Source organism: Callionymus lyra, chromosome 4 (assembly GCF_982586985.1).
Source record: "Callionymus lyra chromosome 4, fCalLyr1.hap1.1, whole genome shotgun sequence".
Taxonomy (NCBI): domain Eukaryota; kingdom Metazoa; phylum Chordata; class Actinopteri; order Syngnathiformes; family Callionymidae; genus Callionymus; species Callionymus lyra.
Window position 1 is genome coordinate 14,565,757 of NC_141821.1, and position 144,179 is coordinate 14,709,935.

At 37.7% G+C, this 144,179-nt stretch overlaps 2 protein-coding genes across 4 annotated transcripts; one reads left to right on the forward strand and one right to left on the reverse strand.

The window, feature by feature from the left end:
• Positions 1–908: 908 nt before the first annotated feature.
• Positions 909–64,546, reverse strand: col11a1a (collagen, type XI, alpha 1a). 2 transcript variants are annotated; one of them, XM_087788874.1, is made up of 67 exons: positions 64,169–64,546; positions 58,641–58,805; positions 58,204–58,417; positions 54,189–54,351; positions 48,026–48,151; positions 47,075–47,167; positions 45,767–45,862; positions 43,719–43,997; positions 42,864–42,929; positions 42,732–42,773; positions 42,598–42,660; positions 41,974–42,048; positions 41,813–41,896; positions 41,306–41,362; positions 40,241–40,294; positions 40,072–40,125; positions 39,598–39,651; positions 39,470–39,523; positions 38,154–38,207; positions 37,764–37,808; positions 37,637–37,690; positions 37,515–37,559; positions 36,748–36,801; positions 35,980–36,024; positions 35,319–35,372; positions 34,779–34,823; positions 33,946–33,999; positions 33,806–33,850; positions 32,470–32,523; positions 32,278–32,385; positions 31,915–31,968; positions 30,741–30,794; positions 30,211–30,255; positions 30,037–30,090; positions 29,896–29,940; positions 28,533–28,586; positions 28,120–28,173; positions 25,611–25,664; positions 25,326–25,433; positions 22,737–22,826; positions 21,219–21,272; positions 20,056–20,163; positions 19,864–19,971; positions 19,408–19,461; positions 19,053–19,106; positions 18,802–18,909; positions 16,865–16,918; positions 16,730–16,783; positions 16,576–16,629; positions 15,892–15,945; positions 14,465–14,572; positions 14,108–14,161; positions 13,927–13,980; positions 13,330–13,383; positions 8,452–8,505; positions 6,744–6,851; positions 6,328–6,381; positions 6,193–6,246; positions 5,437–5,544; positions 4,348–4,401; positions 4,215–4,250; positions 4,077–4,130; positions 3,762–4,002; positions 3,306–3,418; positions 3,157–3,225; positions 2,355–2,588; positions 909–2,167 (listed from the first exon to the last, which is right to left on the reverse strand). In XM_087788874.1, exons 1-67 carry the CDS (start codon positions 64,281–64,283, stop codon positions 2,021–2,023), a joined length of 5,421 nt encoding a protein of 1,806 aa, XP_087645000.1. In that variant the 5' UTR covers positions 64,284–64,546; the 3' UTR covers positions 909–2,020. The 2 variants fall into 2 exon arrangements, with proteins under 2 accessions (XP_087645000.1, XP_087645001.1); XM_087788875.1 differs by lacking the exon at positions 43,719–43,997.
• A 12,224-nt stretch (positions 64,547–76,770) lies between these two features.
• On the forward strand, positions 76,771–86,527 carry rnpc3 (RNA-binding region (RNP1, RRM) containing 3). 2 transcript variants are annotated; one of them, XM_087788064.1, is made up of 16 exons: positions 76,771–76,836; positions 77,854–78,016; positions 78,084–78,131; positions 78,201–78,310; positions 78,392–78,481; positions 79,342–79,453; positions 79,896–79,964; positions 80,288–80,433; positions 80,626–80,751; positions 80,978–81,126; positions 83,144–83,317; positions 84,389–84,483; positions 84,558–84,616; positions 85,858–85,990; positions 86,101–86,181; positions 86,268–86,527. In XM_087788064.1, the coding sequence occupies exons 2-15, from the start codon at positions 77,855–77,857 to the stop codon at positions 86,167–86,169; spliced, it is 1,542 nt and encodes a 513-aa protein (XP_087644190.1). In that variant the 5' UTR covers positions 76,771–76,836; position 77,854; the 3' UTR covers positions 86,170–86,181; positions 86,268–86,527. The 2 variants fall into 2 exon arrangements, with proteins under 2 accessions (XP_087644190.1, XP_087644191.1); XM_087788065.1 differs by having other exon boundaries at positions 86,462–86,527.
• Positions 86,528–144,179: the final 57,652 nt, after the last annotated feature.

The following is a 144,179-nucleotide window of genomic DNA, read 5'->3' on the forward strand; positions in this document are numbered from 1 at the left end:
GCAAACATACATATCTAATTAATTTTGTCATTTTTTTCCCGAACTATTGCACATCAGGTGTTACATGTGCCTGGTTTTGTTAGGGGAAGCTGAACCGGGGAGTTTTGCCCTTTTCGACTAACAGTAGTCACTTCCTCGTACGATGTTAGTTAAAGGTCAACTAATGTCAAACTCCATCTCTCCTGACTCACTCACATGTTTCAAATGTTGAATCTTCTTTTCCAAGATGCAGTAAGTCTGTCATCATGACCATGTTTTAAATGTATCACTTTATAAAGTTCTCCCTTGTCTAAAATTCCGACGAATAAGAGGTTACAGGAGCGAAACGTAATAATGGCTCCACTCCTCCTCTTGCCAGCCTTAATCACGCCCCCTTTTGTTTATACAACAAGTCCCCAGGAGGTGGAGACTTCCGGGATTGATGACGTATGGTGACAAACCTTGATGTGTAAATCACATCAGAGTAGGCGTGGTTATGGTAAACAAGATTTAATCCCCAGAAAAAGGGTTTCAGTGGCCAGGGCTTAAGCAAATTTTCTAATTTAAATAATTATATTAGAAGAGACACGTACTGACACATACTGATGGGTTCAGGTCCAAGATCGTATCCAGATAATCCAGTTCTACGAAACCATCAGTAAACTGAAATTAGACTCTCGGTCTTGATTGACACCTAATGTGGTAGTTTACTCACCATTCAGTTTTTATCGGCCCTTAATATTTAACAATGTGTCTTGGAAAAGTAATGCAAGCCAAATGACCAAACCTGCAGAAACCTTGAGAAGAACCAGACTCTTCCTCTGAGAGAAATCATCCAGTGGGCGGTCATCGTTCCTTTATTGGTTTAAGTGGGAAATCAAACCCAGATGAACATCCAGCCACCTCACATAAACCATCCAGACATTCAGTTCTGTTTGGAATCCAGTTTTTAATATTTAATTGAACTATAAAAAGCACATTAAAACATCTTAGTTACAAAAATGGGTCACCTACAGGGCTTCTCGATGCATTCACAGAGGGATCTGAACAGTGGATGTCTAGCAGTTTCTCTCTTTTAAAAAAATCCCCACCCAAAATATATAAACTTAATTGTTTAACCATTGTATATACAGGGCGTTACATCCTTGCATCTTTAAAGGTTACCAAGAAAATCTGAGGTATACAACCAAAATAAAAAGCCTGTCAACAACAACAACAAATAGAATTAAATTAAGAAATGAACGCTGTGATTGCTTCCTACGAGCTCCGGATCACAACGTTAGTGGGAGACGTTGCTGAGCTCGCGCTGGTGTGATACTGAAGACAGCTTCGGAGTGTCGGTATATATATATATATACAAGGGCGACGTCTAAATGTGGCAATGGAGAGTCGTTTCAATGCTCACTTTATTTGCTTGGTGACAGGAACAGTCGTCGAGGTTTCGTTTATTAGATTGAATCGTTTCGTTAACTTACGCTGTGAATCTTTGAACCAACGTTGAGATTAAAGAGGCGGGATCTATTTCGATACACATGCAAGTTTTGAAAGCGGATTCAGAAATAACAGTATTGTACAAAATAATTACACTTTATTCTTTTAATATAATTCATATCAAAATACACCTTCTTGTCTTAGCACCTCTATATACTTTGAGTTTTGAACAAGCACCATTGAAGTTTTTTTTGTTGGTTTTTTTTTTCCGTTCAGCACCAGGAGGATTCCCGAGCGGTCGCCTCCCCGGGTGTCCTCGGATACACCCTCCTCTGCCACGCCTTCAAATGTCCTTCTCCTTTCGTTCCAAGATGTGGTTCGGTCATGTGGTTCGAGCCCTACAAGGGCAACAAATATTCTCCTGGGTTGACATGGAAAGACATGCTTGCTACACCATCTCTTATTCAAAACTTGCATGTGGCACAGAAAAAGGGTGGGGGGCTTGAAATACGGGGGGAGGGGAGGGTGGTGGTACCCAAAAAACGTCTCAACTTGATTCTCTTTTTTGCTGACCCCATGAAGTCCTTTCTCTTGCTCTTACATATTTAATTTAACCAAGGAAGCAGACGGGGCCAACTTCGAACCCGAACTTCTGGCTGGGGTCCCCAAAGTCAGTCAACATGACGTCGATGATCGGAACCTGATCAATTTTGGGAGTGTTAATCTCCATCAAAGTCTTTCCGTTGCCCTTCCTTGTCTGTAAGAAGCGGGACAGAAAACATGATCAGACAAACGTATTTTTTTAATCAAAAAACAGGTTTAAAAATGTTAAAATTGTGTTGTATTACCAAGACATTATCTTCCAAAAAATAAATTGTTTAGAAATTAAATAATGCTTCTTGTGTCACGTAGCAAAAGGTACTTTTGACGTATCGATGTCTTACCGCGCAGCCGTCGTAGATGGCCTTGATGTACGGGTTGTTGTCGTACGACATCTCCTCGTCGTTGGCGCCCAGGAAGCGCAGCGCCTTGTCATAGTTGTCGTTGGTGGCGTCGTGCCAGGCCACGGACTGGTGGCAGGTGTAGGTGAAGTTTTGCCGAGCCGAGGCCGTCAGTAGTCTGAGGAAGGTCATCTGCACCATGTTGATCGCGTTTCCATCCGCGTCCACGTAGACCAGCTGAAGGGCAAGAGAGTCGCGTTAAGACAAACTAGCTGTTGATGGGGCTCTAGTCTGTTACGTTCTTTATTTGTAACTCATTTTATTGTTCAATTGGGGTTTAAGTCGAATCATTGATGTGTACAAAATGATAAAACAACTGCAGGAAGTTGGTACTTCTTGACACAAATTTGTTCTACTGATAAACTCTAAGTAGTTTGTGATCATTTCATAGTCATTTAACTGTCAAACCCACCTTCTTTTCTTCTAAGTTTAATAATGTTGTATCATTGTATCATGTACCCAGAATTTCTTGTGTTGTCTTTCATTTACAAGCTACAACCATGCTGTGAAATTCAACAGTTTTTTGGCTAATTTTGTTTCCTAATTACTAAAGTAACTAGAAACATAGCTTTTTATTTAGGTTATATGATAGCACCGTCTTAAACATTCCTACTAATATACATTTTCTTCTACAAATGATCACATTTCAAAATAATCCTGCTTGATCACATGACCTTCTAATATAGTTTCATCGATTTTAGTGATGAAGGTGAAAAATGAGAGCGACAACAATCACGACACTCACCATTTTACCGCGCTTAAATTCACTGAACCACGACCCTGGGATCTCCTTGGGCCAAGAGGACAATTTAACCTGCAGCCACACACACAAACACACACACAACGGCGTAAGAATTCATTCCATTCCATCAGAGATTTTCCAAAGTCACTTACTCCGTTGGACTTCTTATCGGGGTAGATGCAGGTCTCGCCCCCGGCGGTGAAGTTACAGTAGACTTTGAAGGAGTCCCCAGAGCAGCCTTGGTTTGGGTCGATCCAGTATTCACCTGAGGAGAACCAAGAACACTCACAGATCCTGTTTCACACGGGCAACTGCTTTTTTTCCTCTGGACTTGAGGAAGTTTTATTGTGGAAAACGTTGCTTCGGGCATATTCTCCTGCGGACATGAGTCGGTTCAGTCTAGAACTGGCATCTGTCTGTCGGAGGCATTCAAATCCTCTTAGTTGTCCTTCTATTGTGAGTAAATGCTCTTGTGTGTGTGTGTGTGACATCTTCTAACATCGATGCCCTCAATCAATAGCTTTAAGGAATTCAACTAATCCACAGAGATAAAGCCTTTCGAACTGCAAACACTGACTTCTTAACAAAGACTTTAAAACTGGACTCACCATCTGGGAACTCCGGGTGGCACAGCTGCAGATCCTTGCAGGTTCTTGCTGGGTTGTTCTGCGTGCCCATGGGGTATTTCATTCTCTCAATGTCCTGCTTGAGGTTGTTGAGTGAGCCGAAGATGTCCTCCATCCCCTCGCCGTAGTCCATGATGGATCCGTCCGACTGCATGTCAGCGGAGCGTTTGGTCTTCTTGGGGGACCGGACGGGCAGCGGCTGGATGACCTCACCTGGCGGACCCTGGAAGACGGTCACAGCAGCTCACATTTTTGCTGCAGTTTTATTTTGGTGGGTTAATATCGGTAATTACTCACAGGAGGACCAGGGGCGCCGACTACACCAGTGTCTCCCTTACTACCCGCTGGACCCTAGAGAGCAAAAACATTTCATTCAGCCTGCGTCAAATAAAGTTTTTTGGGGTACGTTTGTATCTGAGAAGCACATTTACTCACAGATGAACCCTTAGCTCCTTTAGGACCTTGAGGACCCTGTAAGATACGAGGCGTATAAGCAGAGCAATTTTGTATCGTCCTCCTATCTGCAGTGCAGAATCTAAATTATGATGGAATCAGTGAAGAGACTTACGGGTAGACCAGGAGGCCCGGGGGGACCGTGAGGACCTGACGATCCAGAGATACCCTGGGATGAGAGGAGATAAGCACCAGTCAGACATATTAAATAAACATTGAAGAAGAAGAAGTTTCTCTGGGAATTTTGAGGGAATGAATATCCAACAACTTGAGAAGAGTGTGGCAGGATGAATCATGGTTCCAATTAGGTTTTGGAAGAAATGATCAGTGTATGGATTGGCGAGTCAAATCCATGTGTCAACCATTTATGAGACGCCGACTTGTTGGCTCATATGAAAGTATTTATGTTCATTTTAATATTGTCACCTTTAAATGTGTGAAAGATTAACAGAAGATAAGGGACTAGGGTTATGAATATCAACATTAATACAGAAACATCAATACCAGTAAAACTGATATTGAATGAAAATATATTTGGTTGGTGAGTTCTTGATAGACAAGGACAAACACAGAGATAATTAAAATATATCAAGCCTCCAAGAATAAAAAGAATAATATAGTAATAAAGACACAAAGGTCCTGGTTAATTTAAAGCGTTTTTAGATTACTAAAGGATTTTGGCCCCATGTGTAATTGAGTTTGACACCCCAGACTTGAAGGGGTTACTTTGGATTTATAAGTGATTAACCTGGTGAGCAGGTTAACAAAGTGAGCAAATACTAATTGGAAATTTGAAGGTTAATTGTCTGGAAGCATTTTTCTTAATTATTACTAATGTCTATATTTTCATATTTAAACACTATCGATAAAGCATCGATCTAGCTCAGTTATTACATCAATTATTACCGCCTCTACTAGTCGTTTGTTGTCTTTGAAAAAACCCAATAGCAGAGTAACATTTTGTAGGAGAATGTTTAATCTGGCCAGTAGCAGATTATCAATTGTTGGTGGTGGGTTTGATTAACAATCTGGATGCTTAAGTTTAAAAGGATTTGTACCTAAATCGTTGAGAAAAATCTGAAAGTACGAGGGTTGGTCACTATATGTGTTGCTAGAATGTTGTTGGCTTGTACAACAATGTCTATTTCAACACGAGAACCAGATTATCTGCTGGTGGTGGTGAATGGAGTCATTTATCACTTACACCGTCGCCCTTGCCACCAGATGAACCTTGAGGTCCAGGCAACCCCCTGTCTCCTTTCTCTCCTTGTTCTCCGGGGGGTCCGATCAGACCAATCAAACCTGGGTGACCCTGCAGGATGAAAACAAATGTGCATTTAGAGAGAAATAAAAAAGAGCAACAACTCTTATGTCAGGTTGACAAGACTGAAGCAAAGACTGTCGTGTCCCACAGGAAACCAGGGGAAAAACCATGACAGGCTCTGGAGGGTGACGTTTCATTACAATTCAAATCCCCTGCCATTGTAATTGAAATGCCTCTATAAACGCAAACAGGAATCCAGACCCATCCCCAGTGTGGGGATGACAACTTTGAAATAGGACAGCGTCAACCAGGCCCAATGATTTGACAACATTAAAAACACTCTGTGCCTCGATTGTGTGCTTTTAAAACCCCCTGTCTTGGAGTGGGGGAGGCAATTTGGAGGGAGTAATGTGTGTTGCCTGAATATCGTTGGCAGTTACTTTTCACCTACAATTTGACAGTTGCAAAGAAGACAAGAGCAAGATTAGACGGATTAGAACAATCCATCACATCAAGCTCTGAATTTTTTAAAACGATTCTTTCTCACTCACTTTTTTGAAAACCAATTTCATGAGTGCAAAAAAAAAAAGAAGTCATTGACAAGCTGGTTTTCTAAAAGAGTCACTGTGTGGAGCAGCATGGAAATGCATATTCTTCCTTTTTGTGCAACCGTACAAATGTAACTGCCACTCTTACCTTTTCACCCTTCGAGCCAGGATCGCCTTTCAGACCAGGAAGACCAGGAGGACCCTGAAAAGTACAGATTTGATTTCAAACTTTGGTCAGAGTTTATTAAAGAAAAAAAACTGATGTTAAACAGAGATTATTTACCATGGGTCCAGGTGGACCATCTTGTCCTGGAGCACCGGGGAGACCTTGTTCACCCTGTAAAAAGCCATTGAATTAGCATCAGTGCCGGCTGTACTTTCTCTAGATGCCATTGATTTTTTGTGTGCACGGCAGGATGATTAATAGCTCTAAGAAGTGTGTTGGAATAAACATCCAAACTTAAGAATGCACTGCCTGAGAGTATCGATTATACCATCATTGTTTCTTATCAATAGTTTCTTTTGTGTCTACAATGTGGGCATGTGGATTAAAAAAAAAAAGTCAATGACACTGTTTGAAGAGTAATTCCTTTGGCTGGTACCTACTACATAAAAGATAAACTGGCCAATACAATGCAGTAGAATTATACCACAACAGTGGGATCTATTGAAAAACATTCTTATGAGGATTTTACTTACAACAGGTCCAGGAATTCCTCTCAGACCCTCCGGACCAGGTTTTCCTGAGGGTCCCTGAGGTCCAACTGGTCCCGTTTTCCCAGCCGGTCCTTCAGAACCAGATTCACCCTATGGGACGACAAAAAAAAGGGTTAAAAAAATGTGTAAGGCACTTGGAGAGCTGAGCTGAATTACAGAATATATACACATTCTATAACTGCATATTTGAAAACAATTGTCTTTTTAAACCAAAAGAAAAGGTATTTTGAAAAAAAATGGGGAAATTTTAAATGCTCAACTTGAATTATTATTTATTTAAAAAAATAAAAGTAAATACTTTTAAAGTTAAATTTATTCTGGTCTGGTTTCTGGTCTGGGGAAACTAAATAGCACAAAATCCTAAAAGTTTAGTTGTATTTCAAATGGACAAAGCAATGACTGATAAAAAAAAGATAATTATCAAAGAAGCTTCTTTCAGAAACCTTTCTTCATGTTTAGTAACTCATTTAACCAGGGGCCAAATAAATAGGGACACAATGTGCCCAAGTCAGTCCTTCAAAAATTGAGTGAATAAACTGAATGTGAAAAGTATTTCTAATGTAGCTCGGAGTGTTGTAATATTTGTCATGAAAATGCAAGAACACATTATAAACTTTCTTTGCAGTATTTTAAAGCACTATTTATTCATTTAACTCAAACAAACACACTTCTCATGGATGCATGCTGTCCCGCCTCATCTCCCTTTTATGAACTGTGTAAAGTTTCCCCCAAACAAATAACCAGATTTTAAAAACCCGACAACTAATTCCTCATCTTTTGAAGGATACAGATCCCCGGAATAAAACACCACCACTGATACCTGCGGCGCATAAACAACACTAATCATGCTGTCAGGTGGTCTTTTGAGGATTCCTGCTTTCTCAGAGTACTTTTTATCGGAATTCCGCTGTGGGCTGTGTTTACCTTAACAAGATGGCAGGTGGAATACAGAGTGAAGATCGGGGTAAACAAGAGTTATCTGGTGAGCCAAAGTGCTCCTGTTCTGCCAACTCCAGATTACCCGACAGATGTCACAAGCTGACACAAATTCCACAGAGACGGTGTCAGGATGAGATTAGAACCGGAGACCTTCACACCGTGACCAGCACTTGCTGCTACACGAGAATATATAAAACGTTTAAAATTGTTCTCAAGCTTTGTCCCTTTTTTATTGTATGTTTTGAGATTTCTTTTTCTAAAATCCTTCTAATTATAGGAGCCGTGTTAAACAGGCAATACGAGTGAAAATTCAGGCATATTCAGGCCATGAAAGCAGATCTTTTGCACATGAAAAGACACAGATTACATTGTTGATGGCTAAAAGAGAAGACGCTAAAACAACTGCAGGAAGTCAGCGATTTCTCTCAACACTGACTCAACATTAAAAAGCCAAACATAATAACTGTGGACGCCTGAGGGGAAGACATAAAAAGCTTTGCCTCCTTTTGTCACTCATGAAATTAAGTCATGGGACAATACAAGAGGCAAGTGAATCTTAGTTTTACTCAAATAGGCTGCGTACATAAATTTCCATCTAATCTGCTGTGGAATTAAATTACTTCTGCATCTCGTTGCTTTTAATTTGAGACGGGGAACAATGCGGATGCCATGAGGAGGGGACGACAGCAGACTTGCTGAGATTGCTCTACTGAGCAAAAAAAAAAAAAAAAAAGGCTCATTGATTTGTTACCTTTGCTCCCTTTTCTCCTTGCCTGCCTTCTGAGCCAGCAGCACCGGGTGGTCCCTGAAGAGAAGGAACAGACAGATCTTTAGCATAAAAAAACCCCCACAACAATAAAACATCATTTCAAACACGGTGTAGAGAAGCAGGACATCACTGGTGAACCTCACACTTAATCACAAGGTAGATAAAGACATTTTACCCAGTAAAAAAGTTGTTCTATTGTGCTTGGTTTTTACGTTAAGATTCTTTAAATATCCATTTCTTCTTCAGCTGGGCAAACCTAAAAACACAGACACTGCTCAGCGGTCCATGAATTGCTAAGTATTTGTTTAACACTATTTAGTTTTAGACATTTGTGCGCAGAGTAGATCGATGGGTTTAAGAGCTGCGTTTAAAAACAAATAGACAGTGCTGTATAAATGGAGAGACACCGAGGACCATGATTGGCAATACTTTTTTTAAAATTAAAAATATTAATCATCAGAAACATTCACATGTGTCTTTCATTGTCCCTGAGTGTCACATGTCAATTATGCAAATAGGTGTGTGCCAGAACTCTCTTCTGATTGGTTCCTGCCTGGGTTTCCACACTGTGATCTGTTCACCTGCTCCAGTCCCGGGTCTGCTTACCTGTGACACAACTTTTTAAAAAATGAGCAGCTAAAACTCACTGTGGTTGCTGTGATTCAGTGTTAAGGTAACCCCCTCTGTCTCCAGGCATATTTGAAACCGTCATTACGTGAGTAATCCTTTGAATGTTGTTAGCGTCCAGTTAACTCTCATTAGATTTACATTGTTGGCTCTTAACTTGGTGAGAATTCTCTTTTCTTCTGTTGTTCATGGCTTTGAAACACTTTTTGAGTTATTTGTTGAAAATCTGACATTTAGGAGGCGTTATTCCTATTTTTTTTATTTAGTTTTCTTCCAAGTAACTTTATTTTGGGAATAGCATAGTACTTATCTATTCTAATCTCTTTATCTAAATGTATCTTGCTGATCAGAACTATAGATGTTTCTTTGAAACCATCTTCATCTCATTATTTATGCCATATTTCGAAGCGACTGGAGCTCAGGTGTCTTCTTCATCTAGTGCTGAAACCTCGTAATGACCGGAAAACTCAAGTATATATCTTAAGGTTGTTTGTAGAAAAGCTTAATGACTAACATGCTACAAAGACAGGAAGTACTCTGGGTAAATATGGCGAGACACATTCTCTTTTTAAGACGTAAAGGCACTTTTACCAAGTGTACTGTGCTTGGAAATAAGGCTTAAGTATTGACAAAGATGGCAAGATAATGACAAATATGAACTTTGTGACTCAGTAATTATAAAACCCTGATGTGGGGATACGTGAAATATTAACCATTTTAAGCCATAGATCCATTGACTACAAACGTGCTTACACAAAAGAGGTGCCAGTTGTCTGGATGAATTACAAGGTTTTCAATAAAGAAAGTTGGCAAGACCGCATTAAAGGGACTGTCCTCAAATAATGAAGCGTGAAACCATTTGCGTCCTAAAAACAAAAATGCAATATTTAGTTTAAGTGACTAAATAACTGTAATTAAGATGGGGACAATCAATAGGACATGTACATTTGTAAATATGCAAGTTTATAGCAAATGTTTAATTTCCAAATGCGTTTAGCAGGTTGGCGTTAAAAAAAGATTAGTAAGACAACAGTGATATTAAGTATAACAATTAGTCTAAAGGGCCAGTTTGATCAGGAGCAATTACAGAGGTAGAAAAGCATGTCCTTGAAAAAATAATAGGACAGAAAAAACAAACATTATAGTGCATCAAGAAACTGATAGGCCATACGTATGCCGGTTATAATATAAATTGGTTATGAAAATGCTGATAAAAGTGGAATAGTGTTCAAGTGCGTGATTATACCTCTAGCTGCTGGATTGCATTGTACATATGAAGTGCTTTCTGGAATGCACAATACTTAATGCATATCACATTAACCATTTCATGAATATAACGTGTATTGCCTTGCACATAACCTAGTACCTAAGAAGTAAAAGATGCCTCCAACATTTGGCTACCATTAAACAAATGTACAAGTTTAGGCATCATTGTGACAATGGTTGTTCTTGTAATAGTCAAGACATTTTAAAAAGGTCAGGATCAGGAGTTTTGTTTGTAGTTTGGAATCCCAGGTGTGAGATGCAAGGATGGAAACAGTGGCTTGACCAAAATATTTCTTTTTAAAAGGGACTACTAGAATTTTTCGTTTCACAAATTGTTGTAATGCATGAGGTGCTTTTTCATATAGATGTGGTACAAGATGCCGTCTATGTTTTTAACAGTTTTTTTTTAAACCTTTTTAATTGGTGTTTGTGTTACAGGCCGATGCCAAACTTGTTACATATGAAGTTAAGTTGTGTAAGTTGTGAGTTAAGAGTGATTCACAAGTTTTGAAACTCTTGTATTATCTTAAATGTTTGGCGGATATGTTCAGGATAGTTTTCTCAAGCCAGTTATAATGTATTAATACTTTTGAAAACACCTTTACCACAACACTGATGGACACAAAATGAAGCCCATCTACAGTTTAAAGAACATTTCCAAGATCTAACTTGAATAAAATGTTTTTATTCAATTTGGCAAATTTTTCTTGTATATCATGTTATATCGTATTAATACTTATGAATAACCCTAAATGTACTACATCTTTTCTCCATGGCCAATGGGCACAATTGTTGAACAAGCATCAAAGCCTTTGAGATCACACTACCATGAAACAGGAATGCTGGTTGATTGATTATTTCTTCCCAAAGATAAAAGACTACTCATGGTCACATGGTTTTTGTGGCCTCTCGACATTCCGGTGAGATTTGATATCGAAGAATTGTCTTCTTAGATGAACATCGCATGTTCTTTGCCTTTGAACATAAAGGATACTCCAATGCCCTTGAATCCACTCCTTCAGTTGTGTCAAGATCTATTTCAGTCAATTGGACGTGCCTTTGTTTCTACAATCACGCAGTCACATACACTCAGAGAAGCACTTGTCAGTCACACCAGTCTGCCATCTCATCTTTTCTCCATGGCCAGGATCTCTCAGGACCACAATTACTTCTTTCGACTCCACCTCTATATGATCCTTCCAAGAAAATGCTATCCATCCAAATTGCCCTCTGATGCGAGCGACTTTTGCCTGAGTGCTTTTGAGTGTAATGTGAGGTTTCTAACGACGAGTGCTTTCATCTTTCGCCTCGGCGTGACTCTTACTGATGGTGAAGACGCCATGTCTTGGTCAGCGCTAAGAGCTGCTTCAACTGTCGCAGCATATTCAGAACGGAATTTACACAGAGTCTCTGTTTGATGCAGCAAGTTGAAAAGAAAATGCTGAGAGCTTATCGGGAAAAACAATCCCGAGAAAATGTTTTTGTCTTCTGATTTTAAAGGAATGCTGATACGGCAAAATGATATTTTCAACTACTGTATCTCTTCGTATTCAAAGCAACCTCCCACTGAGCAGCATGGATCGTTCTGGCGCCTCCATCCCCTGCCTTCTCAGCGATTAAGGACTTTGTGATAAAACAGACTTTTTTTTCTGAAATTATAATCCCGGGGCACTTGGGTGTAGCAAATTCTGATAGCCTGTTAAATAGGGCGAATGTAAATTTCACCTGACACGTTAGAAAAAAGCAATCAAGCTCTCATAGAAATGCATGCCGTGTTATTGGCCCTGATAGACGCCGGTGAGACGTGGAGTCCATCTTAAAAGTGACTCCAATCATTTAGGTTGGGACTTTTTAAATTCATGAGGACAGAAGATTTCTTGAGCCAGACTTCACAGAAACTAAGACGAACATGATGTAAATTAAAATGAGAATCCTTCTGGTATGTCACAAGAATGTCTGGACCAGATACAAGTGAATGAAATAATACCTTATTCGTGGAAAAAATTAATTAATTTGTAGTAACCTACATTAATCAATTGATACAAAGGTAGAAGGTGCACAGTTTTGGAGAGTCTGTTCTTGATCTAGACCTTGATATTGACTTTAAGATGCATCTCTTGCCACACATTTCCACTTGTGATTTTTCTCCATGTCAGTCCAGCTTAAAGTACTTTTGTTTCTCTTAGTCCCTTCCATCCGTAGACAAATCAATGATGTGGCAGACTTGCTTTGTTTCTCTTGCCTTCTTCCTTCAGCTCATAAGACCTTAAATGAGTTTAAAGCCCATCTGCTGCCATTTGAGATTTCTCGTAGCCGTTTCAATTTCTGTCTAAAAATAAAATCAGATATCTCAGCACTTCCCCTCCTGTCCTATGAGCAGCTCCTCAACACAGACTCTACAGTAACTCATACATCCCACTTTCCCAGTTTATCTCTTGATGAAAATGAATCGCTCTCGCTTACTAAATGTTGACTCTCTATTGTAGCCGACCCTCCTGCCTTCCTCACCAAGCTCTAAAATTTAAAAAATATTCATAATAATATTTCCCCATCAAATCAATTTATTATGTTGGTGACAAAATATATTGTCATGAAGGCCTTTTTTCTCTATTTTCTAAACTTAATCTAGACTAAATCCTTAGTGTGTATTTGATGGTGCATCGTCAGAACGCACAACTGAACATCAGGCAGATGTTCCAGTGAACGACCGAGCAGCTTGTGAATTCATCATTTTGCCCGGACTCACACTGAAAAGGTCAAACCCTATGGAAAAGCCAAAACAAATGTCATGCCGAAGTACGAGTCTTTGTTGCTCTTAATGGCAAAATGTCATGTTGATGGTGAAGCAATGGTATTCCGCTTAATGGTGCTCATCAAACATTTGTCTGAATATATATACAGTATATACCATAAAACACTGCTATGAATGCAATGTATTTTTCATTAGTGATGCTTGTTGTTACTTACTCTCTTGCCCGGAGGTCCAGGTTGTCCAGCTTCTCCTGATGGACCGGGAGGTCCCTGAAATGGGATACGACAGGCATTAAGAGAGCTGCTACCTTCCTGAGGCAACACACTTTTGTTTTTTTTCACAGCCAAATGCCCAATGATCAAATGAGAAGATTGATATTTCCGAGAACACTAGAAGTAGTTAAGCCGAACGGCAGCCCGCCTGAAGTGATACCTGCCGCGCTCTGTGTGATAATTACATCTCATTACCTCTGAAATAATTACAATGATTCAAGTCATTTCATATAATTTGAATAGACGTACTGCATTTCATTACCAAGTTTCACTTGGTATAACTGTCAAGCACAGTCTGACGGCTTCAGAGATCGGATTTACATACATAAATGCTAATTGGCTTTTATTTATCACTGTGACTAAAGAATCTGCGCTCTTGAAGTCAATGTTGTCCACGCCTGAAGTGAATATCGAGAATGAATGGCATGTACATTTGCCACAGATCTTAGATTGTTTGGGCATTGACAGTAAATATGGCATTTACGCAGGTGAGCAATGTGGGTCATCAGTAGGTAACATAACCGTTTTCTTAAAACTTACCGGCTGACCAGATTCACCGTCATCTCCTTTCTCTCCTGATTCTCCATCAGTACCCTGTAAGGACATGACTTTAGATATGTATCCTTCACACATTATACATTAAAATAGTGAATGGTATTATATTTTCTATTCCTTCCTCTTATCTCCATAAGTCCACATATCCTTAGAATTATAGACTTACAGCAACACCTGGCTCTCCAGGAGGTCCAGAGTCTCCAGGGAATCCAACAGGACCCTGAGTGGGGACAGAGAAAATGCATTAGATCTGAAAAGAAGCCGGAGGCGGCGAGGCAGAGTAATATTCAGGAATTAAAGACATAGTTCTTCATGTAGATTTACTAGCGGTGCAAATCCTTATGGCCGATGAAGGCAATTTGATTAACTTGATGATGATGAGGCAAATCAATGAGTAACGGCTGCGCTGTATCGCATTAGCACTCAGGCATGAAATATAATCCTACACAGTGGAACGTTTTTTAGCCATTTTAAAAGCACTCAAGTTTCAAAATGGACTTTAAAGAGACACTTCTTTACTCACGGGGTTACCCTTGGGACCATCATCTCCTGGGGGCCCTTTAGCTCCAGCAGGTCCAGCAGATCCTGGGGGTCCCGCCTCGCCCTTGTCTCCCCTCTCACCTTTAGGACCCTGTTGACGGTGACAATGATGACATAGTTAACATGAGAGGCAAAGAGGTTACACTTGTAGAAAGTTGCAGTTCAAATATAAAAACTATTTCTGTAGATTTCAATTGAAACATCTCAAGTTCCAAGAAAATGAAACAAGTCGTCCGAGAACAAAGGCTAAAGTTGGTTAAGCAGTTGTTTACGGACTAGACATTTCGACATTGATAAAAACTACAATTAATTGCATGAAAAAAAAAAAATTCACCATAACAAAAATATATTTGTGTATTTGCATCTAGTTATGTTTAATTTTATTCCGATGATGGTATTCTGTATGTGTGTCTTTTAGCTTTTTGAGACATTGTGTCTAATTGTGAACATGTTTGTGAGCATTATTTATATGGAATGAGGACTCTGGTGCAAAAGTTTTGTATCTAGAGTTTGTTTTTTACTCATTCTCACTAGTCAAGAGATACACGCTTATGTTTTTTCAGAGAAAATCTGTTTTCTTTTTCTAAATGAAACACCCTTGGGCAGTGATGATAAATGGAACATAATTTTTGCCGGCCCGGATAACAATTGTCTCACAGATCGGTACCGGTCCCTGGACCCAGGGTTGGGGACCACCGTCCTCTTCTATTGGCTATAATATTGTATAAAAGTTTTCAAAAATAAGAATCAAATAACAGCAGCCCATCATTACCTTTGCTCTAAACCATTGAGCTGCAGCTCAAGCCTCTATCTGACGTGTTGTATTGATGTTTCATTTCGATAGAGGAGCAAACCCCAGATAGAGTCTCATTCTCATGCCGTTGATCTCAGCCCTGGTTGACAGTGCAGGTAGGATTTAATAAATATTACTCCGGGGCTCTCGTCGGCTATGTTTGTGCAGCACACTGACTTTGGAAGTGTCAATGATAGCAGCGGTGGTTTGATGAAGGAACTAGCGGGAGACATTATGATAATCTGACACTCCCACCGGAGAGAGAGAGACACGACGTACCTCGACTATGATTAATGAGGGCACACAGCTAACAGAGTCATCAGAGTTTGGTGACACTGAAAAAAAATATTGGCAAACTCCATTGCGATGAACCCCTGTCAAACACTGGGGTAACATATGCTAATGAGAGCATATCAATAAGAACCCTCCGTTCTTAAATGTAGGTTGATTTTAGCCTCATGAAGACTTGTGAATATGTTCATTTTAGTGTTTCTGAACTGTATGATACTTAATGAACGATACACGTTTCACTCATGTCAGTATGATATGATTAAAAATATTGGTCACAAGGCTATCACTGATAGCTTTCACTTCCCTCAATCTACAAGAACACTTACCCCAGTTCCGGACTCTCCCGATGGTCCTGGATTTCCGGCTTCACCTTGCTCTCCCTGAAAATATTAAAATCTGAATGATCACGTTCTTAATTCAAGTACAATATCAACCACAAGGTGAGGTTTGATTGAGAGGTTTAATCTCAGTCCTTTCAGTCTGATCTAAGTTAGCAAAACTTTCTTTAGAGTTCAGGTATCTGAGAAAATGTACCTCCAATTCAAGAGTTTAGGGAGCTTTCGGGGAGAAATTGAAAATGGATCTCTTATTTAATCCGGAGATGTATTGGCAAAGGTAGACAAAAGTAGCTACTTCTAATTGCTACTTTCAATTGGGGCTATTTAAAAAAAAGACCAATTGACTTCATTTCAGGTCCTTCTATTTTCTGTTGCTATTGAACCTTTCATCTAGACTTTCACATTAAACTCTTAAGATTTTCTACAGTTTTCTTTCTCTAGAGTCAATGAAACAACATTAAGTATTTAGTAAGTGAACCTTCTGCCAGCTGGCAATGAAGTACATGAATCCCGCTGTACTAGTGGTAAAATAGACATTAACAGCAGCGAAGAATCGACACAGGAATACAGACACAGCTGGTGGGGAAATAAATGGAAAGGTAAAAGCAGGAGTGGGCTGACGATTACATTAGACATGCAGGACACCCTTGAGTGCCATGTTTTGACACTTACCTTCTCTCCCACTGATCCCATTGGGCCAACGCCACCTGGAGGACCTTGAGGACCCTAGAGCAATAAGAATCAAACACAAAACATATTCTTTTTAGCTCAAAACAACACTTTATCTGCTGGAAAATACATGTTTTGGAAAACAAACCACACTCACATCAGCTCCACTTGGACCTTGAGGACCTCGGGGGCCAGGAGGACCAGGGGGCCCCTAAAAAAGAATATTTTGCATCATTAGAATTTCATGAACTATTAGACAAAGAGGAAAACAGGAGGCAGACGTGTCTCCTACCATGGGGCCGACGTCACCGTTCTCTCCCTTCTCGCCAGGGGGTCCTGGAAGTCCCTGTGGAGAGAAAGAATGAATAACATCAAAAGGTTTTATTGAATAAACAAAGAATGATTAGTTACATTTGAAGGATGATGAACTTCCGTATTGTATGAGATTGAAAGTGAACAAATAAAATTTTGATGTGGAAATAGTTCATCTTTTTAACAGAGAAAAAAAGATGTGCATCTAAATGATCGTGGATTGTTTAGTAAAGATTGAAGCAGACTTACTAACAAAATAAGTTTTTCTAGTTAAGTAATACATTTTCAATTTTGATAATATGGACATTGTGTTGCATCTGTTGGCATTGTTGGTAAACATTGCGGCTAAAAAAAGTAGTGAATTGTTTCTACATTCAGTTTTGTTTTCTGTTGTTCCATAGTGATTTTGGCTAGTTCTGAATGAATCCACATTCACTCATATGGCGTCTCATAGCTGCTGCTCATGAGGTTACAAATAGATAAAACAGTCCACAGTCGCTAAAGAATTCAAGTGACTATAGTGAAAAAAAAAGGGTTGTTATTGGATCAAAATGTTTCAGAGTTGGAAGGTACGAATGTAATTGTTTGAAGACTAGGGAATGCCACTGACCAAACTAACTAATGGAGTACAGGTTACGATTCTGTGATTTTATGTAACATAAGATTACAGTGAGTTTTGTTGTCAAAACATATGACATTTAATTCACAATACCAAACACTGATGTTCATATATCTCAGATGTTGCGACGGAGATAAAACTTCAGATTAGCTTTTCTCTTGTGCATCTCCTCTAATGTTACATGAGCAGCATCAATGAGACCTTGAATTTGCATTTGCTCCCTGATTCTTCTACCAGCGAGTGCGGTTGATTAAATAGCCTGGGCCTGATTTGCTTGGTGGTTTTTTTTCCCCCTCACAGATAGTTTTCATCAGCGTGTGATGGACTGGATGATACCAATGACTATACGCTTTGGCATGTGTTTACACAGACACAAGGTGCAAAGGTGACCCACTGACTGGTTAATGTTTGTGTATCAGTTTATGGCTACACATGTGTTGATGCTCCTGTTTTGTGTGGGTGTTCCAAGGTGTGCGCTGCATACTGATTCCTCTTGCTTGGAGAAATCTCATCTGTTTAAAGGTCTCTCCTCGTCCAAGATCATTAGCAGAGCTACTAATTATACAGAATGCTAAATATGCTCGATGAGGAACTGGCGATTGGAGCGGGTCAGTCCATGCAATTAATGGAATCACGATAGGATGTGAATTACTCCCAATTAAAAGTTCATTGAACGCATTCCGGCAGAGATAGCACGGGTGCGGGGAAAGACAAGCGGCAGTCGATGAGATTCCATCAACGAACTCTCTGCGGTGAACTCAACAGTAAGGTAATAATGTAAGAAGATGTTTGCGATAAAGGAGATGATCACCAACAAACGATAGTCATCATCACAAGGTATTAAATTGGTTGTAAAGATCTTTGAATTATCATTATGCCTATTCCGTTATGTTTACAGCTTATGTATGAATGATAAACTGTACAGTGTTCATAATGGTATCGTATAAGTTTTCTTTCCTCTATTAATCATGAAGCTTTCAACAATGCCTTTGGTGAAAATTGAAGCCTTCCAAGAGACCTTTTTTTTGTTAGTGGTTTTTACTGTTTCCACAGCAACAAAGACGACAGCAGTTCTACTTAGTGAAGTACAAAACGCCAAAGATCAAAGTGAAAGTGAGCTATTTGATGTTTTTCATAGCTGTTAATTTGCTAGAAATACAAAGAAATATAAGACTGCTTTCACCAAATTAGTTTTTTCTCTTTCAAGTATGTTAAAATTGAACAATATTAATGTTTTAGAAATGACATTATTGTTTAATTGCTTCAAAAGTTAAGATTTATTAGGATATAATACAAACCTGGAGACCAATAGGACCGGGAGGTCCAGGGAAACCTCTTGAGCCTTCATCTCCCTTCTGTCCAAACATACCCTGCTGACCCCTGGGACCTGGCTCTCCATCAGCTCCCTGAGAATCAATAAATACTTTATTAAGTAACCAACATTGAAGCTGTTTCATTCCTTTTGATGAACGAAAACCATGAGCTATATAAATTCAAATATTTGTATTAAATCTTACAGTGTTAGAAAAGATCTATAAATGGTACTTACAGCTGGACCTGGAGCACCAATTGGACCTTGAAGACCACCTGGTCCTGGAGGACCCTAAAAAAAAAATTAATGGTTAACGACACAGTTGGTTAACGCCGCTATTTCTTGAAAGATGAGACAACATTCTCTATGGGAAATACTTAATATTCATATTTTGCTTTGCTTATTTTTGCAGCTACCAAATTGATTCTTATATGTTTGTTTAACTTTAGACAAGGTCCTGGAGAAAATAATGAAAGAAGACCATTTAAAGTGAACCAGAACAGCCTGTTCCTCTGACCAGATGATCGTGTGTGTCTGTAAGCAGTCATTTCTTGAGCAAGTATTTGATCTTGCCAAATTACTGTCAACACACCTGCTCTCCTTTGTCAGCTTTGCTTCCCTTCTGACCGGGCTCTCCAACCTCTCCCTGGAAATCAGACACAAACACATCTATAATCAGTTGTTTTCCTCAATATGTGTCAGCGGCTTGAGGAATATAAGTGCACAGGTGAAAGAAAAGCAATAGGTATTAGTTGAATGTTGGCGTCAGTTTGATGCCTGGTGCTCCTTAGAAAAAAAGAACTCAGCTACTTTATCAACTTCCAGATTATAACAGCAACAGTATTTCTCCTTTATATAACCTCTCTGCTTCAGTGTTTTTGGGTTATGAAGATGGATGGGCAGCAGTGGGAAATAAAGAGACATTCTTTCTATGCAGATGGTGTGAGTTTGAACACAGAGATGAAGATTGATTGGCAATTTGGGTCAGTTCTACATCATATCTCTGTGAAGAAAAAGTTGTTGCCAAACTGGAGAAATCTTGACTGACCTTATCACCGTCCTCTCCGGGTGGACCTTGTGGTCCGGCGGGGCCAGGCAGACCTACGGGACCTTGGACACCATCCCGACCAGCTGGACCTTGTGGTCCTTTCTCACCCTAAACATCCAGACATTGACTTGAGCATTGTTTTTGTTTTTTAACGATTTGTAAATAAATATACTGTTTATATGATATTCTTACAGGTCCTCCTTTTTCTCCAGCTGGACCTGGAGGTCCCTGAGGACCAGGTCTACCAGAAAGACCAATTGGGCCGGCAGTACCAGCAGGACCTCGCTCACCAGGAGAACCCTGTAAATGTAAGTATGTAGAAAGTGAGCAGTACTTCGATGTCGATTAAAAGAAAAAGCCAAGTTGTATATAACAACGTATGTATTAGTTCTGCTGCCTCTAGATGAAAGCCTTCTCAAACATAGAAAAAAAGACTCATCTAAGGTTGCCGCCTAATGGATCACCACCTACAAGGCTTTTATCAAAGAAATCTGACAAAGAAACATGTGCTTTTAGTAGAGAACAACATCACACCTTTCACCCGGCATCACAAAACTTTTGAGTCACTTCCTAACTGGTGTTGTGTGTTCAGAAATAAGCAATGACGGATTAAACTATTCAGATATTATTATTCAATTACTTGTTGTAATTAAATGTTCCAATGAAGCCAATAATAATAATCGTCATCGGCATATTGGCACAATTGAGTTTACAATATTGATGTATCACGTTCATTAAGACACTTGTAAACTTCATGCTACTTATAGTCAAAATACAAAAAGTTATCTTGCTCTTCCATAATACATGACGCATCATTCAGAGTCTGATGAGAACAGATGTAAAGAGCTTTGATTCAACCTCTGGGATGATGTTGCCGTCGCTCGCCATATGGAATCTTTCCTCTCTGTGAAGTTTTGTCTTGTGCTCATTGGTTTGTTTGCGTGTCTGAGAGCCAAAAAGCAATGGAGCCGATGCACAGCCACTTCAGCACATCCTTGCTTCAGTGACAAGAGGAAACGTTCTAATCCTTTCATTGGAATACTGCGTGACCACAGTGATTAAATCGGCACACAGTATAGCCAATTACACATGCGTGTACTTAGTGGAACGACTTCTATAATTTCAGGGCTGTGAATTAAATAAATAAAGCTGTACTTCAGCAAAGCAATCATATCTTCACTTTGAAAGCAGCGGGTTACCGGCTTCACATTTTCACACTGCTCATTATAGACTCGTACGATTAAAAAAAAAAAAGAAAAAAAAGAAAATTGCATCTGGATTTAAAAAAAAAATTCTAAACACAATCTTATTTGAGTATTAAATGTTGTTTTTTAATTAGTAACTTGGATACTTACAACAGGGCCGCCTGGACCTTGGGGTCCTTCTCCTCCCTTCAAACCTGCAGGACCCTAAAAGAAACAGATAAAGAAACGTTTAATCAACATTGATTAGAAAGAGAAAAATAACATATACACTGCACATAAGTGTAATAAGCAGCAACAATCCTGCAAAATGAGAAGAGGAAGCTTAAAACGAATCAATGTAAACATTTTTTTATATTTACTTTATTTTCAGAGCTTTATGCACCGTAAATCCTCAACAGTTTATCCGATAAAACCATTATAACCATGTATAAGAGCTAATGATTGTTGGAATTTGCAGCATGTTGATGGCGAGATACACAGGATGCAGTGATGTGTTCACTGAGCAGGAGTGAGACAAAGAGAGAGTTGCGTTGGAAATGCAGTTTGAGTGGAAGAGTGTTTACTACTCGTTCAAAACCTCCTGTGAAGAAGACAACCACCCTGGCTGCTCAGTCCTACCACACAAGTTCCAAAAACACCTGTCCAGAGTGTTAAAAAACCTGGAATAACGGTTTGTTATTGTAAATATGTTTTAAAAAAAGCTATTTCCAGTTAAATTAAAAGTTATTGCACAGTCAAAAGGGATCTTGGGGAAGTAGGCAATTACCTATTAGAACTTAGTTTAACAATTCCACAGAAAGAAAAAACCATTCACCCTTCAGAAGGTTTATTGATGTGTAAAAGGACTAAATACCAAAACAAAATGGTATTATTAATCTTCATGTTTAAACAACAAGTTACTGATGATTATTCACACTTATTGAAGACTCCTTTGTATTGTCTTGCCAACCAAATGGAAGTTCTTTCAATTCACACTCAAGCTTTTGACTGCCTTAATGTGTTTGAAATATGTGCTATGCATAAGTTGCAGTCTCCGAAAATGTGTTTCTGTGTGATTGCGTAGCTCCCTGGTGTGTCACAAAGGAGCATGTGGCAGGATGGGTAATGGGTCCCTGCAGGATCTGGCTGTGTGCTGGAGTAAATTACAACGCTAGAAAACAATCATTGGTGGTGTTGGACTCCGGTCCAGGCGACCTTGGATATCCAGCCAACACGTTGCCTCCTCCCTCTATAGTGCATCCATTCTCAGCCACTGCAATCTAATTGTCAACAATTCCTCTTCAATAATTCATTGAGTAATAAATAGAAGGACAACAAATTACTCTCTACTCAGTAAAATACCCCAAATATTTTATAAAAATGTCAGAGCAACTATTACTAAAGTGGAAGCTGCTCCTCTGACTGCGGACCATGATGCATCGCTGCAGTTAAAACGGAAGTCTCAGCACCGGCGAAGCAATGCACAGGCATGCGTGTTCATTTGTTAGATGTCTCTTTGGATTTCCTGCGCATTAGATTGATTGCTGCGGGCAATTTTGGGGCTGTTGTCTCTAATGAAGTGAATAGCTGTGAAAGACGTCGGTTCATTTGTTATGGAGCCATGTTCTGTCAAGTTCTACAAGCAAACACGTGTAAAAAGAACAGTGATGAATTGCTGCCAGATCTTACCGTAGCACCTGGTAGACCTCGCTCTCCGGGAAAGCCACGCAGACCGGGGGGACCGTCTTTGCCAGTGGAACCTTGTGGTCCTGGGTCTCCCTTTAAAACACAAGCACATTGAATTATAGTGTACATATATATATAAGAAATGTTGCTGCTTCATTACAGGTTTCAGGGTCATTGGATACTTTTTAAATACAAAATTAAATATTGATTGATTTGGTTGTGATCTGGCATTAACTACTGGTTCCTTTCTCAAACTGTAAAGTCAATATTTTTTGCAAAGAAAAACCCTCCGTATCTCCTGATTGCACATTGTACTTTAATGAAGGTGCTATGCAGTAAACTATATAGTACCTGCATAATAGAGAAATAAAACACATCTTTCCAACTAAGAAAACCTGTTTTTTATTTCGTTTTTTATGGCCAAAGTTTGGACACAAAAAGCTTTATCTGGTTTCTAAGTGGGCATTGTTACACTTGCTTTACTAAAAGCTTTACAATTTAAGACCTTGGGAGCTCACGCTGAGAGGCATTAACTTCCCTGCTTTAGTATATCACGCCGCAGGAATCCCCTCATCCTAAATTGGATCTGCATCCTATCTTGCTGTAATCTTCTGCTAACTTTGCTGCTTTTTCTTCTTCCTCTTCCCCCAGTGTCATCCACACGCTTCTCTTTTTTTCCTGTTCATTGAACAGAGTAAGACTATAATATATATATATATATATATATATATATATATATATATATATATATATATATATAACATAAGCCTGAAGATGCTGAGTCTTTCTACAGAACATGACTTGCCACCATGACCAAGTATGACTTGATAATAACAGTCATTTTAAAATGACAAAGGATTTAATAAAGAAAAAACTCTGGGGAAATCCACTTCTTATGTTTTAACTGGCAGAGTTATTTTGCATTTGAATTATAGTTTATATTATTTAATCAGTGAGACGTAGCATGTTTTTTTTCTGTGTTTATTTGTTTCAATTTAAACAGCCATGGGCAGTAAAACTGTCACCGTTTCTTTTAATAGGGCTCTTCTCTACGCAACTTTTGCCTGAGAAACCATGACCACTGAACTTTTACGGGAATAGTTGTGATACCCCCCGTTTTGTTAAATAAATGGCGACTGTGGCAGCGGAAATGGAGACAAAATGAAGTTTACACTGTTGCAATTACACGATTTTAACAGCAGAGGGAGCCATAAACAAATGCTGTTTGTTGAATCTTCCGTAGTGCTGCTTTAATCACCAGTCAGTAGCCTTCCAAACTCCCTCGATCAACCCAGACACTAAGCAAGGATGTTGGGAGCATTTTCAGGAGATCTTACATTTTCTTGTCTTCCCTGTCGTCATCAAGTTGATTTTTCACTGCTCAAACTATGTACATATTTGTTGTGCACACAAATAACTGTCCATATTCAACTTTGAAACATTGATCGTCACACTTGGCATGCGGCGTGTGTGTGTTCAGAATTGAGTCATCCAATGTTTGGTAAACTCAATTTTTTATCAAAGGCCAACAGACAGTACTTTTGGCTGTGAACATGACATCTGTCGTCCCTCAGACACACTGTGTGCAATTCTGAAACATACTGAGTGGATAAACTTGTAAAGCCATCTGGCGAACGGTTTTTACTCTGGTGTTATTTAGCTTTCATGCGTTAAAAGAAGAATATGACGTGCTGATAATGTGTGGAGTAATGGCTGGATGCATCCCAGCAGGATCAGGCATATGTTTGCTTTGTTTCGGCGATCCATCTTAATGGGCCATTAGCTGCAGTTAGTTTGAAAATGGTGGGCTTTGTTGTGTTGCTCATTTTTACTGTCAACACATCATCATTACAGAAGCTTCTGGTAAAATCACGAAACTGCTTTTTTTTTAATTAAGGGACACAATTTTTAGTTTGAATGAGACTGTTTTGAAAAGATGATCGTCATAAATTCATCTTCTGAACGAGAATGGTTTCCCTCTGTGTTTTTCTTTTCATACGAGTCGACTTTATCTGAAAACAGGGAGGCACAGAAGAGTGGGCTGGAGTGGTATAAGAGGATTTCGGCTTGGCTGCCAAGACCTCCACAAAGTGTTGCTGGCATACTGATGCGCTGGCCTGAGTGAAGTGGGTAAGAAAAGGGGGATGTTAGTTGTGAGGGCTCGGAGGTAGCCAACTGACTCGATTTAACTGTCTGCTTAAGAAGACGGCAGGAGGATGAAGGCGTGGGGAGTCAGAGGGTTGGTAAAGAAAAGCCTCTTTTTTTATTTGAAGAAGATGTTGTCTATTCTTAACGGGTGAAATTGGCTTAGTGGGAAATTAAAGGAGACTCCATTGATGTTCACTGATTTATGTATAAAAAGAGCAGAAGGAAAAAAATGTTTTTGAAATAAATTACTTGCCTTTTACATATTTTAGCAATCCAAATCACTTTTGTTCAAATTGACTTCATCTTTCACAGAACTCTAGATAAACTGAACTCGCTTCCTAAATATAAATGTAAAATATACATGTGAAAGGACGTTTGAGTGTAATATTTCACCTCCATTAATATTAGCTTTCACCTCATTAAAATTAGTATTGCATCACTCACCTTTGCTCCTTCTTTACCAGCAGATCCTGGAAGACCCTGTTCTCCAGGTGGGCCTGGAGGTCCAGGGTGCCCTCTTTCACCGACGGGTCCAGTCTCTCCTGTAGGGCCCTGAGATTCAAATGGAAGAAAAAGTTGTATTTTTTGGAGGTAACTATGAAAGCTTTTACTCATTTCTGAATATAATGATGAAAACATATTCAAAACTAAATATTAGCTCAAACATAGTTGAATAAATGTGACCTTATATTTCATTTTGTTCATGTATTTTCAAATCCTATTTCTTACCTGAGGTCCAACAACGCCTCCTGGGCCTGGTGGTCCAGTTTTTCCTTGGAAACCCTGTAAAAATCACACAACATTAATAGAGCAGCCAACAACCATAGTTCACAACAGTGTAAAAGTGCAATCCAGGGTTAATCCTGTCCTATATATTAAAATACATATGTCGTTATCTGTTAAAAATAATACTTGTTTTCGAATATTATTACACTTCACTAAGTGTTACGTATATACAATTGTCTATGTTCATATATCTCAATAAAGACCGTAAACCGTGAATAGCAAAATTATCTACGTTCTTATAGTAATTTCTTTATTGTTGCTTGTCTACGAGTAAAATACATAATCGTATCCAAGAAGAGTATTTAATGTAGTTTATTTTGGTCCAAAATGAAATCCAATATTTTAATAATTTTCTTACTTGAGTAAAATAAGTTATACTATTCTTAATAAGTGCTATTATTTTTGAATCCCATGATTTAAAGTAAATTATAATTCAATCAATTGCATTAGATTTAACTAACTTTGGCAACAATGAGTCAATTTGTAGCAGCTAAAGATTTTGCCTTAATTGCCTAGATTGGGTTTTGAACCGGCAACCTCAAACTCCAAAGTCTTAGCTGCCGACTTAAAAAAAAAAACATTAATTACATTGCTATTCTTCCAGTTTTCTTCCACATATTCTAATTTCATCTGATTTTTAATTTCTTCTCCAGATTTAGAATTCAGACCAAATATTTTTCCAACAATTGTGACTCCTCATCAGTTTGGGAATCCTGCTCAGGTCGACTTATTCATCCGGCACGATTGACGAGTGCTGTGATTTACAGTCATGTCAAACTCCATAAGAGCAAAGAAAGATGGAAAATCCTGGTTTGCTGTGTGTTGCTCAATCTAAAAGCCCACGAGTCATAGCCGTGATCAATTCTGGAACTGGAGGCTGGTGGAGCATCTTCATCAGCGCATAAATCTCGGCCGTAACGGCTTTAATGACGGAGGTATCTTTGTCGCTTGACTTGGAGCCGAGGAAGGAGAGGAAAACTGTACGGAGCATTACGCTATCTATAGAAGAGAGGCTGGGGGAGAGAGGAGCCTTAATGACAGAGGCGATGATGTGTCAAGCTTTTAGTGGAATTTATTACGCACTGAGCCTCGTCAACCCAACATGCACTGTTGCATACCAAGTACAGTGAAGTCCAAGTTGAGTTCAGGTCAACGACTGGGATCAAAAGTAAGTTTGTTCTGAGATCTGTTAGAACCTCATATATGACAACACACCATTCCTTTAAAAACTAAACTTATTTCAGAGATTCAAGGTGACAAATGAAAGATAGAAGTAGGAACATCTCGAGTAAATTATTTTTTATCAACATTGGCCTTTTGACATCTTTGTCGATTATAACACACACACTGGTTTCATTAAGAAAACTTTATGTAGCAGATAACGATTGCTTTATTCTAATTCTCGTCCTGGCAGTTGATCAACGATAGTTTTGGAATATTGCTTGTTAACATGCAGATAATGCCAGTTTTTTTTTTCTCTTTAGTGAAAATAATCTTTGTTCTGAGTATTTAAAATTGTGGACATACAGCAAATGCATTTCTGAATAACTGCCACCGTGTTTGGAGACTAGTATAGGCTTCGTACCGGGCTCTTGGAATCTGCCATTATTGGGTATTTTCCTTTTTTATTTATTGTTCTAACCCAGCTTTGTTGTTTTATTTTTTTTTTTTTTATTATAAAAGATTTAAATGTTCAAGAACTTTTATGGAATATGATTTTTGAACATAGATTGTTACAATTATTGTCTAGTGGTTTGTACTTACCATCAAAAAAGAAGCAAAACTAGCAAACCAAAGCAAAAAAATACATATACTGTATGTTATCTTTATTTATTTTTTTTAAATCAAATTTCGTTCAAACTATTTCGTTTCCAGTTTCTTTATCAAACGATTTCTGTGTCTCTGAGTGAGTTTTAAGGACGCTTGCAGTCGGAAATGACTCTTAAACCAACAAAAGTTCCTATTATATTATTGGTTCAATTGAACTGATACAAACATTCCACTGCTTGTTTTATGAGAAAAAATGTTCAAATACTTTCTCCCGATTGAGTATAAATTCCATTCTCTGACAGCAAATTAAGCTCCATTTCTGACAGTTCTCTCTGCTGTGTCCCCTGTGATCCACCTTTTTTCCTCAACATGGTCCTGTCTGGACTCTGCTGCTACAGTTCTACACTGTTCTCTCTTCTCTCACCGTCTCTCCTTTTTTCTCTCCTCTCCTCCCTTCAGTTATGGCTCTGCCAGTTAAAAGGAAGCTTTTTTTCTCTTCCTTGTCGAAACTTGCTCATCATGATTCGCTAGCATCTGTTCTCTCTTTTCTTATATAGTGTAGACTTTCTTAAGATGACTTTCAGACACTTGTCGTTAGATTAGACACTTTTAAAACGATTGAATTAAATCAAGGTGTTAAAAAGCAAAATTGAGAGCAAACAAATAAAGTTTTAAGACTCACGGTCTCGCCACGCTGACCAGGGTGTCCAGGCAGTCCATCCTTCCCGGCGGGTCCCTGTTAGAAAACAAATCAATATTCTTAGTATCTTTTATAAATCACCCTAAAGCCAGAATAAAAATGGATATCAAATTCTATAGGCCACATTAATTTTAATGTCCAACACTCACATAATCGTTAAACTCGGACTGAATAGAATATTTTAATTCAAGGGGGAACATCTAGCTCAGGACTCGGGGCCAAATATGAATCTGTCTTATCCATAAGTGGAAATTAGGATTTGCGTCCAGTCCCCCTAGTGAATATGAAGTAAGACGCGAGTTCAATACCAGTTAATGTGATTTAGAGGTGTGTATCATTGTGGGTCATTTATCTATTTTCAGATTGTACAGACATGAAACTGGAGGGTGACTTACAGGTGGTCCTTTTGGTCCTGGGAAACCAACTGAACCCTGAGGTCCTTGAGGTCCCTGTAGGAGAAAAAAATCTCGTCAGACAATGATTTATTCTGTTGAACTTGCTAAGCAGCTCCTGGTAAATAACCTAGTTAGTTATTTCTTGAGGGTGTTTGTCATGTAATTTATTTTTAAACATGGATAGCATAACAGTCAGCAAAACAAATTAAAAATAACTACAAAACATTATGATACCTTAGGTCGTTTATGGCTGGAATTGGGATTTATGTTTTATTTTTTTGTATTTATCTTTTCTTTAATCTTTTGTGTTTGAGTTTGACATGTTTTCATAAATATTGCTTTTAAACCGGACGCCTACTTTTGTGACCTGTGTCTCTATTTTAGGCTCCAACATGAAACAGTCATTTTGCTTTCACTGAGCCGCAAAATAAAGAACAGCAGGTGAAAACTCCGGTACATTCACCGGGACCTGCTGTTAACACAATCGTTCAGCGTGAAACTGACCCACAGCGTCTCGCCGCATGATGAGAAATTACATTTATACTGCGTACTTCATCAAAACCATCACAAGTTTGTACTCTAACCTCCAAGCCTGCAGCACCTGGTGTGTACCCATGTTTGTATAATGACAAAAGGACAATCATCTTTTACTAACTAAAGCATTTATGTGTTGGGATGAACCACAGGATTATTGTGTCCCCAGAACTGTATAGTACAGTTTATACTGCAATAAGTCAAATGATTTATCACAAGGGTATTCTGTAGTATCTGGTGCAAACACAACTCCAATGAAATAGACAGTAACAGCAAGAATATAGATGTATAAAGAGTTCCTGCACAGTGATGGAAGGCGTGTGTCGGATTGGAAGTGATCCATGCTTAATGATATGATGAAGAAAAAAATGAATTATTATTCATGATGGATCGAGAACTTTGAAGCGAAAGCCTTTGAAAAGAAGAAATGTATTGCTTGTTCCATCTATAAGCGGAGAAACTTGAACATAATATTGCAGGACATCAAAAGATGAAATTATAGCAGTGCTTTGTGCGGAAGGAAAATCATGGATCTCTCTACTGTTTGTGATCTTTGGCCGTTTGAACGCATCGTTGAACAACCGAGTTGCAATGTCAATGTTTATTAATAGGTTCCTCCAAAAATACAGCATATCAATATTCATGATGTTACTTCGATGGTAACAGAGGCAGGAACTTAGACAGATTGAGAAGAGGAGGTTAAGGAAATACAATGGCTTGTATCGCTTGTAAAAAACAAAAACAAAAAACAAGATACTTGCGTTGAAAAGTGCTATTAAATCAATTCATATATATTTTTCATATTTACAATGAATTAAACACAACTTACTCTCTCTCCAGGTGGTCCTGGTGGGCCGTCATTTCCAGATGTTCCCTACAAAATACAAGATCATACTAAATATTTATCCCTGCAACATTAGGGTTTTAAGTTTTATCTCAAGGACACTACAGGGGATGTCCGATTTCATACCTTTGGACCTGGTTTTCCTGTCGGACCTCTTGCTCCTCGACCTCCACGAGGACCCTGAAGACAATTGAACAAGATTTAAAATTAAAACAACGAAAGGTAAAACAAACATTTTGACAGAGATATAGTATTTGGCATTATTTAAATAAACAATTCAACCAATGGAATGGGACTCACTGTGGGACCTCTTTGACCTCTTGGACCAGCTTTGCCTGCAACACCCTTTTAATGGAAAACATTTTTGATTAATTGTTCATAACAATACAGAATAAGTAAAAAATTAAAAACAAAATAAAATAAATTGACCAAAAATAATATATAGAATAAAGCATAACAAAGTAGTAAAATAAACCCAAAACATACTAAAATCTAGTATTATTTAGATTGTTTTAAGATGTATACATTGATTAACATGCTACCTTTTAATTAACACAGTTGGAATTATTTTTGTTTTAAATTCACACTATACTAAATAAATAATGGCATAAATAGCTCACATATTGAAAGGACTTTACTATGGTTAATTTTTATTTCTCAGCTTTTGTTTACTGCAATATTGACTTAGCGTTTTATCTTTTTTCTTCGCATTAAATGGCCGCAGAAGAAGAATCAATTTACTTTTGTGCTGCCAAATAATGCGACCGTGATTCGCCTACACCAACAGAGACGCAATTGTATGTGTTTGTTGATATTCTTTTCTTATTTACCCTGGCTCCTTTTTCGCCGTTAGCTCCAGGGAATCCGGGGAAACCACTGGAGCCCTGTCAGGAACAGAGGGAGAGATGATTCATGAAACATGAGAGCGACCAAGACTACAGAGCTTGCATGGAAATGAAGACTCGTTTGTTATTCACCAATTTTATTTTAGGATTTTCTTTTTCTATATTGAGTTTCACAAATCGTGAACCTCTTGAGATGTTATCTGATGAGAATCTGTCGCTGTCTCAAATAAGCAGTTGTATTTCTTACACAGTTTAGATTTTCCCTGCATGAAATACAAATTAAATTATTGATTTGTGTGTGAGTCCATCATTAACCCACATGTTCTTCAGTAGCTGACTGTAGGTGTGAAAGTAAAATAAAGTTGTGAAAATGAAGCTAAAGATGCAAATAAAAAACAACAAAACGCTAATAATCTCATCATGAAGAACCAGTTTCTTTATCAAATCTCTAGACCAGTGGTTTTCAAGTGGTCCGGCTTTTGAACTCACAATCTTCATGACCCAAATCAAGGAAAAATTAAATTAAATGCACAAAATCCTGCGACATTCTGACAACGTATACACAATGAAAGCACTGATCCAAACGTATTTTACATACATGCGACATAATAAAACAATCAAGTCAAAAACTATGAAAAACACCATTTTACCCTAAAAATATCTTTAAAAAAGTATCTTACCACGTGCGTAGTACTTCATCACAGTATGCATTCAGAAGAAAAGAATATTAACATCAATAATGTTGCTATATTCTGACATGTATTTTTCTTCTCTTGGAAACCTCAGGCTGTTGGTGTGTTTAAAATGCTCAAAATATAAGAAGAATTTCCATCTAAGATTCAGCAAAGCTCTAGTGTTGTTGTAAACTCTGATAAACACTCCTTCATGACAGTCACTGCTAAGCTTGTTTTCTATCCTCCTATTTCCTTCCATCTTCACCTTCTGACGCTTCCACTGGTGTTTTAAAATAATAGAAACATTTCAACAACATTTATTACTGTTATACTTATGTAATGATGGACTTTGAACAGGTTCTCCTTGAATTATCTTTGACAAGAACCGTATTCAATCTGAAGAAATTCAGCTTTAAATAGCAGAACAACACGTCGACATCATGTCAGGACATCACAGGAGATATAACTTCGTCAAATGATTTTACCTTTGGTCCTTGTCTTCCTGGGTATCCGGGCAACCCTGGTACTCCAAGTTTACCCTGATGAGAACAACATAAAGTTGAGTATTTATAATAATAGCCATGAAAATAAAAACATTTTTGCCTCCAACTAGGATAAAGAGTCTTTGAATGGTAACAGTTTTGTGGGATTTTTTTTAATGTTTTTCTGTTTGCACAGATGTGAATAGCAATAACATTACTCTTTTCGATGATCAGAACAAAAAGTATTTTATAATATGAAATAGCAGTTTTATTTATATGTATTTAGGACACATTTTGATTTTACTTGTCTGAGGCTGCTCCACGAGTAAACAAAGCACTTCATGTATCATTTATCTATTTCATTACCTTCTCTCCGGCGGGACCAGCAGGACCTGACTCTCCGTTAGGTCCTGCACGTCCTTTCGGACCCTCGGGACCATCCTCTCCTCGCGAGCCCAGCATGCCAAGCTCACCCTACAACGCAAGCAGAAACTTTTAATATGAGAGAGAAGTGGAAAAAAAACCTACTTTTTTATATTTGCCATCTTAAATTCTTACCCGATCTCCTTTTAGTCCCATGTCTCCCTTGAACCCTGGGAATCCATCCTCTCCCTGCAACAAGACATGAACTTCATACACTGTTGTAAAATCATGTTGAACATGTTGATCATGTTGAATCTGAATTAATTCAGCTCGAGATTGGATATTCTGTCTGATGCTGGCAGTAACAAGCACTTCGTTTAAACTTGGGAGAAGTGCTGCCATCTGCTGGTTAACGTATTAAACACCATGTTCCGCTGTATCATTTTTAGCTCATTAATTAATGTATATTGTAATAACAAACTGTATCAGCAGAAACCTATTCACGTTTGTAAATTACCCTAATAATGACAACTATTTCGGGTATAAACTAAAACTGAAGGATGGATTTCTGGATGCTGCGGTTCAGCCCAAAGCTTTGAAGGGTCTGAAGAAAGTGACACTTCTTCTTTATAGTCTGTCACCTTTCTATGTTTTCTCCCCATTTGATGCATAATTCAGCAGTGAGCTTGCCTGTTGCCTGCAACTCTCATCACAAGGCCAGACACACACACACACACACACACACACACACACACCCCCACACACACACACACACACACACACACACACACACACACACACACACACACACACACACACACACACACACACTTGATGTAAGGCACATCCTTTATTCATGTCCCCCTTTTTCCTCAAGGCTTTATTTCTAAATATTCCACAATAAATTATTTAGCAAAAACCAATAAAGGTGTCGTCTTTGAAAAAAAAAAAAAAACGCAAAAGTTGCTTATCCAGCCTTGTGGTGAGGATGCTTTACAATTGGTCAAACAAGGACATCTATAGTACTGAGAGAAAGTTGGAGGAAAGTTTTTTTTTTGTTTGAGAAATTCCACAAGACTTATAGTGAGTATTATGATCCTGAAATCAAGTTCCATTTTATTTACTGATGGTTTTTATTTACAGATTTTTTTACCGATCTATTTCACTGTTTCAATGTGTTAAGGGTACTTAAATTACTGTTTATATTATATATTTTTACATTTGACATTTTATTTCAATAAAAAAAACTGTACTAATAATAATAATCTAATAATAACCTAATAATCCATTCTCTCCTTGAAATATGATATTTATTCTTCGTTATTCTAATAAAGGTTATACTAATTAACTACCTGGTAACTATTTTGACTGGTTTATAACCGAGAGGCAAACATTATCACATAAATCTCGGATTAGTGTTTTTAGAATCTACTATCTGGTTATACTAATGTAATACTTCCACATTATTAATGGTATTATTATTACAATTTTCATGAGTAAACATTAACCATTATTAAAGTGATATTCATACCTTCTCCCCCTTTCCGCCCTTCAGTCCTCGCACTCCATCGGCCCCCTGCAGGACAGGAAGCACATCAGCGGTCAAAGCAAATCATTCATCATTAATCGTGGTTCAGTTTAGTAACTGTTGGACAGGAATGATCCACACACCTTGACGCCGCGAGGGCCAGGATAACCGATGGGGCCCTGCGGACCAAATGGACCCTATTCGAGAGAGAAATGAAAGAGTTGTAAGTTTTCAACAATGATGCAAAGTTAATGATTTATTTATTTAAATGGATCTACTTTCCTTTAAACTACTTCAAAACATCTAAAATATGGTTTTAAGTTTGGCTTTGATGGCTTCAAGTTGAACATAAAACACATTAGTAAATGGTCTTGAAGAATATTTTACTAAAAGGTTTCTTTGTATTAATGCTGTCTGTTATATCTCATATCAATATGTATGTAAATCACCTTTTTTAACAGGTGTCGCTTTTTTTTTTACGTACTAGTGATTTGCTTAAACCTGCTCACTGAGGGTAGTTTTCTTCCCATCTAAACTCTTCTTCTTTATAGATTCACTCTTATTCTCAATAGATTTACATCTGAATGTAGGTTTGTGTATTAAGTAAGTTATTCCTGAAGGCTTAAAACATTCTGACATATTCATTTTTTTAATCTAAATCTCCTGTAACAGGCTTCGTGACACTTTTTAATAGCAAATAAGTCAAATATTCCTCAAGTTAGTTTTTGCTTTTCATAGGTATTTTTAATTGGTTGTATTATAAGATGAAAAATAGGTGATGACATTAGAGGTCCTAATGTTTAATGTTATTAATCTCAATCCTAGATTCATGGATTGTTTTAGTCGGTTCTCACGTCTTTATTTCAAAAGAGAGGTTACATATCAACCTGACAGCTTATTAAGTTCATAATGATTACGGTGACTTTTTGTATATTACAACATATTCATCAAATACACATTCAAAAGAGGCTCATACTTGAGATCCTTTCTCTCCGGTCGGTCCCTCTTTGCCAGGATGACCCTGTGAAACACCAACAAATATATGAAGACAGGTATGGATCGCTCACAAAGGTCTTCAAGCTAGCACAGCTCAGTTAACCATCTTGGCTTTGTAGACACGGTAAACATCTATTTTGTGAGGAACACTCGAAGATGGATGGCTGCTCATTAAAAGATCACTTGTGAAGTCCAGATGAAGGGTTTGATGGATGAGACTGAACGGACGGTCGTACGTGTGGAAACACTGATCAGCAAACACCTCACGGGCTCAGACTGAGGTGTGAGGTTAGAGCAGACCAGGCGTCTCTGAAGCCTGAGGGCCGCTGAACATCTCTCAGGATGACCCGGGTCACACCCGCCATAACTTAACTCCACCTCACAGATGTTAGGAGGTGATGGAGGTGATTTAATTCCGAGGTAGTATACATCCCATAGATACATTATCATTTCACAAGATGATTCAAATGTTATTTGTATGTTTCTCTCTCAGTCCAATAACAAGGATTAGTTTACATACCGGGGGTCCATCAGCTCCAGGTAACCCAGCCAGACCAGATCTTCCTCCGGGTCCCTGAAAAATAAAAAAACAACTTCAATAATGCATTGAAATCAAGCATGTATGAAACTTTTAGTGATGTTTTTTAGTTCAAATGTATCGTTTTATTCATATGATTATACTAGATTTTAGTTTTCTATATACAGAATTGTTTAAATATGTTTTATCACTAGTTTAAACTTGAATTTGATTTATTAATTAATTTGTGCATTTATTTGTATGTATATATGAATGTTTTTGCTGCAGTTTTTCACGCAGATTTTTTAAATATATCTATATATATATAAAAAATAAGCATTTATCATGTCCATGTAATCATGTTTCACATTTTCCCAAATGTAGAGAAAGACTTGCAAGATATACATGTTCTGCATTATTTTCATTGAACCATGTTACAAAGTAATTATAGATGAATATTTAATATTGATTAAAATACTAACTAGCCAAGTTAGAACAAAATATCACTTCATTATTATGTTTATCTTTATTATTAAAGTATCATTTATTATATATAATTATACAATGAAAATGCAGTTTGTTGACTATGATTCCTTTAAAACCTCCTTTTAGGTTGTTTTTTTTTGTTATTTTTTATCATTTTAATATCATTAAAAAAACATACTTTTTCACCGGGTGGTCCAATTGGGCCTTGGGGACCAGGAAGACCCTGTAGGGAGAAAAAAAAGAATGAAAATGGCAGTTTGTTGATAAAGTAACAACGATAAGAAAATAACTGACAGTTGATTCTATAACCTCATCAATCGTTATTGTTGTTTTACCTCCAAATGTAACCGTAATTGTTCAGTAAATAAAGCACCAATGATCAGTCTCTGTGCACGTTTTTCCTTAATTCAGCCACCGAGCGTCTATAAGCGTGTGTGCGTCGAGTAATTCAAGCACTTGAAGCTTGTCCCGACAGGTGTGGCGGCGCTGCAGGAATTCCAGCGACATGAATAAGCTGCTTTCAAATGAATCGACCTCGACCCCCCCCCCCTCCCCTCCTCCCAAAGATAAACCCAGCAGAAATATTTTGGAGAAGAAAAAAAAGGGGAAGTGTGTGTTTAGGTTTCCCCCACACAGGAAGAGAGGTGCGAGACACGTGCGGCGCTGCCAGGCATGCGGATGCAAATTGGGACGTCACATCTCTAATGATCATCTGTATTGACGTTTGTTGTGTTGGTTTTCTCCACAGATGTTCAACTGTCGATGTAATTACTCTAGAAAAAAATGCATATGGGCTTTGAGTTCGATGCCAGGGAATGAGCTGGAGTTCCAGTGGAGACAGGTTTTTTTTTTTTTTTTAAACAAGCGTGGATATTTTTTGTGAGACGCTTCGACCTCTAACATCTGATGCCATCGATGAGAGGACGGCGAGAGTTATTCCACTCACCTGTGTCCCGGGGATTCCCTGCTGACCGGGTGGTCCTGGTTCTCCTTGTGGTCCCTTAAAAGAAAAGAATAAGTTGATTAAAGCCTACTTTAAAAAAGAGGCATTTTAGTCAACATTTTAGATACAATGTTTTTTATGAGTGTAAAGGTATAAAAACACGATGAAAAAAAACACTTAAGATATTTATAATAACTTCATTTAATAGTTAATTTTAAAGTTTAATATAGTTTCATCTGACCCCTGATATGTATTTGTAGTGACCTTATATTTTATATTGACGATACAAATGATAATACTTGGAATTTCATTGAATATTTATATTAAAATGTAAAATAAGTAAATATAATTAAATAATATTAAATATTAAATGCTTGATTTCTGATTGCAATCATTTACAAAGGGTCTCTTAACTGTATTTTCTGTCAGTGACTAAGTCAATGTTAGTTGTACTCAATGTGAAAGTGCTGATTCCGCAGAGACATTTATAGCATGTGACTTCTTCTTCTTCTTCCATTATTCTATTTAACTGCGTTTACTGGGATTTTGTCGTAAAAACGTTGAGGTACCACTTTTACTTGCGGGTAGAAAACGACGTCATGACTCTCACATGAACCTTGACCTCCGAGCTGTGAGTTCTCAAAGAATTTTAAAAGCTTATACAAGACACGGGGAGGTTTAAGAAACTGTCAAACACAATTTGGGAAGACTCGTCTCACACTCCTCTCTTAAGCTGTACATTGAACACTAAAAAACACTTTTCATCTTACCATGTTTCCTTTCGGACCGGAAGGACCGTCCACTCCGGCAACACCCTGTGAAAGCACAAACGCATGAGAAAACGAAACGTTAAACAGTTTGTATTATTGTATATAAAGAATAAAATACACACGGGAGATCCGGGCGGTCCTGGCGGACCCCTAGGTCCAAGCAAACCTCTTGGCCCCTGTTGAGGATGAAGCAATATTTTTATAATCATCTCAGAAGTTAAACTCCATCGCTATCAAACTGAGCCTCACACTCTCGCCAGCCAATCCTCGAGGCCCGACCTCTCCATCCTCCCCCTGTGTGGACACAAAATCACTCAATATTGCAATAATTCAAACTTTAATAACATCAACATGATAATAATAATAATAATAATAATAATAATAATAATAACGTCATGATTTAGAACTTCAGTCCACATTAAACATGTATAGATTTAGTGATGTTCAGAGAGGGAAAGTTGGGGAGGCAGAGGAGGAGGGGTTGGGGTGGGTTGGGGGGGCATTTCAACAGGGGTTAAAGGTTAAGTACAAACCCTCCTCCTCACTTCTTCAGAGCTTTTAACCTGCTGCTGCAGCCGTGAGGCTAGCTCGAGGGCTGCAGCTGATGGAAGTGAACACGGTGCTGCTTCAATAACTTACTCTCTGGCCGTCCTCTCCCGGAGCTCCCACGGGTCCCATCGAACCTTGCTCCCCCTGGATGAGACACAAAGATTCAAGACATGAGACAGAAAATAGAAGAAAAAAAAAACATTTAAAATATTTCTTAATATTATATATTAATTAAATTCCAGACAATATATGTTGTGATACTTTTTTTTGTCTATCTTTAAATATTTTTTGAGAATGTAGTGATTAAGTAGATTGACAGCCAGATACATTTTTGATTCAGAAATAAAGAAATAAAGCTATTAACTGAATGACTAATTATAAGATAAAATCATCATGTATGTATCCCTTTTTATTTCATTCATAATATTTAAATATTTGTAGAGCGCTGTTTAAGCACTTTGTGACCCTTGTGTGGAAAAAGCGCTCTACAAATATAAATTACTTACATACTTACTTACTAATTATAAGATAAAATCATCATGTATTAATGCCTTTTTGTTTCATTCATAATATGTACATCTATTATTCTCTAATGCCACCACAAAAACATGCTGTGTTGTGTTTTAAAACAGTGGCAATAAGAAACGTCTGAAAAAACAAGATTTTTTTTTACTGATTTCAGTCAGTATGGTTAAAGATCATACTATAAAAAACAAATGAAAAAACAAAATTTGTATTAATGTCTTGTTATCAGCATTTTAGCTCTCCACCCTTAGCACAAATGCTAACAGGAGTCTGCGTGAAACAAGTCAACAAGTGTTGACAGAATATAATATCTGTTTTTTAAATATCATATTATCATGTTTTATTGCCTTCCTGGTGCGAAGAAAATCTGGCTATAGACTTTTTAGGAAGCTTATTTGGAACCACAACACAATCTGGGATTACTAGTTGATTTACAAAAGAAAAGAAATAGCAAATTAATTTTGAAAACTTGAGGAAATAAATGATGATTATCTGGCTTTTGCAAATCTGTTGGTAGTGTTTGATGTAGCCACAATGTTGACGTATAAGCTTTTTATGATTTCTGAGTCAATTAGTTTCAGGCAATGATTTAAAAAAAAAAACTCACTGAACTGAGTTAATGTTACTTAAATATAAACCAAATATATTAAATTAAAAAGTGTATTTTTTTGTTTTAATAATGGCAACATTTAAGGAGATTAAATTCGGTTCCAAGTCCAAGGTTAAGAAAGATTTGTCCTTCAGCACATTCTGGTTAATGATAGAAGACGAATATTAAAACTTCAATTACGACTGAAGTTTTCCAGTGAGGGTGAGATTCTCCATTCAGCGTATAAACTTTCGAAAGCAGAATTGAGAGTTGTTGACATAATAACACTCACCCTGTGTCCTTTTTCACCGGGTAGTCCAGGAAGTCCGTCAAAACCTCGGTCGCCCTGATCAAAGTCAGAACAAATTATATTAAAGATGAAAAGACAGCTTCGAATTTATTAGTTATTAGCAAATGTACCTTGGAACCAGACTCGCCAGGCATCCCTCTGGCCCCATCGGCTCCAGAGCGTCCCTGAAAACCAACCAAATTAAAAGAGGCTTGTATCATTCCTGTAAAAACAACTCGACAGGATAAAGTTTTGCTTGTGCAAAGTACAAAAACACCATTTTTTCCACTAATAAATAACTTTATTTGTTTCAGCATCTTAATAGCTTGACTTCTATGTGACATTAAACGTGCCACGTCTATCGTCATTTCTCCTCGGTTGGCATTTTCAGACAGATTAACCAGCCGTTCATTGATCCCACAATTGAAAGCGGGGCAGGCTTCTAAGCACATATCAAGCAAATGTTTGTTGGACTGGAAGTAAGCTGCTAAGCATTCAAGCAGTGGCTCGAAAAAAAAACACACACAAAACAACAAGCACACACACAACTATGTGAAATCACAAGCAACAAAATCTGAGAGAATGGGGTCAGTGAGTTCACTCACTCTTTTGCCAGATTTTCCAGATTGTCCCGCAGGTCCCTGAACGCCACGTGGCCCCTAGAGAGAGACAAGAGGACCCTTTCAGACGTGAACCCCTTGGACAGCTACTCCGTTGATGTAAGATATAATAACAGGATATTTATTTTATCACTGAGGTGTTCATTGATCTCACCTGAGGACCGTGGTCTCCACTGTCGCCTTTCAGTCCAGGGGAACCATGAAGACCCTGCAGAGAAGGAGGGAGACAGTGACTAGTGTGTCACTATTTGAGAGACAAGCGCTTCATTCTCCTCTTCAGACAGATTATAAAAGTAAACAGCAGATGGCGACGTCGAGCCTCAGATATGCACGCAGGCTCTCTAAGTTCCTAAAAGCTTCCTTCACTTTTCAGCTTCACCATTAATACTTGTTCATGTCTTGTCTTTACACGAGCTGAACTAGTTTTGACAAAATGACTCGTTTTTTTTATGATGAAATCTAAATTCTTGATAAGGAAACCATACATTGGTAAGGTAAGGTAAAACTTTATTGATCCCTCAGAGTCACAAAATACAAATAAAAAAACCTTCTCTTCAATTTTCTTTAGGTTAAAAAAAATTACATTTTTTTTACAGTAATTATATTTGGCCTTATGCATGAGAGGGCGATAGTACAGAGGCTAATTCTCTGTGACATTTTCTCTGGATAAATGGTGGATCGTGTGTCAACAGGCCCAAAGGTAATAGAAGGGGAGGTGGGGTGTGGAGGGGTGGGGTTGTGGACCCACAACAGACTGAAATCTGTTCTGGCAGCTGGCAGGGCTGACGTAGTACAGACAACCTGTACATCCAATTGACAGCATGTGCTGACACAGCATTTTGTAAAAAAGAATGTGTTAAGCCTGAATTTTTTTCCCGATATTATTAGTATTTTCTGTAAATGATCCAAACTTATTTTTCCCCTCACCTCATTTATCAAAAATCAGTTAAATCACACTTCCAACAAAAGTTGCCACCTGCATTAAATTAACCTTTTTCAAATTTTTGGTTATTTATTTGGGTTAATGTGAAAAGTGTTCTCTCTACGCTTTATATTATTGTTGTGGTGACGGTGAATTCTTTTTAAATCATAATACTCAATCAATAATATTTAAGTGAAATTCAGTCATGCTGTGTTGGTAAATACAGACATATTTCTTTTCAATAATAAAAGATTTTGGTTTGGTTTAAAAGTGTTAAACAAGAGCCAAAATACCCACCACAGGACCAGATCTTCCGGTCAATCCCATTGGCCCTGGTGGTCCCCTCATGGCAAGCTGCAGTCATAAAGAAACTGTTAGTACACTCATTATTATTACTTATATCTAGTAAAGATAAGTGGATGTATTATTTAACAATCACTAAACATTTTATCTTTGTCATTTTTTTGCCAAATTAAATTCCTATTCTCTCGCAAACATAAGCCTGTCTCTTACACCTGTTTGCCACACGCAGTTCACAAGTATTTTTAAAACTCTCAGTCTCTGTCCATCTGTTCAAAGAGTCCTTTTTTTATGTTGTTGCTCCTCAGCCAGCCTGGCATGTCTCCTTTTAGTTCTGCAAGGCCAACCGAACCCGGTGTAGCTCCCTCCTCCCTTCCCTCGCTCGAATACTGTCCACCGTCCCCTGTGGCGTGAGGCTGGCTGGGTTGGGGGGCAGGGGTTTGTCTCGCTGCTTTATTTTTCTTTCTCCTGTCAGTGTCTTAAGTGTAAGTCCGGTCCACTCACTCTAGCCTGGGAGAGGATTGCCTGAGCCTGGGCTTCTTGGGCCGACACCACTGGACCCTTCTCACCATCGCCCCCGAATCGGAACTGTTGAATCACAGGCGGAGGGTTGATATGTTTGTGACTCATGTTGACTTGTAAGTCTGATGTAGGCTTGTACTTACGGGCAGCATCAGCATGGTACCTGGTGGTCCTGGTACACCATCGGCACCGGGAAGCCCGGGTCGACCCGTAGGACCCTGGAAGTACAGACGTGATGCATCAACTTCAGGGGAAATACATTTGACCATACAAACGTTGACCATTCCAGAATTCATTTTTAGCATTTAAATCCACTTTGATCTTGACCCGGTGCCAGCGCACACACCCAGCTATATATAGGTGCAGTAAAAGCGGGAGGGGTGTTGTTTGTTAGCTTCATTAACATGCACTCCGCCTCCTCCGACCGGAGCACACAGACGGACCCTGTCCATCTGTAAGCCCACGCTACTGTCTCCGGTCCAACACAAACATCCCTTCCCATGAAAGCGCATGTTTGTGTGTTTTCACAACTGCAGTGTGTGGAAGGCATAGAAAAAACAACTGTATGGGATTGAGCGAAGTGAGCCGTGCAATAATGTCAACGTGTACTGCGAAGTGGTCGACAATGAGATTATCAGTGAGACGGTGAACATATTGAAAGTGTACTATAACTAACTATACGTTTGTAAATGTTAAGAAAAATGGGAAAACTTAATTGGAACTGATGATGTTTGTTCAAACCATTTGTTTTCTGGGATAAAACTCACTCTTTCACCAGAATCTCCAGCAGCGCCTGGAGGGCCTTGAAGTCCAGAGGGTCCTGGAAGACCCTGAAGAAGAAAAAGGTCAATTAGCCCAAAATCCAGATATAAACCTTAGACGGACTGAGATTGACACTCACAGCTGGGCCACTGGGTCCGGGTGGTCCTTCAATCAGCATTCCCTTAAAGAAGGCAAACACAATGACAAACATGAAGTGAAGCTAAACCAATGTTTCTATGAATTTGGAAAATAATTCCAAATCAAATCTTACAGGTTCGATCACGGCAGGCTCGCCCTTCTCTCCCTTCTGGCCGAGTGCTCCGCCCACTCCAGCAACCTGCATTTAAAAAAAAAAATGGCAAAAAAAAAGTGACATTCCAATGACTGATCAATGAAAGTCACTTGCGTTGTTGAGAAAGTAGAGCTGAGTGAACCTTCTAGAAGAAATGTTAATCACAAAGTCAGCCATGCAACAAAAGAGAATGGAATCATTGAAGAGGTGCACTACTCTAGCACACGTGGAGAGTGAATGTAAAGAAAATGATGGACTATCCTTAAGATAATATACTGTAGATATTGTTTCATTAATTTAACATTTGCACAATCCACCCGAATCCAATCATAATACACATCCCAACTGAGATAAATGTACTAACTCATCAATGCATATTTATTTAAAGAATGAACTTAAATAACAAGTAAGCATAAATTAAAAGCATGAATCGAATTGGAAGTTCAATCATCAAAAGGGAGATGCTAGTGAGATGTTGTTATTTGTCTTCTTCTAATATCAGTTAGTACTGTATTACTGAGAATGTCTAAGATATAAATTCAAAGAGTGTTTCACTGATACAGGACTATACGGACTCAGCAGATGTTGGTTGTAGTAGCGATAAAAAAAACATTTGTGATCGCTGAGAAAAAGCTAAGGGATAAGATTCACATGGAAAAGTCACAACTATGCATGCATTAATGAACGTTCACTTCACCAATTAAAACGACTGACAAATAAACCCTTCAAGATGAAAAACCATGCTAATGACTCATTTTCTCGACGAGAAGAATGAGTCCCTGCACATGCACACACCCCCAGTAAATCTCCAGGCTCTCCGGGTGTGATACTTACGGCGCTCTCAGATATGTCGGTCTCAGCGGCAACCCCAGGCCCCAACTCATCCTCAGAGTGTCCCGTGGGTGTTTGGTGGGCTTTACCATACTCGTCATAAGTCCCATAATCATACAACCTGTTGTCAATCTCGCCCAAGTCATACTCCTTAAGATCATACTCCTTAAAGTCATATGCTTCTCCACCCGTGTTGTCCACTCTTTCTGGGACAACGGTGGGTTCCGGGGCAACGTGCGTGGCCTCGGTGAAATAATCTGCGACAACTTCCTCCTCCAAAGTCTTTGGTGGATAGAGAAGCAAGGAAGGCAATGCAAGCAAATAAAAAAAGTATCATTAGTTTAATCACGTCAGTCGTCTATATCAGCTGCAGGTAAAAATGGTGACACCTCATTTAATTTAGGCTTCAAATCAAAAAGTAGATTTATTGCTGGATCATAAATAGGATAAATGCAGTGTCACCATTTTAGCAAAAAAAAAAGGGTATGAAGTTATCGTCTATCAGACCTGTTTGCCTTTTCTGTTGCTCTTCCTTGGCAGAGAAGCAGCAAGAGAAATGGTATTAACAGCTTCTTCATTTACCCGTAAAAGCACTTTAGCATGAAAAGCATATTATTGAATATGATTGTGAATATACAGTGTGAAACCAAGCGAATGAAAATCACACACATCTGTATATGGCAATCGAAAGCAAATGCTTGCTTTTTTCAATACCAACCTGGAGTAACCACTGCTGACTCGGCCTCACGGAAGATAAAGGCGTGACTATAAGAAGTGTTGCTTTTATATTCACGTCAATTATCTTCGCTATCAACTGGCTTTCATCTATTACGATCATAGTTTGTCAGTACAAAACCACTGGCAACTAGTAATCATAAGTCATCAACACAATTGAAGCTGATAAGCAGATAGCTTGCCATGAAATGGTGCAATAGTAGAGGAATGTTGTCATAGTTAACAAGTTTTAACCATGTTCAAAGCAGCAGATCTCTGCAGAGCAAATGTTTTTTCTAGAATGAATCTTCTCAACACACCAAGAGAGCTTTACTGCAGTTATAAGTCAAATGCTAAAATGTATACTTTCAACTTTGGGCATACTAGTTGATCAAAATTAAAACTCTTTTTAGCGATGTCGCGTTTTCATTTTCGTTGCTATGCCAACATCCATCGAATTTACTTGTTTTTGGTATCCATTGGATTTATTGGCTATTGTAGTTTAAAATATTCAGTTTGGATAAGTTTTACTAGGTAATATTACTTTATCACGGGACATGAGAAAAAATCGATGACAAAGTCGTAGAGTGTAAGAAATGTCTATCACACTATTGGGGGTCTTCAGTTACGCTCCCCTGGCCCCTCCACCATCATGTGTATATAACATGTACTTCCTGGTATCTTTCCCAAATAATAGTCATGGCATCATCAAGAGGTAAAAATGAAGACACCTTTTGTCTGATTCTAAATTGGGGAAACACAAGTTTAAGTACCGTTTGATGGTTCACAACAATGATCAACATATTTTATTTAAAGTGATGAAATATTAAAAGAAACCACCAAATTCAGTCATACAGTAAATCTACAAACTGGTCGTCTGTTGTATTTACGTTGGACTACTATCATCTTGGATGTTTTTTAACCCATTCCCCATTATCTCCGCTGACATCGAGCAGTAACGATTACACACAGAGCCCCTTTTGAAAAAAAAAAGTTTAACTTTACCATGTCCCGTGATGAAACTAATCCAATCAGAATACCGCTATAGTACACTACTCTGTCGAGTACATGTTTTTTTTTATCATGGTTATTATCTTTTTTAGCTCAAATGACTTCAAGGTGAGTTTTTGTTGTTGTATTACGACATCACAAATCAGTCGTGTGCTTCAGAGCATATAGCAGAAATAAAATAAAGCAACACCAAATTCCAAAGACACATTGAATGTGCAATTGTGTCTTTGTCATTTTTCCTACTGGTCACCTTGTTGGGTCAAAAGCTTCCTGGAAAACAATGTCTGAATAGAATTTAGTGAACAAGAATGAAAATGAAAAATTACCTCGTATGGTCCATCCGTGCCAAATGGGGCCTGACTTTGAGTATCATCTACAGTTCCGTAGTCATTGTCTGTATTGTAATCTCCTACATTGTTTATCTGAGTCATGTTGAAAAAAGGAAAAGAAGAATAAAGCAAGGGTTAGCATACGCTTTCAAATAGAGGTTGTCTATTAGAGGATGTGGGAAGCTGACTACAACTACTAGAGGTTAGGGAGCTCTCGGCCGGCCATCACAGATCTTCCATTCAAAACTTGAGGCAGGAAGATCTTGATGGCGCTTGTTCTTTTGCTTCAGGTGAACGTTTACCCTAAAACTGCCTCTGTGTCGTGCCGGCGCTGTGGCCTGGTAGCCATGCATCGGTCTCTTCTTCTTAGCAGCAAACTTTTTTGCTGGGGATTTTTTGGCAGCCAAGTACTTTAAGGGCCTGGCCTTAGTTTTGCTAACGGACTTTGTGGTCCTCTTCTTTTTCATGGAGACACTACGTTTGGTTCTCTGGAAAAGGTTGCGACCCCGAAAAAAAACAAAAAACACCAAGACAAACATGGAACATGTAAAGGTTGAAATGACTTTAGAAAACAATCAACGCTGTTACATTTCACCATTTCTAGCAGGACTACTTGGGCCAAAATAGATCATTTTTTTAAAAGCCAAATTGACCAGAATGACGGTTGAATAGTCCGGCAGAAAGAGTGAAATGTAGCAACCAATTAATGGACCTTATTTGTAACATTTTGGGATCGGGCTGCACAATAATCTTAGCAGTTACTAAACATGCATGCAAAAGTTAACTGTGTAGAATGACCAATTGAGTTAGAACCATGACACAATAAGTCAGAAGTAACTGAGTATAACTCCATTTCCTGACAACGTGCAGCCCTTAAATAGACAACCTGCTGCTAAAATATAATGTACAAATACAGGACAATAGTTCAAAAGGTACATTGAAATGTTTTGCTCTTCAGCAGTCTCTTTAAAACGTGAACAACAATATGCTTTAGTAAATACTTTTACTACTTGAATACAGTTACAATCTCGTTTAAATGATTTAAAAAGATGCTGAATTGCAAAGAAATGCTTCAAGCAGAAAGCATTCTCTGAGTAAGAGTAGGCAGCAGCCTGACATACACTTATGTTTATCTGCACAGACCATAATCCGTCTATCTATCTTTGAAATTTGAGGAAAAAAAAGACCAAATAGTTACCAAAATTTAACCAAAATGAAGCAGCTGTGATGTGCATGTAAACATAACAATGAGAAACAGACAACACGACAAACAGGTGGAAGACACGAAAGACAGCATTTCATTACCTGAGGTTCTGAATACTCATCGGTGGGAGCGATGTCTGTTGCTCCTTCAGAGTAATCATAGAACTGAGAGTAATCTAAGTCGTCAGTAGTGTACTGGAGGGGTGGAAAAGGGGAGATAGAAGAGAAGAGAGGGGGGAAGAAAAGGTGGAAGCGTTAGCACCAGGTCGTTAATATCAGCAAAAAAAGATGATCCAAAATGATGCATCATCATGTGCTTGAGCCAACCAAATAATCCTACATTATTTGTTTCCATAATAACAGTAAAAAACAGTTTGTTTTTTTTCCCATTCATCACACATGTGAATGAATATAGCTCAGGTAAAGTTGCCACATAGAGTAACTTAAGTATTTGTTTGTTTGTTTATCTGGGACATACCAAGTTCAACTACTTAGAAATATACTTACTTAATAAACTCTTTTGGTTAAGAGCTGTATATTTCAAAATATCAGCGGCCAGCTGGATCTATATATCTTATCTTTTATTTGTGTAATAAAATGACCAAATTACTATTTATCTGTACAGTAAAATTCAACATACTTTGGAAATATATAATATAAATATATATATATATATATATATTTATATATATATACATAGAGCGAGAGAGATATTTAAAGTCCATTTCAAAAGTTTATTCATATTAAACTTACCTTTACTCCTTTTATTTATTAGAGCAAAATAATGTATCTAAAATAAAATCTATCAGCTTTACTTATAATAAACATACTAGTTAAATGATGTTAAATTTAGTTTAATTCCTCAATTTGTTTAAGACCATTTAAACGGTTTTGTGTGTCCAAATTTCAGTATTTTCACATTTGGACACACGTTTGTCCAGTGACACCAGCTGGATCTCAACAATGACATCACCAACACAGGACCAAATAATTGAATATTTAGATTCTAAATTGAGTTCATAAATGTCCTGTAGCTGCCTGTAGGTTGCTGACCTCGTCCTCTGCCTGCTGAGCCTGCAGAGATTCACTGTGGGGGGTGTCACAGTCTGTGCTGTAGTGTTCACAGTAGTCGTACGCTGCCTTGGGATCAGCCACGATCAGAAGCTGCTGGATGTCACCCTGGAAAGAATAAAGACAAAAATAATCTTAGATGAAGACAGAAGCCAGAGTAGTTGTCAGCTTGTATCACAGCAGATGAACATGTTGCTGTGCACTTATGCAGTCTGGAGTCAAATCCCCCCCCTTGTCTGATTAAACACCTCGACAAACAAACCCCTAAGTCCACGCTTGTGTTGTGCTGGGGAAGAAGTTCAGACGGGGTGGAAATTATTATTATCAGTCATGGGATTTAACCTGAGGATATCAAATACACATTTATTTTCCAGACACACAAACACCTGGTGTTGGTGCTTGTGGCAAAGCAGAAGAGTTCACCGGTGATGACAGAAATACGCTTCAAATTAAACATGTGCGAGTACGCCCAACGGCTGTTATAGAATCAGAACCTAACGGTATATTATATTCATCATTTATTTTATTTTATATTGCAGCCACAACAGTTCACTATCAAAAAGGGAAACAATAGGGATGAAAACGTCTCGGTCAGTTTAAAAAAAAAAAAAGAACATTTTTTAAGTTTAGGAAAAGATAAAAATAAAAAAAACAATAAACAAAGGCTTAAATTCTTGAGAATATAAAACAGGAAGGAACAGAGACTGGAGAATCCGAGACGTGGTCGAGCAAAAATCCTTTTAAACCACAATGGTCGCCATGTTTAGGACACCACACGGCTTGACACGAGGCCAACACTGTCCTCGAACTTGTTTTTGCTCCCACAGCCAAAAAACACAGCTCGCTGCAGGAGAGGGATCACACTGTCTCCGGGTTCGACTCTGAAAGTTCTGCAGAATTTTAAAGAGAAGAAATCTTCCTGAACTAAACCAAGTGTGTAGGATATGCTTATGAATACTTAGAAATACACAATTGGCAGAGGAGTAAAGGGAATCGAACAAGCTGCAGCAGGTCAGGAGTGTGTTTTCTCTCCCTCGGTGAAACCGTGACAGGAAGACTTACTTTAAACATCCATGTGCTACAGCTTGCCCCATGTGATCGACGCATAGCCATCGATCAACATCTCACATCACAGTCTGACAACCAGAAGAGCCCTCGCTGTGAGCCTCACGCTGTACTTGAATGGAATGCAACTTTAAAGAAAAGCCCTGGGAATGTTTGTAAAAAACACCTTTTTGCTTGTAAACTTTTATTGACTCTCCCTTAAAATAACTTTCTAAAACAATCTTCTTTTATTATAAACGTCATTTTGTTGTCGCAATGTGTCACAATAAGTATTAATTATATTATATTATAAACAGTTGCTAAATCACTTTCCACGTACACACTTTTTTAGTAAGTTACTTTTTTTGTTTAATTACATTACTGAAATAATTTTTTTTAGCTTATTTGAGGGTGAATAAGTAAAGGTAATATTACCTAGAGGTAATAATAAAAGTCTGATTGTGGTCAACTTTAGCCCCAATGCTAATAATGCTAAAATATAAATGCATAGATTTGCATGGTCATAATAAAAAAAAAAGCTTTAGAACAAAACAGTGACTAGTGATACTACTAATGTATACAAAATAAGTTCTCACTAATATTTCAAAAGCACTAAGCTTTCAAAATATGTTCTGTAACAAGTGCCTGCATTTAGTTAAGTTAGATGATTATGTATGGTAAAAAAAAACAACCTTACCACTTTGTGTTTGTAAGTTATAAACAAAAACATAAGATAATTTAAACCTCAGCATCATTTTGGGTTGACAAGCTTAAACATAAGTATAATTTCCTTGTTCTATTAGAAAAACTATTAATGAACAATTTCAGAAAGCTTGATGAACAGTAAAAAACATAGATAATAATCTTTACATTAAATACTGCATTCAAACAAGAATGTTGAGTGACTATAGAAACTGTGCATGTTTTTAACCCTTGTGTTATCTCAGGGTCAAGGTTACCCGGAGGCCCGAAAACAAGTGTGTTTTCGGTATCCCTTGACCCCGAAACAAGACAAGGTATACCACAAACACATTTGTTTTTAGGCCTTTGGGTCTCTTCGACCCTGAGATAACACGAGGGTTAACAACTGAGCTGATCTATTAGCTCATGCGTCAACATGAGACCAACACGGTAAATAAGACTCCATTGACAAGCTTGATGACTAGCTTTGGTGTGAACAGTTCTTCAGCGCCATCCTAGAGGGAGTCAAGTTACAGACTTGCCCGGCTTAAGAGAGGACAGCTGGGATGGTAAAAGATGTTTAGTGGAGGGAAACACCTGGGCAGAGTTACGCTCAGGTCCCGTGTCTGTCTTCCATTGTGAAGCCATACATTAAAGCCTGGAGCAAAATCAGGACTCCACTATAAGGGCTTCTTGGCTATCTCACCAGGCTGACACAGGCCAGGGAGGTTGTGTGTTAAAGACCGCCGGGTCAGAGGTCAATGAGAAAAGAGAAGCTGAAAAAGAGAAGTGGGGGTCAAGATCAACAGCTGAGAGCTTGTAAAATAACACTTGAATTTTGAGGGCCATGATGTTGACGTTGAAGTCAAGTGTCCACATGAATATTCACACCAAAATCAGATGACAAATCGAAATCACCATTTTTAGTTGGCTGTGCTAGCTCGGTGCAAAATAAGAGGTTACAGTATAACCATTTATTTAAGTTTAAATCCTTCACATTCTACTTCAAATTCAGTTTTAAATGAATATAACAATTGCTTTACTTTTTTCGCTTTAGTGTCTGACTTAACTTGTGAAATATTATTAAGAAAAATAATTATAGCAAAAGTCACATTAGCAGGAACACGTCAATGCTGCTCAATGAGCAGCAGTCAGTCAGCAGGTCCACAGCGACTCATATCGATGCACGATCTATAGCTCAGTAAATCTATTCGTAATTAAAAGCCACATTGTATAAAGAAAGATTGGGGGAAATACCATGAATATATACAAAATAACTGATAATATTATATATAATTTAGGTTTGAAAATATTGGCATTCCAAGGGTTGAGTATTGTATCTGGATCTCTTATAATTTATTTAATGGAATTAATAATGTTGTTTTTTTTGGTTTGCTTTATTGGAGTGCTCAAATATACATTGTAGTTACAAATGTATTACATTGGGAAAGTTCAAATACTTAAGTGACATCACATATTTTATGTCTTTGTGTGTAAAAGACAGTGGTGACTCAAGCTGGACATGAATCCAGACCTTCATTTGTGTTTTACTGCTCAGGACCTTTAGGACCAACTTATTAGCCAAGTTTTCATGAAAGCGTCAATGTGATGAGAGCATAATTAAATTCTATGGGATCCAAAGATCTTATTATTTCGGTGACAGCAGAAATCATTGGCTAAAATAAAAAAAACAGAGTAGTTGTCAGCTTTGACGTTCCTTTGCCCAGGGCAACAACGTTTTGTTCTGCCCCCGCTGGCTGTAATTACACTTCCCAATACAGCAATTAGCTCACACACTTCAAAGTCATTCAGCTATATTTGCTGGAAGAGAACCACCAAGATGACTCACGTGACTTCAACAGACTGAGATACAGTAATCAATCATCTTGAGTTTGCAGTCACCGACATTTAGAACAAAAACGCAGACCCTTTAATCGATCCAATCAAACTGGAATCAGCTCGATATGGATCCATATTCTTCCCTCTCAACATCAGATGGTCCTGCTTAGATACAGTAGGTAAGAGGGTGAGGAGGGAGGAAGAGGCTGGAGAGGGAGGTAGAATGTGTCGGGTGGGGAGGTGACAAGGAAATGAGCTGGGCCTAGCAGGGCAATGAAAGAGTTCCATTCATGCAAAACAGATCCCAGTGCGACGGTGGTCAACCCCAACCTGGGTCAGGTATGCCATGAATAGACGTCTATGAAAAATAAAGCTCAACAAATAAATCTCTTAAACTGGAGAAAATGGATACGGTTGGTCCTGCATTTAAGCTAAAACAATTCAAGACGTAAACTAATCTAAAACGTCATTATCTATCATTCATTTTCGCAAAATATATATCCTTCCGCACATGTTTATCTACCAAGGGATTTATCTTTTAAATCTAGCCTCAGTTGAAAAGGCAGATATTGGAATGTCCTTTCCCTCCATCTCCCATCATGCCACTGGTGGGCCCAAGGATCTCCACAGAGAGAAGGGACAGAGAACAGACAGGAGTGCTGTTCCAAAACCCACACAGCAAAGACCCTGTTGGTTGACTTATGACTCTGATCGGCCAAGTGTCTGACTGGACGCCCTGTTTCGCACGAAAGGTGAATTCAAGGACCTCCTTCTGGATTAAATCAACACTGACGGCTGATATGAAAGCAGATTAAATACTATGAGGTTAAATGATCCATGAGCTCAAACAGTATAGCTGCTTCATCTCGACATGAAAATTAGTTAATCCATGTCCAATTATAAATACTGGATATGTGAAGCAGAGAAACTTCATTTTAGATTCCGACAGTTTTAGCAAAGATAATAAATCAATAATGACGGTTTATCAATATTGTTGTTTAAAATTCTAAGCACTCTTTTCTCAACCCTAATGTGATTTTTAATGCAATGATGTTATTCATTTAATGATCTTTCATGATTGGCTGTTGGTCTCTGTGGAGATCATTAGGTGAAGACTACCTGCGTTTAAGTATGTTAGAACAGACACGTTACCAAACTGGTAAGCCTCAAGAAACATATATTGTCACCAGATCCACATGGGTGTTTTATTGAGTGGTTTTATTTCAATTATTTGATTGGATAGCATTCTGTTCCATTCTTCCTTACTGTCCTGAATGCAGTCAAGGCTGAAACCAAATGAGGATTTGACAAATCTTTCAACATATTCCGAGATTCCTATAGTACTGTGAAGCACCACCAGAATCATCTGTTGCTGTCTCTATATTTTTAATATTTCATTAAAATATGATCATCATTTTATCATTTTTTTGAGAATTTGAGAATAAGTGCTCTTAAAGATTGAGACATATTCTATAAAGCATAGATCCCTGTCCATACCCTCAAAACACATTTTTGTAATTATAGTGTAATTATGTCAGTACCTGATTAACATAAGAAAAAGGAGATGAATCTTGTACAGTATATTAAAAAAACACATTCATTCATTTTATAATTATTGTTGTAGGAGAGTTTCTATTCACCTAATATTGCTTTAAAACAAGGCAATAATTCACACAGGCTTTCTGTGCAGTCACTGTTCTTCGCCAACATGGTCATAAACAAACCAACGCTAATTCACAAGCAAACAACGCACTAATAACCTTGCAGTGACCCTTCACTTCCCACAGACCTTTTTCTGTCGTTCAAGGGCTTCTATTCCACTCTTGGCCATCGTAACTCTAGCTTAACTCGACCTACAGATGACATGAACGCTCAAGCTCGATAAGTCATTCATTTTTTTAGATTAAGTGTTTGAGATCAATTATTTCCTGCAGCAAAGAAAGAAAATATCTGAAATCTGTATATTTGCAAGTCATCAATCAAATGGAACTGGTTGTCTTGTAAGTAAAAGCTAGAAAACCAAGTATGCACAAAACCTCTGAGCAAAGCTTTAGGTCTGGATTTGTTCAAACGCAAATAAAACCCAGAGTTTTATATGCAGGTGTTTCTCCTTAAAGCAACAACAAAAGAGGTAATAAAATAAAGGGATTGTGAAAACTAATGGTGCTGTTTGTCTTCTTATCTGAGAGGATAGTTTGTTAGATATCTGAATATCTAAGCTTGATAGAACATGGCAAACATATGAGTTTAATAAAAGTTATTTTCCTCAATTTAACACATCCATGAATCATCATTTTTATTCTTCTTAACCTTCTCGCTGGTCATTTCTGTTAATCATCTGCCTACCATGTTTTGTTTTTATTCTCATCATAAGCTCCCTCTGACATTCTTGTCTCTGCTCTGGTACTTTCATTGACAACCTAAACATCCTCCACTATGACATTCCTGCATTTTCTTCTTTGCCGTCATTGATACAACTAGAGGAATATCTCCAGTAAACTTTATCTTTATCCACAACAACCACAACTACACAACCCCAAAGCAGCGTTTCAGCATGAAACCACCACACAGCAGATCTTACCTGAAAGTACTCTTCGTCAAGGATCCTGGTACCAAAGACTGTGATGCCGTTGGTGCTGATCGAGGTCCGCTCACTTCTCAAGAGAGGCTTGGTTAGTTTCGTCTTGCAATCCACGATGATAGTGACCGTCTGCTTCTCCACGCTGATGGCTACACGGTGCCACCTGGTAAAACAAAACAAACGTTAACTTGGACATAACATAAAGAAAAATGTGATAGAATGTGTTTAAACAAAACACTTAATTAAAGTTCTTTATTCTTTTATTTTTGTGAATTTAATTTAATTTGTTTCATACTGATTCAAGATGGCGCCGATTGGACGGCAGCTCTGACGAGTTTGGGGAGTTTCTTTAAAAACAAAAAAAAAACTTGGAAACTTTTCTTTTGTGCACTGGATTGACAGGTCTTTAAATTGATCATTTTATTTGTATTGTATTCTTAGTTAAGTATTTTAGTCAATTTCTGTTGTGGGATCTTGCTTATTGTATTTTTTTCACTTGACGCTGCTGTTAACTCAAATTTCCCCTTGTAGGACTAATAAAGGAAAATCTAATCTTATCTGATTGATCTTTGTTTATCTAAAATGTTCTCTTGATACAATCAATATCTTTCTTGCTTAAATGCACCATATTCCTTCTTAAATGTTCTGCATTAGCCTACTTTGATTTCACAGCTATTTAAATCAATGTTCTGTTACAAAAAATGAATCCAGAAATGAAAATGAATCCAGAATCATATTCCAGTCATCTATCCTCTAAGATAAATCCTGCTTTTACACCCATAAAAGAATGATTATGATACACTTTCGTATAGACCGGATGTTTTGATGGCCAGCACGGCTAAATGCTAAGGGTTAACTAAGGTCACACGTGAGTCTCACACCTCTTTCCCCACTGGTCTGTTTGCAACTGCATTTTAAGGCTATTGCATAGCAGGCAGCAGTGGACTGCATTCTTGGCCTCACACTTTGGCCCTGTTTAACACGGGATTACACTCATTAAACTCCAAACTTAATCCCCCTTCTGGGTTACTCGGCATGACAGACATGGTGAACATTGTAGAAAGTGTGTGTCGGTATCCAGGAAGGCCTGCCTCGCCAGAGCAGGAGACACACAGTCAAAACATTGTTTCGAGGTGGAAGATGAGACTTGGCACGACTCAAGATACAAGCAACGATAAATATATGTTTGATCACAGCATGAACGTGAATGAACGTGCGTCTCTCTTTTGTTGACATTGTAATCACTTATACATGAAACACAACCAGAAATAATGAGTCACTGGATCATTGGCATTGCTCAAACATGCATCATGTGACCATTTATGAAGGAGTCAAATAGGCCACCCGTGAGGTCACAGACAGGAAGGTGTTGCTCGCATGATAAGAGATTTGTGTTTGGGATGTTGGTACATCATTTCTTGAGCGTAGGAGAAGGACACTAACGGAACAAAGATTTTTATAAAAGCAACTCTAAGAAGAGGTTATGAGAAAGATAGAGTAATGAAAAGATGCAGTAGTGAAAGGGGGCACAAAACAATAGATATTGGAAAGGATGGATGGAAAAGGAAAAAAAGGGAGGGGATTTCTTCAGGATTTTACAGGAGGGAAGTTAATTGGACAAAATGAAAGGCAGTGAAAATAAAAAAGTAGCTAAAAGTGACTTTTGTTAGGAGCCATCTGAGCACTCCACAACCCAATCTACCGTGAAAAAAAAGGGAATAAAAAAAAAAGGCAACAACGCATTAAACATTAAGGGGCAAGAATGTTTTATAAAGAGCTTTAATTGTGTAAAGACTTCCCATCTTAATCCAAATCTTGGTTAAAATAAAACGATAATTCTCTTTTGTTCCTCGTCAATATTATCATTGTACCTCTCTATTGAAGCCTGACTCACTAGTCTTCGTAAAAATGCACAAATCCACCAGGACCGCGTTCTGTTTAGGCCTCAGCGGCAGTCTCTAAAGATTTAGAGAAGCAGGGGCTGGAACTTGTCCAAAGTAAGATGTGTTCAAAATCCTTGACTGAGTGTTTGCCCTGAGACAACAGGTCAGTAAGCAGCATGCAGCACCAACACAAAGAACACAAAGTTGAGCATTTGTTACTGGAGCTTGCTTTGTTTTTTTTTCGTTGTCGGTGTTGTTTGCCAACCATTGCTTATGAGCACATCGTCAGGTGTCACGAAATCTCTTGCTAGAGAGTTTATGATGCTAGTAGTTCAGTGAGCAGAGAAGCAGAATGAGTGCATCAATGCTCCTACCCAGGTGCAAAACAAATAGACTCAGGGACTCATTCATCCCTCGGGCTATTAAATTGTACAATTCTGAGTTCGGGGCAGGAGTGGAGTGAAAGTATCTGGATGTTCTGTTCTATGTTAGTCTTTGTATCCTTTGTCTTTGTTGTTTTTCTTTGACCTATGTTCTTTGTCTTTATCTTTAGACTTAGATTGTGTCATCTTGTTCTTCCTCTTTATGTTCTTCTTATTATTTTATTTTTAAGTATTATTTTTTATTGTTTATGAAAAATTGCTGGCTATTGGTAAAAAACAATTTAATCAATAAAGTTTTACCTTACTTTACCTTACCTTAGTTGTATCTCTGAGCTGTACATTGAAGTGACTGCATTGCATCTTGCATCTAGCATTCCAAAATGAGATTCGAGTGTTGCTCGCATTCTATTCTTAAGCCTAAACAGATCAAATAAATATGACCTTAAACCATAAGATCCTCCATGGCTAATTTGTTATAAAGATTCTTAGTGAAAAATTCAGGTGCTAGAAAAGTTAAAGTAGCATTTCCTGTTGAGTGAGGTAATCCAAGGGATGAGAGGAAGTGTGAGCTGCCCCTCGTCCAGCCTCTAAAATAACAGAGGCAGTGAGTTCATGGATGAGGTTAGGTTACCGCAGCAGTCCCCGCTGTGCCCCAATAATCCAGTGTCTCCTCGTCTTTGACCTGTCTCTGTGCCCGCAGACCCCTAATGAGATGGATAATGATGGTGTAACAATAGAGCAACTACACTTTATCTGTGTTTGTTCTGACGAGAGTGGACACGAAATTATGCTAAAGATTAGATTATCATATTTACAACTGAACAATAAACTGTGTCCAATGAAAGTATTGACATGTTTACTCATTAAATTCATGATGATTGACAGATAAATGCTGGCTATATTTTTTCATGAACCCCTATTGCATTACCAAATGATCTCCTGTTTGTTACACGTTCACATATATGGAAGAAAAAGCACTTGCAAGTCATAATTTAGTTCATGACATTGTAGGTCAATAGAGGATTTGTTTGAGCATCTCAGTCTAGAATAATAAAGACATTGAAAGTTTCTCTGTCTCTGTTTGCCAGTTTCTATGTGTAAGTAGATCTAGCTTAATCCTTTTCTCCCTCAACATGGAAGATAATTCAAGACGGGACAAGTATGAAAGAGCTTGTAAATTACTTCAAAACCATCACATTGTCATCCCTATGCTATTTTCTTTGCATGTTGTGCAAGCTCTCTCCCAAATTAAAAAGTGACTTTTCATTCAAATTGTAGGTAGGTGGAGAGATGGTGGTCTCCAAGTAAATAAATGGACCAACATCGCTCCCCCTCTAGACATCAAAAAGTCATCATCGAAAAGTTATGCCGTCATGAGCCACAAGATCATCATCATCACCATCAGATTCCCACAATCTAGACCACAAGTGTCAGGTCAAAATAAAAACCTTCCAAAAATGTTAACCTCACTCTGTGTCTGAGAAAAGTATCAATAATGTATTTGAAAATATGCCTTTTTAACACTTAACACGATAGATAAAACTACATTTTAAGAAGTTGATCCAGACCAGTAAATGGCCATAGTCTGGGATTTACTTGAGAGTGGAGTTAATCAACTAAATGATCTCTTCTTTTTATGTCCAAAAGAGAAAGAAAGATGGGCACAAACTTAAAGGTGAAGTTTAAAATCAACAGGAAAGAAGAATGACTAGAATATTTCAAAGACGTGTTTGAACACAAGGTACGTACTTTCCGTCAGCGAGGTTGAGAGTCCGAAAGAGTGGGTAGTCTTCTGGCGCTGGCTTGCCAGTCTGATCCTCGTACAGGAAGACAGGTGAGCGTCCGACTTCCATGCCCAACTGCTGGACGCCCTGCTCATTGTAAATGGACAGTAGGAAAGACTGGAGGCCAGACTTCGGGCGGACGGTGGTCAAGATGGAGAAGTCCTCGGGAAAAACCCCTCCTGTACAATCAGACAAAAAAGTATATTGCGGTTACTGAGGAGATTATAAATGATAATAAAGCAGTTCAACATCAGTAATAAGAACTTTCATGTTAACTGTTTTACAGTTTTAGGTCAAAAAATGTACCAAAAACTGTTGCAATTCAGAGGATTTTGTTTAATGATTTCTAAAAATGTATACCCAAGTCATTGAAAGACCACAATGGTTTCAGGAGTAACTTACCAGGGAACAACTGCGTGGTGGGGGCGCTGATCTGCACCTGCTTGGATACTCGGTATGCTGTGTCTGGCTTCGACGCTCTTCGGTTCATGCAAAATCCTGATGTTCTTGTCACTCCTTCCGGGGTATTTTGAAAATCTAATACGTTAAGCACATCCACTGGCTCTGCTGTTGAAAGACACAAGAGACACATCAATTAATAAAGTATCCAAATTTTCTTTACAGTTAAAAATTTCACTTGACTGACTGAACAAGAAGCTGTTCATATCCAGCCAACTCACTTTTTTATGAAATTATATGCAATGTTTAAAAGTGTCAAAGTGTCATGAAATCAACACACTAGAAAGTAAAATGATTTTAATTGTTATGCATTTGAAGTGTTGATAAAGTAGTTTTTTTTTTTTTATCAATTCTCAAAAGTCAACTGCCATCCTTTCTACAGATATACCACTTATAAATCGATGAACAGCCGTTAGGCTCCAGAGTGTGCCGGTTATATGAGTAAGATCGGCTTAATAAGAGTGTAGCTTTCCTTAAGAAAAACAGTGATTTAGTATTTAATGAATAGATTAGCCTAATTCTTCAGGGAAAACAATGATCTCTCTGTGACAAACTGCCGAAGTCAACGCCATAAAATGTCCACAATAATTCTGAAAAGACACACAAAATGTTAATATGATTTGTCCCTATTACATAATTAAAAACTGTTCTACGATCTGTTTCATTCATTTTGAGGAAAGAAAGCTAATTCTAACGGAGACGTTTCTCTGAACAGGCGAACAAAGTCATCAGCATGTTCCCAGTTCAGTTCTATTTCTGCATCCAATTGATGAGGAATGGATTCTGATCTAATCTTCTTCAGATGAAGGAGCTTGTGTCTAAGCAAGTATGGTTCTTAACTTTTCGAGAATATCTCTGCAGAATGTTAGAGAAGTTAATCATCTGTTTTTGACTTTCCATGGTGTCCGAAAGCATCAACAAGACTTCCCTGACACCTCCCGAGCCGGTGTTTTGGTTGACATTTACAGGTCAAACCTCTTCGCAAAGTTGACTTAACTTTTGGTAGAAACGGGATTTTGAAAATGGTCTTATGTCACTCTCGACATAACCTCTGGACAACATTCCAGCTGTGTCAGGGAAGAGCAAATGAAGAGCTTGTTTTATTCCGAGTGGAAAAGCATGCAGTCAAGTTACGAGTCTCTGTTCCAACATGAATCCTTTCCTACAGAATGTGAAGATGCCGCGAGCAGCGTTGGTATATGGGAGTTGCATTTGAGCCTGAGACTGTACTGTCATTTATTTGAATCAATTGAGGAAACTTTACTACCAATTACATATTTACAAACAGATATATATTGATTTAATGATGTGACAAGTCAAGCTGTTAAAACAAACAAATAAAATCTAACCTCAGCTTTAAAAAGAGAAACCTGTAAACTGAAAGAATGATATGTTTAGCATAATATTGGGGGATGAAATAGAAAACAACAATAAAAAAGAAGATATTCTCTAGAAGCAGCAGTTTAAGACATAAATGTATTTGGAGCAGCCAAGACACAAAGTCTCTGACAATAATATTATTCAGCAAAAGTGTAAAGTATATAATATTTCATTGTTAAAACGTTTTACACATCACAAAGAGATGTTTTTGACAATAACTTTACAGTGAAACAAATGAAGCTAAGCGGATAATCTGTAACTACTGAAAACCTTTTTTCCTGTTCGTATATGCTGTTTCTATTTTTAGCTTCTGAATAATTGGTATTATGCTAAGGTTCACATTTCCCCTAAGCGTGTTCACATTTATAAATAATCTGCTCTTATTCCAAATAGATAGTGTCAGTTTATGATTTTTGCTCCATGAGGAATAGATTTTCCTTCAATGTATTAATCTATTATCTAGCTTTGACGAAAAAAACAACAAAAAACAGGAATTTAATATAAATTATTCCTAAACAACGAATTCCTACTGGATCTTTGTTAATAGAATATGTTTACAATATCAAAATAAAAAACGCAATTAAAAAAGATAAATATAGTATTTGTTCTATGTTGATCTCAATTTGATTGAATTTCCAGTTAAAATTGGAGGAACAAGAGCTTCACTATTACTTCTGATTAAATTCTGAATAACGTATCTTGGTTTCATTAACAAAAAGGCTTGAAAACTGAAAGTTGGTAAAGCTTTTCCGTTATTTTTCTCACAGCTTTATATTACCAATATACTATTGTAATATTGTGGGACACAATCTCTTGCTATTTGCAGTTTAATTTATCGTCAGTTAGTGACCATAACTTACAAGAATCTTTAAAAAAAAAACAACAACTAGAAAATCACACACAAAAAACATGTATTCCTGGCTTCCATAATGTTACTGCAAAGTATTTTTGTTGGAGTATGAACTGAAGGGCCAACTGTGAGCTCTGACAGAGTTGCTCAATCTCCAGGACTCATATGGTGCATATGTGGACATTAGCCGCGCTGCGACCCTCACACAGAGGTGCTGAGGAAACGTCAATACTTGCCTAATTGATTAAGAGTAGCAAATGAGTGTGCTCAGGTTTTTAAAGATATGATGGGCTGGTGTGAGTTTGAGTTAGACAAACACACCATCGAGCCACCAGGAAGATTAAAAATGTGAGGATGGAATCTCAAGGGACAGAGAGACGTTGTAATCCAACCCTAAAATGCAGATTGACATCACAGAGCTCCAGGTGGGAGGGGCGGGATGAGTTATTGCAAATGCAACATAATCTACATCATGATCAAGGATGGGAACCATGGTAGCACTTAACAATTATCAGAAAAAGTCTCCAGATCTAAAGACGATAAAACATACAATTCTGCATTTTTAAGCCTTAATGTTCCTGCAAAAAGGTGGAATTCACTGGTAAAGAGAGGAGGACCTTTTCACCTGCAGCTCCCTGTGACTCTAATAATATCTCACAGAATGTGTCTCTGTCTGTGCACCCCCTCCCCACCCGCCCTGCCTTCACCTTCCACCATGCTCCTGGCTGAAACAAGACAGCTTTATGCTGGTGTCATACCAGGGGAACCTCCGTGGACCTGCCTCAAACCATTTTCCTACTCTTGCAATCCTGATCCAACACTCCTTTATTTGTATTTTCACTTTTTCACTCCATCTGACCAGAATGTTAAAAAGGGATGTTGCGTTGAAAGGACCTATTTTTATCGTCTTAAAATACAAATGAACCTCATTGATCTTTATAATAGTTCATAGTCCATATATTCGTTGATCACTTACTACACATTTAAAGTTCAATAATTAATTATAAATATAGAAATAAAAAAATAAATGAAATAACTAACAAAAGCAAAAATGCATTGTATGTTTTGCTTAATATTCAAGAAGAGTTTTGAATTCTCCGGAAAAATCAAGCCCAGATGAAGGTAAACGGTTTGATTTTTTTTAAATGACATAAGGGTGGTAGTGTTGTCTAACTAAAGCCACAGAAATAATAAAAATAAAATGGGGAAAAATGGAAACTGTCTGTATAAAAAGCAGTGAATCGGTATTCTGATTTGATTTCAGGCAGCAGTTTCACAGATTATCTTGCTTAAAATAACCTCAAATAAATACATTTTTATTACCAAATAGACCTTTCATATTGAATGTTTCAAATCAGACATGGATGTAGTTAAAATGTCACTTTAACTCGTCATTTCATGCATCATTAATCATCGAATCGTGTCAGGAATTTCGGAATCTTAGAATTTACTCTGAATTCTGGTTAAAAATTATAGTTAAAGCCTTAAACGTTTATTTATTTTGTTTTAATATAACAAGGATAATTGCAATAAGGTTGTTGCTGTCTTGATGTTTTTACGAGCAAATACACATTAAGCACTCAAATATCTAGGATGTGATGCATTACTTATAAAGCCTCAGAGAAGACAATAAAAAGACATGTTGTTTTACAGATGCATTGTTCGGTCATGTTTAATATGAGACATCAAACCAAACCTCAAAATAGTCGCTCAGTATTTCACAACACATTCAGTGTTAGCCTGCTATAATTAAACACATTGTGTTACTAAGACTTTCATTTGTACTAGATTAGACTCCACAATATTAGGCGACATCATTGTTATGTTGCAGGAGCGTTGAAGTGCCCTCTAGCAACACTATTAGCCACGAAATGTTATTGTCATCGTGGATGTGTTTTGAATGAGATTAGAGATATTGATGAATAAAAACAATATGTGCACTACTTCTGTCCTGAAAACAGTACACATACAAAAGCGTACTATCTCTGAGCTGATGCTTCCCGGTGGAGGTCTCTGAAAATGCTAGCTTTGTCTTGTGGAATGCACATCTGAGCTTGCGCCCCAGGGGCTGAGAAAACGTGTCAGTACACTGCTGGATGAAGAGGGCACCCTCCAGATACAGCTTCCAGTGCCATAAAGAGCAAAGAAGGATACATAACACCGCCTGCATCATTCCTTCTGATTCATAATTCTGAGCCAATGTAATTATAACACATGACAGGAAGATGTTGCAGTTCTGTTATTCCAGTCACCCCCGGGTCATATCTTTCAAGTAAGTGTTCGAGACCAAGAAGTATTTGAAAGAAACTTTGTGCTCATAATAAATAGAAATTAACTAAATCTTTAAACATGCCAATTTTATCAATATCAGTTTTAATTCCTACTCGAGGATCTTTTGACTAGCGGCCATTACGGCTCTAGGCCCTTTTGCATCGCTGCTCTTTGAAGGCACTGAAATCATAGGGAGGTGCGACAAGGACCATCATCAAATAACTGCTCACTACTTAGAGGGGAAGCATTCCCACCAGTCACACAACACAGCCTTGTCCTGCAGCCGGCCAAACATCTAAGTGCAAAGTTGAGGGAAGGCACTGGGCACCTAGGGAGGGGAAGTGGTGTCCAGGCAGGAGGAGGGGTGGGGGGGGTAAGGGGTGCACAAGTCAGAATTTGGCCTTCAGTGTGGACCAGGGCAGTATGGAGATAGGGTCCCACTAAACCCTCCTGTAGGAGTGACCGATTGATATCTACCTAGTCCCCGCTTGGAAATCTTAATTTTGAACTTCCCTTCTTAGATAAAACAGTTATTAAGGTCGATTTGATCTTTTTTTTTTTAAAGCAATTATAGATGTTTATTAACACTTTCTGCCCAAGTTTGCTCTTTTATAAACACTTGTTTTCCTGAGTGGGTTCTTAATATTATAACAAACATCATATTCTTGTCCATTTATCCTGCTAACATGAAGATTTGCCAGAACAGTGGACCCATCTAGACTCATGACAGGATAAATCTAATTTAAGACAGATTTCAACTCATGCGTAATAACAGCCTTGGGCTAAATTGTGTAATGGATTTTGCGTTTTGGCCAACAATATATCTCTACTTCCGAGGAATTAAGCCTCAGTCTAAAAAAAACAAAACATGCAGAAGTATCTTCAGTAAGGTTTAGTAAACCTTCTGGGGTTTTTGGTAACAAAAAAATAACCTCACTTTGAATCTAAACAATCTCCACCAGATTCTTACCTGCCCTGACACTGGTCGCTTGTAGAACCAGGGTTAAAGTGATGACTGCGGTCACAGTGGAGTCCATAAGCCACCGTTTCGTTTTCCACCTTGTGGAGCACCTTTGCATCTCCATAGTCGGGCGCCCACACGTGAACAAAAATCTAACGGGCGACTTCTGTTGAGTTTCCTTTTTCTTTTTTTTAATAATAATGATCCACGCTTCCCGAGTGATGATGGAAAATGGTTCCTAGAAAAAAGCCATAGGTAAGAAAGTTCAGCCTCGTCTCTCAGCCACCGCGGGGCCCCGGGTCCTCCTGCACTAGTGCCCAGCCTTCACAGTGAAGGTAGTCGGGCTTTAACCAATACGCACCCAGAGCTGTCGCTACACTTGGTGCGTTCACGGACAGGAGGGCTGGGCGAGCTCCGCAAACCACAGCCACGATTACAGGGGAATGACAAGGGAACCAGCCCCCGATTAGCAAATCACGGGGCTGGAAATTCTCCTTCGGGTCCACCCATTGGCTTTGTAATGCGCCCCCACCCCGAGACCCTGCGGAGAGTGCGTCTGAGGAAAAGAGTGGACAAAGTGAGCAAAAAAGATCAGGACTCATAATAACCCAGTAATACGAACAGGTTACTCTATAGATGCGTTTTAAGAGAGATTTGGATGTGATTTGTGCACTTTACTTCAGAAAAAAAGTTGTGGTGTATAGAATATATGGAGTACAAATACGTTTTATTATATCACAGGTCAGTATGTAATATTTGGAGTCAAAGTTTTTCTTTAAATTATAAATGAAAATCAATTGGTCATTGAAAATTGATCAAAATTGAAGTTATTCTTTTCTGAGACCACGGGGTGGTTTTCTACAGGTTGGAGGGTGGGATCTTTCTTTGTTTTTGTATTCTACCTTTTATTTATTTTGTGTGTGTGTGTGTCAAAATGTATGTCTTAATATCTGAAAATCAATAAAAAGATGTTTAAAAAAAAAAAAAATTGAAGTTATTCTGATCATTGCCAAGCGACACTTTGCTCGTTTAAAAGAAAAATTGCTGAGAATTTTCGTCTTAAATTTCAATAAACTAAATGCAAAACTACCCACACTCCAAAATACTGTATTCCCTTTCATCTAGAACATGTTGTTCAATAAAAAAAAGTTTATATTTAATACAGTCGTCGTGTGAAAATGTATTCATTTCATAGCACAGCTGTATGAAGAAAGCTGTAACTGTAACAGTGTTTCAATAGAGAAGCAGAAACTTTCTTATCGTTAAAAAATGAAATCATCAGTTTCTTGTACCATTATCAACCTTTTCTGAAGCTTTCATTAACATTCATCCATTTCTAAGTTACTTTTCTCACAGACTGATGAACATGACGGTAACTTCACCTGCTCAGTGGCTGTAATCACACAGAATGTCTGTGCCTGATGCCCCTGGTTGTATTTCTGTCAAGGTTTTACAGCTGCAGAAGCGAGGATCGTAAATAATTAAACATGACATCTGGCTCAGGAATCTCTTAGAAAGTTAATAAAAAAAATGGTTGAATTAACCAGGGCAGGGGTCCCTAAACTTTCTCCAAAGACTGGTTTAGTGTCAGCATTATTTTCACGGACCAAGGTTCAAAAGAAATAATGTGAATATATTTCGCTTTCCGAGCCGGAAAGGTTGTTGGCCACGGAGATAGAGGACAGCAAATGTCATCTGTTTAAAATAAATGCTGAGTGACTTGAAAAAATAAATGAAAAAATACAGAATTATTGTTGAACCTGGAAACCTTCTTATTAGGGTTTAGAAATGCACACAGAGGTGCCTAATATCTGGCAAGTTGAAGTTACATAAGATGTTCATTCAAGCATTTTATTGCTCATAACTTCGGAATTTGCTACTTGGAAGAGGTTCTATTTATCGACAGTAGGTTTAAATCTATATAGAACCAGATTGTTTTGGGAGTTTTAAGTGGTTTAGGCCTTTATTTGTATACAATAGAAAATGGTCTCTCTGTAGAAACACTCCCCGTACAATGATTAGGCTTTTATTTAAAGATTCTCCCCCAGGATATAAAAAAAGAGGAGACTGAAGTTTGATTCTATTGTTGTTAGACAGTTTAGCCTGATGGTTTGGGGCACATGTGTCAAACCAAGTTTTAAAACCCATCATACAATACTAGTTCATGTTCACAAGTCAAGAAAATTTTGAATTTTAATGTGTCTAGCAGTGAAAAAGTGTCATTTTTAAAACTTGTTTAACTTGTTTTGGACATTGGACAGTACCATTTTTGTATTTATTGGAGGGTAAATTAGTGACAAATACTTGGACTTTGTTTAAATTTTCTTCCCCTGGCATGATCGAGTTTTACATCTCTAGCTTCAGGGTTTACAAAAGTATTGTTATCCACCTTTGAACAAAGCTTTAAAAAGGATTCAAAGACGTCTTAGTTAGTACGACCAACCTCAACATTTGTGGCATAGTCTTAACTAAATATCTGTAAATCGGCATAGCTAATAAATAATGAAGCCAACCAGAATTATAATGGAAATTATACACATAAATAAAACACAGCAATGACAATGCTTTTCTGAAAATGACAAAGATGACCAGATAACATCCTCTCCACAAGTGAAACACTGAGCACTAGAAATTATTTGTCTCAGTCGTTCTAAGAGTACCTCTTGTAAGTGGAAGGAAGTAGCTGGATGAAGGGTTTCTAAGTATTACAATTTCCAGCTAGAATGCTGTAACCACGATATGTGAATATCTTTTGACATCAATTGAAAAAAAAAAAGCCTGAGAGCAATTTTGGACAACCCAAAGGGGACTCCGTCGTTGTTTAAGGACTCCAAGGTTTCTCAGTTGATAGCCTTTTGAAAACAGTTCAGCATGGAAGACAGTCAACTCCTTGTTTCCCCTGGTTCATTTAGTGAAGGAATGGGTTCCGAGCTGGCTCTGTCTGTCATCCTGCAGCCAAACAGTATCAGATGGTCATCCTGGAGGATCAGAGCCAGAATCCATATGATCTAATGGTGCAGAAAAAGAGCCTTGTGCTCTGAACTGTCACCTGCATTGTCCCTTTCATGACCCACTTGTATGATAATCTAAACATTTTTCATGACGAATGTAGACTATTTCATACGTGGATGATTGGGATAGAGGGAAGTTATGATGATGCTTCATGAAATCGCTGCTGAGGTATCATGATACAGTTTCTTTATCTTGAAAGGATATAGATGGCACCCTTTTTTAATTATGTCAGCTTTCATTGATCTAAAAAATCAGAGTGTATAAGTGTATACAGCAGCGTGCGCCATCTAGTGGCCCATCAATATAAAGACACTGTATCATGATACAGCTTCAGCTGTTTCATCAGGCCTCATGTATCCATCACTACTTGTAAGAAAGAACATTTATACTTGTGGGCTGTTTCAGATTACCATCGAAATCCTGAATCTGACAAGACACTATAGCGCCCTCACACTTAAGTTGGTTTCTACCGGGTTGTGTGCAAACATGTTCCTTAGGTTTACTGCCCCCTGCTGCCCCAGTGTGATCATTTGAATTTGATCATTAAAAGGATAAAGAATACTTGAAATTTTGGAATAAATAGATAGTTATATATTTAAAATACATTAAAGTATTACACATTTGGGTTAGGATCACACTATGGGTGTACATTTGCTTTTTAAGTATGTTTTATAGTTGAACATGTTAAAGCAAACCATAACATACATTCTCTAATTGATTTAATAACTTTTTGTTGTTTTCCACTCATATTTAAGAACCTGCTGTATGTCCTCTTTGAAATATGAAACTAAATTTTGTCTCAATTTTCTGCAATTACATAAGTGGAAGTGTTCGTCATGACAACAGGAGCAGTTCAGCAGTTTACGGAGCTCTAATAAAAAAAATACCTTGGCCTTTGCAAAGAGGGTTTTTTTTTGACAGCAGAAGTGACCTTTTTTGAGGGTAATTGCTTCAAAACCACCTTCATCTTCAAGCCTGAGGGTTTGGAAAGAGATGTTGAAAAGGTACTTTGGCCTCAAAATGAAGACCGTTATTAGAACTATGCTTTTTATAGCATGAAAACAACGAGACAACTAGTCAACCAAAGAGAAAGGCTGTGTTTGTGTCACCTGGACTCGCTGGGTCAACGCTCGTGTCAGAGACACGCAATGAACTTCACATGACTTAAAGGGACTTAAAACATCCATCGTCGGGATTTATGTTTCACCTCATCCACTCGAATAACTCCGAGTCTGAGCAACCGTTTGCTATGCTCCGATTGGTTTAAAATGTTTTGACAAATCTTTCTCACAGGTTCTTAATTTATGCCGAGGGTTAAACACAGTCAAATATCTGACAGTGGAATGTCCGGACAGAAAACAAATCTTCACCCAGAAGTTTATGAATGACTTTAATCATGTATTGACAAATAGTATTCTTTTTACTTTCAGGATAAAAACGTTGTATTATAATAACAAAATACTTTTACTTTTTATCAAGAATGAAGTCAAATGGTTAACTTAAGGAACTTTTTGACAAATTCAGTCTAACATGGTGTTGAACACACGAGTACTTTTCACAGTCACTCTCCAGCAAACCACCGTCCACTGTCTGTCTGTTTGCACACCGAGTATGGTATAAAGAGCTCTTTCTCCAGGCTCGCACTGAAGCTAAAAGAGTCATGAAAACTTCTCCTATTTATTATTTAGCAGTGAATCACACACCAGGGTTAAGGACATTTAGATAAATTAACACTACTTTTTCTGATTCATAGCAAGTCAAGATTAACGTAAATCAATAATACTAATACTGCTTTGGACCTATTTAGCCTTGGGTTAATGTACAGTACAAACATTTTTTCATTTGTTGATTAGTATTTTTTTAATACTCTTCTTATCACTTTGAATGTAACTTTCAGACGATAAAAAAACAAAGAATATCAAAGTGGCTCCATTTGGCTCAGTTTATTTTTTATGTATAACAAAACATAATTTTCCCTAAAAACAGTCAACAATAATACTATATTTCCTTTTCTAAAAGAGGTGTTCTTTACATCGTATCACTGCTTCTGTTATGTTGTGGCATCTCATAGTGTTTAAAAGAAACAGTATTGTTGGACAAAATAATTGTATGTAAATACTATCACTGTAATTGTTTTACTAGATGTACAAGTGGGAATATTATATAGTGTTTATATATTAGATAAATCCCTCAAAATGTAAAATTGTAAATTATAAACCTTTAGATATACAGTAATTATTGTGTATAAATTGATTTATTTATATCTGTAAAATACTCTCTGCAAATATCTGGTACTATAATTGCTGGGGACAAAAAGACTATAGTAAAAGACATCCTCGTATAGCTTATGAAGTAATTTCAGGTAAGTTATGCATATCGTCAAAATATTGATCCACAGTTATTTACTTTTACCGCCTTGACAGAATTCTCTGGGCTAGAGAACAGTCGAACATTATAGGCACCACTCCAAGTCTGTAGCGCATAACAGAGAGGAAGCACATGCGTTAAAACTTTTATCCATCCCAGAAGTCCAGGAATGTTCTTTTGTCTCGAGAATGGCCGATGAGTGGAATCTCAAGTGACTTTGGCTGTGGTATTACTCATGCTTCTTTTATTCTATCTCACATGTATACACCATGCACATGAGAAGTGATAACAACATCAAACTCCGGAACACTAGCATTCACATGAAAAGAGGAAGCTGTGATAGTCATGGTTTGATGAGGCCTCATGAAACATCTGTGTAGTGAAGACACTGTATCATGATACATGTAGTGCCATCTAGTGGCCTTGAGTGAATGAAGACAGTGTATCACGATACAGTGTCTTCACTACACAGATGTTTCATGACCCCCCATTAACCTATCACTACTGATAATGATAACCAGGTGTCTTAGAAACAACACGAACGTAAGAAAAAGATACATTTGTCTCAAGACATATTTTCATCAAATATTATTTATATCCTTCTGAGCAGCTCTCCTTGACAGAAGTGAAGTTTTTGTTCACACCACCTGGTCGGGGCGGATCTCCACCGAGCCCTCGGGACAAACATGTGATTGACCTTGGTATTTGACTTATGAGGTTGTTAAAAAACTCCAGAAATATTATTCATTAAATAGTGTAAATTTATTATTGTATTATTTTTTACTCTCCCAGCTGTGGAAGTTCAATGTAGGTCAGTGGCTCGGTGCCTCCTCGACAAAGTTGTCCACTACACAGGATGAGGGTCTTGAAGAGCGATCACGTTTCCAAATGGTTCCTCATGGACTCTTGCAGGGGTGAACAAAGCAGTGAATCACTGGGGGTTGAATGGTAGATAGAGGGGCTTCTGTCAAGTGAAAGTGGGTGGCCTCAGCTGGCTCAAGCTCATGTGCGGGAGCATGTGTGCGTTCTGTTGTGTGTCGTGGCGATCTTAGGAGTTTTATAAAGTGACAAAAGTCACTAAAGACAAGAGACCACCATTCCTTTTTGTGGAAGGTTTCACCTCAGCAACAGATGAACCACTGAACACGCCCAAAATGTTCTCTATTTACAGTTGAAATGATCTTGGCAGACTAGAAGAAATGAAAGGGCAGTTAATCTTGGACCTCTATTGTACTCATCAGTATGTGTCTGTTTTTACAAAAATACTTTTTTTATTGTGCAGCTTTTATCCTTTGTAAGGCGTCCCTGGCTGTCATGAAAGGCGCCATCAAATAAAAGGAATTATTATTATTATTATTAAACTCTCTTTTCATTTAAATATTAGAAAATGTGGTTAAGCTCCGCCCACTATGAGAACACTTTGTTTTTCTGAAGATTAAATCTTTTTTTTACCATAACCACACCCACTCTGCAGCGGATGATTTCGCATCAATCTTACACCCAATCTTTATCACCATGTGTCATCAATCACGTAGGTCACCACCTCCAAGGGACTCGTTGTATAAACAAGTGTGGCTAAAGGAGGAGTGAAGACCATTATTTCATCATAATGGACTCCGCTCTCGTAACATCTTGTTCGCCAAGATTATGACTCTCACCTGCACTGTCGAACATATAAATTGTGTCTCTGTCACAAAAAGCACAAAAAATATAAATATTGTGAGTCAAGCTACTATCCATGATGCTAATTCATGATACAAAGGGTTTTAGCTGGGGTTTTTTCACATCATGCACATTAATTACATGTTCAAACAATGTCAGATACAACCTTTTTTTACCTCACCTTAAAGCCTAGAGACTTTTCTAGCCATAATTCCATGTTAAAAAAATATTGGAATGCAATATCATAAAATATATGTGCAATATAATACATTTTCAAAAGCAAAAGTCTGTCAATACTCCACACATGTTGTCAATATAATGATAAAATGTTTCAACCACTACCACATTAAATCTCCTTCACAAAGCTTTTTTTTTATATAACTGTGTTACTTCCTCAGACCCTGAGCAAAAGCTGGAACTCTTTACACTAATGGTTGCTGAAATATTCACAGATTTACTCTTCCACATATTAAAACGACAGGATTTGTGTGGTACACTAGGGTTTTTTTTTATCTCTTGGTGTGGAGGTTCAGTATATCTTTAAATAAAATTCCATACGACACAAGATTATATAGGACGTATAACTACCATCATCTTTTTTGTTTTGCCTTTCCCTTTTTGTCAGGCATAACATATAATTACTCCTATACATTGACGTGCGTTACTAGTGGTCCCGTTGTTTTCATGCTGTGTAATCCAATGGCTAGTGGGTTTTGTGTACAGAAATACAGAATTTGGGTGGGACCATGGTGAAGTTTGGATCTTGCAATGGGAGTAGCTGGTTGGATACCTCAACACCCACAACTCTGAGGCAAAGTTACCTAGATGTGTCTGTTACTCATCAATACAGCGACGTATAATGAAACTTAAGTTGTGTCAGCGACAGGAAGGACACGTCGATTTTGTATTGGGACGAAGGTTACAACTGTTAATACCTATTCATGCAGTGAATTTATTTTGCACATGGCTTTATCCCCCCCCCCCCCCCTTCACAGTTTGATTTTAAACCAAAACGAAAATCCCCCTGGATCTGTTTAGAGAAATTCTGATGTGACATCTTTTGGGTCTACGTCTCAGCTGGTGTGATGTGGGGCCAAATACAAAGACAGAAATGTGCAAGGATTCTGTCTTCACTTCAATATTATACTTTGCCATCTGTTTTGCGTGAGTCACTATAATATGTTCCTGAACATCAGCGTGTTGCATTTGCATCACTGTGCACCAAATAGGATACTGTGTGTAAAATGTAACTATAAAAAAATATTAATTTGACTGGCAATTATGATGCCAAAGACTAGCCTATGACTAGCAGGAATGCAACTTAACATTTTGGTATTTAGATATTCTGGCTTTAATGTGGTAATCAGAAAACAGTTGTGAATGAAAAGAAAAGCGAAACAATGATGTTAATTGCTGGGATCTATTTTTCCTTAATCAACTGTAGTCTTATTTCAACTGTATAGTGTCTTGAGATAACTTTGTTATGATAAGACACTTTAAATAAAATTGAATTGAATTGAATTGATAAATGAGGACATTAGTTAATAAGGTGTGACCACTAGATGCTGTGGTAAAGGTTTTTGGTTTGCATGTACAATATTATCAATCAATTAGATTGATATCACACTTCATGAAGTAGGTTAAGAAGAAATCTTTTTTATTTTACAAGTGATTCTGTAATATTAATATCGGTGATCAACAGAAGGTCGATTCATCTTAATCATACAGGTTCCATAAGTCAAACGAGTAAGGCACCATGAGTAGCACTTCAACACTTTAATTTTGCACAGATTTACTGTTGGTCTATGACTCTGCAGTATCATTCATCCTGTGACTTTGACCCCGAGCTATTCATCCTGCTGGTTCAAAGATGCTATCTCTCCACTGATGCCGCTTTTGTAGTGATCGGGTCTGCAGGGAACATTCCTCACATTGTACCATAACTCTCTATTTTTCACCAGTTCACAACCTCAACGGGCGACTTTCAAAGCATGTAAGATCACTTTGACTACCTACCTTCCCAACAGTGGTAAAGTATGGACACAGTAACATTACAAATATAGCTCACCATACTTCATTGTGGTCAATATGATTAATATAATTACAGTTTTTACCAAGGCAACGATGTGGGAAAAATACAACTATCCAAAGAACTATTATAAATATGGATATTTCATTGAGATTTGTTGTGCTTCATTTAACATCGCAGAGCAACCTTGGCGTCTCCATCACTTACTATAACCCTGGATGAAAGTAATAAGCAGAAACTAACCAAATGTATATCATTTGGCCCTGGTTCTCACCTGCCACAGTGACGCCCTTGAATGAATGCTTATATCAGACCAGGACATCCTTGATACGCCACCATTACCAACGTCTCACCAGTTCGAGGTTTTTGGCTCCTGAAGTGTATTGCTCATAGATTCAGATACACCGTGGAAAATGTAAGATTTTTTAGTTAGATTATTGTCTTCATGATTAACTACCGATTGGCTGAGTGCAACATATGCTGCATCAAATAATACAAATGTTTTGTCAATAAAAACCTTTTCACATCTGTTCACCACATGTCTGCAGGCTGGATGGTTTTTGTCATACGAGTTTAAATCAGTCCAACATGTTGAGTCTGGGCAGCTGAACAAGAATTTTTGCTATATACTGTAGTATTCATTCAGAGATTTCTAGTATCTACCAATACTAGGACATGCATCATGATGCTCTTGCTCATAGGTCCAATAATAATTACCTTTACAGCAGCTTATTTTTTTTTCATTGGTGTCTGTCTTTTTCTCAGTCTGATAACATGAGTAACAGATAATTTAAATGTTGGCGGTGTTCTGGATTATCATCTGGATCCAGGAACGGGTTGAAGGATTTGTTACACCATCAAAATGGATCTGCAGTTCTCAGTACGGTTTTCAATCAAACAAAACAAACCTAAATCCAAACAAGGACTTGCATCTTTAAATAATAAACTAGTGTTAGTTAACGTTACAAGAAAATGTTCTATTTGAGGAATGTTAAAGGAATTCAACCGTCCCCTAAATAGGAGAAATGTAAAAACTACCTTTAAATATGTATATCATATTTATTTTCCCAGTAATTTAAGATTTAAATAATATAATATAAGATTTAAACCTCATATAATACAAAAAACTAATTTCTGTACACACTTGTCCTCTTTCTTTCTTAGATGAGTATGTGTTCACTTATACATGTATGCATGGATAAAATACTAAGTACACACACTTTTCCACATACAGAAAATACATGGTTTTTTGCCATTTATTTTTCAAATATAGAAGTTATTTTTCTTTTTTTTTCTTCTTCTATTTTTTATCAATTCTGACTGTTTTCTTTTTCTTCTTTTAATTCCAAAACCTTTTAATGGAAATTAATTTTAAATATTTTTTAATAAATGTGTTTCTATCCTAAATCACAACTTAAACATTTTGCGAAAACTCCAAGTCCAGGACCCAAAGTAGAAAGTAATTGCAAAAATATCCAATGGTTTTAATCATTGCACCGTAGACAGCCTTGGATTCATCATCTCACATCACCTCAGTATCCATTTTAATTGACATTTAATTTGACATTCGTTCAGACAAGAGTCGACTGCTGGTAATAATGAAGAAAGTAGGCTTGAAAACCCAAGTTAGTGAAATTCTATTGGCATTCCACACCAATCTGAGACTTAGACTTGGTCAAACACACAAACTTGCACACGCACACACTGAAATAGAGGAAATAAACTTGAGGAAAGGTTTTCTCCTTGAAGCTTTTAAAATGACCCGTATTAAGTCATATTCCTTAAAAATCAGCCAAACTTCTAGTCACATTTAAAAAAGGAAAAAGCAGAAAAAAACATGTGAAATTGAGGTCAAACCAAACGTGCGCCTTTGGTAAATAAGCAAAGCTCCTGGGTTACATATTTGTAGATGCACAATAGAGCCATGATGTGTTCTAAAGCTCAGAGCCTCAATACAGGTTTCATCAAGCCTTCTGGAAATACCCACCGCAGCCCCTGCCCTGGTCATGAATGAGTCCATTTAAAACCTGGGAGGCTGGACATGACCTGAGTTTACTGTCTGTAAATGGCTGCTCTCTATGCCAGGTCGTGGATTTAATATATTTTCTAGAGGACCCAGCGTTTAGCGCTACTTATTTCTATTTTCCTTACATTCATTTGGTAACATGTAGAATCCAGGAACATTATATTTCATATATTTAAGTTTTTCTCAGCTTAAGAAATTACTTTCAGGGATTTGAGGACTAGCTGAAGCCACTGTGGTTTAATAATAACAACACATTTTTAGATGAATGAGGAAGACTTAAATACATTATTATTTATTTTTTGGATCTGTGTTATAAGTCGAGCATAAGAAAACTCTGGGTCAATCCTGGATATTTTTTGTGTTGATGGAAACTGAGGAGACTCCGTAGAGATCTGTTTTGCTCATGTATAATGGACTAAGCGAAAAGTAAGAAAGCACATGTGTTTGGGCACTGCTAAGGGTGTGATTTGAAGTTAAAACTAAAAGTAAAATGGAGATAATTGGTGAGTTCATACTTGTTGTGTTCAGCAGTGTATTACTCAACATGTTCACTATCGACAGCATGGAAGCTTTGAAATGAATCCAGTCATGTATTTCAATCCTCAATACACCCAATCAGTTCAGCCAACAAGTCTCTTTCACTGGAGAGCTTTCCTCTCTCTTGCCACATTCCCGATGAGCATCTCGCCCTCCATCAGCCTCCTCCTCCCTCGCTCCGGTGTGTTACGTCGGAGGGGAAGAGGGAGGATCGAGTGTCCATCGTTCCTCCCATCACCTGTGAAATTTCAGAGCCAGGCCACGGTGAAAGGGGGTATTGTGTCCCCATGATGAGGAATGCCCTTGCCCCTGCTCCTCAAAGAAAAGGTTTCATTTGGTCAGGAATTTGGAGGCATCACGAGAAGAGTGAGGGATATTTCTTGGGTGGGGGCGAGGAAAGTAAAGTCCTTCGTAAGACTTGTCTTCCAGTAATTTAAAGTCACTTGTCTAAACTATGGTAGTCCATATTTCCTTTAATCATAAGTTAATAAATAACACGATTAACCTGAAAATAAAATAAAATAAAACTTTTTAATGTGATTGTTTACATCTCGTTTTATATTTACTTAAATAAGTAGTGAGATAAAATCTAAAACTCACTTTTCTTGACGTGTGACCTTTATGGTCAGTGATCTTTTTAACGGGACAAGGTTGACACCTGCTGGTGAGAGTAACATCTGAGATTTGTTAAATAATTACTAGAAAGCACAACTTTTCTTTCAATTGCTGTACGAAATGAATTCGAATAAATGATTGCTTTTCGCATTATGGTCTTGTGTTATAAATATAGGATACTATTGATCAAAGCGGATGATCTCTCGAGGTAATATTGCATCACAAATTTGAAAACATATGTGTCTAATAACGTATATATAATAATTTATTCCTTATATAAATAATAAAATATTAAAGGCCCATTAGTTTGAGATTAACTACGTCATTTCACCCCTGTGCAGCAGGGGGCGAGCGCGTTCTCAGGTCAGACATGAGACGCGAGTAGCGAGCTCTGCGGAAACGCTCTGTTTACTATTTAAGAATTGGAAGGTAAACTTAACCTCTTTTCTACCCTTCATTGTTGAATTAAGTACAGCGACGTTCTTAGTTGGTTAGTATTTATCCTGGTGTTGTTTTCTCGAGGACTTTAATTTAAAAAAGGTTGTGTTTAATGGTTAACATGCTAATAAACATAGCCATGTGCTAACTTTAGCGGTAACTGGTTGTAGCTACTGTAATAAAAAAAGTGCACCTTTAAACAAACATTACATTATTGTGGTCAATAAGCCTATTGTCCTTAAATGCATGCGTTTGATATTGTTAATAAAGATAAAAACACACGTATCATAAACTGAGTACTGGACTGGCGGTCTTAAACTGAACAAAAGGCGATTCAAACAAACATTTTGCAATACGTGCATGATATTGTAATACAAGATACTTTCAGAACATAATATTACTAAACACTAGGGTGACAGAAGTGGCTTCAAACAAGTTATCCCTCCCTGGCTGACAACACTAATAATATGTAATGTATAATATAATCCTTCTAATATATTTCAGGGCTGAAATATAAATTGTAAGACACGTTTTCAATGTTGCTGATTCATGGTCGTGTTGTTATTATTAACTGTATTCAGTGACAGTTGCTATGGTTTATCCTCAACCATTGCCAGGTTACCTTGGTATGTGTGTTAAGAATGTCTTCTGTAGCATCAGAGGACCAGAGAGCCAGGATGCAGCAGTTCATGGGAAACTCGATAGGAGGCGAAACGGTTCAAACCGAAGGCCATGACAAGGAACTAGATTTTATGTTTATTGTGTCTTAACTTCAGCATTCGACATCAACCTCACTGAGTGAAAGCTAGTGTGCCTCGATTCAGGATGATGCACGTTTCTTATAGTCTTCTGGGCTAATGTTCCTGTATAGAATGTGTTGTCATGGTGATGTCAGGTTCTTGCCATTCAGAGCTGTATTGGTTTGAATTTACTGTGAACAAGATGCTTTACATCTCTGTCTCTGCTCTGTCATTTTCACCCACCCTTTAATATGTATTTTGCTTGCAGGATGATGGATCAAATTGAGGATGAAAACCAGGCTGAGAATAATGAAATTAAGACACTTTTAGTGCGACATTTACCTTCAGAGCTCTCTCCTACTGATAAAGAGGACCTCCTGAAATACTTTGGAGCGGAATCCGTGAAAGTTTTCTCCCACCATGGCCCTCTTGTAAGTTTACTTACATCTGCCTGTGTTTGTTTGTGTCCAAGTGTATAACATGCTTTCTTCTCCACAGAAACATGCAGCTTTTGCAGCATTTAGAAGTAATATAGCGGCAACAAAAGTAAGTATTCAACTGTAATGTTTTCATGTGGAAACCCCTTCTTATAATCTATATTATCTCATCTTGCAGGCACTTGGCAGACTCCATCAATTACCTATCCTTGGCCAAACTCTGGCTGTGACATTTGCCAAAAAGGAAGACAATTTTTCAATTTTGAAGGACCCTCCAGTTTCAGACAAGTATGTTAAAATAGTTAAATAAGTCAGTGAAATATATATATATATACGTATATATAATCAAGAGACATTGTCTCTCACCAGGCACAAACCCATCAAAAAAGAACAGAAGAAACAAGCAATACAGAAACAAAATGTTCCGCTCATCGACACTGGTATTGCACCAAGCCTAGGGTAAGTCATTTATGTTGTTAAAAAAAATATGGTCAGCACTTGCTGATGTGTGGCTAAAGTCTAAAGAAATAATTTGGCTCTTGTCCGGTAAGGTTCGCATTAATCCAGGTCATGGTTATCTAAGCGGTTCAACTGGAGTGTGTAGAGTTTAAGGAAGACGTTTCACCTTTTATCTGAGAAGTGGATGAGAGGAGCTGAAGAAGCTTCTCGGATGAGAGATCAAATGTCTTGCTAGAATTCTACACAGTCCGGTTGACTCACTTTTCGAACCTCTTGGATCATTTGGCTCTTATGTGTATTTCTTTCAATTGAAAATGACATTCCTATTGTTTCCATACAGTATATAATATATAATGTCTACTAACTTAATCACTTAAGAAAAACAGTTTTGGGCTTCCCTGACCTCTTTTGTTTACGTGGCAAAAAAAACACTACTTTTCTTATTGCTGGAAGTATCAAGAGAGAATGACGTTCTTGAAATATGTATGTTATGTCTGACCTTGTACACATTTAATATAAATTAAGTTTGATTCAGATAATACCTGACATTAATATTTGTATTTTATTAAGCACAGCGTTAAAGCAAAATTCCATTTGTGCAGGTACAAAGAAAAAAACTGTATTTATAATTTTTTTTTAATGTAGTTATAAAAGCTTGTCAACTTTACGTTATCAGCTTATTTTACCAGTTGCAGGTGTTCTCTTCTCTCTCTTAAATTCATTTGATTACATTTCTATACAATATCTTAATGGTAACTTGGTTGGACATGCTGGATGTTTGTAAGATGTAAAGCTACAATAACAGCTCTCATTTTCTTGTATTATAAACATGTCTCTGTCTCTTTCTTTCTCTCTTCCAGTTTAAATTATCAACAAAATCCAACTTTGAAGTATTTATATCCTCCACTGTCACCTACAATTTTGACAAATATCTCTCATGCCCTTATGTGTGTGCCAAAGTTTTATGTTCAAGTGAGTAAACCATTTTTTTCCTTCTGGGTTTTTGATATATATTCATTTAGTTTTACTATTGTTGAATTTATCTGAAGCTTGAGAAAATGTGATTTGGTTATGTTTTTGAAAAACTTATAATGCACTTTAGTGATTAATGATATATTTTATTCAACAGTAACCATTCTCTTCAAAGCCTAAATGATTTTTAAGCTCAACATTGTTTTGTAATAGACGATGATACTTTTCTATCTATTCTGACGCTTTGATTCATAATGTCTGTAACATCCAATTCTGCCTCCTGGTGGTGCTGTTGTAATGCAGAGAAAGTCGTTCTTAGCAGATAAATCTTTCATTGTTATCTCTACTTCTTATGTCTTGATGATGAAAGATGAAAATGAGCCAATTAATTAGCACTGAAAGAGGAAAAAATGTGAAATGATGTCTTTGTGGTGTTTTATAGGTTCTTCATCTCATGAACAAGATGAACTTGCCTTGTCCATTTGGGCCGGTCACTCCAAGGCCGCCTCTGGTAAGTTGGTCATTTGGTGACTAAGTTGGTCATTTGTTGTAATTGGGTAAATTATTGTGGAGGATAAAAGCTGATTTTACTATTTTCTGGCTGGAAAACATCAACTGTTGTGTCTGTGTACAGCCGGTCCAGTGTCTCTTCTTTGGCAAGATATTGTTTGAATTTTTGTTAAACTGCCTCGCCTGTGAACGGACGACACATTAGACTGATTCTGAAATTGTACCAGAAACTTTTTCAAAATAATACTTGTTTGTTTGAGTTTTATCAGCAATATTGTGTTGGTTTTTATTAAGAAAAACTTTTTTTTTATCTTTCACTTTTAGTTTGAGTGTGGGCCTCATGCGCCACCCATGCCAGCTCCTCCCCGTTTCCCCCCCGACTATCCGCCATTACCTGTGCGGGACGTTGATCCATCCAGCGCAGAGGAGTCAGAATACGAGAGTGATGATGATGATGAAGATAAGGAAAGGTGACCACTTGCATCCAAGACTACTTACTATTAATATTTAGCAACAGGATGTTTAATGCTGTTGCCACTTTATCCATCAATGCAATGCTGCTGTGATCACTAATAATCAAACACGATTTAAATGAAAATGTCTACGTAAAATGAAGGCAAGGTTATTCTTATTTTTCTCTTCTTTGCACTTGCTTATATCAGGATTTCTCGTCTGATGGGCCTGGTCAACCAAGCGTGCAAGAGACCCCTGAGACCAAAAACGTCTTCGAAAAGAAAGAAGCCCAGAATCAAGGATCTCCTGTATGCACCCAAACCTGACTCTCAGAGGTAAACAAGAGCACTCATGCAAGTCGCAGCACCAGACAATATTCAGTCAAAAAAAGGACAAAACCTCCCCAGCTTTGGGATTATTTGACACATTCATTTTAAAAGTAAAACAGCCTCTCTGCAAGCTACTTGTTAGACTTGTAAAGTTGAAATACCAGAGTAACCGAAAAGTCAACGTCCTAAAGTGGTGGTTTCTGTTACCGATTTTTGTTTATCTCGTCCACAGTGCTTCGGTGGTGCAGCCCTCTGAAGTGTTCGAACAGCCCAGCCCGGCTGCGACAAAGAAAATTGAGTTCCACATCGCAGTTCAAGAGGCGACGACTATAGTGGAAGGAAGTGAGCCAGGTCAAGTGTCGCAGCATAATGAGAGCTCTGGTAGGTGTTCCTCCCTCGATCCGCTGCTTCAAACAAAGTGGAATAAAGTAGCAACTTGACACACAGTTTAATTTGTACAAATATGGGAAGTACGTTCCATTGAAACAAAGCATGTAATTCAAACTCTCAAATCTATATATAAACGACATCATTCTATGAGGGATGTGGTTTTCTGTTTGCATTTAACTTATTCAAATAAAGTCAATTACTTAATTGGTTAAAACAGAGGATTTAGATGAAGCTTAATTAAGCATTTTACTTATTTTATTTTATTTTTTACTATTTGGAATCCAATAGATGGCACTCTGCTTTATTATTGATATATTTGAACTGCTATTCCAGGAAACCTCATCATTATTAAATAACTGAGCTCTAAAAATTGGAACACGGCTTAATGAATAAGAATATCAATGCTGTAGAATTATTTGTTAATTTTCATGATGAAAGGCAAAAGTTATTTATAATTTGTAGATGCCTTCATAAAACTAATAGTGCTGCTCTTCTGGTGAACATTAATGCACATTGTTAATTTATAAAATGATGGAAGGCCTTTATACTAGAAAGTTTCCCTCAACCAAATAATGTAATTTTATTTGACATTATTAAGGTTTAGTTAAAGGGAATTTTTCTGTAGTTTATAATGCAGTGTAATTTTAAATAAACAGGTTAGTGATTATTCTATTATGTTTATTCGTTTTAATGATGATGATATTTAAGATTTGAAGATATATAATACAGTCAAAATATGTTTTTCAAAAACTTTTCTCTGGAACGTATAAAAGAAGGTTCATCTTGTGGAGTCTTTTTTTTATGTTTGAATCAAACAAGTCTAGATTTATACAGGTTTTATAAGTTAACTACACACTCTGTTGTCGGCGAGCAAGGCCGTGTGAAGGTTTGATTATTACTGTAGATCATGTTTATTATCACAATGAAGAAGGAAATGTTTTGATACTTCTGTGGATGCAAGTTTAAGCTCAAACCACAAGTATAGTCTGTGGACTTCTGTCTAACAACTAATATATCACAAGGCAAAAAACTATTATCTGTGTGAGCAAATGTCATTCGTGACTGTGTTCCCCGTCAACTGTGCACCTTCCCTCTTATCTGCTTCCTTTCTGGCTACAACTTCCCTCCCCGGCAAGCTCCTGAAACGTAAAATAGATCTCAAAGTCAAACATAAAAGATTTCCTAAAGGCAAAAGAAGATAAACTATGACAAGTGGCTTTTTGGATTAGTCTTGTTTGGATGGCTGGGAGTCGGCCAGGAGCTACATTGGGATCTGATAAACAAAGTGTATGAATTGAAAAAGGAGGGCCGGGGGCAGATAAGGTGAAGGATAATTTTGAAAGGAGTGATCTGGACCAGAGTGTATCAGAAAAGCTTGCCTGGAAATTTCCTGCTCTGATGCTCCCGATGCACACTCACTTTATCTCGTTTTCTGGTTATGTGGAGACTCGCTGCTCTTGTTAAGTCCGTCTGCAACACGTGTGTGGACACACATGTACTTGTCAACATTAGTAATCTTATTCAAAATGATATCAACATTATGTGAATAAACAGTAACATTCATACTCTTTCATGTTTCGCAGGAAGCATCTACTCTTCTGTAATTAAACTCATTTAATTGTTAAAATGAAGATTATTTTGTAGCTGATATTGTCTCAAAGGGTTTAGGGGATAGTTGGTGGTGTTATTCAATCAAAACCGGTCTCGAGAATAACTCTCAACTATGATTTAATGAAAGAAAAGGGAGTTTCTATGGGTTTTTTAAAAGGTATTTGTATGTTATGAAAGGGATTGGCTTCCACTCAGTGTTTAATTTCCCGAGGATAAATATTGTCATAGTGATTATTCCAGCGTATGTTCTCTGTTGACGTTCTCCATCTGTCTCTGCTTGAAGAGAAATGTCATCCTGTTTGTATGCAGATGATGATAGTTTTAGACCAAAATTAAAGTATATATTTAAAATAATGATAATTTGGCAACTTTAGCATTCTTGGTTTATTTTTTGCAGATGTGGAGAAAATGGAGGTAGACAGCTGTACGGAGGCAACGGACGGTTTCGGGAAGCTCTATCCCAGCACTCAGCCTTCACAGCTGCAGGAAGAAGACAGCGATGAAGAGCCCGGCCTGCCGTCAGACGTGATATCTAGAAAGGAGTTGGACAAAGGACGCTTGTCAAAGGATGGTAAATCATGGGGAAATTGTCTTCTATCCACCTTAAAAAAGACTTACTTGGTTAAAAGTTTCTTATCAACTTTCTCTCCTTGAACAAGGGATCCCAGATATCCAAATTTAGCATTTAGCAGAATTCTAATGTTTTCCAAGCCAATTGTTTTCAAAGCTTTTATTTTAATATCAGTATAAAACCCCTAAAACATTTTGTTTAAGAGCCATTCTCACGCCACACTTTACATTTCTCACGCTTACAGTTATCCATTTAATACTCTATATTTGTTTTTTTAATGATGATACGTTGGTCCTTTTAACGTAATTCTAGCCAATCACGGAAGATCCCAAACAATATGAACCAATCAGAAGCAACATAAGGCAGGTCTATCTTTCATTAGAGCAACACTACTCACACAGAGGCAACGGCGCAGGATCGAGTGACTGTAACTTAACAACATCATACTGCTGTCAGTTGTTAGTGTTCCTCTTGTCATGAGCTGCACTGCATTTGGAAAGTTACCACTAAAGCTTGCGGTAAATTCCCAAAACGCCGTTCAGAAGGAGGAAATAAACTTCCCGGCTTTCAAATTAAGAGCAGCACAACATTCCGTCTGCTTTCACATCCCTTTAATTATCAATTTACTGTTTAGAATTCATGTTTTAAATCTTATACTGTATCATCGAATTTAGTTTTGGACTGTCACCCCAAAATTGTTTATTATATTTATATATATATAGTAAACTTTCACTTCATTGGATTGTAGATTTTTGGAAAAACTGATAATTAATATTTAAGCTACGACTCGTCCATGTCATTGTTAAAGATAATTGTCCCACGTTACTATCAGTGTTTTACAGTTCCGCTGATTTTATTTGACCTAACTGGGATCCCTGTTCAACCAAATAGATTCGGAAGTTGAACAATTAAATTCCTGTTATTTAAGAATTTGATGGTTAGGTGACATTGAGAGAAGAGATGGAAGACACATGTGATGGATGGTAGAGATCAAAGTAGCAGGAAAACAGAAAACCAGTTTAGATTTTCAGTTGGTAGAAGTTTATAATAATATTGTCTTTTCTTTGACAGAAATGAAAAGAATGTCCGTGTATAAACATTATGAATCCGGCGAGCCAACCTGCAGGCTTTATGTGAAGAACATCGCAAAACAAGTGGAGGAGAAAGTATGTTGATTTAAAAAAAAACTTTTGTCTGTTAATATCAGTAGATAATACAATTTTGCTTCTTTGTGTTGCAGGACTTGAAATATATCTACGGCAGATACATTGATCTTTCGTCAGAGACTGAGAGGAACATGTAGGTTTTCTTTCTTTTTACCCATCCATCTATCTTCCTGTTAATTATTGGCATCGTTCACCTCATCTGCTCCTCCTGTGCTATTATTAACCGCCACGATTTGTCACTTTCTCCAGAGTGTTTAGTAATTCATGCTGACTGCCCGTTATGCTATTAATAAGAATGTGACGTGATGTCAAGATCACGGGGGACACTAAAGTTACGTGTCTCAGCAGTACTGTGAATACGTGTTTCACCTGAGTCATGAAGAGCGAGTATCTTGTCTCAACACAGAGTTTAAAACCTAACAAGGAGTTTGCTAATCTTGTAAGGCATTACACTGAAATCCTTTACACAGAAAGCAGTAAGATCTAATAAAAGAAAGTTGAGAAGAAGAAGAGAAGGGGAATGGTTATTTGTAAAGTGCCTTTCTAGACTAGGGTCACAAAGTGATTTAACAGTCACGCATTCCCCCATTCACTCACACAATCACAAACATTGATGGGAGTAGGCTGCAATGCAGCGCCCCAGCTATGCCATCAGGAGCAATCAGGGTAAAGTGTCTTGCTCAGGGACACAACGCCACAAACTCGTCCGGGAGAAAGTTGAGGCTATAAGCCTTGTTCATCCCCCATGCATCATTTTTTTAGTCTCAGTTTAAGAACCGCTTACAATCCTACCACCTCAGCCAAATACTCTTGGACTTTTCACATATCAATTCGCAGAAAAACTATGTGTAGAATGTTTTTTATGAAGTCACTGGTCAAAAGTTGAGCAATCATTGACGTTTTTTTTCCTTTTCTCTTATTTACGCTATTATGTCGTAAACTCTACGATAGAGGGATGTCAAAAGTAATTGGGGACAAAGACAATTACTTGAACTAACCTTGGTGAAAACATAAGCAGTTGAAAAAAAAATTAGTTTTTAGATAGAAGTAAAGCAAAAAGCACCCAAAATATTGAGAATGTTGGTACATTCAGATGTCAACTGTCTCTATACTGAAACATATAATAAAGTCCATAATATTTATTAGTTTATATAAAAAAAAATCAAGAGAAACCTCAGAAATGATGAATACATTCCCAGAACTTTCTGGAAGAGATTACGTTTATCTATTGATCTTACCGGGAGACGTAACCTAGTTGACCTGCATCTGCAATTAAACAAATGTAGCAAAATCTCATTCGCACCAGTCCTCGGTGTGATGTCGACGCTGCCACAGGTCTGGAGTGATAATGATGTCGCTCTGCTGTCGCCTCAGGTTCGACGTCGTGTTAATGAAGGAGGGTCGCATGAAAGGCCAGGCCTTCGTCGGACTTCCCAGTGAGCGCAGTGCAGAGAAAGCTCTGCGGGACACCAACGGCTTCGTTCTGCATGACCGACCGCTCGTGGTCGTATCCTTTCTTTTCTCAAGTGGAATTTTAAACACAACTTGAATATGAATTAGAGAAAAATAAACTGCTGTAATTACGATTTAAAACTTAACTTAACAATCAATCTCCAGCAATTTGCCAGATCTGCTCGACCAAAGCCAGAAAACCCCGATGCCAGGAAAGGATCAAAACACAGATGACTTCAGGGAGAAGTGAGTACAGTTTCTACCATTCTTTGATTTACTTCCTCTTATTTCTAGTGTTTTATTATGATTTTGTGTTCACACATGTATTCAAGATGCCAGGGTTTGATATTGTGGCGCTGCTGAAACCATTTGTATCCTTAATTCGGGGAAATATCCTTTGGAGCTCACATGTACATTACGTTACATGTTTTACCTTTCACAGCAGAATAATGACAGACAGGCCTTTTATTTAAGTAGTGAGTACCGTACGACACTTCTCTACATGATTTGAATGGTTTCTTTTCAGGTGACGACCATCCAGTGACCGCCTCCATCTTTTATTTCAAAATAAAACACTTTTCATTTAAAAGATTTTTGATGTCTCTTTTCGTGTTTTCTCGACGTCCGTCTTTTTCCTGGAAACACTTAATTAAAACTTGGATAATTATCTTTAGTCCCAAAACTTGAGGGGAAAGCAAACAGAGTGGAAGTGATAGGAGCTGTAGATTGGCTCCGCAGCAGATGGTCGGCTGTCAACAACGAGTGGGAAAAAGCCACTATCCAGAGAAGACGGCAAACAAACCAAACAAACTGCTGCCGGTGAGAAATTGCTTGCACTGGTTTAGCTTACCTTTGCAATCTTGGCTGGCCCCATCTGTGATTAGAGAAAGTAAACCTGGAAGGTTTGAACCTGGATTCCATCATATCTGAAGATTTGGGGAATCCAATTGTCTTTTTCTCTTTCCATATCTGTGTGAAATACCAGCAGTGCACGTCAATCAAACGGGTGTGTGTTTGCCATATCTATAAGATGGAAAGAGCAGCGTCATATTGCTCCGGGACTCGTTTCCTGGAATTTACGCGCTCTGTGATTCAATTTACTCTTTTATTGCTTGTTTAGAACGGCACAAACTTCGTCACAGATAAGGCCAGAGATGGGATGCGTTGTTCTGTAGGATCCGTCTCAGTAAGTCTGTTGTGAAGATGAGCAGAGAGGCCGATAGTTGTGCAGAGTCGAGAGATGATTAGTTTTCATGTTTGACCGGAAGTCATCCTTCAGTAGAACATGCAGCCCAGTCAGCTGCGGCACAGAATGTGCAACAGTTTCATGACTTTCTATTACTGATCTCTAGAATGATGAGCGTTGAGTTGTCGTATACACAAGACCGTGACAATGTTGAGGATGTGATGGAAAGTTCTGGTGAATTTGCATAATTAGTTGACTTTACTCTTATGATAAGTGTAAGCATTAGTCGTCATAACTAACTGGATACAGTGTAATCTCAACCATAAATCAACCTCTCGAGTAAACCTTCAAACTCTGCAGCGAGAATTCTCACCTGCTCTAGTAGAAGAACTCACATTTCCCTGATCCTTAAGACTCTTCACTGGCTGCCAGTTTCTTTTGAGGATCAATTTAAAAATTCTGAACTTTTCATTGTCAGGCTCCTCCTTACATCAGTGATCTGATCCAGCCTTACACCCCAGCTCGGGCTTTGAGGTCTTTGGATCAGAATCTACTGATGGTTTTAAGCTTTGGAACGATCTTCCTCTCCCTCTGTGTTTGATGGATCTACTGACTCCTTCAAGAAACATCTTAAGACATTCTTATTTGTGCAGGTTTTTTCCTGATTTTTTTTGGACTCCTGTGTTTGTCTTGTGTGTCTTGGCCTTTTAAAGTATATATTTTAACTGTGTAATGTTCAAGCGCTTTGTGACCCTGGTCTAGAAAGTTGCTTTATAAATAACTATTACTTAGTTGAGTGAGTTCACTGAGTGAACTTGGTTGTTTAGTTTACTTTTAAAACGATTATTTACTTGAATAGTAGCCGTCAGAAAAGCCGGTTTGCAAAAAATATGATTCAGTATCTTTCTTTTTCAGCATCCGACAAAATAATGGTTAGCAATAAGCTCCATTGAACAACAGGTGGCAGTAGTGTTGTAGAAGCCAAACTGACACGCTTCGCTCAAGATAGCTACAAAAACTCTTAGTGATTTGTGGATCCAGATGGTATTTTAAAACAGCGGTATGTGGTAACCTGTTCTGTTTTCGATTATCAATATTTATCGAAATATTTAAAATATTGATTTAGTTTAAAAGATGTCTGGTAAAGTTGAACCAAAGCTGAACCAGGGTTGTTTAAAATAATTGATGATGATGAATGTTTAGATGTGGATATTTTCAAACTTTTTCTTAGTCACAACTCCCACAATATTTTGGTTTATAAAAGTATTATGCGGTGAAAAGTGGGAAGACTTCTAGCAAACCTTCCGCAACCTTCCTGATTTCACTCTTCAGTCTGCGCTTGATGAGTGTCTGTGGTTAAGATCCAGACACCCGGTTATCAATCACTCGAGCTCGTCTGGGTCGGCCTAGAGCTCATACGTCAACGCCAGCGCGAGGGTGGTGTTCCCATCTGTGCCCGACTCTAGCCGCCATCTCAATGATGACAAATGTGCCACCTGTGGGGGAAATATTGAGAGTTACCAGGACATTTATCAAGGAACGTTTGAACAATATGAAAGATAACCTTTTGTAAGTGGACACAGATTAAGATGTATGTTCTTCCTTTTCCTTCGCGCAGCTCTCGTCGAATACGGCAGACATGATTATTCCAATATGACCAACGCTTATGTGTGCGCGTCTGTGTACACCTTGTGGGCGAAAATGTGTTTTAGTTTTTCTCAAATTATCACATTTTTAATTGAAAGCGTTTTAGAGGAAATGGATGAAGCAGCAAAAATAATGTTAGAAAACAACATGTGGAGCAGAATCCATTTCAGTTTAACCAATAATGAACATCATTTCAAGGTGTTCTTCTAAGAAAATGATAAGCTCAACTGGGCTGAGCGTCCAATAGAGTTAAATTCTTCTCTTGACAGCCACGGCCTGAAGGATCTTCCAATTGTTTATGGCACGTCTTTGATCCAAATTGATTTTATTTACTGTACTGTTTGTGGGTTTGAGTGGGATTTTACTGTCATTTTAAACATCTGTTCTATCATTGCTGTTTAACAAAGCTATGTAATGATAACATTTAATGTGGTGACAAATATTGAGTCGCTCATAAAAAAACGTAGACACCATAATCATCTGAAACACAACTGAAAGTAAGACTGTGTCTTTAAAAACATGCTCCTGAGAAAGTCGACGTAATATCAACTAGTGAGTCGGTGATTAAGGCAGTGAATGTATTCAAAAGCAAGTGCTCTATCATCCTAATGGATCAATAAATAACAATTAACGATCATTAGTGATACATGAAAAACTTCTCTTATGTGAAAGAGAAAAAAACATAATTATCATCACCTCCACGTGGCTTCAAACCTTCAGTCTCATCTCATCGTTGTTGCCACAAAGGATGTAATGATGCTGAATTTGCCATCTGCCTTCTCCACCCACAGCCTTGTGTCCTCTTGTGTTCAATATTCAAGTTTCCTTTCGCAAATATTTCTGATCCTCCTCATCTTTTGAGTCTGCCTGGCGTACATTTTATTTGTTTGTTGACTGGTAGCAAATTTAAATGAGTTTTGCTTTAAAGCAGCTCTATGCGATTTGAAGTCGAGCGTCGCCAGTGGACAATATGCTAATGTTAGCCCGACGAGAGACTACATTTCCCATGAGCACTTGCTAAATTTGGCAAAACTTGCCATTTCCCAGTTTGCAGCAGTTTTCTGTTTCCAGACTTCGATTGACTGAATGAAGGATGGACATCGATGAGGTAATGAATCAGATTGTGGATAATGAAATATAATATGACTGCTTTGTAAATAACATAACTTTAACTTTGTTTTTGTCCCCCCCCACCACAACCAGTGCGATATGTAGCACGTTCACACCATCCCCAAGAAGTTTGACAGTGAAATTAAAAATCACAGAAAACACCTCAAGTCACAGTATACGAGTCATTCAACTAGTTTTAAATGTGTGATGTCATCACAAGTACAAAAGTACAAAAATATTAAGGTACCCAAAACTACCCAGAACTGCTTTAATATTGCATTTAATTACATTTTTATTAATTTACTTTTTTTAAACTTATATTAGTTTTCTTGGTCTAATGACAACAACAATAAATAAGTGCAATAAAAATATAAAAAAAATATGAATGCCTGAAACAAAGAATGGGTTGTATTGATGTTTCTATTAAATTTAAATCCTTTTATTAAATCGAAATCATTCTCAGTTTTTCCACCATTTCCTTTATTCTTCCTCAATTTCTATGTTGTGGGTAAGGAATTCCATTTTTTAAATTCCAGAAATTGTATTTATTCTTTAAGTGTTGGTGTTTCCTGCTTGTGCCAGTTCTTGGTAAATGTTTTCTTAAAAGCCACAAACGGGTTTTTTTCAAAGGTGTGTGGTGTTCTTTTTCAGTATTCTAAGAGATATTAGATACATCTTTTTGAAAATACATGGAAAATTATATCAGAGTATTTATAACATTTTTTAAAATGTATTTCCTTCCAGAATGTATTTATGTTAGTACACATATGGGTCAACATTGATTTTACCACTTTTATGTCAGAAGTGCTGATGTTTTTTTGTTTTTTTTAATATAATAATTTAAATTGAATCATTTTCTTCTGACATTTTTATGACATAATACAGTTAATAAACTGTATTATGTCATAAAACTACTCCAATAACCACAGGCATTGGTGGTTTTGCGTAGTTTAGTGATGAACCAACAATAAAAGCCTCCTCAAGACGCTTCTTCTAATGATCCATTGAGTGGCTTTATGTCCACGAGACATTATTGGATTTTTGTCATACAGACGGATTTGATTATTGTGAAAACACAAGTCCTTTCTGGAACTATCACTTCATACCAGCTGACCCACTCATGAACCGTCCCAACATCAACAATTAATGTCTCTCTCTTGAGTTTTTCTTCCTGCCAGTAGCAACTCGAGTGTGAGCTTTTCGCTGACTTTGAAGAAGAAAATGGTGAAAGACACACAATGCTTAGTCGACTCTCAAGTGTCCGTCCAGACCTACAAGTCGCTCATGAAGCAAACGTGTCAATTCTAAGGTAAGCTTATTCATTATGAAGAGACTGATGGCTTCTGCATGCATTTTTCATGCCGTTGGACGTTGCAAGTTTCATGAAGTTGTCTGAATGAGTAGCATTTAAGATGGAAGTGAAGTAATGTGCTTGAATAATTAAACCATCATGTCCTTGCTAAGAATTAGTCCAAATCTTATTACGTTTTTTTAGGGGATCTATAAAGTCAATCATTACATCTACCTTGAGTTTTTTTCATCACACAAAGCATAACATCCTTTAAAAAAAAATAGATCTTTTCAGATCATGATTATGCCGCATCAGCAGATTCAGCTTTTGTGTCATGTCGAGTGAAGGTGCTGCTGACGCTTCACGTCTTCTTGTTGGAGATCGGAAGTGAAAGATATTTTGGTTGATAGACGTATAAGGAAGGACGTGCGTCTGCAAGAATTGAACGTACCTTAAAAGACTTCAAGAAGCTGCACGGCAAGGTGGAGTTTCAGTTCAAGTTTTCATGTTCATGTTTTCAGTTCATGTTTCTGTATCCTTTAGCTAAGCGTATGGAAAACGAAGCCATGTGTCTGTATTTGTAGTTGTTCATTGTATTACTTATTACTTTAGATTGAAAAGCAGCACAATCTGAAGTACAATCTGTCGCTTTTTACCAATAGTTTCTGTTGGCAGACAGATAGTTAAGTTCAACAAGTGAACTGAAAACACAACCCTGATGTAAATCCAAGTATTAATTAAGTAGTAGAAATTATATCAGTGTATCGATGACCATGAATAAAAAAACAGGTCAGGTCCCTCTTTAATGGTTCTTTCTACCTATAATCATATATTGTTCAGGTGTTTTTTAAACAAAACATATTTTTTGCATCTCATGGCTTTTAAATTATATTTCAGAATCTTAAAATAAAATAATACACTCTCAAATAACTTTGTTTTTCATGTTTAATGCTTTGTATTGTATTCAATTTAATTTCTTTCTTTTTTTTTCTCCATTATTTAATTACAGTGGCCGGGAAGTAGACTTTTTTTTTTTTACAAAGGGCAAGAAATCTAAAATTCTCTCCTCAGTTGACAAGATAGAGAACAAAATGATCTTGTCAATAGATGTGGCAACTTATCATTAGCAGTAGGAGGGGAATTTAGTTTTCAAAACCCATTAAAATAATGTTTATTCAGCAGCAAAGAACACAATTTTTTGTACGTGCTCAAAATTGTCACTGACAATACACTTTCTAGTTTGTTTGAGCGGCGTTTAATGGAAGCATCAGGCAACAATGTAAGCTGCTCTTTAATTGCTTTCTTCCCGAACAAACAAATTGGAGTGAGATAGATATAGTTTTGTCCAATTTGTGTCATTCAAAGTCTTCGAGCGAAGATGTCACACTGCGAGGTGAGAGGCACAGAAAAATGGCAGAGACAGTGCCTGGTTGGCAACAAAGGAATTAAAAACATCGACGACGTTTAGAATATTAAAGATTCTATGGTCAACACGTCGTATGATGTCCACTGAAGGTTTGTATCGTTTTGTACATTATTCTGCACTATTTTTACAACAAGCGACTTTTTTTTTTGCCTCCACGGTTGATGACCTGAGTGAGTTCCCTGCCTGCCAGGAATGAGTTGGAAACAAACTCATTTATCTGAAGGCACAGAGAAAGCGAACGTAATGTGAAGTAGTAGCCCATAGACACAATTCTAATGAGTCCTTCAAGGACGGACTTGAAGAGGCTGCAGAACGGCAGAGCTTTAAACGTTTAGTATTGGTATGCAAAACTTGTTGTATAGTGTTTATCCTTAACGCTTCCTCATTACACTCCCCCCCCCCGTTCTATTGCTCTTCCATTTGCTGTCCGACTTGCCAGCTAAATCTCAGTATCATCTAGCCCAGCGTAACCTTGTTTATTCCCAGCAGTGGCATTAGCAAAGCTGTAAAGCTATTTATGGGGGTACAAATGTGGGACAGCCAATCTAAGGTAAATCTATAAATCCTGCAGGTTGAATTCTCAGGGCCGCACGCCGCCGGAGCGTGATCAGTGGAGGTAGAAAGTATTCCCCGAGTGACTGTATGTGACTAACGTGCACGATCCCAGCAGCATGCCAAGCAGCGCTACAGAGGCAATGTTGTGCTTTTAATACGGCCTCGTTGGCCTTCGCCTCTAAAGTGAGACGCAGCTCAGCGATCCATCCAGCGCGAGCCGGTATCATTAGCTTACGCCCAACTGGGAGCTGACTCAGCGATTGGTGTGCAAGCATGTGTTTGTGTGTCATGTTTACTCTGTTCCTGGAGTGTTTTGAAGTTGGACTGTAGAGCAAACACTTATGATGAAGATATTGCTTGCATAGCAGAATGAGTCCGGCTTTTAAACTAGTGGGTATTTAACCATCCCGTGTTCCGGGGGAAATGGTACAAAGATCCAATCTTCACACTGTATTTGGCACTGAGAGTTGCAGCCTAAAGTTTTATTCTCATGTGATGTCTCTAGTTGCAGAAAAGCTCAACTGACAAAAGAATCACTTTTGAGCTAAAGAGGCGAAAAAACACATCAACACTCTTTAGAATATTTGAGATTCCATGGAGTGTTTGAGATCATTTAACCGGATAACGCAGTGATGTTCATGGGTCGAGGCTAACGACCGCAAACCCGTAAAATTCTCTTTGCAAGTTAAATCAAAGTCTGGAAAATAAGAGATACAAGGAGAGTCCGTGGCTAGAAAAATAGTCACTTGTAGATCAAGCACAACAAGATCTGTGGGGACATGCAATCAACAACAAACAAACGTTATTGACACATATTTGACATAAGATATACTGTACCATTTCGATGAAGGTGTATACTGTAGTAACATTCAGAGATCTTCCATCGGATCAGAGGTAAAGAAACCTTTAGGACACACCCAAGTTCATACTTCTAGCACGATACGAAACTTCTTGTGGCACACTAAGGATATGCAGATAATCCCTTTTTTTTTTACCCAATATTCTCTTACTTCTTTTAGTTATTATATTAACTTTATTATTTTCATTTTAGTTTTTTAATTTTGAGTATTTCCTTTTTAGAGCTATACACGAAAAATGCATGTTCATTTCAATGTAGCGACTGGAGCTCATTTGTAGAAACCCTTATTAGAAACTGTCTTCGTCAAAAAGACACTTAAAAACATCCACATACCTTCATACTGCTCGTCTATAATGTCGTCCATCTTGTATGACGAGAGGAATTGTTATATTTGTGGAAAAAATAAGTCTATATTTAAAGCTCGGGTGCCTTCAGTGTAGACAGTACTTCCTGTTAAGCTCTACAAGCTTAAACTACAGACTTGTTTTAGTGTTTTCTGAACAATTCTTCTCGTCTTCTCGAGGCTTCAATACAAGACGGAGGTTACAGACGAGCAGTATGGAGGTATTTTTCATGTTTTAAGTTTGTCTTGACAAAGATGAAGACTGAGCTTCATTCACTACAATAAAATGAACATACATTTTTGTCTATAACTTTTAAGTTGGATTTTTGGGTGACCTATCTCTTTATATACATTTAAATACCTCCATACTGCTTGTTAGTAAGTAAGTAAGTAATGGTTATTTTCAAAGCACCTTTCTAGACAAGGGTCACAAAGAGCTTTAACAATCAAAAACAATATACAGCTAAAATACATGCTTTAAAAGGCCAAGACACATAATACAAACACGAGTCCCAGAAAATCAGGGAAAAGCCTACAAAGAAAAAGGTCTTAAGATGTTTCTTGAAGGAGTCAGTAGACTCTATCAAAGGCACAGAGAGAGGAAGATTGTTCTTAGGAGCAACAGCCTGGAAGGATTTCTCTCCTCTGGTCCGAGGCGTGTTCAGGAACCATCAGTAGATTCTGATCCACAGACCTCAGAGCCCGAGCTGGGGTGTAAGGCTGGATCAGATCACTGATATAAGGAGGAGCTTGACCATGAATAGATCTGAAAGTAAGAACCAGAATTTTAAAGTTAATCCTGAAAGAAACTGGCAGCCAGTGAAGAATTTTAAGGATCTTGGAAATGTGAGTTCTCGCTGCAGAGTTTTAATAAACTGTAACAATAGTCTAAACAATACAATACAATACAATAGTCTTGTCTGTAATATCCCTCTATAATGAAGCCCTGACATAAGAAAATAGTTCATCTAAAGTCTCTATTTTAAGCCTATTGAGCTCCAGCAATAAACTGATTACTTATTTTTGGGGAACTTTCTCTTTAAGTTTCAAGTTGAATAAATCATATCTGTCCACATAAACAAAACTGGGAACAACGGCTCAAAATACCGACTCACACACAACAAGATTGCATTTATTATCCCTGGCATGTCCTTCCAATGCTGTGCTTTCCTCTCTATCATGGGCTGAGGCTTCTTCTATCAACTCCCATCTCTAATGAGATTTACAGAGTACCACTGAGGGAGCCCAGCGGAATGTCGCTGGAGCCCTTCCCTCAATATCACGGAAGAAATCAATGCGGTGTGTAAACTTTCCTGGGGTATCTGCAATCACCTGCTAGGCCGAAAGTAATCATGAAAGTGACATAATCCGGAATGGTTTCCCCTGCTGTAGCAAAGTTAATAACACAAGAGTCGACCCGGCTTCTGCTTTGAATTAGATATTAATCCTTGTATCAAGAATAATTACGAGGAGGGTTCAGAGAGGACGAGCGTGCTGAGTACTTCCCGGATGTGTACCCGCTGACAATCTGGCTTCTCAGATCGTGTTGGGCCTCCTCGGCTTCGACAACTTGTTTACACTGATCACATCTCGATTTCAGCTCAATCCCTCGGCAGCCATTTGTAATCCAACGCCGTTTTCTCCGGCTTGATTGACACCCAGTAATTACTACTGAATATAAGTCGCTGGACATTTTCCTAAGATGCTTCACTGATGGGAGTCAGTCTGCGTCAAGTAACTTGAGCTTTCACCTGAATTGATGAATTCTTTCTGAATTAAGGTTTGTCCATCTATTCTACCATTTATCCACCCTTCTGTTTGTCGGTTGTTCTTCTTTCATTCCCTCTCCCGTCCATCATCCTGATGAATTTCCGCTGAATATTTTGACTAGAGCTTTTGAAATGGAATGGTTCTGTTGTATGCCAAACTTGTCTTATAGTGTTCTAAACCAGTCTGTCCATCCTTCTGTTCATCCATCCTTTCTTCTTTTATTCCTTTAGTCCATCCTTCCATCAGAAATGTGTTCTATGGTGTTTAGGGTAAGTTGTTTCTCTTTTATAGCAGCCACTGTTGGAAACCTTGGCATCAAAATATCGTATCTTCTCCACACAGTGTTCAGACGTAGGCACCACGGATATTGTTGAGCTTAAAAAAGTTAAAAGATGAGATGCAAAAAAGTAATTCTTGAAAAATGTGAACACGTATGTGTATTTTGCATGACGAACGCTTCTGTGATCTTGTTCCTGGGGTCCGTGAACGTCTCACTCTCCTCACTTACCTTTGTCTAGTAGGTTGCCAGATTTCTAAAGAGACTTAGAGTTAGAAGCCTGTTAAAATACACTGTGAACATGTCTTTATCTGAAGCAGAAAAACACCAAATCTGGCAACACCAGTTACACACAACTGCGTACGTCATCAAAACAAAGATCAGCAGGTGAAGATTTAGCAGAATTTAGTCAACAGACTCGACAAGGAATAAATAATTATTTCTATAATCATCTAAACGAGTCGACGAGGAAGGAAAAAACTTACATTTCCATGCAGACTTTGTCCGCCGACTTTGAAAAAGAAAATCTGCATGTCAGGGACATGAACGCATCTCTGTTATTGTGACTGTATAGATGGAAATGTTGCATATATTGAGATATATACAGTGTATTTGCTTCCCAGGTGCAAAACAAGACTCAAGGACTCGTTTATTCCTCGGGCTATTAAATTATACAATTCTGAGTTCGGGGGCAGGAGTGGAGTAAAAGTATCTGAATGTTCTGTTCTATGTTAGTCTTTGTATCCTTTGTCTTTGTTATTTTTCTTTGATCTATGTTCTTTATCTTTATCTTTACACTTAGATTGTATCATCTTCTCTTTATTTCTCTTTGTTCTTGTTCTTATTTTATTTAGATGTATTTTTATGAAAAATTGTTGTATTTTCTGTGGCTATTGGAAAAAACAATTTTACCAATAAAGTTTTACCTTACCTTACCTTACCTAACTCTTTATATACACCTAAGTGTACAAGTCACCTAATTCATTGTATTGTGTTTTATTTTTCTTATTTAATTTTTTATGTTTATTTCATGCATTTTTTTCCTACGCTTTATTCCACAATATCTAAAACAATTCCTGTGTTTTCTTAAAATACTAATAGTTTACGTCTTTGATATGACAATGAAATATTTTGAATATTAAAACAAATATATAATTGTAAAATGTGGTTATACATAGTTGTGGCAAACATTTTGAAGAGTTTGTAGCAACATATAGAAATTAAAAACTATGAAGTAGTGTATTCTTGGATCACTGAACTTTTTGAATTTATGAATCACGGATTATGAACGGTACTAGTTCATTTTAAAATTGATGAACTGAACTTTCAACTTGTTCACTTTCCCGACACTGACCACCGATGAGACCTGATGCACTTCTGCTATAAACTACACCGAGCTCTCAGCGGTTGATCCCAGTGTGATGCATGATAATCACCTGTCAGAAATGCAAGCTACTGAAAACAGGAATAATCCACAGAGGCTCTCTGACTAAATTACTTCTAAATACAGCCAAAACCAGCCGCCCCCTGAGACCCTCCGGCAACTAAATAAGAGTGATTCCAGAAACCAGATCGATTTAAATAGAACATTCCCTGGTCCTTGCGATTTAATTAGATGTTAAATTACAAGTATGCCTTGTTTATTTCATATGAAATCCTCTCTCCTCGCTGTAGACGTATTCAAGCTGATCCTGAGATTCTGCTCCGATACTTGGATGGAAAATTCAAGTTGTTATGTTGACTGTCAGATTAACACAACAATGCTTTACATTCATCATTCTTTTTCTTATCTTATTTAGGGGTGCTACACAGGGGCACCAACTGTTGCAAAATATTTATGTGTTATTTTCTATGTGTACTCAAATATAATTCCAAGTAAATTACTTGCAAACTTGAATTTATTTATTTTACAATTACATTTATTTTAAAGCATTAATTGATTTGCTGTCAAAATGTACTATACTTAATCCATTTAATTTAAGAATGTATAGCTTTTGCTCTTTTAAATTGATAATTGCAACTCATTTTCTACTCACCCTCGTGTCGAGTAAGGGTTGGAGTTATTGTCATTACAGGCAGGAATGTGTGTCCAAATGACGGTTAGGAACAGGGATCACTTTTCCTCATCTAAAAAGACAATTAAAAAACATCGAAATACATCCATACTTCTCATGCATAATGACCCCTAGATGGGTATTGGTTCCGTAAAAAAATTTGAAACAAGCCTTTTATTCAAAAATGTATAAAGTAAAAGCTCCCAGTGTGACGGTGTCAGAGCAAATGAGTGGAATTTGAATTTTGGGTAAACCATCCCTTTAACTGCGGATTCAATTAAATAGGATTTCCATCATGCCTTTTAAATAAGAAATGATACACGTACAGTACAGGCCAACAGTTTGGACGAAACTTCTGGGATCATTCAAAGTCTTTGTAATTCTTCTGACTGACTCATCTTGATTTCTTAAAGTTATGATGGCCACTCATTTCATTAAACTTAGCTGATTGGGTCATTCCATTAAATAAGGCAAAACTCCAATAAAAAAACGCACGCTTAATTCCACATAATTCCACATGTATTTTTTCCTAGTTTTGATTCATTCAAGTATCTCTTATGTAAATAGTCATGAAAACAAAACAAAATAATTGAATGAGAAGGTGATTATATTTCTATTTGAATCAGTGTATGGTTTAAGGGGGGCCATATTTGAAAATGTATGAAAACTTGGTCACATTTTAGAACCTTCAGTATGTTATAGTAATTGTTATATGTGGGTCTAAACACAGGAAAAGTTCCAGCTTCTTGCTAAAATCTATTAGATTTATAAAACAATTTGATTGAATCATGCATTAACACTAAACTTTGAATAGATTGTGACACAGTTCTATATTTTGAACCCTTGTGTTATCCCGAAAATAAATGTGTTTGAGGTATCCCTTGTGCGGTCTCAGGGTCAAGGTGACCCAGAAAATAAACGTGTTTGAGGTATCCCTTATGCATATGCATTTATGGAAGCCAGGAATGTTGTTCACCTTGACCCACAGACAACACAAGGGATACCACAAAACACATTTGTTTTCAGGGTCACCTTGACTCAGAGACCTCATAAGGGTTAAGAGCTTAGTGGACACAAAAGGACTGATGATTTGATGACAAAAGAGTTAATAAACACAACATATACATGTACCTGAAACGTAACCATCACTTCCTGTCCTCAACAGTGGAATCCAACATATAGTAAGTCAACTTTATTGATGTTTAACTTCACTTAAGATCATTTTCAGTGGTTACAATACTGAATACAAGAGTTGAAATAAGGTCAGGAACACAATGTGTACCTACTTTTGTGTAACGGTCCGAGTGGTTGAGTTATCTGGAAAGTCAGGAATCCTGGTCAGGGTTAAGCGGCTCAACGTATATAAAGCTTTACCTTCACTGTCATATCGTAGACGAGGCTGTCGCCGAGAAACTGTCAGCTTTCAATTAGAGAGGGAGTCTGATCCGGCGCTGTCAGGGTGCGTCAGCCGGGATAATACAGCCGTCAACCCCTGAAGATGAGAAGCATCATGGCCGTGGACCCTCCGTCTGCACGATTGACAACCTCGGCGCCGCCCGACAGAAGTGAGTTAAGGTTTCCGCACACATCCACGCTGACACTTTCTCTACCGCTCGTCCTCCTTCCATCCCCCCGGAGAAGGTATTTTTCATGGTTTCAAGCTGCCGCCAGTGACAAGCCGCTGACACCTCCTGCTTTCTGTGACACCTTTGTGAGTCCAGAGGAAGTTTCGGCACAATGCTTCTTCTGACAGGCATTCTTAAGAGGAAACACACACGTGTGCGCAACAGTGATTGATCGCCATCAAACTTCCAGACGTGCGAAGCAACACATCTCCGACTCAAATGTGATTAAATATAAAGCGATGGAAATCTGTAGTTTTTAATGAATGTTTAAATGTGAGTTTTTGTACATGAGGTCATGGTTGAAGCGGAGCTGAATGTAGGAGATACTGGTACTGAACGATTCAAGCAGCATTATAAAGTAACATTTAGATTGTATTCTGTTCACATTTGGATCGGTTTCACTTCAAACATTCATGACTCATGTAGTAAAACTGTCAAGCTACGAGTTTCACTATGTAAGTCAAAACTTAACGACCCGCCCGGAGAGTGACCGCCAAACTACTCTACAGCAGTTAGTCAGAGACGGTGTTTTCATGTGAAGTACTGAGAGACTCTTTGCAGTTAAAAGCAGAAGACCACACAAAAATGGTCTATATTGTTTTGTTAATAGATGTACATGCTGAATTTTGCAGGGGCGCATGGGATGTTTTACGAAATCACAGTTACACTATTCCATCATGCAGAGTTGCTAGAAAAAAAACATTTCTTAAACTTGCGTATTGTCATCAGTTTGATTTCAGTTTGACCCAAATCTATCAGTCAATTCCGTGCGGAGTTTCTATATTTTCCATTTTTTTCCATTTTTTTAGACTCACAGTCTAAAAAATTCAAGGTTGATAAATTGATGAATTAAATGGTGACCTGATGAACTTAAGCACATTTAAGAAAATAATGAATTAACTTAAATTAACATTAGAGTGAATCTTGGACCTCTTTTGAACTCATCAATATGTGTCTGTACAAAACTCACTTTTGCATTAGACAATGTGCTTAAGCCACGCCCACTCTGCTGTAATTGGTCAAACATCAAGGTTTGTCACTGCACGTCATCAATCCTGGGAGTCTCCACCTCCAAGGGACTCGTTGTATGAACGAAGCGGGGCATGATTACAGATAGTTGAGGAGGAGTGAAGCCATTATCACGTTATAATGGACTCCGCTCTCGTAACCTCTCTTTCGCTGAGATTTCAGACGGGGGAGAACTTTTCAAAGAAACAACTTCAAAACATGGTCATGATCAGGGACTTACTGCATCTTGGCTCCACTGTGTGTTGTGAAAGGTATTCAACATATTCAAAAAAAGGGTTGAACTCTACAGATAAATTAAATCAATAATATTGGACATACATATGTGTGTAAGAGAACACTTCTCTTGCCTTTGATTGTAGCTGATGAGTTTCAGATACTTAAATGTTAAGCTCTTTGAAACTTACGTCTTGATAAGACAGACGGGTATAGGAGTCTTTCTGCCTCATGGGTGGGCAATTCAAATTCCAATATTTCATGATATTTAAAAAGAAAAAAGCTACAATTGTTAAATTTCCATCATTACATTTAAAAGCTCATTATTATATAAAACATAGACAATCTAAAAATAATGAGTGTGCTGTTCATATCGTATATATATTCAGAATTAAACCATGCTTTTATCGATTGAAAGAATAGAATCAAATATATCTGACCTAATATGGACTGCATTATCTGACCAAAGGGCTTAATTTGGCCCCGATGTCTTATGATCTCAGTGGCAAAAGTTAAAGTTGCTCATTTTTTTTATGTTACTGGGCAAAAAAAACAATGTTCTAGTGGACAAGTTTCACATCTCCAGTCTTAGCCTTTCGCTTTATGAGACTTAAATCAAAATGGTTTCTTCCCAGTTGGTAGTTTAGAAATGAGAACTCACTGGTGCATGATGGGAGGAACAGTTGGCACCGAGGCTCTAATCACCCCGACACGCTCGTGCCACTCATTGAAAAAAAAAAGTGGGTCACGGGTGACGACGGTTTTCTTTCCCGGGTTAGCATATGCTCATAAAGTGACATAAACACCCTGAAAAGCAATTTAAAAAAAACTCTCTTTGCCTTCAGCTCCACACCAGCCTGTTGTTATTTGTGTCAGAGGTCAGTGATCCGCCTTCACACGAAGGACATGTCGGTTTCAGCTGAATGCAACTCTGGCACCGGCCATGTGTTTGTGTGCGAGGACAGCTACCTGCTTTAACTCCTCTCTCCCTGCGAGTCTGAGCCTCTTGAAAATGTTTGGTCAAGGTCACCATTGAGCTTCTTAAACTCCCTAAAACACACACCTGTGCGTGACAAAGAGTCAAGACGCTGACGTGAATAATAAGTGTTCATTTGTGAAATGATAGATGATATTTGAGGTTTTTTTCTTTTAGGAGTGAGTGGCGTTTTTCTTAAAAGTTACATTTTGATGACTTTCACTGAAGAAAAGGACACTGCAGTCGCCGCCATCCCCCCACAGTTCCACCTGTTCAATAATTTAGCTGCTTGTCTGATGTTCGGCCCTGAGCTGAGGTGAAAGCTGTACCTGCCGATTAGTCGCCACTCGTCTCCAGTGCTGACCGTATATATCTCTGTCCTCATGCTTCGCCAGAAACTTAAGACGCCTTCAGTCGCATCACTTATCAGTCAATGTCATCGCCCGGTGCCTTCGTCTTCCTCTTAATTAAAAAATAAAGGTATAATTCACTAAAACGCTCTTTTTTTTAAATACAATAAATTACATTCTTCACGGTCAAACCGGGAATCTTGATATAAAATTAAAAAAATACGAAAAAAGATACATATTTTCAATTATAATGAATGATTAATCATTTTAAATATGCATATCTCCGACTCACCCCGAGGTAGAAAGCGAAAATGAAGATAAAAGTAAACACGGGTTGTTGGAGATGTTGAGTCGCTCTCAGCTCAGCGTGGCGCGAGTAAAGCCAGGATTTAATTGTGATTTACTTGAAAGGATTTGAATCTCTAGGAAGATCACAGCAGCCTCGCACAATAGGGAAACTCATCCTTCAGATAACTGGCAAGATTTCTGTTGCGCTTTTGTTTAAAAGTGTAGATGATTTTTGTCAAAAATGTTTTAGATGTTGTTCTCCCATTCATAATACAACCTTTTACTTAAGGTGTTAGTTGCTGCTGGAAGTCAAACTGACTCCCACTGGGGGGCACTGTTGAAGCAATTACAAGCTTGTTTCTGTTTAATCAGGCTGAACAAGCCATGAACCATTTCGACCTCGGCGGTTGAAGCTGTGGTGGTGAGGCGTTGACTGAGATCCTCATGTGTGGTCACATCCCGCTGCCTCTTCCCTTTTTTATTGCCCCTATTTTATTTCACGACTATGAACAACAAAAGCATTTTTCAGTTTCAACTACCTAACCTAACACTTGATATGGAGCTAATCCCTTTGTAGTCGTAAGATTCACTTATAAATTGGATTAAATATTTATTGTACTTTTCAAAAATGATGAAATAATGAATCTCAAAGTCGTTTGAGTGATTTAATGTGCATAAAAATAACTATATCATTAAACATCTGTAAGTTCCGGTTATAAAGCAGACACCAGTTATTAATGGTCTCCGTCTCGTCTCTATGGCAGGGGGTCCCTAAACTTTTTCCTTCTCTGTCGGGGGGCCGGGGTCGGTTTGTAACAGAAAAAGTATGACAATAGCAAGAGTAGTATTCGTGAAATAAGTAATAACCAAAAAACTCTATCTGGGTTCTTCACAGAAAGAAAGTCAGGAAATAAATAACAATATTAATGGAATAAAGATGAAAGATGTCAAAATATTAGCTCCTAAAATGTACATCTTTCAAACCTGACCTTCTTAGAGAGAAAAAAAATAGGTAGATGTAGAATATAACAACACAAAATACAGTCTTGATTTTTATTAAGCTACCCTGAAAAATAATGTACCCCCTAAAATGGGTGGTTCTATAGTTTTGTCACACATGTTTGTGCTTGTTCTATAGTCTTGTCTGGTCTCAGGCCGTACTTGTGGTCTTGTGGCATAATGGACTCCACAGTGATTGACAGAGTAGAATGTTTTAAAAAATCAATGATGATTGTTTTCTTCAACGCAAACACACAATTGTGTATATTATGCACTATTTTTTACTTAAGGTTTTGGTCTTGTTGTAGGAAACTCTTGGTCTTGATCTGGTCTGTCAGTCTCTGGTCTTGGATGTATCTTATGTGTTAACGAAAAGTGATATAGAAACTTTAAAAAAACGGAAACATGGCAGAGATGGAAGGGAATTCAATGAAAGCAGTGTTGATGAGAAACAGCAGTGGGTCGTGAGGTCCATGTCTTGTGTAACAAACCACTTCATGCTATATTAGAATCAAGGATTCAAACCAGGACACACTTCTGTTTGAGCTTTTCTTTTTTTTTCTGGGCCATATATTGGCCATTTGTTGCTCTTTATGTCCATGGACTCGCTCACCGGTCATCCATTCTACCTGCCTTCCTCTAAATCTTACCAAATTCATCCCTCTTCACTCTAAATAAAATGTATATATTAATATTTAAGATATTTATTTAATGAACATTAGAATAACAAGTATAGTGAGAGCCTTATTTATATGATACAAATGATTTATGCCCACTTTAAAAAATGTATGTGATGTGTAAAATCTCATTTATCATCCTTAGTTGAATTATTTTGGCTGTATTTTAATATTACTGTAATTGTTTTAGAATAAAAATGGGTTTTTTTTTGTTTTTTTTTGTCAAACGAGGACAGTTTTACAATATAAGAAAACACAATGTAACAGGTTTAGACTTATTCAAACACGTTTTTTCATCTTGTAGAGATACAAAATATAATAATTACCCTTAATGCTTCTACCTTGCTTCTTTTCCATGAATGTATTACTTTATCAAATAAATATGAACATATATTAATTGTTTTTATTTATTATATCTCTTTAATTTGCCTTTTAAAAAGTAGAAAGAAATACAAAAAAAAAAAAAAAAGTTAAGCTAAAGGGACATAAAAGAAAAACAATCATTGTTGATCAGAAGTGGGATTTAAATAGTCCTTTGAATGTATTTATGCAATATATATATATATATATATATATATATATATATATATGTACACAGTATTTATAGGGTTTTCTCTTGAGATGAAAGCACCATGTGGAAAAACAAACATATATTTTTAAATCCTTGTTTTGTTTGTGGAATGCGTCGGAAGGTAGCAATCATTCCGTGTAGGTGTTGGACATCTACGTGGACGTGTGTGTTGTGAAGGATCAACACTCGGGCTCTGAGCCTGTTGCCACTTGTCCCTAATCTTGCCGTGGGACTGTACAGATTGGAGAAAGATCTGCAATTGATCTGAGGAAAGCTACCTGCAGTGATTCTTTCCCGCCATGCTGGACAATTATTGGCAGGTTTTTGGGCTTAGGCCTCGGAGGCTGAACAAATGCATTTCTGCAGATGACTGCGAGGCAGGCAGAGATTGAATTCTCACTCTGCCCCGTCCGTCCGCGTAAGTGTGTGTGTGAGTGTGTGTGTGTGTGCTGAAGGAAATGGGTGAGTCTGGTAGAAATAGGCAGTGATAGATGAGCTACATGGAAGAAGACAGCTCACCCTGCTCTCAAGCCCGGCTGAATCAGGAAACTGTCTGCCAACTAAACGCTTCTCCCTCCCCTCTCTAGCTTCCACTCATTATAATTCTCCCTCTCTCTCTCTCTCTTTCTCCCTCTCTCTCTGCTTGAGAATCAATCGTTTTGTTAGTGCTTACCACAGAAGACATCTTTAGTCATTATGAGATTGTGCTTTATATCAGGGCTTAATGAGCACTACAGCCTTTGCAAGCATTCCAGGCAGCTGCTAATGATAGAAATGACGCTGCCTTCTTCCGTCGGCTTTCTTCGCCTGCCACGATGAAAGTAACATCATTAAAATCTCGACAGTAGCTCGCGTAAATACCGTTATCATGATGTCTGGATATAGACCGTCCTTATCGACTGTGCAGTGTGAGTGAAATGATCGTTGAGGTGTCGGTGAAGTGACAGGATTATGAACTTTCTGTTGGTCTTCATGAAGGACTCACAGCCATTATTGACTTGTCTTCAATAAACATCTGACACAAGATGGTTATATTTTATCTGATATTACACTTCTTTTTTCTATTTGAATTTGCGGAAATGTTCATATTGTATATTGAAGTTGTTTAATTGTTTCCTTGGCTGTGGACTAATTTAAAACTTTTTTCTTTAATCTGTTTTAAATCCTCATAAACAATCTATTTTCATATTCATCTGATTGTTTCAACAAAGATGAGTGTTCAAAATATCGTTAAATGTTCATTTACTTTTAGTCTGCTTGGCTAGCTTCACAGTGATGCTCCTTCATGGGTCGGGAACCCACTTCATACATGGTGCAGCCCTTTAAGTGCATTTATGTGTCCGTCTGATCAGAATGAATCTGTTGATTAGTTTCTAGCTGAACCATTTGTTTGCAATGTATCTGTGTTAATGAACAGTTAGAACCTCTAAAGAACGTTGTTTCATTAGAACATTCAGATCAAATGTTTATTTGATTTATCTAATAAAAAGTATATAAAAATCCAATTGATTTACATTGTAGCATATTTAGATTTGTTTTACAGTGTCAAAAGATAATTTAATGTTTTGGTAATTATTTTATTTCTTCCCACTTGATGACATAAAATGATTGTCTGTAGATCCACTAACACACAATCTGGTCGACGTTTTTAATTGATCAGAAAAACATTTTCTTCCATCACACATTCCTAAACAGGCTTGTCAACAACACGTCTCTAGGGGTTAAAGTGAATTCGGGTCTAAAGACAAAATTCAACCATGAAAAAAGAGGCATCTTCGCTTCTGATCTTTGACCTTTAAAGGAAAGGTTTTCCTCGAGAGTCGCAGCCCTTCGGTGCTTTTGAATGTCCGGATAAATGACTCGGGAAAATGGCAGCGTCGATCCCCGAGGATACCTGAGCAATGTGGCATTCTAGCCCGCCACGACTATCAAAGGATGTATCCGTGATGGACAGTTGAAGGATGAGTAAATATGGAATTACATCAGTGTAAACCAATGAGATTTCCTCAGGGGCCACATTATTTAGACTGTTGTCAGGGGCTGTCAATAAAAAGAAGCTTGATGATGATGGGGAAACTTAAAAAAAAGAGGAAAAAAATGATGTAAATGTATTTAAAAACTAAATTATAATTTAAAAAATATTTGTGTCATTTCATGTCATTTGATTGCTCACTTGCAATTGCGATTGAACACTTTTGATTAGAATTATAATATAAAAATATTTAGTTTATCCATCCATCCATCCATCCATCCATCCATCCATCCATCCATCCATCCATCCATCCATCCATCCATCCATCCATCCATCCATCCATCCATCCATCCATCCATCCATCCATCCATCCATCCATCCATCCATCCATCCATCCATCCATCCATCCATCCATCCATCCATCCATCCATCCATCCATCCATCCATCCATCCATCCATCCATCCATCCATCCATCCATCCATCCATCCATCCATCCATCCATCCATCCATCCATCCATCCATCCATCCATCCATCCATCCATCCATCCATCCATCCATCCATCCATCCATCCATCCATCCATCCATCCATCCATCCATCCATCCATCCATCCATCCATCCATCCATCCATCCATCCATCCATCCATCCATCCATCCATCCATCCATCCATCCATCCATCCATCCATCCATCCATCCATCCATCCATCCATCCATCCATCCATCCATCCATCCATCCAACATTTATTGCAAAAGAAGGAAAGGAACAATTCTTTTTACAAAAAAAGAAGTTTAATGAGTTAAATCATAAACCAGTAACATTTATACATGATCTGTTACTTCACCAGAAATAAATACAGTCACTACAATAGATGCCAAAACATGAATGATTTACTTATATTAGTACATGTTTAAGTTGAAACTCACACAGAATGTATCCTAAAGTTATTATCAATCTTAGTCGTGTGTGTGTGTGTGTACTGTATAATTTACTGCCTCTACTAAGTCAGGATATATTTTATTTATACACCAGCAGCAACAACATTGTGCTGATGATTATCACATCACATTAGCCACTCATTTCTCGGTCGATAAGGAGGCGTGTTAAATGCTTTAAACGCTGCTTCAACTACAGCTTGAGCCACTGAAAAAACAATAATTGTAAATAAACACTTGCTTTTTTTTTTTTTGCACTTAACCGTGGTATAGAAAGTAAAATAAAGATATTCTCTCCGCGGCTAAAGACGTGAAGAGGCAGTATTTGTTGTGGATGACAGTTTGAGCTGAGCCTACTGAGGGAGATGAGCAAGGGCTTTTCTTTAATTATCACGGCTGCTAAAGATGCTGTGTCGGTTAAAATGTGTTTCAAACTGGCTGCTTGTAGCAGCTTCTTTCTGACACCGCCAATCAGCTTGATCGATTGGATGTGTAGCCACTCCCAAACAGTGATCGGCAGCCTAATGAACCAGAGAGAGAAGGGTTGGGGAGGGAAGAGAAGAAACAGACGTCTCAGGAATTCATCTGTTGTTCTATGAAAACTACCTCAGAGGAACATAATCATTCACGGTGATGAGCTTGGGTCGTTTTGGTTAACCTTCCCAAACTGTCACATATATAAAGATTACGTCGTCTGCCGGAGCCTCAGGCTTCTCTCGAGTGCATCCGTCTTCGTCTGATTCTGCAACCCCTAATGTCGACTGTCCAAGCAAGCCTTCTCTTACATATATTCAGCTCCCACCGCTGATGACAGACAATCATCCATCTGTTCCATTTGGTCTTGGCAGTTCCTAGCATTATTTTTTTTTCAGAGTGTGGTTAATAACCCTATATTGGTTATTGTAGCTGACACAAGGGAGGAGCTGAAATCTGAGCGATGTTTTTATTGAGACAGCCAATTATTTTTTTCTTAATGGGCCACATTATATTCTGTCAGTTTTTTGAGATTCCGTCAATCCGAGCGAAGGCTAGGAGGAGGAGAAACGGGTCTTTAGCGAATGGGGAATCTTTGTAGAAGAAACAAAGAATAAAATCTAAAATAAGATGTTGACAAGTCTTATTATGTGAAGACTTTGATAAGATTTTTCATATTCATATTATTCAGATTTATATTAAATTAATTTTCAAAGTGCAAAACAAATGTACAAATTCTGATTATTATTAATTAATTTTATTTTTTTACAAATTCTTAATCAAACAAACAAACGCTGAAACAAGACTGAAAATTCTAAAACATATTTAGAAAAACATATATAGAAACTCAAATATAGAAACTCTAATAATGACCTCTGTAACCAATATATTTATATCCCAAAACAAAATGTACAAACTCCTGACTTCTATATGTGTTTAATTGTTAAACTAACTCCCTGAAACAAAATGCTTAAATATTTACAAACTCTTAAAATAAATGAACAATCTCTGATACACATTGTCATTTTTTTTATTCACATACTCCTTTTTAAATTATTATTAAACACATTTAGAAACTCTATCTGAAACAAGAAAAAAATGAAAATTCACAAATTCTGTAAGAAGAAATGTACAAATTCTCAATCAAATTATTATATATATTTTTTAACAAATTAAATAAACGTTTCATCAGGTTAGGAAGTTTTATTATTTATGTTATAATGCTGTTTCTCTTTCCATATGGAGAGACATAAAGACATAAAGAAATATCTGACCAGATATAAAGGCAACAGGCAGCATGTGGCCCCAGAATCGAATTCAATGATGCAATGACTTGAAAGAGTTTCGCTGGCTTCCGATATATTTTCCCCATTCATCCTCCCACTGCTGCTAAATTGCCTATAATCAGATAAATTAAGGAGCATTTAATTTTAAGTATGCTTGGCAAATACATTTGCTTTCAAGTGCACTAAGTTAAAGGCGACCTTCGGGCATTTAAGAAGGAGATTAGAGTTAGGATAATATGTGCCCCTGGAATACAAATAATGTGTGGGCGGACTCGACGAAGACTAATCGTGTGAAGGATTCTCTTTCTTTGAACATTTGCTGCAAATATGAAGATGAGGATTCATCGTCAGACATGCTCTTCAGATGCTTGCCGGCGGTTTGTTGAAGAAGAATCTTGTATTTTAGGGTATTTGTGGTTTTTCTAACACCTTTTGGATACAAACAAGACCTAAAGAAGTGAGAAAAATCCGAGGCTATTAGTCTATAATGTTTCTATTGAAGTGCAGCTAAATATCCATTTGTTATGCTGGCACTCTGGGAACAGCACAGTTGTTAGTGGGCTTTTTTTTTTTGTGAGGTGTGAAACTATAGGAGCTCAAGTGAATTGGTCAAGTGAGGCTGCCGGCTCAGCAACTCTCATCCAGCCTAATAAATATTAATAAACACAACAATAGAATGATAACTCTTGTGGACTGCAAATAGGTTTTTCCATCACTGTTGGTAGGATTTAATGTCCCAGTCTTTGGAGACTTCAAATAAATAAAACAGTTATTACCTTAAAAGTAAGAAAACAAAAGTAATTTAAAGGTTATTGTGGCTCCTTCGGTTTGTGTTGAAGTTCGTGATTTAGACGCAGCAACTTTCTATTTCTGCCGGCGATACATTTATCTAACAATTTTCTCCATCTTTACATTTATTGTATTTACACAGGTGTCTGAAGCTGAACCATTGAGATTAGAGGACTACTTGAGACCAGAAGAACAAAAACAAGGACCCATAATAACTTGTATACTACTGTCCTATAATGGGATGTTAATATTTATTCTGTGAACATTTGACTGGGCCTCATTTTGGTTGAGTCATGGAGAACGACCTCTGTCGGCTTCAAAGACGTCCTGGAGAGCCATGAGGCGTCTAAGGAGGGGGCAGAAGTGCACTGTCAACAGTGTGTACAGTGGTGATGACTGATTGCGATGGGGGGCTTCTAGGATGTTATTGATCGTTGGAAAAAATACCTTTAAGACCTCCTTAATACTACCATCGAGGTTTCCATCATGTCTCGAAATTTCATGGGAGTTCATCCTGTCCACGTGTTTTTTAAATCTAGAGAAGGCATTCGACCGTGTCCCTCGGGAAGTCCTTTGGGGGATGCTCCAGGAATATGGGGTATCAGATACCCTTTTAAGGGATGTTTGTTTTCTGTAGGAACGGAGTCAGAGCCTTCTGCTCGTAGCCGGTATTAAGTCAAACTTTCCTGGAGCGGGAAAAGTCTTGGCCTCCCTGCTGTAGCTGCTGACCAAGCAACCCAAACCTGGAGAAGCGGAAGAAACGAGACAAGAAAAATATCGGAATTAACAATGAAATGCATGTGTTTTGGTCGATGCTCATGAAGCAGTGTCTCATTTTTTAAAGCTCAGTAGGTGGCGCCCACATTTTAAACGTGATGTGAGGTTTCTACAGAAGCTGTTCAAATATATTGATTATATATAGAGGACTCTGAATATAAGGACACACGCTTAATGAAGCTTCATGAAGCCTTATCACTCTTAACTATTTTCAATAGTGCAGAGAAAACGGTTGTTTTGTTACAACAGTCACTCCAGCTGTCAGCCACCAGGGGAACAACAATGTGTCTTCTGAAGTCTCTACACGCACATCACCTGTTATTTATGTGTAGTCAACTCCCCTGAAGAGACTGCAAACAGAGAGGAGGTCTGGAGCTGTGCAGAGTGGAACTTTCCACGATCACAACATCAATCGTTGTATCTCGTGTTTCATGCAAAAAGATGTATTTAACCTACCACTGAAAGGCAGAGGTAAAACTACAACTCGCTCCAAGAGCAACAGTTATGACCAGTTCATGTGCTGAATGCTGAACCTTCTGACAGAAGATCTGTCGATTCAAGATTCATTTTCTGTAATTACATCATAATAACGCCTATGGAATGATAAACTTCATTGTAAACTTTAGGAAATGTTGATGAGAGGACAAGAAACACCAAATAAATACTTTTTCACTGAACTGATTTCAGAAGCTTTTCCCAACAAGTGAAACACACGTTCCTTATGTTACGTTTCAGGTAATACTGGACTGCAAAGAGTTCCTGGTTCAGATACATTTATTTAGTCGAGTGAAGTCCAAAATAACAAAGAACGCATCTAAAATGTTGTGTATATTACATTATCTTTAATAAAACGGTTTGTTTATTCATGCCATTGCAGAGTTGAAGTTGTTTTTTGGCGAAACAATTCAGTCATATTTTTAAAACTCATTTTTCAAAGTTAAAACTCACAATTTAAGTTAAAGAAATGTCTGATAATGAACATATAGCTTTAAAAATGGCCAAAAAAAACCCTCACTGGTTGAACATTGTTTTAATGCACAAGTGACAAAAGCTGGTGACTATGTTGTCACATTCAACCATCAGCATATAGTATATGTGTTTTACTAATGTGTTGTTGACAGCAAATTGGGGAAGGAGCTGAAACAAAAGTCGAATTGAATTTATCCTGACATTCAAATGAAACCCAGGAGGACTAAGACAGACATGAATAGAGAAGAAAATCATTGATGTGTCATGAATATTTATATTTGCAAGTGTTTTGACTCTAATGATCTCATTCAGAGGAGAAAGTGCTTGATTGACAGTCAGATGGCAGCGGAGGACGGATCAGTCAGCCGCTAGAATAAATGGAATTCCCAAAACCATATGCTGCAAGTGTAGGACAACGCACAGAGTCGCGGCGCCGGCTTTTGTTTATACATTTATTTCATTTAAATAACTAACGAGAAATACCAAGTGCTTCTTGTTGTGCGATGGAATATTCAGTGAAAATGTTCATGAATTTTCATGAAGACCACGCAACAAGAGAAGATGCTGGAGCTTTATCAACACCTGTAGTTTAAAATGGAGAGCAAAAAGCTAATCATCGCAAACAATTTCCTGTTTTTAAATATAATTAGAACTGATTTAGAAATTGATCTGTTTGAACTCTCCTGTGTTAATGAAGTGTTCTATTAGGGAAGAGATGGAAATCGTTCATTTTCTCAACCAGAGTATCTATGAAATATTCAAAAATCTGTTTTCCCTGAGATAGTAATACATCATCTATATATAGGCTCATTTTTCATCACTCTTCCCGGATCATAGATGATTCCTGATTCCACCAGGGCATTTTTTTTTATTCTCTCCCGGACTTAAATGATGAGAGGAATGTTGGATGAATAATACATTTCTTTGCCTAGTAAGTCATTGAAAAGGGTAAGAGAATGAGGGAGGGGGAGGCGCCTGAAGGAGGGGCTACAGCTAAACATAGTTCAGACAGAGACCGTATGAGCCAAATTGTGATTAATATGTGTGTGGATGGAGTGTCTGAAACACTCAGATGGAATAATTTCTTGGTCTAATAAAAACCTGGTTGAGAGGGATTACAAAAAACTGCTTTTGGTGCTACAAACCGCAACCGCTTTTGGTGTAAATCTGGGTTCGGGTTAGGAACTGCTCTAATATTGGTTGCTGGAGATAGTTGGGAAATAATTGCTGATCTAAAAGTGAAAGAAAACTGCTGGAGTTCAACTTGCTGCTGTGCTGGAGAAATGAAACTCCTCCTCCGTTTGTGTCAACCAATATATCTCACTGTTGATAAGTAAGTAAGTAAGTGATAGTTATTTGTAAAGCGCCTTTCAAGACCAGGGTCGCAAAGCGCTTTAACAATCAAAAGCAATACACATTTAAAAATGTAAAAACTCTAAAAAGCCAAGACATAAGACAAAAAAAGGAGTCCCAAAAAATTTGGAAAAAGTATGCTCAAACAAAAAGGTCTTAAGATGTTTCTTGAAGGAGTCAGTAGATCATCAAACACAGAGGGAGAGGAAGATCGTTCCAAAGCTTAGTAGCAACAGTCTGGAAGGATTTCTCTCCTCTGGTCCTGAACCGTGTTCAGGAACCATCAGCAGATTCCGATCCACAGACCTCAGAGCCCGAGCTGGAGTGTACGGCTGGATCAGATCACTGATGTAAGGAGGAGCCTGACCATGAATAGATCTGAAAGTAAGTACCAGAATTTTAAAATTGATCTTGAAAGAAACTGGCAGCCAATGCAGAGTTTTAAGGATCTGGGAAATGTGAGTTCTTCTACAAGAATAGGTGAGAATTCGTACTGCAGAGTTTTGTATGAACTGCCTTCTAGACTGCTACTTCTTGTCTAGAAACTAAACTAAAAATAAATAAGTGAGGTGCACAAAAAGCACAAAGTGGTCCAATTCGAACATGTACCTTCTTTTGTCTGTGTGATGAATGAGTTTGAGTGAAACTTAAACAAAGCTCCAGCCCATAGCAATGGTCTCCATAAATGAGTGACTCTACTATCATCATTGCTATAATCAAACTTCATTCACCCACTCGTCGACTAAGGCTTGTGATTATTTTAGGAGTTATCTGCTCCTGTTTAGAGTTATAGACAAAAATGTATATTGATACAGACTGGAAGTACTAGTACCAGAGCGTGCTACAGTCTACACTAGAAGCAATCGCTATGTTAACAAGCTAAAAATATAGACTTATTAGTTGCTCTAGAACAATTCCTCTCTTCAAGGCTTCAACAAAAGATAGACGTCACAGATGAGCAGTATGGAGGTATTTGGATGTTTTTTTGGACGAAGACGAAGACAACTGAGAATCATTCACTTCATAAAAATGAACATATATTTTTGTCTATAACTCTAAAAAGGAAAAGATTACTCTGAAAATAATCCCAACTCTTGGTCGACATGAGGGTGAGTAGAAAACGAGTAAAGTTTGAATTTTGGTTGAACTATCACGTTAAAGTGAGCCAGTTAAAAATAGTTTTTTTGGGAATCTTAATCAGATGCTTCATGTGTTATGTGTTAAGTTATTTACATAAACTAAACTAAACTATTGATCATTGTCTTATTTAACAGGTTTATATTTCTGCAGTGTTGTGTTGGCCCTTTAAGAAGTTGACATGCACAACAATGTGAGTGTAACCTATGTCCATTTATGTTCTTGCATTAGATTGGTCAAAGGGACTTTGGTCCTGTCGGCTGATTGGTTGGGGCGGGACTGAAAGGTGCGACAGGTGTGAGCAGGTGTAAGAAATTAATAGTGAGTGAGAGCAGGTTGAAGGCTACACTTGCCAAGTATAAAGTAAAGCATATCAAGTTGTGGAGTGGTTTTTCACCAAATGCAGATGTAAAAAACGCAAAGTTTGGACATTGTATCACAACCGCTCACAGTCGCTTCCATCAGGTCAGCAATGGTTTTTTTGCTTGCATGTGTGTGTGTCTATTTGAGTGGACCCACAGGTTCGCTTAAGTAGTTTAGTTGTGTATTTGTGTTGCTTGTTAATTTATTCAAAAAGATTATATCCTTTTGTTGTTGTATCATTGGATTATTATGAGTCTTTTCATCATTAAAATAGTTGTGTCGTGATTCATTTGGTGGTATTGATGGGTAAATTAAGGGGTATAAAAAAATAAAGGGAATAAACCTTAGAGAACCTAGGGCACTCTGCCTGCAATGTGCCACTAGTCAAGAGTTGTCTCAGGACAATTTATAAATAAAATAGATGAACATGTTTGCAGAAAACTGACCAGAAACTGTTTCCTTCAACTGAGAAAAATCTCTAAACTTAGGAAAATGTTGTCGGAACATGATCTGGAGCTTGTAATCCATGCGTTTGTTTCTTCTCGTCTGGACTATTGTAACAGTTTGTTTTCATGTCTTAACAAGAAGGATCTGTCTCGTCTGCAGTTGATTCAGAACTCTGCAGCGAGAATTCTGACCCGCTCAAGTAGGAGAACTCACATTTCTCCGATCCTTAAAACTCTTCACTGGCTTCCAGTTTCTTTCAGGATCAACTTTAAAATTCTGGTTCTTACTTTCAGAGCTATTCATGGTCAGGCTCCTCCTTACATCACTGATCTGATCCAGCCTTACACCCCAGCTCGGGCTCTGAGGTCTGTGGATCAGAATCTACTTATGGTTCCACGCACACGGCTCAGGACCAGAGGAGAAAATCTTTTCAGGCTGTTGCTCCTAAGCTTTGGAACGATCTTCCTCTCTCTTTGCGCTTGATGGATCTACTGACTCCTTTAAGAAACACCTTAAGACGTTTCTATTTGTTCAGGCTTTTCCTTGAATTTCTCGAACTCCTGTGTTGTTCTCAGTATTATCTTGATCTTTAAAGTATGTACTTTTTTGAGTATTGTTTTGATTGTCTAAGCGCTTTGTGACCCTGGTCTCGAAAAGCGCTATATAAATAAATATTACTTACTTACAACTCATGGATAAAAGTTTTGTTTCTCGTTTGCCGTTCACTGACCCATCAGTATAATAGAGATGCTTTAAATCAAGATCACATGTAAAACTAAATATTGCCTCTGCTGTGGAACCTTGATTCCTTTCTGTTGCATTAAAACGGCTCAGCTGAGGCATACAACCTTGGACGTTTTGTTAACACACCGGTGTTTTATCTTTCTATGTAGAGAAGGAAAAATATTAAACCGAAAAAAAAACAACCCTTGAATCAACTAATCGACAGTCAGAGTTAATCTAGCTTTTATATGGATATATTACATCCATTTAAATATGAATTTAAATAGATTGAAATGGATTTTTAATCAAGCTTTTACAAAAAGAAACTGGTTAAAGTCTCATTGCTCTCCTGGTGACCCATTATTTCCTTCTGATGTCTAAAGAAAATCATCATAGATTTGGTTTGGACATTATTTATAGCTCCCATTACAAGCGAGTGAACTTGTGCCTCAGAAGCAGATTGGAAGAAAGTGAGTCTGAACAGACGTTTGAGTACAGATGACAGACACAGCAGGGTTCTTCCGGCACAGTCGGGTGCAGAGATGACCAAAGCAAACGCCCGCATCTCGGCTTTGGCACCGAGACTCGGGAGATCTGTAAAAGTTTAGATGAACAAATTTCACAGTGGTCTTTTGATACAATCTTTTTGAGCATTGTGGGCAATACCTTAGCAGTTTACTACATCACGACACTGGTCTGTCCATCATCCACCTTTCCTCACAAGACCCCAACACACTTTGACCTTTGAGAAACTAATAAATAAGTTTGACAGATGGATTATAAATGTATTAAATTGCTGTCATGTTTTGAAGATATGCAAGATATTACATTTAAATAAGAGTAGAGTAGCACATGACTTGCACAGTGTGTAATTATTGACAAAACATTTCAAAAAGCTAAAAAAAAAAAAACACCCTAAAACAAACTTTACTTTTTTTACATTTCATATAAACATAAAAGTGCTATTAAATTCTCATGGGTTTTTATTTAGCGTCTGTAACTATCAGAATTATTGGAGGCAAAAGTGGTCGAGGGTAAATGCCTTTTCTGAAATTCACAATCTTTTTTTTTCTTAATGACTTCATTGATGTGGTTTTAGGGTTCTTATCGTAACAGTTTATTTTTGTGTCTAAAAAAGAAGGAGCTGTCTCGCCTGTAGTTAAAACAAAACTCTCCAGTAAGAATTCTGACCTGCTCAAGTAGAAGAACTCACATTTCCCCGATCCTTAAAACTCTCCATTGGCTGCCAGTTTCTTTCAGGAACCATTTTAAAATTCTATTTCTTAAGTTCAGAGCTATTCATAGTCCGGCTCCACCTTACATCAGTGATCTGATCCAGCCTTACACCCCAGCTCGGGCTCTGAGGTCTTTGGATCAGAATCTACTGATGGTTCCTGAACATGCTTCAGGACCAGAGGAGAGAAATCCTTCCAGGCTGTTGCTCCTAAGCTTTGGAACGATCTTCCTCTCTCTGTGTGTTTGATGGATCTTCTGACTCCTTCAAGAAACATCTTAAGACCTTTTTATTTGTGCAGACTTTCTCTTAATTATCTTAGGGCTTCTGTGTTTGTCTCTTAGTTGTCTTGACCTACATTTTTTATGTATTTTAAACTGTGAATCGTCTTCTTGTTTAAGCACTTTACAGACAATTTTCTAAATGTGTTCGCTCGGAAACTTTCATAACAATTTTGTCAAATGCTAATGAAAGAAAAATCGCTGGAGCTGAACTTACTGCTGTGGTAGAAAAATCAAACTCCTGTCAACCAGAATACAAGATTTAAAGTGTGTCTATTGGTATTGTACTTTCCTTCTGTCTCCATCACAAACTTCAAAACGTTTTTTTTTTTTTACACCTTAATTTTGAGATCTGATAGACATTTTTAAACTGTATGCATATGCAAATCACAAAACATGATATATGTCGTGAGTCAAATTGCCAAAAACTTCGGCATACATGAACAGGTTTCTTCGCATCATACTTCAGAAAAATATCGTATTGGACAGCAAACGATACTCCTGCCACAAATTACGGATTTAGTATTTTGACTTTGCAAAAACAGTCAACTGAACCTAGTTATTGATTCACTTGGGTAGCAAAACAGTTTAACTAATGCAAGATCAGTTGGACACATCTGACCATATGGGCCAGTTTGACACACTATACCATGTAGATGACGGTTCCATTCTTCTCTTGAAAAGCTTTAATAAACAAACTACAGCCTAAAAAAAATGTGTTATGATACACGTCCATGTGCAGAGTTCAGCTGGTTATTTCCCCACTGACTGTCCAAACCAGCTTGCATTGCTCTCCTGCTTAATTGGGCTTCACAGTGAAGGAGTCGGGTCCACAGATGCGGAGGCGCCGGCCTTGATTTGCTTTAACAGCCCCCCCGACTGCTGCATTCTCCAGGCGGGACATTATTACACTTTAATTGAATTTGTAGAGCAAAGTTGCCGCTGATGTGCAGTGTGCGTCTCACCTGGGACAGCTGGAGTAAATACTTTGCATGTTGTATCAGGGCTGGAGATGGTTTATAGCTTTATAATATGAAGTCACACATTAACCTCTTTTTTTTTTTTTTTTTGAGGAAACTTGCCCAGAGGCCTAGCTTGTCGAAGGAAATGCAAACTCCACACAAAAGCTTTAGTTGACACCATTGATCTTCTTGCCATAGGACACCCCTAGCACCTTCACAAATATTAACACTTTGAATGAATTATTTCTTACTTTAATTCACTAAAAAGGTTATGATATGTTGATCTCTACGTTTAGCTTTCCGTGAGCAAAATAACATTTGATCATATTTTTATAAAATCATATTTTGATCTAGTTCAGGTGTTCTTTCAGGATTCAGGAAGGTGTCCAAAGAATCATCATTCACTTGTATGGCTTCTGACTGCTGCTGTATATGTTTATAGTTCTGTGTAAACTAGCAAAAAACATGACCGTTAACACGGCACACATTCCAATTCCAAACATTTTAAAAATGTTATTTTGACTATGTAGTTAAAATGTGATGCTCTTTTGACTTCAGGGTTTCTAGCAAAGACATCACTGATGGTCTAGAGTCTAGACTCTAGAGGAGGTTAAGATGCTACTTTTTGCCCTTAAAACTATACAAGTTTTTTGGCTAATTTGATTGTATGAGGCTCTGATTTAATGCGAGTCTTGCTCCTTGGCAGATGTATGTTTTGTCTCGGTGAATTTTCTAGTTTTTGTCGTTTTAAATTCAGACAGGCAGGGGACACTTTGACACTTTGAAGGTTAAACAAGATAGCTGCCAACCTACATAGGAACCTAGACATGGACTAAACCTAAACGACTTTGTAAATGTACTTATTAAGAGGAACATTTAATTGGCAACAACTACATCTGGATTAAGGATCTTCATCAACTCCTTTCAATTGAAGAAAGCCTGCAAACGCTTGGATGCTGTAGGGAAACATTTTGTGAACTAATATCCATTAAATTCCAATGAACTAGTATTCATTCAACTCTACTTAACTAGTATTCATTAAATTCTGGTGAACTATTGTTCATTCTATTCTACTGATCTAGTCTTAATTTTATTAATCTGAACTAGTATTCATTCAACTCTACAAGACTAGTATTTATTCAGCTCTACTCTACTAGTATTCATTCAACTGTACTGAACTAGTATTCATTCAGCTCTACTCGACTAGTATTCATTCAGCTCTACTCGACTAGTATTCATTCAGCTCTACTCGACTAGTATTTATTCAGCTTTACTCTACTAGTATTTATTCAGCTTTACTCTACTAGTATTCATTCAACTGTACTGAACTAGTATTCATTCAACTCTACTAGTATTTATTCAGCGCTACTCTACTAGTATTCATTCAACTGTAATGAACAAGTATTCATTCAGCTCTACTCGACTAGTATACATTCAGCTCTACTCGACTTTTAGTATTTATTCAGCTCTACTCGACTATTAGTATTCATTCAGCTCTACTCGACTATTAGTGTTTATTCAGCTCTACTCGACTAGTATTTATTCAGCTCTACTCGACTATTAGTATTTATTCAGCTCTACTCGACTAGTATTTATTCAGCTCTACTCGACTATTAGTATTTATTCAGCTCTACTCGACTAGTATTTATTCAGCTCTACTCGACTATTAGTATTTATTCAGCTCTACTCGACTAGTATTTATTCAGCTCTACTCGACTAGTATTCATTCAACTGTACTGATCTAGTGTTCATTGTAATCAGTGGATACATTGGTTGTACAAATCATTTGGAGATTTTCATTTCTCATTATTACAGCAACATTTTTTTTTACTTTTGAGCATTGTAGGTCTGATCAGATGTTAAAATGGCCAAATGTACAATATTCTGGTGAAACTGCAGCTCACTGTTCTCCTGATTCACATGAATGTTGTTTACATCACAAGAGACTAGTTAATGGCGAGCTGGCATCATCTTAAAATCTAGTGTCTGAAATGAGAATTCAACACCGTACTGTGGTCCAACCACACAATATCAGCTTTGAATTAAATGCAGATACACAATAACAGACATCAAGTGTTTGTGTGTGACCCTGCACAAGTTCATTGCCACTGCTACAAAGATAGTGTTATTGATGTGATGGGTCACATTGCAATTTAGAAGCAATTAAAAGGTAATGAATGTGTTCAGATGAAACCCTGGAGGGCGTTGCTAGTGTTCAGCGGTGAGTTTCTGAATGTGCCGCGTCCCCCCAGTAATGTCGGCAAAAGAACTACGACTTACAAAAAATATACCTTCTGATATGACGAATATTTGCAGTTTCTTTTCTTGCAGCATAATCGCTGTATTTCATTTTGAACGTGCTCAATGTCACGTCAGCATGGCCCGTGTCATCATTCTAATGGTTTTGTTTTATCTCTGTGGTATTGCATGTTTTTATGACCGACTGGTCTTGTTTGTCCTCTTTTATCTTCAGCATGCACAGCAAATAAACACAAGGGACAAATTAATTTCCGACAAATTATCTTCTCAAGTGGCACCGTGTGTAGCCTCAACAATCAATTTACTTCTTATGCCCGGTGGATCCTTTTTGGAGAGTTTCAGCGCACTCGAGTGCCATTTACAAGCTCAGTCATTATTGTCAATGATTAGGAAATGTTCACAGAGAATAATGGCAACTAGTAAATGCCCTCGAGGGACATTTAGTAGTCACTTTTAGTAGAAATCTTGCACTGCAACCATACAGTGTGCATGATCACAGACTTCTATAGTATTATCTGAGTTAGATATGCTTCAACACATGTTTTTAGATAAGATGTATAAGATAAAATTCTATTGACTTTATTTTTATCAATTGAATTTAATTATATTTGTTTCGCTAGTGACGGAGAGAGCGAGGAAAAATGGACAATAACAGGGTATAATAGTAAAGCGTCTTGAGATAATTTCGCGATAAGACACTAAATAAAAGTGAATTAAATATTGGGAAGATGATCATTTTAATAGGTTTAGCTACCACATGATCTGATGGTCTTTTAGATTTCACTGATATATTTGATCAAATCTTTTTTCTTTTTATTTAATAGTTTTTGAGATGAAATTCCCTCTATTTGCTTGTAATTCTTGTTTTTGTTTTTTTTGAGGATTTTAAACAAAATAATTATAATGTATTAACTACTTGAGTGAGTGCATATCTCCGCCAAGCCACTTATGTATACAAATACTTGCTGAAATACTGAGAAGAGGTTATTGGCCAGGATGGAAATCAAACCCTCAACCTTGGTTATAATTGGCACAGGCTCATCGGAACACGACAGCCATGCTTGCTGTTGGTTTTTAACCACCACAGGCTCCATCCTACTGGCAGTTTACAAGTAGTTTGGTATTTCAATGCATCAGCCCTGAACAGATTTTTTTTTACGATACATTTGCAAAATATCATTTGAGGAATCTTTTGTAATATTTTTATAGAATATTAAAATTAATATTCATGGAAATTGGACCGTTTTTAATTGTCTTCAGCCTCCCTTTGCTTCCTCTCAAAACTGGCGAAGTGAATCTTATTACTTGTTACTCAATATCCCTACATTTATCTTGTTGTAGGTATTGAAGTATTGATGATAGCGATGAGCTCACTGTGCCAGCTGATGTCAAAAGAGCAAAACAAAACTAAAGCATCTTCAAAAGATTTGTGACGTCACCGGGAGCAACGGGGTCGCTAAGCGCAGAGGGAATGCCGAGGTGTGTCTGGGTCGACATCAGGGGGCGTCGTTTCAACACAACGTTGAGGTACATCCCAACATACACCCAGGACATCTTCTCTGTCAAAGCTGCCGCTACCTGCGGTGCTACGGTGATCTTCAGTGAGAAGAAGAATGTTCTGCTACATAAAGACGGTCCCAAATTTCCCATACATGTACACAACAAACTGTATTATCTACACACTGTAGACAATATCTCTATTGTGAATGACCAGTGTAACAAATGCCATGATTTACAGAGCTGGCATGAAATCTTAGGACATTGCAATTATGGAGATATTATGAAACTGAAGCATGTTGTTGATTGTATGGAGATTAAAAATGAGGGAATCAAAAATGTACCACAATGTGAAATTTGCACACAAGGGAAGTTTATACAAACCAGAAACAGATGCCAGAGCAAAAGCATCGCTGGAAATGTTGCACACAGATTGAGCTGGTCCTATAGACCTGATGTCCAGAGAGGGTCATAAATATGCACATCGTTTACAGATGATGATTCTGGTGCAGTGTTTGTGCACTTCCTGAAAAACAAGAGTCATACAGTGCAAGCTACAGAGAAGTTTCTAGCAGACATAGCTCCTTATGGACATGTAAAATACATGAGGTCTGATAATGGCTCGGAATATACAGGAAAAGAGTAGCAGGCATTAATGTGTAGTAGCGGTGTTAGGCATTAGACCTCTGCCCCATATTCTCCTCACCAAAATGGTACTGCTGAACGCAACTGGAGAGCCCTGTTTTATATGGCAAGATGTATGCTTCTCTAGAGTGGACTGCCAAAGATGCTGTGGACCTATGCTGTCCAAACGGCTGCTATGTTGCAGAATAGGTGTTTCTGTAAATGTACTAAACATACTCTTTACTATATGCTAACAGGAGGAAAACTAAATGTCTCTAGAATGCAGAAGTTTGGGCAACTGTGTTATACATATAAACAACAAATTGGAAAGTTGGACTCAAGGTAGGATTTTTGTTGGATATGATAATAGTCCAGCCTATTTGGTGTACTATCCCAGCAAAATAAGTGTACAAAAACACAGACTTGTGGAGTTTGTATCAAAGTCAAATGCAGAAGTGCTGGATGCCGATGAGGATAATTTTGTAGTGAACAGACAGAGCATCAAAATCCCATCGTTTAACCCCAGAGTGCCTGTAAAACAGGAAGAGGTCAAAGTGCAAAATGAAAATGTTACACGAACAGGGAATAAAGAGACTGAACAATCACAAAAACGGGAAAGAAGACATATCTGACCAGAGGCGATATCTAACTAGAGCAAGTAAGAGCCCCGGTAATTTAAATGATTATGTATGTTGTTTTGAGGATGAGAGAAATATTTACTATTGTTACAGACTTTTATGTAACTTACCCCAAACATACAAAGAAGCTGTAAATTCACTAGAAGCAAACGAGTGGGCTAATGCTATGAATGAAGAGATGCAAGACAATAAGACCTTTACCTTGAACCCTCTATCACAAGCAAGGATGTAGTGAGGGCTAAATGGGTCTGTGCACTCAAAAAGAACTGACGAATATAACGCTTGATATGTTGCTAGGAGATAGTCAGAAGTGTGAACTATGAAGAGATTTTCTCCCCTATAGTTAGTATGACCAGCATCAGTGTGTGCTGGAATAAAAGGCAGCTCAGGACAATCGGATTGACCATCAGATGGATGTGAAAACTGCCTATTTAAATGCACCTATTGTGAGATCTAAATTGAACAACCTCCAGGTTATGTGGAGAAATCTAATGAAAGGGATAGACTGGTGTTTAAACTGCAAAAATCACTATATGGACTAACACATATTTAATGTTTTTCATGTAACATGGTCGTAATTGGGGAAAAAAATGTTGCTTGATTATTTGTGTGAGAACAACTTTGTACAAAAACCCAGCTGGCCATAGTGTGTGTAGCAGAGTGAACAAAAATGAAAAGGTTTACATTATTATTTGGGTTGATGATTTGATTATTGCCACCAGTGGTGAAAATGTTCTAAAATGTGTGAAAGAAATGCTCCAAGTCAAAATTAAAAATGAAGGATTCAGGAAAATTAACAATTATTTTATGAATTGACTTTGAGCAGACATGTATAATATATATATATAAGAAAATATTGGACAGGTTTGATATGGTGAACTCTAAAGCTAGGGCTACTCTTTGTGAAGAGAAACTGAACTACAGCGATGATGCTGAACTATGCCTCTCGCCATGTCCTTGAATGGCAACGTTAAGCACTGCGTGTATGAGAACCTGCTCTTCTAACACATTTGATACCTAAAATGGACGGCCTTTGTTCTCGACTGCTGGATAGGACAATTATAATTGAGATTAAGCTGCGTGCTGCAACAAGTTCCTGGCATCCATCTGGATGATCCATTGTCTGGCACAGATGTTTCCTCGCAGAGACAATACTAGCAGCAGTGAGAAGAAAGAACTTGGAGCAGTAATTCTCATTTTCATGTTCATTAGCTCACCGTAACCTTAGAAACCTAACCATGTATTACTTCCTTACCGCTCTCCTTGGCTTTTTTAATTGGCGAGAAATTCTTCTTAGGCCAGGCGTATGGCAAAATACTACGTCTTTTGTTAAAGTCGCACTAATTAGAATTCTCCCACAGAAAGCCATAATAAGGGAGCAGAGTATTAAGATGCTGTCTCCACGGCTGTGAGCTCCTTCAAACCTCTACGTAAAATCGCCAGTCGTCCTTAAAGAGTTTGTAAAATGCTACATAACAATCATACATTCCTGATTGAAGATCATTGAGAAATAGTCTGTTAATTAGAGCCACGACGAGACACAGAAAAAGAACGGCTGATTGACTTCTGTGGGAATTTAGAAGCCCGCACGTAAAAATCTCCCACATATCTGAAGGTCTTCCAGGATTTCAAAAGCAAGAATATAAGGGATATCATTCAGTGTTTCATTTCAATCCAGACGACACCCCCTTTGAACAAAGACAGATGGCAGGCACTGCTCAACAGCTACCAGCCAACTTTGACTTATTTTGCTAAATATGCTGCAGAGAAAAATATTCTTCATAGAACACAAATACATCATGGACCATGTACATGTTTCTAAGCTGTTAATCTTAAACTATCACATGATCATGTCCAAAGACCCCGAGTCAAGCTTACTGGTTGAGGAAATGTACTGTAATTTCTGAAGTAAATGGTGCACTTGAATATAAGGCATACCAACTCATTTTTAAAAGAAAAAACATGTGGCCACACTTTTCTTAGGCCACAAATGTACATTTTTTCAAACATATACAGAGAAAGGTGCTGCACAGAAACCTTTTTATCTTATTCTTTGTGTTACTTCAATGATTGCTTTCTCCAAAAAAACAACGCAGCAGTAACACGGCTAGATAATTTCATTTATACTACTGCCTCTCAAACTTCAAGCAGGTTTTTGAATTTTTTTCTGTTTTCCAACATTTCACAATTGATTTTATGCCAAGTTTTTGGGCAGCATCTATTCTATTCTACAACAGCCAGATGGACAATTTTTAAAGTGATAGTTCACCCCAAATCAAACTTCACTCATTTTTTACTCACCCTCTTGGCGAACAAGGGTTGGGATTATTTTTAGAGTAATCTGTTCCTTTTAAGTTATAGGTAAAAATGTATATTAATTTTAATGTAGCGACTGATGACAAGTTGTCTTTGTCTTCCTCCAAAAAGACACTTTAAAACATTCCAAAATCTCCATACCGCTCGTCTGTAACATCTATTATGTATCAAAAGGAATTGTTTCAGATATATGTATATTTATGATTTTAATTATGTTTGTCTTTTTTTTTTTTAACCATGATTGTTTTTTTTATTCAATGGATCCTTTTCTTATCTGACGAGGCAGATTATTCCAACATGGAAATAAATCCGCTCAAATTGTTGGACCAGTTTAACACCTGAATTGTCCACCACAGAACCCAAATATGTCAATGTTTAGATGTTCCGGAGAATACTTTGTGCGGTAGTTGGACATGAATACATGTTTTTGAAGAGAAGGAAAGCAACACTTAATATTTATATACATTGTGACGGAAGTTTTTCAATATAGTGGTAAAACTAACATGAAATAGAATCAAAAAGCTTCCAAATATTTTAATAGAATTGTTTTTTTAGGTTGAGCACTCTGGAAGAAATGGAAATAATCTCAACTTGTAAGTACTGCATGTTGGTCTTTTCCACCTTCCTCCTCTTGAAGCTGGATCTATTTCTTAACCAGCCTAGAACCCAAATCTCTTTTGTAGTTTTAACCACTTGAAACCTGAAAATGATCCCTTTTATTTGTAATTAATTGTGTGTAATGAATGTTTAAAAATCTACTAAATTATTTTCTCTGCCTCTATCTTTTTTTTTTTAAAGACAAAATGTCTTCTGACTCAAATTGTCCATACAATGGCCAGCATCGCTGGACCGCGAGGCCTCCAGCCGTCTTCCCTGCACGCAAGTTGCTAATAATGTCACAAAGATTGTTGCTCTGCAGGGCTCAACCCACAGTGTAGCTGCAGGCGATCTCATTTTTTGTCGCTTTCCGTCAGAGATGTTGCTGCACAGGCAGAGAAACCAGGCGGAAAACAAGTCTGACAACAAACGTTTTAGTCCATGTAAAACCTTTTTTTTTTTTCCTAATGTGGGGACCATGCAGTGTTTAAACACATCTGCACGTAGAAAACTACTTCATTATAACTTCACAGTTTCCATCCAGCCACCACCTAATGCTTTTGTTTGTCAAGACTTTGCTTCTTTTTGCCCATCAAGTGTTTTCACTACTCACCCACTCGCCAATTTTTCATTCCCTCATTAGCTCTGTAACTTTTCATTTGACTCACCTTTGCTCTTGGATACTTGTTCAATTCATATTTTACCTACACCTATCATTGTTTTGTCATTCATTTTTTTCAAATATTAAAGTAACAGAAATTGTTTCTGTGATGTCGTTTATATGATTTATAATAACCTTGTAAAAATCGCTAAACTATTGAACACATTACTGCATGTATTATGAACAACATTAGATCTTACGATTTCTTTAATATATGGTTAAATTCACTGATATGGTGGCGTCACTTAAGGGTATAAATGAATACAAACATTGCTCAGTACTTCTCGTCATCCCTTTTGCAGGAATAATGTTTCTGTTTTAACATGGGTTGTCACGATACAAAAATTGCAACCTTGATATTGATACCCAGCAACATATTTGATATTCTATACCCAATTCAAAACTGTGGATATAAGAAAATACTAATACTGAGGCATTTTAGTAGCATATGCGATCCACAGAAAAATGTTTGTTAAAATAACATGAATGATGCACAATATTAAATTAAAAATAAAATGTTTTGTTTTCAAACTAAACCACACTTATGACCAATGTAAAGATCCACAATGGACTGTCCAGCTGAAAGAAAATTTAATTTTAATTTTCTCTCAGTCAAGTTTGTTTTAATGTTTTTTTGGTAGAATTAGTACAACAAACTACATTTTATACAATAATAATCTTTTTAAATAATGACATAAGAGAACGTTTTGAGGGATTAAACTATGAAAGGGACAGTTTATAAATGAACATTTGTCACAATAAATCAAAGAAATTGGCACATCAATGATTAAAAATAAACAATTTGCCGAAAAATATTATTATTGATGTTAGAAAGCTCATGTGTTTTCTGTGTTACTTGCTTAGAAGTGGTTATCGTTACAATAAATCCTTCGCTCTTGAACTTACCATAGCAACTGAAATCAATTGATCCATTGTTCGCTGTTGATGAGCGATGAAAGACAGACATTGTTTCTTTCAATTACCCAAGTGTACAGTGTTGATTTATTAACACGTGTCAATGCAAGAAGACCACAGGGGTAAAAAGGCTTCTTAACTGGACATCTTATACTTTATCTGGTTTTTATGCAATAACAAAATACTGGAAGTATAGTAAGTTAGTAAGTTAGTTGATGAAATGTTTAATTCTAATTGAAATTGCTCAAAACTGATGACGGTATACCATTAGTTTAGTTGACAAGTCAAAATCCTGAGAATTAAAGTCTGCCCAAAACAAAATTAAGTAACTAAATAACTCGATTTTTTGGAAGGTTTTTCAGACTTTACTGCCCCATGAGTTGTTTCTTTCAAACAATAACTGAGAACATATCCAAGCATATTTCACACTCATGGCTACAGCAAAAATTGCAGATGTTAGCCAGCGTAATCTGTGGACATAACGCTTGATGAACAGCCTCGGTAACGACACATAACTGTGAAACTGGGTCTTCTTGAAAGTTACTGCTTGCTTACCTTGGGAAAGTACAATACAAATAAATCACCAGACTTTCTTCAGCTGGGATCAATAACGGTTCAATACGTCCTCAAGCCTCCTGTGTACAAATGGCCAGATTTGGCTGTCGAGAAACAAACGACACTCTGCTGAGAAAGAGAAGTCTCTGTTGCCCGTTAGATGTGTCATCACTTTAGGAATAAAAGAGTTAACGGGACAAAGCTGACTCATTTTCAACGTCCTTTCAGCTCACCGCTTTAATAAAAGTGTAATTACAGAGAATAATGCGGCACTTAATTCCATTTTCTTTTTGGGACAAATTTAATAATAGAACCGGGGGAATGGGATTCTCTACGTAAATCATTTTCATACGTCGGTATAATGAAGTTCACTCCCTTGTTGGCTCTAAATGTCACACCCTGAGCTCAGAAACATGGTGCTTTCCTCTCAAACCAATTAATCTTTGGGATGAACTTCTTCCCTTTCCTAATAACAAGATCTCTATTTTTGACAGTTTTCTGCCTCGTCTGAAATGTTATCTACAGGACAATGTGTTTTACTTTCCATGCATGTCATTTAAGTCAGGACCATTGATGTCTTATGTTGGGATACTACTGCTCCTCATAACCTCATACCACTAACACTACTACTATTGAAGTCATGTTTAATGATAAAAACAATTTTGGGGAATTATTTTAATTCATTATCATGAAATAATACAGGTAGATACAGTTCCTTTGGATGTTTTTGTTTTTTTTTGTTTCGTTTTTTCTCGGCAGGACTAATGGACATTTATTTTGTATAGTCTATGTTCTTATTGTGTACTTTAAATCTATTCTAATCATCTTTAGTAAAATAAAGACTGCTAAACCTTCAGTGTGTTTCAACATTTTGTGAATTACTTGTTAAAATGAAAAATTGTTTTGCCCTACAGAATGAGTTATTCAAATATCTGCATTATTTGTGATCTGTAGGGGGCAGTAATGGGCATTTACTGTATCTAATAACTAGTTTGAAAGCAGCAGAAGCGGTGGTGGCAGGATAAAAATATGCCTCATTCACTTTGACATCATTGTGTGTTGCAGTGTTTTAGGGACCAAAGGAACTGGTTCAGAGCCTCATGTGAGACGACACATTTAAGATTGTGCTGTGCAAATCGCGCACTTCTGCAAGTGCGTCCCGATGAACAGTGTGTGAAAATGTAGTGTGCAATGAGCCCTCCATTGGCGCACTCAAGTGTGGATCGATGGAAACTTTCCACCCTTAACAACCGCCATCTTAATGACGTAGATGACGCTAAACGAAAATGTAAATGTCGACGCTTCTTCAGAGCAGATACCGGCGTAAATGTCTCAAGAAAACACCAATTTTATCACAAAACAACACAACAACAATAATAACACAATGAAACACTACTTAATAACGTGTTTCAAATGGTGAAAAGCGCTGTCAAGTGTGGGTGATAGGGTTCTGACAGCAGGTTAGAATCACTGTTAAAAGTAGTTGAAGAAGAAGCTTTCGAGTAAGTGTGTAGGAGCAGTGTTTGATTTGAGAAAGTACTACCCTGTTAATGTGAGTACTGCGAAAGTCAGTGCACTGTCTTACAATGTACCCTAAAGCAGTGCACTTGGAGACGCGGCACAGGGCTACCTCAACTCAAAGACGTACACAGATCTATGACAGATCGCTGCTCAAATCCACTGCAGCTGTGATGAAAAAGATGGAACGACATCCTTGCACCTCCGCAGTCAAACAGCTTAACCACAGGGTAAGAAACAAAGACCATTTCATAGAAGCTGCTATGAAGCCTTTTCTGTCGTAAAATCACAGGGATAAAAAATGAAATATCCTAAAGTTCTGATCTAGTTCCTTGAGCCTAATACTGCATCTGTTCTTGTAAGTTGAAACGTATTCCAACCCTTAATAAACGTAATATAATTAAGACATAAGAGATGACTTAAATCTTAGATCCCGTCAACACTGACTAAAGACTGTCACTTCAAGGCTCCTTCCCTGGAACATTTAATTTAGGGACGAGGGAATGACTTGAGCCATTATTAAAGCAGCATAAATGGAGATGCAAGGGCTCGGTGTAATTTATTTTCCAATGCTCTTGTGCAACTCTTGAATTGGAATCCGCCTGATAATGAGAACATTAAGGAGACAAGTGTAAGAGGTTTCACCTTGAAGAACCCATGCTTTTCCCTCACCAGCCAATTTATTTGGCTGTAATTAAGTTACAGGTGGGATAAGTTGCCTCTGATTACAGTCGTATGGTGAAAGGGTATGAACAGCAGCAGGTGCCTCGGGGGCCTTTTTTTTTTTAACAGATTGGCGCTCTTTTCGAGACGGATTACACACAATAAAAAGAGGTCGACGTGCCCTGGGTTGAGCCACGATAAATCGTTGGGTTTTCCACCACATTCATCATATCGATTTCTCTTTAATGATATGCACAAGAAAGTAATTCCCTTGTCTCTGCATTGTCAGCAGTGACTAATCAAATTTTCCTCAGACAAGCAATTCCAATGGCTCAAGTAAAAGGGCTGTCTGCAGAACCTGGTCGTCCAAGTGACACAGACGTCGCCTAACGGCTCGCGCAGGTGCAATCTCTCCGCCTGTGGGTAGACCCGGAATACTAAGTGTGAACTCGCGGCTTTTGTCCTTGCCGTTTGTTTGTTATGCACAAGAGTAACGCTGCTGATATTACATGACTAAACGGCCACACAACAGAGAAGTTGACTGTGAGACACAGTCTAAAGGAAGCTGAGCACTGACCATTTCTGGATCTTCATGGAAAACTCCAGAACAATTCCGAAGTGAATCATCTGTTTAAACATTTAAACATTAAGTGAAGATTTGATTGACCCTTCGATGCACCATCATCTACTACCTTTGATGTGTACTTTGCCCTAACTAGAAACTTGGTTATTCAGTCAACTATGTGTCTTTTTGGATTTTAAATACCCAATTAATGGGTGCCTTTCTCTTTCTCAGCCATAACCCCCAAGAAAACTTGTTTAATTGCAAGTGATCCTTAGTTCCTCTGGTTGACCTTGGTGAAAATTTGAGTTTCCTACTGCTTGAACGAGTAATTAAAATGTTCTCTTTTGAGGTACGTTTCTTGAACATGGTTGGATTCGTACTCGACCAATGTCAATAGCTGTTCCTGATGGAACAAATCCCCTGAGACCAAATCCCTCTGAGAGCCCTGAAGTTTCCCACAGGAGACAATTGGCAATTACAATTTGTCACCCATGTTTTATAGGTGACTTTAACAGCTCATATTCAGGAATGAAAGATATTTTTTTCTGAAAAGAAATGTGTTTTTTTCATGCGTGTTTCCCTGATTACGTTGTTTTCATCCATTGGATTCTTCATTTTATTCCGAATGGCTCCAGACCTGCAAGCATTTTTAGAGAATCACTGTCCAACTGGAGACTGAACTATTTTAAGTTCATAATCATTTGTAAATGAAATCCAAAGAGTAGATTTTGTTTCATGAAACATCAGAATACAGCTTTAAACCTAGCAATACAACACAAAATAAATGAAATAACTGTTTGTTTCATTTCTTCATTTTTAATTTCTAACCTTGACCTATGAATACAAACCCCACATTAAATTTCAAGGCTAATTGCCATCGGCTCTTAAGTATTTCACAAGGGCGCTTCCATTTAAGAGCTGTCAGTCAAAATAGCGTAGCCACAAGCTAATCGATGTCAGCTGTCTTTCCGTCTGAATGTTTTATTTGCTGTAACTACAGAAACGGAGGAATATGGATCGGGGGCAGGCAGTCGGGTGGCCACATGTGGTTTGTGTGCTCGGTGCAGGAACACTGAATAGACATTGATCAGCGGTGGGGCTTGGTATTCAGTTTCCCAGAGACTAAAGCTGCCGCTCCGGCCTACTGGGGCCGAGACGTTTGGAATCACTCGTGACCTTTGAGGTTGGAGTGAGACCTGGCTATTGATAGAGGAGCAGATACAGTTACCGTCTCGGTGGAAGTTGTAATTCATCAATTTATGATATAAGAAAAGTAAACCACATTGCAGAGGAAGGAGCTGCAGCATGACCAGCATTTATCCCCTGAACTTCAGTGCACTTAATGCTTTCTATATGTGATATTAACAAGCGTCTGTGTGAGAAAATAAAAGATAAAACAAGTTAAAATGTGTATTCTACCTTGATAATGTTTATAAAGATGATAGATTAATGACGGTACTTCTTAATGATGCTACTAACGTGATGAAAAGATTTCTGTGTGTGACTTTTCTTTCTACACAAAGTGTTATTGCCCTTGTCAGAGGCCCCCAGCAGATGTCACTAAATACATTTTTCTAGATCAGAAGATTTTATTTCTTCAAAAACAGGCAGATTATTCAGTGTGATCTTCAAGAAAACACAAAAAAGGAAGTGGGAGATAATAGGGAAATCAAGGTTGTAATCTGAAGTTGCATATTAAGGTTATTTGTTGCTCCAGAGCCAACAAGTAATATTAATGCATCGGGGAGATTAAACAGCATTTTGCAATGAGGCAAACTTCTAACCTCATACATACATTTAGCAGAAGCAATGAGATCTGCAAAACTCCAAATGAATGTTTCATTTTCCACTTGACGACGTGTAAGCATTTGGCATCTAAACTGAATCAATATTAACCATGAACTGCATTGCTCGTCCTGTGGATGAGTCCACTTGGACTCCAAATTCTTTAAGCTCTTCCCTTCACTCTCAAATAAAAACCTTGGTAGTATATTCATCATTGGCTCGTCCAACTCATCTTCCTGTCCTTCTTCATTCTAACCCAGGCCAAAATACTGATTTGAAGCATATTCGCAGCCATTTATTAGTGGCCAATTTATCTTATGACTATTTGGTTAAAATGATAGTGATTTTTCCCTTCATTTTCCCTACGGATTACATTTGCATTCAAGTTCATACAATAAATAAAAAACGCATATAAGAATAAAACGCATGTAAAAAGCTAATGACCTCTGAGGAGACTATTGTACCAATGCGTCCATATCATAGATGGCGTCCTGCATTTGTTGCTCGTCAATGCCATGATTATACAATTATCTGAGTTGTTACGCAGACATACAAGATATATCTTCCAGCACCTGCATTTTGTGTGAGTCGACAAAAATTTGCATCATCTCAACATCGGCAAAGGTTGAATAGTCGCAGGAATATTTTTAGAAAGCCTCTTCTTTTTTAAAACCTTCTTAAAGTCCCCTAATGTTGGCACCAATGTTCTATCGTAGCTCAACATTACAATGGCAAGTTGGTTCAAATCCGACGCTGTTTTAATGTTTCTGCTTGAATGCGTTTCAATCCAAACAACTCTTGCTCAGCGGGAACTCCTGGAGCTTGTAGTTGGAAGGCCGAACATTTCCGTGTTTCAACCAATTAGCCTTTTTAAGTAGATCAAAACTTTTAAAACTATTTTTAAACTCACGGTCTGTATCCACACTTTATACGTCGCCTCATTACAGAAGCTATACTTAAGTGAGAGTGCATCCTACTCTAATAATAATTGGTGCCTGGTAAGGGTATTTTTGTTTTTAGAACCCAGATAAATGTCTTGAAACAGACATTCTAATGAACCTCTGCTAGCTTTCGCTGCCATCATGTTGACCAGACTTAAGGGGCCACTATGTTAATGAGAAGTTGGTACAATATTAGAACGTTTGCTGTTTTACTTCAGAAGAACATTTACCTACTCATACATATGAATGATGCCAAGCTTTAAATTGACAGTTACTGTTCGTGTAAACGAACAATTTTCGTTTGAAGACACCATGTTTGATCCCTCGGGAGGGAACCGAGAAAGAGGACGGCGCTCTGTGGGACTTTGCTAACAAGCTGTGTCATATACGACAAATAACCACCCGACCCTGCTCGTGTGGAGACAAACCATTGTCTGTTAGTCTATTGTGCATCTTTATTTACGCCTTGTAGCAATACATTTGCCACTGCCGACGGCATAAACAATTATAAATCAGTTTGAATCCGACATTTTGCATAAATGTGAGTCTTTCCCACGAACCATAGAGCTGCCCCGCAAGATTTATGAACTCGGTCTGGGAAGATACTTCCTGCAGTGCCAAGAAAAACAAGAAATTAAAAATTAGATGAAAAAACTAATTGTGGGTCTAGATAATTCAAAAGTGTATTATTTCTTACAACATGAATAAATGTTAGTCTTCAAGAATATATTTTCTTTATGTTGGATGTATCATATTACAAAGCCTACAAACATGATATTTAACTTGTCCTTTGCACTTTGGTTTTTGTCTTTTTTTTGACAACGAAGACCTTTTGTGTGACTCTTTTGACTCCTTGTATGCTTAACAAATCGATCAAAAATAATATTCAGAATGATTTTATATATTTAAAGACAAAAAGTTAAATATTGATTTATTCATATTTTATATATGAAATCACCTTTATGACTAATGACCTCCACTTTAACTTTAATAATAATTTAATTATTAATTTGAACGGATAAAAGAAAATGTATGGTAATTAAGGAAAATGTGATTCTATTTTTTTTTTCTTTATTACACCGAACAACAAGATGATAAAGCTTATAGATGATATAGTCAACATTGCAATTTTTATCAAAGAGAGAATCGTTATTGTCAATCGTTGATGTTTTTGTTGTTGGTCTTTTGATAACCATTACGAGAACCAGCCTTTGCAAAGACACACACATAGATGAAGAAACATGTGGACACTCACACCTACAGACAATTAAATGTCGTCTACAAACCTCTGTGTTTAAGACTGTGGGGCCATGAACATACTTTTGTATTTTAATTGTTAAAATGGAGAGTACAGTGCAATATTCACAAAACAAAAGTGAAAACACATAATTGCTCTCTTGTTCTGTCCTTCTGGCACTTCCCGACGAGGAGGTATGAAACGGCCAGCGGCTGCACAGCTTGTGCGCGAATGAAACGGGAGAAAACGATTAGACTGTGAAGACCAGTGTGAACACGGGAGCACTGGAGGCTGTTTGTTTAGCATGCATATTGTCGGGTTTGTTTTTACCGTATGGGCTCATCAATAATGCAGGGAGACTTAACCAGCAATTACAATGATGAAGACATCAAAATGCAAAACAGAGGGCTGGAAAACCTTCCTGTCGAGTTCGACTTTTCTGCAGAGGGGACGACCACATCCCAGACAGACTTCTAATTGGACGCTTTGTAATGGAGAGAGCGTGAGGAGCTTTTTCTTTGATGGACACCAATGCTAAGACCTGGAGAGGTTTCCATCAGAATTTATGGGTAAATTAGTATCTTGTATTAATCCAATGATTATTTCCTGTCCACAGACATGAGTCACAAGAGGTGGTCTAAACTGAGAAACTGATAATATAATATTTTCCAATACAACTCACACAGGAGCATGTGACCTCCGGTTCAAACACGTCTTTAATCAAGAACAGAATTTCCAGCAGCATTCGTCTCTCCTCACCAGCAAGCTTTGCATATCCGGGCTCTACGATCAATATGTTATCAGAGAACAACGTCTCTGGGGACGTCAATTATTTCCAGGATGTCGGCTGCGCGCCCTGTCCAGTGTCCGGTGAGACGTAGGCGAGGGTCTTTACCGACTTGGGGTTTTCTTTTGAAGGCAGTCTTTTTGAACCAAAGAATTTCAATTTGAACTCAGCTTTGTTACTGATCTATTTAACTCGTCGTTCATTGGATGGTTGAATTTGGAGGGTTGAATATTTTAGCACGTTTACAAAAGTGTCAGACTTGGCCCAGACAGAGAGCAACAGGATGAGTCATAATACTTTCTCCACAAGCTTCTTTTAACACAGGCGTCTTCACGGTCTTTGAATCAATGGCTTCTAGCAAGCCACCGCTCCATCAATATGTTGACACTTCCTCTGACTGCTACCTCACTTCTCTGAATTTTAACATCACACAGCTCCAGGTCCAAGGGACCCGTTTCTTGAAGTTTAAGCTCAGAGAAGGCCTGCACAGCCTTTGTTGTTTTTTTTTCCTACAAAGAAATGACCTGGAAATTCAGCAGTTTTCTCTCTAGATAGTTGATGTGAAGTCATTGTGCGATCACCAGGTGACAGAGATGGAGCGACATGTGAGAAATGTTAGTTCCTCACGCCGTGCCTTGAAGAGATGAGCTCTTGATGAATAAACCAAAACATATCAAGCAGTTAAGGACTGCTTGTTGCTTGATTCACTCTAACCATGGTGATATTTCAACCTTCACTATCACACCATGTTCTCGATCAATACATCTTCATTTGAAGCTAAAAGTGTTTTCATACTTGGAAAAAAAATTGCCCTATTTTTCCCTGAGAATCAGCAGCTTACATTTTTTATCCCTCCTATATAACCCATACATTAACTTTTTTTTGCTCTCACAGCGTGACACCACTTAGCATCAGTGTTGAACGTTAGATTGTAAACTACATTCACATTCACTTGGCCTCTGGACTTCCCTTTGCTCTGGTCCGCCATTATCTGAAGTGGATGAATGTTGAATTTCCTCTACTGAACCTATTCCCGCAATTACCTTCCTTGTTCAAACGGTCCGGATTTTGACGAGTGTTCAATCAGCGTTCCGCTCTCTTCAACACGGCAGTGCATATGATTGAAATGTAGTGTTTTAAGTGAATACTTATGTTGCAAAGTGGCCCTGTGAATAGAGGTTTGGTCACCACTCACTCACTTACTTATAGACCGCTAACCTCGGGTGACCAACGGCACGGACACTATTGTTTTTTTTAAAGTTCTTATTCATCAATTTTCTCTTGTCCTTTACATTAGACTTGTTTGCAACCCTGGACAACATGGTTCTTGGTGGTCTTTTCTAGGATGCCTCCTGGACCAGGATGTCTTTAGCATTCATCCGGTGGATCTTGAAGTATTTGAGAGATAAGTCTAGGCTTCTTTTGCTCTAGCTGTTACCCCCCCGCGATCCTGGATCAGCAGTAGACGATGGATGTACAGATGAATGAATGAATGAATTCAGGTGAGGAACAAGTGAGCCCTAAGACCCTAGACACTAGATAGATAAACTTACAGGTAGACTTGAGAGGGAAAATCCATGTTTCTTCAAAAACACTGAAAGATCATTATCTTTCTGGAACTCTGGCCATTATGCAGTTTTATTATTCAACCCATTTAAATTACTTTAAATCGTTTTTTTTTATATTTTATAAATACTTGTTTTTTGCTTCAATTGATGCTTATTAGCTTAATCACACTGAATTTATTGGTCCCTCATTTATTATGGGAAGAAGGCATTTTTCCTACTAAATGGGTTATTGCCCACAGCAAACCGAAAACACGCACACACACACACAAAAAGAGTAAATAATACTTTTTGAGGTAATAATATTCGTAAATAAGTTTCCAAATCCCTGATTTTACCATAGTTTTTCTTTTAGATGGAATACCAAAACAGGCATTTGAAACCCCTAATACCTTTTTTTGTTTACCTCCATCAGTTTAAATGCATCGTGATTTAAATTCCTCTGTGGGTTTTTATTTATTTATTTGTCCTGTTCCTCTTCTTTCCTCTAAAGCCATTCATTTTGTGCTACTCCCCTTCATCAGCCGCCAGACGGCTAACCTTAGAGGATTCTCGCGGTGTTGATATTCAGAGGGCCTCTTCTTTCAATCAGTCCCTCTGAAAGGTTGTTACTAATAGTGCAGAGGAGGAGATTCAACTTTGAATACATACAAGGCCTCAGCATCGACTTTACTCATATCTCACGTCTTGTCTGGATCTAGACTTGAATATTTACTCCCTTTTTTTCTAGGTTCAGACTTGGATGAAACGATTGCTGTTGCGGCCCCTACTGCAAGTTGTTCTTGATATACAACCATCATTGTAAATAGATTTTGAGATAAGTAGTGGTAGTTAAGTCAAATTGGCACAACATGTCTTGCAGAGTTGGAGAACAATTGAAGTCAAGACGATGAAGTCATTGAGCTTTGTGCTTGTTATTTGTATGACCTTTGACAGATGGGTCAGATTATGAAAGGCGAACTAATGTGTTGATTTAAGTGTCTCTATACAATACTCATTCATTGAAATATTTACATTTAAAAATGATCTTAACCCCCGCCCACTGAAAAACTTTTTTTGGGAAATTAAATCTTGTTTGTCATAACCACACCCACTCTGCTGTGATTGATCAAGCATCAAGGTTTGTCACTGCACGTCATCAATCTCGGAAGTCTCCACCTACAAGGGACTCATTGTAAAAACAAAGCGGGGGCTTCGTTACAGCTGGCTGAAGGAGGAGTTAAGCCCGTTATTACATCATTATGGACTGCGCTCTCATAACCTCTAATTCGCCCAGATTTCAGACGGGGGAGAACTTTATAAAGTAATACGTTCAAAACATGGTCATGATGAGAGACTTACTGCATCTTGGAGAGGAAGACTTCAACATTTGGAACATGTGAGTCAGGAAAGTTGGGTTTTCACTTTAGTTGCCATCTAGGAAGCCTTTCTATTGGAGGCACTAAACATTTTATTATCTCTGCCAATGAGGTTATGTCATTATCTTCACTATCTTACTCTGTCCACAAAATAATTTATTCAAATAAAATGAAAGTTTTATCCACAGCTCAACATTCAGCAAGAGGAAACGGTAATGGTCTTCATTAAATACTGTTTTAGGATTGCTAGCCAAGACCTGGGAGTTTCTTGAGAACCCAACTGAGCAGTTTGATTCTGATTTAAGAATTAATTTCAAATGAAATCCTTGGCAGAAGCATGTATAGTCTCTGCGCTTTTTTAATTGTAAATTGTGTTTGAAGATAAGATGTTTTTTTTTTTAAAAAAAAAGATCTTTCTACTTCATGAATGATTTACTTCCTGCTTAATCTCGCCGTGGCAGTGAATCAGTCGACCACTGAGACACCGCCGCTGCCTCGACCGCTGAGCTTCACAATCTGCTGGGATGGGCAGTTAGTGGCCGAGCTAAAGAGTAGCCTGATGATGCTGCAGGGAGAAGAGCATGGATGAAGAGCAACCATATGTTATACTAAACATCCAATACAATTCAGAGCCTGTGGACAGAAAGAGCTGACGGAGCTCATCCACGCTTCTTAAGAAACAGCCGAGGCAGGCAATAATCTAAGAATAATTATGGGATATAAAGCATGTCATGAGGCTATTACGCCAAGTGGTTTGCAGCAAGTCAACTGTGACAGTAATTGCAGATACTAACACGTAGTCATCATTCTGTTCCCGTGTAACTGTTTAATGATTTCCCTCATTTTTATTGTTGCTTTCATAAATTGATTGTCAGTTGAGTGCCATATTGTGGGTAACACAACACGCGCCATTCCCCCCCCCCTTGAATAATAGACCATAATAGTATTTTTCCCTTGAAACCAAAAAGCATTTCTTGCATATAATTGATATAATTATTCCTGTTTGAGTTAATGATAAATCAGGAAATCTGAGTTACTCTTATTCAACTACACATAAGTCTATGGAAGAGGATGTTTTTTGGGCTAAATGGAGTATAGTCATAAGAACTAAAGGTACAAACACATTTGTCGATGAGAAAGTGAAGATAAATCTGCCAAACATCATGTCCTGCTGTGTAAATTCTATGAAAAAATGTGCAAAATTAGACCTTAAAGTTTCATGTACATGGTTAATTAACAATCTTAATTTCCTTCTATTTAATTTAAATGTAAAACACTACTCGTTTTTTTTGTGTAGATCATACACTTATAATCATATAATTTTCAAATAAAATCAATTGGCAAACCTTAGCAAACGTGATGATGGAAATGAATGTACTTATCTGTATATTAGCAGAGTTGATTATTGTATTTCTTAATTTTTTGACATTTCGTCTTCATTATTAATGAACTACTGATTAATGAAATGCAAAAAACACAAAATTAAACTGTCAGTTAGCTGTCAGTAACACTTTCTTTTCCCCTATTAAAGATGCAATTACTGCGAGGTTTGTGGTAGTTTTACGAGGCACACCCTCCAAAAAAGCTCAGAGTGATTATGATCTTCACTGCTGGTGATGATGAGCTGATGGCGTCCAGGAAAATATATGTTTGGGACAAAACATTTTTAGTTATTTGTATTTGTCAGACAAGATAATAGACTTGGACAACAGCGCTGCTCTTGGACTCCACTCGACTCCTAAACTCAAGTGCTGCTCAATAGCACACAGATAACTCGCCAGTACAAGTAGTTCCACAGATATTATGGAAATACTATGCACTACTACAGATGTTTTTGCCAGAAAAATACGCTCGCTATTCATTAACATGATTCCATTTTACTCGACTTGGCACCGTCTTTGCTCTTAATGGACTACTTGGATGGAATGCGCGTTTACTCAGCAAATAATCAGACACAAAATTAGACTTAATGGAAAGAATGGATCTTTACCAAGCTCAGTGTTTGCATGCTCACCACTGGATGTGGTCAGTTGCTGATAACAGCACATCGAGTATTTTAGTTTGGATTCAAATGGCTCTTTGAGTGTAAAGTAGTCACGTGTGGCGGTTGAATAGAAAATTTAAGTTCAGTTCATTATTTAAAAATGACATAGATATCTGCGAAAAGCACATTAATGAATAAAATAATTTGTCATTGAGAGTTTATGATCAGTCAGATGTTTTCATTGTAGGAATAAAAGTCTAGATTTGGGACTTTTGTCAGGAAAGTATTTTATGAAAGTGCAATCAAGAGCTAAACTTTTAACTTTTACTCCATACTTAAAATTAATTCACGGCCATCCATCAAATGGACGAATTGATTCATTACTTTTGTAACATTTTAATTCAAACATGGAACCCCCTAAAGGAACAATTTTTAAAGATAAATTTAACATTTTTGTTTTGTCACAGAAATGTTTCGAGTGCGCACCCAATTTTATCTTTATTTATCCCTATGGGGCGCCGTCCAAGCATTAGCAATAAAATATATGAAATATTTAATTCTAATTTGTTGGTTTCCTTGTACATTTCTATGATAAAAGTAAGCGAAAATTATCTGAATCTGAAGTTGTTTTGTTGTTGATTACATTTTTTAACTCATTTTCTTAAGGTCAAACTGCAATTTTCTACAGATGCTGCATTTTTTCGATTTAGCCATCAATGACAGTCCAATGTGATGACAACGTGAAAAAATATGTAAGCCTTAATCCATCACTCATTAAATGCTTACAAACTTTGAGCAAACATGGAGATCAACCAAAAACATGTCGATATTTCAATTTCCTGCAACACCTTATTCTCGTGGAGACATTGTTAAGAAGCCAAGTGGAGACAAACTCTTTCTTTTTTTCAGACACTCCCATAGTTATTAATGGGAGCTGCAGCCTCTTGACCTCACAATACATCAGCTCCAGTTCAGCTGCAAATGCATGAAACGTGTAATAAAAGTGTCTGTCGATGACAAGATCTTCCCCATAAAAAAAAAATAAAATAAAAGAACGCACATATGCTGCTGCTACACAACTGTCAAAACTGTGTCCACAATCTTAAAATATTTTAGTTTGACCTAGTTCTGCAAGGCACGTGAAAACCCTTTGATTTTTTTATTTTATAATGAAATATGCAGAATATAAAGTGTAGTGATATTTTTAGATCCAGCTGCTATAAAGTGAAGGATTCCAGGAACATAACAGCTTCTTCTGACTCGTTTCTACTGGAGTTATGCTCATCACCTGACATGAGTGTTTTTTTTTGTTTTTTTTTTATTTCACTGCTACTCACACACACAAGGTCATTCACAATATTTGAATATGTTTTAGGTAATTTGCTCTGGCTCAGTGGTGGGCTCAGGACTGCAGACTTTATTCAAATCGTAGTAAGTGCAAGGCAACAAATAAAACCAAATATGAGTCACATTTTTAGTGGCATCCATTTTATAATAATATAAAAAGAGTTTACAACAATTTAACTGATTATGACTAACATGAAAACCATTTGCTTAGAACCCAAGAAATGCACTGATGGAATAATGAAGCAATATTGGGTGACTTGAACACTAATAAGTTGTTTGCTGTGACTGAAAAACGTCTATTGAAATGTAAATGTTCACCTTCAAAACAACAGTCAGGTCTTGTACACACCGTCAACTCGCTTTTGTCACTTTAACCTCATGTTTTGATCAGACGACAACAGGATATTTCCAGTCTTTATTTTTGATGAACGACGCTGCTTAAAATTCTGACAGTGTCGTAACGGAAGAAAATAACGAACAGACCCGGAGATGCGAGGTGTTCACGTCTCGCATGTGTGTTGTTATTCCCGTTGCTTGTTAAAACTCGAAAGAATAAAAGTGGAAATATTCCAATGACAAAGGGGCCACTTGTCATCAGTTGCAACAAGGATTCTTTATTTTAATCATTAAAAAGGCTGTTGTTGTGGTGTCAACATTTGATTGATATTTTATATTTCCCCACTGATGACTTGCCAACCAGGTTCTATCGACGCCAACAAATCGTCGGCAAAAATGATCTGATAACTTTCTAAAACTTAAAGTAAAGTTTACTAAATCCAGAAACACAGTCATTTTTGAGTCCTGAGGAACCAAATAAGAGTAAAGTAGTATATCACTACAAGTACAGAAGCTTGATTATCACAAGAATATTTGTCTATGTCCTCAAAACGAACACGTCAATAGTAAGTAAGTAAAGATTATTTGTAAAGCGCCTTTCTAGACCAGGGTCACAAAGCGCTTTAACAATCAAAAAGAATATACAGCTAAAATACATGCTTTAAAAGGACAAGACACATAAGACAAACACAGGAGTCCCAAAAAATCAAGGAAAAGCACAAATAAAAAGGTCTTAATATGTTTCTTGAAGGAGTCAGTAGATCATTAAACACAGAGGGAGAGGAAGATCGTTCCAAAGCTTAGGAGCAACAGCCTGGAAGGATTTCTCTCCTCTGGTCCTGAACCGTGTTCATGAACCATCAGTAGATTCTGATCCACAGACCTCAGAGCCCGAGCTGGGGTGTAAGTCTGGATCAGATCACTGATGTAAGGAGGAGCCTGACCATGAATAGATCTGAAAGTAAGAACCAGAATTTTAAAATTGATCCTGAAAGAAACTCGCAGCCAGTGAAGAGTTTTAAGGATCGGAGAAATGTGAGTTCTTCTACTAGAGCAGGCCAGAATTCTCACTGCATTCTTTCTCTCCCTCTGTGTTTGATGGATCTACTGACTCCTTCAAGAAACATCTTAAGACATTTTTATTTGTTC

Coding starts and splice junctions, on each gene's coding strand:
- col11a1a (XM_087788874.1), bottom strand. CDS start 64,283: ATGGAGATGCAAAGGTGCTCCACAAGGTGGAAAACGAAACGGTGGCTT. Junction 39,524..39,597: donor CTGGCGAGTCTGGTTCCAAG/GTACATTTGCTA, acceptor GACTTTGATCAG/GGCGACCGAGGTTTTGACGG. Junction 5,545..6,192: donor CTGGCTCGAAGGGTGAAAAG/GTAAGAGTGGCA, acceptor TTCATCCTGCAG/GGTCACCCAGGTTTGATTGG.
- rnpc3 (XM_087788064.1), top strand. CDS start 77,855: ATGATGGATCAAATTGAGGATGAAAACCAGGCTGAGAATAATGAAATT. Junction 78,017..78,083: donor TCTCCCACCATGGCCCTCTT/GTAAGTTTACTT, acceptor TCTTCTCCACAG/AAACATGCAGCTTTTGCAGC. Junction 80,434..80,625: donor GATGATGAAGATAAGGAAAG/GTGACCACTTGC, acceptor TGCTTATATCAG/GATTTCTCGTCTGATGGGCC.